This window comes from Saccostrea echinata, unplaced genomic scaffold (assembly GCF_033153115.1).
Source record: "Saccostrea echinata isolate AGI-Se365-2 ecotype Australia unplaced genomic scaffold, CSIRO_AGI_Sech_v1 ptg000012l, whole genome shotgun sequence".
NCBI classification, from domain to species: Eukaryota; Metazoa; Mollusca; class Bivalvia; order Ostreida; family Ostreidae; genus Saccostrea; species Saccostrea echinata.
This window is the reverse complement of record NW_026889761.1, coordinates 10518059-10662237: the sequence shown is the minus strand read 5'-3', so window position 1 is coordinate 10662237 and position 144179 is coordinate 10518059. Positions and strand designations below refer to the sequence as shown.

The following is a 144179-nucleotide window of genomic DNA, read 5'->3' as shown; positions in this document are numbered from 1 at the left end:
AATCACTATCTAATAGAGTATTCAACAATGGTCAACTGCAAAGAAATAAGAGGAGTATTCAAATAATGGTCAACTGCAAAGAAAATAGAGGAGTATTCAACTAACGGTCAACTGCAAAGGAAATAGAGGAGTATTCAACTAATGGTCAACTGTAAAGAATCTATAGGAGCATTCAACAGTGGTCCACTTCATGCAAATGAGTTGAATGCATTTTCATGGCAAAAATTCAACTAATGGTCAATTGACGGTCAGTTGATCGTCAACGAACAGTCATCTAAATACTCCGATTGAATTCTAATAGTATTTTTTTTATTAAAAGTGCTCCAGAACTATTGCCTCATTTCGCCCGACTGGGGATAGTGACAAATGGTGGGAAGTACACGCAAGTAAACAGATAAACTGCAGTGTATATAAGATTTGTTACTGAGCAATAAATCAATTATTTTGCTGATCCATGATCTTGTTTTTGTGCAACATAGCTTCACTTATCAATTCATTTTTTTTTATTCTATATTCAATATATGTATTTTCTTTTATAGTGTAACATTATACTTAAGGTACAAATAAGGCTCTTGGTTGAAATAAAGTTAAAAGATAATTTCCTTTCTTATGTTTTGCGTAAGAAATTGCGGTAAAGTTCATAAAAACTATATTCTGACATAGGCCAGAGTAATATCAACAGACAACTTCAAAAAAAAAAAAAAAAAAAAAAAAAAAAAAAAAAAAAACGTTCACATACGCCTCTGAAATTCACAAGAGCTCATAAATAATGTTTTTTAGATTGTCTGAAAGTGTACCAATTTTGAACGCTTGGAGCAGCGCACCGCTACTTCCTTTTCATGAACACTTGAAAAAAATACAAGACACTTTAATTTATAATGAATCAGTCGAACCTAATTCCAGAGTCACTTGCTTTGTAGTATTTAAATGGCTCAACTTATTTTGGAATGGACGTTTGAGTTTGGAGGTTGATATGCAAGAAGGTAGGTCTTTCTTAAGTGCGTCAATAGATGTTTGAGACAGGTGCGCGACGACATGAAGCTGACAGACATCTAATGATACATGAAATTTCGGAAAAAAGTGGGATATTTAACGGATAACCCTCGTATGTGCAAAAAATCACATTCATACCTCTTATAGTTCTCAAGATATAGGGTGTGACAGACGGATGGACGGATAGACAGGCACAGGGTGAAGTGATCCCAAAGAGTCGCTGTGTTCTGCAGTCGGACGTGGCTGGCGGTGGTCCGGATTCATTACTGTAAATAAATAGGGTTTAGATGCATAGCTGTGGTGCTTGTTTTTTTTTTTTTTTTTTTTTTTTTTGTGTGTGTGTGTGTGTTTTTCTCAAGACTATTTAACCTTTCAATATGCTGAGGTAGGAACAAAATGGACGAGATGTGCATAAGCATTTTCAATGGCTGCCTGGAACTGGTTTTTTATCTAAATAAATTGAATTATATTAAAAGCCAAAAAAAAAAAACGAGCTGTAAAAAAAATGAACAACTGTTATTATGTTATAATGAGCGAATTGCGTGTTTAACAAATATTAGCATTTGTTATAAATAGAAGCATTGTATGATAAAGCCTGGATAACAATAGGACTTCGATTGATTGGAGAATGTGAGTACAGTTAGAACACAATGGTTATTTGTTTTAGTTTTTCAGAAAGGCCTATGACAATTTGGTAAAATTGGTAAAAGTTTTAAAACAGCAAATTTAAAAAAAGTAAATATTTTTTTTTTACTGAACTTAAAAAAGATTTTGAATATGTAGAGAAAATGAATGACAAGAACATGAATAATAAGAAACACCATTTAGTGTTAGAAATATACTGTGCTACGGCATACTCTAGAAGTGGTATAAATCAGATGTGGATTCTCAAAAACTATAATGAGCTTTTAGAAAATTTAAAATCGCCAATTTTTTCAAAGTCAAGATAACCGTTGAATTATACTCTTAATTGACCTATTAAGGATGACATTCTTCAAAGTCACATTTCAGTCTTTGATACTTTAAACATTCCAGTCAACCAAGGTGAGTTTGATCTACCCTAACTATACTGGAATACTAAACTTCTAAAAAAAAAAATCCTTACAAAAATACATTGCCGGATCCACAAGCAAATGCTTTACTCCTCACAAAAAAGAGAGTAAAGGAGAAACTATTGAAGTACTGTGCTACAGCATATTCAAGAAGTGGTGTAAATCAATGTCAATTCTTAAATACTCCAAAGAACTTTTAGAAAATTAAAAATCATTTTTTTCAAAAATCGGTGACATCTAAACGTAAAACTTTTCTACACTTTATACAACAATTCCTCACGATAAATTAAAACTAGGCTTTATGATATCATAGACAACTGCTTCTTCAATGAAAATGGAAGTCGGAAATTGTCTTATCTTGTGATTGGTCATCAACAAAATTACTTTGCTGAAACTCTCTGATTCTACACACAAGTACTCTGAAGTTGATATTAAAAGGATGCTAGAGTTCTCATTGAATATGTAGTCATTGGAGACCACTTCTTCCAACAAATTGTTAGAATTCCGAAGGGCACTAATTATGTTCTTTTATCAGACGACCTGTTTTTATATTCCTGTGAAGCAGAATTTATTCAAAAACTTCTACATGAGAAGAAGAAAAAAAACACTTGATGTGGCTTTCAACTCAAAACTTAGATATATCGACGATGTATCAATTAACAATAGTTACTTTCATTCATTTAATATATCCCAGTGAACTTGAAATAACAGACACAACAGAGTCTGCCACATCTGTTTCACATTTGGATATTTTAATGACTATAGATGATAAGGGCCAACTAACAACTTAATTGTATGACAAACGAGATCTCAACTTTTTCCATCGTCAACTTTTCTTATTTATGTAGTACATTAATATCCCGCTATCACCAACACATCGATACTCAAGAGCATGCTCCAAGTATGCAGGGCAGACTACAGACAGATAAATTGATGTTACAGGGATATGAACAACCTAAAGTCGGCATTTCGTGAATAATTCTTTGGTCGTTATAATGACCTTGTTAGCAAATATTACCTTTCATTGGGTCGTATTTTAGCTGTCTTGTTTCATACATGCATCAATTGTTAAGCCTTTGTTTTTATACTAAATTTGACTGCGGAAAGTTCCGTCTACTTGATCAATACATAAGGCTCACGGCGCGTGTAACCAATCAACAGGGGATACTTTCTCCTCCCAGGCACCTGATCCCACCTCTGGAATTTCCAGGTGTCCATTTTTTGCCCTCTTCACAGATTTGTATTGTTTATAGATTTTTAGATATCCATCACTGTTCGTTATTTTGACCTTTTTCATTCATACACTCTCGTTACCAGAAATCAAGAGTCGGTTTGATAGTGTAGGTAAAACAGTTTACTAAGTTAATTGTTTCCATGTAGTTATCAAGTGACCATAGTAATAAACTGAATTAATACACATAATAAAAGCAAATAATTTAATGAATATTTAATTAAACAATGAAAGGAATTGAATTAAGGAATCATTGTCTAGCTAAGCCCGTTATGCTTAAATTATTCCAAGTTTCCAACTGTCGTGAATGTACCTGGCATATTCAAGGCAACAAAGAAGGAGTGATTCCTTATATTTACATTAGTATGTGAAATAAAAATATAAATGTGAATCAATCAGTGGTTCTTGACGAGCCTTTAGCTCTACTCACAGGATAAAACTGCACCTTTCAGTCAACAGAATGGTCACTGAAAGGTCTGCAAATGTGACTGAATGGCAGTAAACTTTGTCACATTTCAATAAACTGAATAGTAGAGTTTTATCCTGTGACTAGTGTGCACTTATAATGAAAATGTATCTATTTGTGTAAAAGTCTATAGACCAAAATCTGAATAATGAGTAGGTCTAAAAAAAAAAAAGAGAGCAAATTTCTATTTCTAGGCAACACCGTTGTCAAAATATTAGTATATTCTTCTTGTGAATCAAGTCCTGTCGGAAATAGACCAGCTTTGTAGAGGTAGCGTTTCGAAAGAATTCGAAGACATTTGAATTATTACAATGGCAACGCTGTTTGTGGAGATCAAAAACCGTTAAATAGTGTTATGATTCTTAGTAAAGTCAACTTGTGTACCAAGTCTCATTAAAAACTCATTGAAATTGAACCAAAACTGTAAGAGGAGTAGGGTTTTAAACAACAGGCCCAAGGGCCTTAGCGGTCACCTGAGTTTAATACAACAATTTCGAAGTTAAATACACTGATAGATGAAGCTTTGTTGCCCTAAAGCAATAGAAGTAGGAAGATCAGGATCAATAAAATAATGAGTCTAGTATTCAGTATCAACTCATAAATTAAGTTCTAATCTGTCCCCCACTTAACACTATCACCATGCAGACTATTAACAAACTATTAGTGCTTCTGTACTATTTTCAAACCCATATCAAGACCTCTAGCATTGACCTCTCTTATGGTCTTTGAAGAACTTTTAATAAGATAAGTTATTTTTGTCTCATTTTTATTTATCTATTACTTACAGGACTACCTGATTATTAAAATTATTGAATTATACGATAAACATTCTAGCATAATTATATTATTCTATTAACCTTTCAAATACATTATTTACAGTGATTAATTATCAAAGGTGAATGGAGAAGGGGAACAACTTCTCTCAGTAGAATACAAATTAATAGAGCCCTGCCCAGGACCAGAAGGCTTAGACAAATGGTCCAGATGTTCAAAAAATTAGTAGAAATACGCTTACTTATATCATTTAAACTTTTACTCAGTTAGCTTCCGATATGCCCAGAAGCAGAGAAGAATTTCACAGGTACAATGCATTTTCACTACAGATTCAACAAAGCCTTACCGTAACAGCAGAACCCAAGACCAAGGGTCAAGAAATTTACAAATTTGGAAGAGTTACCCTCATCATCATAACTATGGACTTCAAAGAATTAACACTTTTCCACTATATTATCAAAAGCCCCCCCCCCCACCCCCCACCCCCGTTATGCCAGAACCCCTGACCCTAGGACCACAAGATTTAAAAAATCTGTTCGAAGCTCCCATTTTCATCATAGCTAAGCAATTTATTTATCAGCTCAACACTAAGGAGCAGACAGGATTAATTAATGATTAATCAATGGAATTAATGCTTTTCACTATATAATCAATAGAGCCCCCCTCCTCAAGAACCCCAAAAACTGAGGCCATATATTTAAAAATTTTGGAAGAGGCATCCTTGCCTATCATAATCATGCACTTAGTTTGTTTAAATAATCTCCTGTAGAGAGAAGAAGATTTTCAAAGAATCAATGCATTTTCACTATATAATGAATAGAGCCCCACCCTAACACCAGAACCCCTGACCCTGGGGCCATGAAATTCACAATTTTTGAAAAGGCATCCTTATGCATCATAACCATGCACTTAGTTTGTTTAAATAATACCCAGGAGCAGAGAAGAAGATTTTCAAAGAATCAATGCATTTTCACTATATAATCAATAGAGCCCCACCCTAACACCTGAACCCCTGACCCTGGGGCCATGGCTTTCACAATTCTTGAAGAGGCTCACCTCCTCATCATGACTATGTACTTAGTTTATCACCTTAATGTCCAGGAGCAGAGGAGAAGATTTTCAAAGAATTAATGCATTTTCACTATATAGTCGATAGAGCCCAGCCCTAACACCAGAACCCCTGACCCTGGGGCCATGAAATTCACAATTTGTGAAAAGGCACTCTTGCTCATCATAACTATGTACTTAGTTACTTTATTTAATACCAAGGAGCAGAGAAGAAGATTTTCAAAGAATTAGTGAATTTTCACTATATAATCAATAGAGCCCCGCCCTAACACCAGAATCCCTGACCCTGGGGCCATGAATTTCACAATTTTGGAACAAGCACTCTTGCTCTTCATAACTATGTACTTAGTTACTTTATTTAATACCCAGGAGCAGAGAGGAAGATTTTCAAAGAAATAATGCACTTTCACTATGTGATCTATATAGCCTCACCCTGGGGCCAGAACCCCTGACCCTGGGGCCATGAATTTCACAATTTTGATAGAGGGCTCAATGCTCATTACAATGATGCCAACAGTTTGACTGCTTGATGTCCAGGAGTAAAGAAGAAGATTTTTAAAGATTGCATTATTTTTGGTGGTTTTAGCCCCACCTCTCAGGCCCAGGGGGGCAGTGACCATGAAATTCACAATTTTTATTCCCCTTCATCCATAGATGCTATATGCCAAATTTGGTTGAAATTGGTTCAGCGGTTTCAGAGAAGAAGCTAAAAATGTTCAAATGTTAACGCACGCCGCACGCTGCACGACGACGGACGAGAACGGATAGCAATAGGTCACCTGAGTGACTCAGGTGACCTAAAAAAAAAAATAACTATTTCGAGTTGCAATAGCAACACCGTTTGTTGAAATATATATATATATATATATATATATATATATATATATATATATATATATATATATATATATATATATATATATATATATATAATCTTGCAATGTTCTGAATTTCTTTCTGCCCTATCTCGATTTTTTTTATTTTTGTAACTGAGTCCTGTACCAAAACCCGATATGTAATGTATATAAACCGAATACTCTTTTATATGTAACATTATCAGACTGTTTGAGGCCCGTTAGCACCGAAAACAGTCTGATTATTTTACATATAGAACTGAATGAGGCATATATCATACTTAAAACATTGCCATTGAAATGTCCAAAAGTTACCTGGAGGATTCCGATAATTCCACAACAGGAGTTCAAACATCAGAAGTTTTCTACCTTTCATCCTCTAATAAGTATGAAAAAAGGAAAGAGAAAGGTTTTTTTTTTATTCAAAACTGAACTATGTTTCATTTGATTCATCAATGACAGTTGTTTAGCTTTACAGGAATTACGGACATTGATCAGGTAGTGATGAAATCGTTTTGAAACATTATTTTTAATAAAGTGCGTCTGACATTGATACAGACACAGTGTTGGATGATATCATTACCATAAAAGTAAAGCTAAGGGTTTTTATCTGATGTTTTAGTTTGATGATATATTTAAAATCTCAGGTTTTTAAATATGCGGACATTAAAGGAAGAGGTTTGCAGATTCTTTATCAGAAATGAATTTGAATTCGCGTTTTTGCAGTGCTGTATCGAAAACAGCGAAAAAAACCTATGAAATGTGTTATTGTTAAGGCAGGTAATAACTCGATTTTCTTCTTCATGAATTTGCTACTTTGTAGCAACTTAATTTCCTTGCATTTATTTACCCTGATTTTTTTTTTCTTCTTAACTTTTTTTTTAAAATTTTCGTATTTATTAAACCTTGATGTCACTCTATTTTTTTTAAATACTGTTCGATTTTGTTATCACTGCCGTCCGATATATATTATTGGACTGGTAATTATTATTATCGGTAAATTTTTAGACTGCAATAAAAAGGCATGACGTCACATCAATGTTTTTAATAGAATCATGTATCTTATTGTACAGTACATGTAGTATAATTGTGTACCAAAATATATTGAAATTAGACAAAAACTGTAGGACGATTAGGTTTTTAAAATAATTTTTAAAATATTTCTATGTTTAGTAACCATGACAACCCTTTCATTGAAATTAAAAACCGACCAACAGAATTATGTATCTTAAAGTAGTCTTATTGTGTGACTAGTTATATTGATATTGGACCAAAACTGTAGAAGGAGTAGCGTTTGGGAAAAAAAGCAAACGAATGTTTATTTTTAATGACCAAGGTAACCCCATTCATCGAAATCAATACCCTCTATACAGAATTATGTATCTTAATATAGTCTAATGATATACCAACTTATACTGAAATTGGACATAAACTGTGGGATTAGCAGCCTTTTGAAAAAAAAAATATTTACGGACAAAAAAAAAAAAAAACACAGACGGAAGGACGACGGACACCTTATTATCAGATAAGTTCTTATGGTCTCAATACAGCTAAAAATGCTGTCTAATATAATTCAAATGCACGAAGCATTCCATGATGATTTCCATAGTCCCCGTCCACTGACGTCAGATACAATGATAGCCCAGGAAATTGACATGCATTTTAGGTACTTGACCTTTTATATGGTAAAATTTACATTCAGTTGTAAATATCGAAAAAGAAACTATGAAATAGAAAATTGGAAATGTAATATACAACCCTATAACCATTTCTTCCTAATCAGTGATAAAAAAGATATCAATAATATCATAAAATTAAGTCATTGAATATACATTGTAAAGAGGCATTTTAGTTTTTAATCATACAAAAGAGTAGGTTATATCACTAGGTACAGTTTTTCATATTATGAAATACCGGTCACAGCTACATAGTGATAGATCGCTCGCTTCGTGATCAGCATGCCTGGGTTCGATTCTCGTTCGCCGCGCCACCGTAGACATAGGTAGTGACTATTCTTTCGCCAAGCTCCGGGGACTAAAAGTGAAATTCACTGGTTTTTCGGACGAGACCTTAAAAACAGAGGTTAACGGAAGGCGTCGTCACGATAAAGAACCCTCACTGCTCAATGCCAATGGCCCTGAGTGCCGATTATAGGTCTAAATTTGAAGCCTTTCACTGACATACGGTGACGTCTCAATATGAGTGAAAAATTCTTGATTGGGACACTAAACAACATACAATCAATCAATAATATGAATTATACATGGTATATGTTTACCAAGCCTCTTTCTTTGAGCTTGAGATAAAAGATACGACAGAGTCTGACGCATCTGTTTCATATTATATATATGATATTTTACTTGCAAAAAACGTTAATGGTAATCTAACAACCAAGCTTTATGATAAACGTGATGACTTTAACTTTTCAATCGTCAACTTCCCTTACTTATGCAGCAGTTTACCTTCATCACCTGCATATGGGGTTTATATCTCTCAGTTGATTCGATACGCAAGAGCATACTCTACGTATGTACAATTTCTAAAACGAGATAAATTATTGACAAACAAGTTGATGAAACAAAAATATCAACAGTCTCGTTTAAAGTCATCATTTCGTTAGTTCTATGGTCGATACAATGACCTTGTCAGCAAATACAATTTATCATTGAGTCAAATGCTGACTGACGTTTTTCATACTAATTCTTAAGTCATTATTTACACACTGAATTGTCGACGGATTTTTCCGTTATTTCCCGATCATGACAAGGAGTACAGGGCGGGTGTGACCGGTCGGCAGGGGATGCTCACTCCTCCATGGCACCTGATCCACCTCTGATGTTTTGTAATGTTTGATGGACTTTTGAGCTTGAATACTGTTTGATATCGCCATATATTTCATTCAATATATATTTTGCATAAAAAGAGAGTGCAGGCATTGGACCATCTCATCTAATTGTCGAGTTTACTGGGATATTAGGCGAAAAATCCGATGGGAATTCGAACATCTGTTAGGTTTCTTTAATTACAATAGTTATAATTAACAGCCATAATCATATGTATTGAAATGCAAATGACTTATGTCAATAATGTTTAGTGAATAAAAAGGACATAACTAGTTAATAATGACTTTTCAAGGTTCTCTTCATACTTGGTGATCATCGTCGCTTCTTTTTTGCTGTTTGCCAAAGCGAAGAATGGGTCTTCGGACTTTCTTAGTAAATACAAGACATATAATGCTGTTTGCAGAGGAATGGGTTATGAAGATCAAAACTGCAAAGGAAAAGGTATGATAGATGTTGTCTATAATCTCTATTTTACTAAGACTATTCCTAGAAAATTACACATTTCTTGCAAGCAAATAGTATAATATTCTCAAAGGAATAAATACTATTATGTTATATATTAAAGAAATTCTAATTCTTCAATCTTTGTTTTAATATTTTGATTAAATTCTTGTTCATCAATAATATAAAGGGTGTGACTACTATTTAAATGTGTTTTATAAAAGCTCAAGTATCCTTCTCTAATAACACGGATTTTTTTTTTAATTATCATTGTCTAATTACATGTAATAACTGTCTGTTTTTTTATGATCGAATCAATAAACCTATAGAATTAACCATAAAAGTACAGATATTCTTGTTTTGAAAGGTGTGATTGTATTTTATGCACAAACATCAACTGCGCTGCAAAATCTGGCAAAGAAAACTGTTGTGTTTTTCAAAAAAATAATATTAAATTCGGGAGATGCTTATTATGCAACGACTGGAAAGTTCACTGCTCCTAATAATGCCATATACTCCTTTTCATGGACCATTGCCACATCTGCAGGGAATTGGTTTAGTACAGAAATCGTCCTCAATGATAAAAATGTCGGCCAAAATCATGTAAATGGCAAATCTTCCAGTCCCAATTATGAAAGCGGATCTGCAACAGCTATCATAAAAATGGAAAAGAACGATCAAGTCTGGATAAGAGTTTATGATGCATCTGGAGGATATGCCTACGCAGATTGGTCATCCTTCTCTGGCTTTCAATTGTGAAAGACAGCTTTAATTTAAAATTTCAAAACTCAAAATGAAAATGATTTTTCTTTAAATTTAATTTTTGTCAAATTAAATTGCCAAAAAGTTGCAAATTTGAATATATTTTGATAATATCATATATTCGTCACACTTATTCGTCACATATTATAATAAAGAAAATTTTAATCACTGAATTTTACTTTTATATGTGCATAGCTTAAATAATGAACCATAAATATACTGTTTCCATAAAATTCTTAAACTAGCATTTCTTAAATTTTTGGTGCCCTCCTCCTGTTTCTGTAAGACTTTAAAAATATTTCCCAATTCCGAACTTCGGTCTTTTCAAAAAAAAAAAAAAAAAAAAAAAAAAAAAAAAAACAAAAAAAAAAAACAAGTATGGACTGGAGCAGTAGTACATAGTTATAAATTGACGTACCTTAATCTATACGATCAGTGATGGCAATGTTTCGTTGCAGTGTACATAAGTACTAACGCTTCGGATTGAAATGAACACTATAAATCTGAGCCACCTCAAGACAGAATTTGCCAATTTTGTAACAAAAAAGAAATTGAAAACGAAATACATTTTTTACTACATTGTAAACTTTATGAAAAATAAGAGAATGGACTTCTTCCAAAAAATAGGATTTAATAATTGATAGAATTTGTTATCAGATAATGCAATTTTGCACATATTTTATGTTATTTTCCTAGGTAATCTGCTACATTGTACTTTTATATTTGATGCTTGTAAACCCTTAAGAACTTCTCAAAAGGACACTCTAATGTCACTTCTTCTTCATTTTTGTGCTTACTTATACATTGTCTGAATATTAACAGTGACATATAGGTCCTGTGGGCCGAGTGTAAGAAACTAAGTAAATATATTGTATAATCATACCGATACACATGACGCCGCTTTAATTAATAGTTTACTTACATGTTTTCCCATGGGTATTAATTGCTTATTAGCAGACCTATTTTTGTATTCATATGAAGCAGAATTTATTCAAAAATTTCTACATGAAAAGAAGAAAAAACTCGCTGTGGCCTTCAATTCGACATTTAGAAATATAGACGACATATTATCAATTAAGGAGGTTGGATCCTGCCATCAAAAGTAATGAGAATTTTTTATCAAGTATATTTTTAGAATTTACACACATAGCTTAATTAAAAATCAAAACAAAAAATGGGGGTCAATGCGCTTCTTTTGGCGCTACAGAGCATTTAGTTTGACCTTTTTGCACTGTAATTACGTCTTACACATAAATCAATTTTTTAAAGTTTTTCCTCCAATACTTTTTATTCAAGTAAATTATGAAAACAAACACAGACTTATTTCATCTTGAATAGACACATTAAAATTTGTGACAAAAAAAATTCAAATTACTCCACACGTTCAATTATTTGACCTTTTTGCACTCAAAAAATTTCATTTTTCTGGCATTAAAAATTTAACAAGCAAAAAAATAATTTGAAAGTAATGACATTATACTGAATTTAAGAAGAATGGTTAAAAGTATCTTACATATTCAGAAAATAAAATAAAAAGTGGGGGTCTGTGATGTTAATTTTTAGATATTACTAAAATAGTGCTAATTTTAAGCTTAAAATAGGGATATTTTTTTCTTGATTTTCACAATTTATTTGCTATATTTATGAAATATGATGATAGAATTCTTGACAGTTGATTTGATTTATAATTTAGGACCAGTATAAAACAGTTCATTGTACAAAATAACTCTGTATGCAGGCTGCATGGAAAAATAGGAATCCAAAATTAACATACGTTAAATACTTTGAAAGAGAAAAAAATGAACATTTTCTTCGAAAAAACCTTCCGCCACAAAATATAGTTCCTCACTTAATGCTTTTGGTATGGAATATAATCATGGAGTTTTAACTGAATATAATTTAATTGGCATTGTAGAATCCAAATTTATTGAAAGAATTAATACTTTATGCAGAATTTTTGAAATATAGGTTAAGCTATAAATCTGCTCAAAAGCTCAGGAGCGAACCTCGTTAATAATAGTTACTTCCATTCATATTTAGACTCGATATATCCCAGTGAGCTTGAAATAAAGGATACCACAGAGTCTGACACATCTGACACATTTAGATATTTTACTAGAAAAATTCTCCAAGCTAAAGGTAATGAGGACAAAAGTATTGGTACCTCTTGAAAGGTATTGTGGCAAAGGAATATTTCTGAGATATATAAAAGCCCTCGCTCCAACCATTCAGAAGTTATGGCCAAGGTTATAGCTTTTCAAAATGTAGGTCCAACTTCAAGGTCAAGGAAAAGTCAAACTTGTTCCCCAAGGGAAGGTCTTGTCACAAAGAATACGCGCAAGAAATATGATAGCCATAGAAACTTATTGCAATAGTTGAAGTTTTTCAAACGAATGTTAAAAACCAAGACCAAGGCCAAAAGGCTAACTTGTTAGACGTATTATCCAAGGACTGATTGATTGATTGTTTGTTGTTTTAAGTGCCTCTCGAGAAATTTTCACTCATATGGAGACGCCACCACTTCACCACTTACCGGTGGAGGGCTTCAATTTTTGACCTATACTCGGCATTCAGGGCCATTGAGCAGTGAGGGATCTTTTTCGTGCCTGCACCTACTGCGACACTGGACCTCGGTTTATGCGGTCTCATCCGAATGACCGGTCTCCACGTCCCGCAGTGGGATTCGAACCCGCGACGTAAGGATCAACTCCTTGCTCAGCGACTCTAGAGCAGACGCTCTAACCTCTGCGCCACGCGGGCGACTATTATCCAAGGAAAGATTTTGTTACAAGAAATAAACATAACAAAATAAACAAACAAAATTGTTACAAGAAATAAATATAACAAATATGAACGCCCAAGCACTAATATAACTGTTCAAAGTTACGGCTAAAGTTGAAGTTTTGTGAAATTTCCAGTGATTCGAATTCCAAGATCAAGCTCATCAGGAGATCGAATATATCGGTACCCAAAGAAGGATCATGTCACAAGGGATACACATGAAAAATATTAAATCCCAGAACCAATTGATCAAACGTTTGGGTAAGGTTATCGGGGTATTTTTGCGAACAAACAGACAGACAGGCGGACAGACCAAAAACCACATGCCCCCGAATCTTCGATTACAGGGGTATAAAAATCTTTTCTTTCTTAAATATGACGCATTATGGAGATTGAAAAGCTACGGCTATCTTCTTTCAAATTAAAATGAAGTATACTTTCTGCTCCGTTTATTTCCATTTACTACAGATTTTTTTTTTTTTTTTTTTTTTTTTTTTTTTTTTTTTTTTTTTTTGCTACAAAGTATCCTTTCTTTTTATGGCCCACGAACATTTCTTTATTTAAATGTCCTTCAAAGACATAGATCAGGTTTCTTTCTTTATCTACAAAATGACAAAACGTGATTATTACTTCCGCGTTTGTAGGAGAAAGATGTTGGTCACGTTCCTTTGCATAATTCATGTAAGTAAATAAATTCATTTACATTAAATTGAAGATTTCTCTTTTGGTAAAAATCAGAATGTTTGAGTATTAAGCTCAAAGTTACAAACTATTGAACTTCATTTCGTTTTTCTATTTACAAATGTACGTCTTCAATACAACATTACAAAATGGAATTAAAATTTCAATGCAATTGATATGTTTTGTATTAAAAAAAAGAAAAAAAAAAGGAATAAATTTGTGCTCAATCACATAATTAGATCATAACGCATTTCGAACATCGTAAGCCTAAATAGAAATATGTTATGGCTTGCACGTGTTGAAAGTAAGTATAACCTTACCATTATTCAAGACTTAATAATGACGAACTGAAAACTTCGGATGAAATCGCATAAAATGAGAACCCTTTTCACATCAAATAATTGAACAAAAAGATCTCTCCAAGCTAAAGGACCAGAGGTTTTCAGTTCAAATGTGAATTAGCAGCTTTCGTCGGCAATTGTTTATGTGCCAACATAAAGCAAACAAACATTAAATTATACTGATAAAACCATGATACTTTCTATGTTTACGTAGCTTTAAAACATCATAAATGCATATGGAGTTAATGTCTCTCAATTGATTCGGTATACAAGAGTATATTCTGCATCATCAGGATCAGTTTCAAAACTAATTCAGGTTAATGGCAAATATGTTAATGTCGCAGGAATTTATTCAACTGTTTTTAAAAAGTGATCATTACTCAGGTCTTTACGCCGAGTAGGAAGAATTCTAGTCAGTAAAATACTAATACTAATAATAATATAGTATTTACATTTTATCTTTTATTTTATTTGGCAAATACATCAAGTCCCGAAGTGCGTAAAATGTTGGCTACTTTTTCAATACATATTGTAAGAAAATAGTTTTGATAATAGATTTCAAAAGAAATGAGTCTTTGACGTGGCGCAGTGGTTAGAGTGTTTGCTCTAAAGTCGCTGATCCTTTCGTCTCGGGTTCGATATCCAATGTGTGGAGACCAGTCCTTCTGATGAGATCGATAAACTGAAGTCCCGTATGTCGCAATAGTGCTCACACAAATGACCCCTCACTGCTCAAAGACCGTAAGTGCTGAGAACAGGTCTAAATTTGCATTCCCCACCTGCAAGTGGTGGTTTTTTAATATGGGTGAAAATTTCTCGAAGGGACGTTAAACAAACAATCAAGACAAAGGTTTCATTGCGACTAGTCAACAGAGAATGCTGGTTGGTGAATTTCAGAGGTCCTTTGTTGCTTTTCTTTCAATTTGTGTTTTATTTTAGATTTTGAGCCCAACAATCACTGTGGCAACGCACTTTGAAAAAATTACGTACTTTGATTTTTTTTTTTTCAAAGTGCGTTAAATTATAGACAAAATCAAGACATTTTGAAAAAAATTTCAAAGTGCGTTAAATTTGGGACAAAATCAATGCACTTTGAAAAATGTCTACGCTTATCGAGAACGAGGAGAAGACAGGTACATGTAGAAGGTCTCTCAGCCAACTCTTATAATCTTTCTTCCCAAATATATGTATTTACATAACTGGTATGCCATTGATATACTTTCTCTCACTAAATTTTAGTTAACGTAAAATAGATGAAAAAAATTGAGATAAGCTTTCCTAAAAAAAAAAAAACAAAAAAAAAAAAAAAAAAAAAAAAAAACGCACCCTATTATATTAAAGAAGGAGGGGCTTAGGGGTCATTTCGCTGATCTAAGCACGATAGCCACTTGTCTTTACTTTGGCCAAAGTTACTCTACAAAATCAAATACAGTACGAATAAAAAAATGCATAAATACTTTTTCATACCTCTTAATACTAATCAAACAACTGTAAAAAAAAAAAAGGGGGGGCATCATATTGTGCGGGAATAAACAATGCCTTCATACTTCTAAATATTTGTCAAATAACTATAAAAAGACCATCATATTGTACAGGAAAATTATTTTCAATGGAAAAATCATAGTTGCTCCCTTTTCTCTATGAAAAATGCCATGGTTTAAGTCACCTATCGACCCCTACATCAACAACTTATTACAGACTGGATAAAATTAAAAAAGAAACGATATTGTGCTTATTAAACAATCATTCCTCCATTATTTCTAAAAGACCCATTCCCCTTTTATAACATTTACGAGAACCTTTTGGAACAAGACAACCATAAAATCTTTAAAAAACTATTTATCAGATCCTGGAGTGACGTCATCACCAAAAAGTTATCCACCCACGTTCAAATAATTATTCATCGTACCAAAAATTTGCAAAAATAATAAAAAAGCCCCGCACATTTTTTTCAAAGTGTGTTTATATGGTCGATATTTATGCACTTTGAAAAGAAAAAAAAATTTCAAATTGCGTTAACTTGGTCCCAAATTTAACGCATTTTGGAAAAAATATTTAAAGTGCGTAATTTTAAAAAGTGCGTTGTAACAGATCACCAATCACATTTCAGTTATATTTATCCGAGTAATAGTATACCACAACTGTAAAAAATATATTCGTGAGTTTAACTTCTTTATTTTCTTTATAAAAAGACCTTCAGGAAATACAACCTGTCATTAAGTCCAATGCTGACTGACGTTTTTCACAGTAATATATATATATATATATATATATATATGTATGTATGTATGTATGTATTTGATGTTTTCAAATTAGAATTGAAATATTGAGATGAACTTTTCAGAACATGAACAGTAATTTTGCTCAAAACAATTTTAAGATTAAAATGAGAGCAAACCATATTAAATTTGAATCCTTTACTAAAGATTATCTTTCATGGTTTTAAATAGTATCTAAACAAAACATATTCAATTCAACACATTAATTAAGTTGCTAAATTTAATATATATATAACAGAATTAGAAATGCAATATTCAGACATTTGATTTGAGTATCTTATCGTTCACAATACATTCACAAATCTGATGCAGCAAACAGATGCACAGTTTTCATTTAATTTCATTTTATCTTCGAGGTACCTCAATATAGCTACTTGATATGCTTCACGATATTTTTAAAATTTAAATGTCTACAAACATATGGATCAGATGACTCTTTTTACGATTTTAAATGTCTTTAATTTTTTAATGAAACACAGTGCCATAACGAGATTATTACTTCCTCATTTGTTTTAGGAAGATGTTAGCCACGTCCCTTTACTTATGCCTGGTACGTAAATAAACATTATTATTTTTCATTATAGATTATCTTGTAAAATTGGAAAATAGAAATCAGTTAATAATTATAACTGACTTTCTTTAAGGTAATTGAATACCAATTTTCATATATTATGCTATATTCTATATATAATAATTTCAAAAGTGAAGATTTTTCCGCAAAAGAAATTTCTTCCTTGTAGAAGAAATAATGCTAAATGCAAAAAAAAAAAATAAATAAATAAATAAATAAATAAAAAATATAAATAAAATAAAAAATTGCAAGGTATTAACGTATCTTTAGCAATAATGGTATAAATGTGTTGAACATAAATGTAATTTGAGCAGTACCTTTTGTGTATAACGTATTTTATCTCATTTTAGTTTTATTTAACTATGAAATATACATTGTTTATTAGAGAGGTTAAGCATTTGACTGTGTGCGTCTACGTGTACGTGTAAACCTAGAAGTGTTTTTACAAGTACACGTAACTAACATCGTGTTCTGTTTAACAATCTGTACGTGTAGCAGTACGTGTAAAACGTCATTTAAACAAGTCACTTTACAATCCATTTGTATGAAATAATTCTATGACTTTGATTGAAAAAGATACATAGATGTACGTAATAAACTCTCAATATCACAACAAACACCGCCTGAAAAATATATATTCTATAATTTGGGTCTAAGAGCTACACGTTCTTTCCTACGTGTACATATGAATCTACACGTTGTGTACAACTTGTAGAATTACGCGCTATGCAAAACTGATGACGTAAATCGCAGTAAATTAGGGGATTTCCCTAGCTACACGTACACGTAGACGTAAACGGTCATCTGCTTAACCTCTCTATTATAGAAAAAAATTGGGTTTTTTTGCCTATTTGATTAAAAGAATTACGAAGAAGATAGCTGTCTGTAGATTTCAAATGTTATAATTTTTTTTTAATTTTTACACATCTATACAAAATTTAGGAAACTGGTTTTTTTTTAATTTGTGATAAAAATCAATTTGGACTTTTGACTATTAACATAGGAAATATGAATCAATGCAAGCATTGGCGATCATGGGAATATTTGATATAGGAACGAAACGTGATATCAAGAATTAAATGCAATGTATATGAGCTCAAAAGCAGCGTTGTATCATTACTAAAGACGCAATACTGTGTGAAATGTCATTTTTCCATAAAACATATATATTGTTGTACAAAGTCTGCATTCATGCGAAGAAAATTATGCAACTGTTTTACCTTGAATGATTTTCCAAAGAAAATTAAATGGAATGAGCGTTAAAGATGTATGATAAATGATTATGCTTTGTAAATCTAAAAGAGATATATCATAGAGCATGTAGATGTAAATAATACCTCTTATTTTGTGAGATAGGTTCTCTCAATGTTGTTGTTGCTAACTGGGGCAGAACTTTGGAATAATTGTACAACAGTGGAGGATTGTAGCGGATACGAAGGGGTGGCTTGTAATGATGGTCTATGTCAATGTGATGAGCATTTCGAGTTCACAGAAAACAATTGCACTTTCGGTAATTTAATACGGCAATTTTTTTGAAAATGCTTATATTCATTTTTCATAAGACATTGGTATTCGTACATCAGGTTGTAAACGTAGACGAAGCAATAAAGTACTGACTAACACCTGCTCTTGATCCTTACTTTTTTATTTTTGTTGTTTCTCTCTCTCTCTCTCTCTCTCTCTCTCTCTCTCTCTCTCTCTCTCTCTCTCTCTCTCTGTGTGTGTGATGCGCGATTTTTTTAGTTATTGCAAATGGTATTCTGGTGAGCTTGAGATAAAAGATACCACAGAGTCCGACACATCTGTTTCATATTTGGATATTTTACTTGAAAAAGACGTTAGTGCTAATCTAACAACCAAGCATTATGATAAACGTGATGACTTTAACTTTTCAATCGTCAACTTCCCCTACTTATGCAGCAATATACCTTCATCACCTGCATATGGGGTATATATCCCTCAGTTGATTCGATACGCAAGAGCGTGCTCTACGTATGAACAATTTCTTAAACGAGGTAAATTATTGACAAACAAGTTGATGAAACAAGAATATCAGCTGTCTCGTTTGAAGTCATCATTTCGTAAATTCTATGGTCGATACAATGACCTTGTCAGCAAAGACAATTTATCATTGAGTCAAATGCTGACTGACGTTTTTCATACTAATTGTTAGGCCATTATTTACACACTGAATTGTCGACGGATTTTTCCGTTATTTCCCGATCATGACAAGGAGCACACGGCGGGTGTGACCGGTCGGTAGGGGATGCTCACTCATCAATGGCACCTGATCCCACCTCTGATGTTTAGAGGTCCGTGTTTGCTCTGCTCCTATTTTGTATTGTTTAATGGACTTTTGAGCTTGAATACTGTTCGTTATCCCCATATATTTCATTCATATTGTATTAAGAATAGAAATGATTGACAGTACTAATCGGTAATCATACATGATAAATTTAAAGAAAGAATACTAGGCACCCGATCCCACATCTGATTTTGCGCTTTTGTCTGTCTGTATGTCCTATTCACTGATCCCACATCTAGTTTTGCGCTTTTGTCTGTTTGTCTGCCCTATTCACTGATCCCACATCTGATTTTGCGCCTTTGTCTGTTTTTTTTGCCCTATTCACTGATCCCACATCTGATTTTGCGCTTTTGTCTGTTTGTCTGTCCTATTCACTGATCCCACATCTGATTTTGCACTTTTGTCTGTTTGTCTGCCCTATTCACGATTCGTGTTCTTTACTAGATCATGAGATTCTTTCTTCACATATGCATTTCGAAGTGTAGATGTCATGTTGATATTACAGAAAAAAGAAAGGAAAGCCAAAAACAAACAAACAAACAAACAAACAAACAAAAAAATATACCTAGTTGTGCTATCATATTATAAATGCTATGCATTACGTTTTTAATCTGTCTTAGAATTATTTGCCCATTAAGTCTTTCTTTCTAATCTTTTAGTTTTTATTAGTTATTATCTTACATTTTTAGAGCCGACAGTTACAATACCAGGTAACACTACCGTTATCTATGGATACACTGCCGTACTGAATGCTACAGTTGTTTCTCCAATACCGATTACTTCCTTAACATGGCAAAAATTACACAATGGGTTGGCAACAAATATATCAGTCGAAGACGAAAAATACTCAGAGGACATCACAATCAGTAATGGAAGTTCTATCCTCTTCCTCATTATGAACATCACAGAATTTTCTGATGAGGGCGAATATCGTGTTGTTGTGGAATTTCCAGGAATTCTTTTGAAAAGCAAAATGATTTTTCTCCACGTAACTGGAGGTAAAACAGACCTGTTACATGTACTTATTATTTCTTGAGCCTTAATCTGCTCTCTGCTTAAAAGAGATGTCATAATATTTACTATCATTTTGTATACATGAGATGAATTTCAAACGAAATTAAATTATTTTAGTGCGACCAGCCATTGCCCTATCAGAGCCTCTAGAATCTTCAACCTCTATAACAATACCCTGTATCGCCACAATCACATCAGATTCTCCTCCGCTATCAGGAATCACATGGCTAAAAAATGGGAAATCTATAAATATCAAGGGAGATTTCCGTAAATACAGTGGAGGATCAAATTCAAATTCTAACATCACGATATATAACGTTGATTCCAGTGACCAGGGTGATTACTATTGTACAGCATGGAATGTCATTGGAGAAGCAATGACTGATATCATTACATTACGTATGTATTTGTCAAGGCTGGTTATTATGTACCATTATCGCAATACGTATTGATGCACGTAACTATTGCAAGGATTCAACAAGTCTAATAAATATTTAGATTTAATTTTCAGGAAATAGGATTGTTACTAAATTTATACTGATGTTTGTTTTTATTCTAATTTATCTCTGTAAAAATGTTCATTAAGTAAAGCAAACATATAATGTTTGAAAGATTTAGATTATCTTCTGTCTAAAATTCGTTATTTTAAAAACTTTTTCGTTTTTGCTGATTTTCATATATATAATCAGCAGAAGAGCTTAGTCTAAATTGTAATGCATAGATATGGATGTCATGGAGAGAATACAAAATAAAACTTATTTATGATTTGAGTATTTGCAAATTTGGAAAAGTAAAATTACTTTAGAATCGTGAAATGCCATAAGATATGCTATTTTACGTCTTATGGATGACCTTTTATTACATGTTTTGCTTTAGAACCACCTAAAATTTTCATTTCGGGAAATAGTTCAGCCCCTTTTGGAGGAAATGCAGTATTTCTAGGAAACATTTCTTCTGTTTTATCTGTAACTGATATCAAATGGCAAACACAAATCGAAAGTAAGGGCACGTTGACCATTGACGCATTATCCGCTAAATATAATGGAAGTTCTACATCACTAGAAAGATCAACTCTCATTATCAACAATGTAGATATGAATGACAAGGCTTCGTATGTTTTGATAGCATCTAATAAACTCGGAACTACAACAAGCAATGCCTTGCAACTTCAGGTTATAATGGGTATGTATTCTGAACAATCTTTGCAAAAAGCTTTACAAAAAATTGAAGCGGCAAATATAAAAATATTTTTTATACTTTTTCTGCTACATGTATCTTTAAAATGGATAGAAAAGAACCTACTTTGTAAAACGAATATTTTGCAATATCTATCCCAAAAATCAATTTAATCTACTATTTTCAGTACATATTCTTTGTTTTTATTTTAAATCGCAAACATTCTAAGATTATCATATTTGGCATTTTTTTTAAATTATTTATTTTAAAAAAAAAAGTTTATACCTTAGGATGTTTCTTAAGTCACACAAAATAAATAATTTAGATAACCATTGTGATTTGCAGTGCCGTTGGTTAGTTTAACTGGACCATCACACGTGTTAGTGGGTACAACCGCCTTGTTAAAAGCGACCATAAAATCAACAGAGACAACCACAGACACCTGGTTAAGGGTATATAACGGAATATCCTACGTCATTATCATAGACAATATCAAATATGTCAGAAGGTTTGTAATTACGGGTGATAATGAGATGGAAAATATACTAGAAATTAGAAATGTTGGATATCAAGACATGGTGTTTTATCAGCTACAAGTTTCCAATTCTGCTGGGCAAAGTTTCAGCAACAAAATACACCTAAATCCCATGAAAGGTAATTATATCTACGGATACTACATAAAAAATAAGCAATCATATTCATAACAGAAATGATAAAAACTTGTTAGTGCTGTTCTCTTCTTAGCCGAATGAAGCATACATAATTTGACCTGACTAATAATAATCACGGAATTCCAATATATATTATTAATAGTTATGTATATTCACTTCATAGAAAGGACTATATTTGGTAATGGCCAATATTTGCCTCCCCCAAATCAAACTTTGATGTGGAAATCTGAAAGTATGTTCTTAGCCAGGAGGATAAATGCAGACTCCAAAGCATTGAACATTTTCATTGGTTGTGATGTCATAAGTTAGAGATAATGTCAGTAAATGACATTAATTAAACATTTCAATGGTTTTTCGTAGTGTATTTGTTATGCAGATATATCGAGCGCAGGTCTACTAAGATTCCATCTTTTGATATAATGTGTAGAAAGCTAATATCAGTGAAATTTGTGCACTTTTCTGTCTTTTGGGGGGAAAATAGCTGAAATCTGAATAATCTGTGTCCACAAAAATAAAAATCTCAATGTTTTTTTTCTTTATCTATCAATAATGCATTTTGTAAATTTAGAATTATTTCATAAAATATGTACAATTGTGAAAATTTCAAGAGATTTTTCAAAATTTAATCTTTTTTTTTTTGGGGGGGGGGGGATAGACCTTTACCGTATAAAGTTCTTTTAGGGTGCACTTGCATTACATTTGTAAATGATAACAATAAATAAGTTCATAGAAGTTGAATATTGTGCATTATAACAGTATCAAACTATTGACAGTAAAGAAAAAGCATATGTACACAAATATGAATACCATGATACTAAACTATGTAACCCTAAAGTATTTAAAAAAGTAAATAAAAGGTTTGTATAAGCTTATGACCTTTTTATTCTGGTCTTTAAATGACTACAGAAGACAAAGCTGGGAACCAACGTTCAGTATCTCATTTATATGATTTTTCCTATCCTTTAATGTGAATAGTTTGATACTAAATACATATATTTGAAAGCTACACCATTCAGTTTTAAGAATTGTTTGAGAACATTATGTTTTATGCTGTTTTATGCTGAACGTTTTTTTCCAAACTCTTTGGAGTCATATTTGGTAATGGGATAGAGTTGAGATGCTATGAGTAGATATATTTATTGGATGAGTATGGTCCAAATAAGCAAAATCCTTAAATTACCAAACTTGCACAGCAGTTACATTAGAAAACCATGATAGTAAGCACAAGCTTTTTACAGAACACGTGAAGTATGTTTTTAAAGTTAATACATTTACCAAATTATAGGCGTTTTTTATATTGGTACTAATAGTAGTCACTCTTCTTCAGTTAGTGTCAAAATCCAATGCCTACATTTACAATACTTAAAGAAAAAATGTTAAGTCTAAAACGCATACTTCAAAAAACATCAGTCATAATCAGGGTGCTGCATGCCAGCTTTATTTGATTAAGCTATTGAGTTTTCTGGAACAACAAAATAGATCAGTAGTTTTTAATAATACGTGACCAGTGATGTACATTTATTGCATACCTGAGTGCAAACGAACCTACCAGACTTCAGATGGTCATTCGGACCATGTCATTCGGATAAAGGAGTAATTAAATTTGACTGATGTACATTAGTCAATTAAGTTTTTTTTTTTTTTTTTTTTTGCGTCTTGAGACACAAACATAAATAGCATTCAAGCTTTGCGCGTGAAACAATTCCTGAATGAGTGATCCATTTTAAGACATGTCATCTTTTATTAAAGAATCTATAAGAACATATATGCTGTGCATATACTTCGATTGAGTCACTATACATATGAAATCTGACTTAAGAGATCCTAAAAATCTAATTTTAAGGAAAAGTGAAGATATCAGTTATTATCATTAAGAGGTGTTCTCTATAATGACTTGAACATTTATATCGGAGCTGTGGCACGCATAGTCTCAGAATTTCTCCAAACTCTCTATGATAAAAGTCTTTCATACCGTAAACTCAAAACAGGCAAAATTTGGTTGCTAAGTGTCATGGTTACCATGGCAACATGTGTTAAATTTTGAAAAATGGCATTTTCTAGCATGTTCAGAGCCCCTTAGTTAACATTTGCAGCAATGCAAACAAGTGTCAATTACTGTTTCCAAAAGTTAAAGATTTCTCAAATGCATGATAAACATGCTTAGTAAATCGACTATTACATACGTTACTATGGAAGCAAAGTATTCAAAAGTGATAATTTTATTCATTCAATTTTATAAAGTCATACACTTATATAAATCAATTATACGTTGAAATGCAACAAAATGATATAGGAAAGAGCCTTGTAACATATACAAAGGACAAAATATGGTATTTCTAATCGGTTGGCAATGGTTGCCATGGTTTTAATACCACAAAGGGCCTTCAAATTTACTCTCTGTTTGTTTTAATCGATCCCATTTGTTTAAAAAACACATTTCTATATAACTAGCAGACACTTTTTAAAGGCGTTGGTATGTTCCTAAATTTCACATTTCAAAAAATTCAAATAAAATTCTTTAAATAGAGTGTTGCTATGGAAATTAGCAGAAAAAATATGCTTAAATAAATGGAAAATATTTTGTTTCATTAGATACATACCATTGTATGTAGATTCTCAAAACTTTTATGATTGATATTTATGAACAACTAACCTGACTTTCAATTTTGACTTTTACACAATCTCTAATTGGATGCAAGAAACAAAATCAAATATCTTCTCTTCTTGGTTACCATAGTAACTGTGTTGTTTTCTTCATCAAACTTTATCGATATATAATATTCAACTTTAGTTCTACCATATAAGTACCATTCAAGGTGAGTCAAATAATATGTTTCTTGATTAAAAAGGAAGTAAATTCCTAGAGCAGAGAAAAAAATTCACTTTAAACCCAAGGTATTTTGTTTCCATGGTTACACTGCAAAGTAGCAAATAATCCAAATTGTGTTTATGTTGTGAGTGTTGCAAGGTCCTTAGGATGCAAATTTGTCAGTCTTGAATTAATTATTTTCCTCAAGATAGTAGCATTAACCCAATCTTAATAACTGAATTTGCTTAGTTTCACTGTATTGACAACCATAAATGTTATTTACAGAATAATATTGCTAATACCTATTTACTTAAAGTCAAATATTTTTATTGTTTTTCTTAAGTTGTTGATTGAGTTTGATCATGTAACACCTACCATTGGTGAATACTGAGCGTTTTTCAGCATTTTTCAGCAGTTAATATGTATTTCAAATGTACCCATGGTTACCACTTACTTAAAGATATATTCTAAATGGTTTCATTATAGCATAAGTGACAACAAGGTGTCATGTTTTATGAGAATGTTTTATTTTTTGGTTTTGTTTTTCCTAGTTTAATTAAGGCTCAATAAAGATTTAAAGTGGCTGAAATTCTCAATTTTTCAAACTTTTCCGGCTGTTACCATGGCAACCAAGACACATAGCAACCAAATTTTATTTGAAATATGTTTTTGGTGCCAAGTGCTAAAAATGGGCAAAATTTCACCAAAATCGATGACCATGCGTGGCAAAGAAGTTTAAGTTGTGACAGAGAATATCAAATAATTCTTCTGTCAAGATTATCACACATATTTAATAGTAAATGTCCTATTTTAGCTCCACCGTTTTTGGCTGACTCTGCCCTTGTGATGAAGAATGTTGCCATGGAAACAACTATTGAGATAAATTTAAATGCCACATTTTTTACCAATGACATGAATGGTCCTATTGTTTATTTTGGAATAGCAGTTTGTTCCAATTGTTCTGGTAAGCATTTCCTTATTTACATCACTTGACATTAATTTCTAAAAAAAAAAAAAAAAAAAAAAAAAAAAAAAATCACCCCTTCACAAAAATATGCATTTAGAGACATGTACTGAGTAAATGAAGATAGCAAAGAGAAAAAGGATAAATTAACTAGAAATACCATCCAGAATGCCAAATATACTTTTTACACAAACAGAATCAAACAAATATTGATTTGTTTTCGGTTGCAATTGTTATTGATTGCGCTCTTTAAAAACAGTTTATTTATCACGAAGACTGGATTATAAATCATATATATTTATAACTTGATCATTTCCACATAGTTACTTTTTGCACCTTAACAGATAAGTCCTGGGTAAAGGTGGATTATCTACTTCACGTAAATTTCACTCATTGGAGATTTTGAACTAGAATTTCAATGAAAGAATAGTCTTGAATCGAAATATTTTTCTTCTTTTTGAGTTTTTGATGTCCATGCAATATATTGCAGGTCTTGATAAACAATCACGCACTGCCAGATATATGTGGGAAAGTCTTCCAAATTGGTTTGAGGCAAGAATGCATCAATTCACTCTGTATCGGGCAACAAATGACTACTTTATGACGGCAATAAAATTACATGGTAAATTAAAACAAAATTACCATGAGCATACATATGAGGCTAAGAAAACCATAACCGTGCACTTCACTAAAGATCGTCAATTAATGACATTTATTTTATATTTCATTAATTGAAGTTACATGTACAAATGCAATTCGATAATGGATGAAACTTTTTGTTCAAAATATTTTTAGTGCAGGAGTATGGTGTATCAAGGGCAAATATATTTACTGTTGGCGATGATAACAATTGTCAGTCCCTTGGACCTCTTAGATATTGTAATGGACCACTAAGACCTGGGCTTTCCTACAGGTGCAAAGGATATGTAGATATATTTCACATACCTGCAAGTCTTGAACTTTTACATGATGACTTAATAAGCAGTTTTTACATACGTTTAGGTTGAAATTATTTGCTTGTACTTTGGCGGGATGCAGTCAGTCTGGCTCAATAGGACCTTTTCGGACGATTCTAGGTATTTTCATATTTTTGGTATATAAGAATTTTTTTTTTAAATTAAGAAATTCTAATCCTAATCCATATTTATTTTTTAAAACACCTACATCCTGACAAAAAGACAATTTTTCTTAATGTATCTTCCAAATGACTTTAAGCCAATACGTTAAAGACGGACAGTAAAGTTGCTGTTATAACCGGATCAACAACAGGTGCCCTTGCGTTTGTGATACTGACAATTGCTGTTATTCTCGTATACAGAAAATGCAGGTATAGTGAACTAATTACATCTTGGAGCAATAATTTTCAACGAGATATCAGTCAGCTTTATAAGATCATGTACATCAATGTTTATTATTTTGATCTTTTTATTATCTATATGTGTTGTAATTGTTCCTTGAATACCTTATTTTTTACATCTTTGAAATGGCATTATTTAATTAGATGAAATAAGAGTTTTTTAAAGCACTTAAGACAAATATTTACATATATATTTTTTAAAGTTTCATACATACACTGTAAGAGGACGCATTTCAAAGCAAAGTACATTAAGGAATATGGAAGATTCAAACAGAACTTTGGAAAGATCTTTTTCATGACTTAAAAATCGGAAGGGCAAATTTTAAGACATAGCTCTAAGAATTTTTTCTTCATCTAAAAAATCTAATTTGATTTCATTTTTAGAATCCAAAAGAAGAATTATACCGACCTTTCAATGTCAACGATAAGAGACCGGTATGATTTTCCAATTTATAATTATATCATGTATCAACAATATACGATAACACGAATCACGAACAAAAATAGAAATCTTAACAAATCAGCGATTTTTAATTTTTCAGCGCAAGCGGATACACACAATTAAGGAGAAATTATAATTTTAAGTGAGTTTTTCATTTTCTGTTATATATTCCTATTAGTAAAAAAATTTACTTGGCACTTTTTTATAGAACTATATATACTCTCAATTTCCGATAAGTTAACAACTCCTTCAACATATAGCACCTGTTAACCTAAATCTATTGGATTTACAGACCTATTCAGGTTGAGTGTTTATTAAACCATGTACACGAGTTAACCAAGGAAAACTGTGCAAGACTAAGCAACGAATTTTCAGTAAGTCTTAATGACGTTTTATAATGTAAATTTATTTTCCGTATTTACTTTTCTTTTGGTTTGTACCTAGTATGTTAACATTAACCTTGAAGGAATTGAACTCACTCGTCACAAAAGATACTGCAACTGTTGGAAAACTGATGCAGAACTTCGAGAAAAATAGATCTTCAACTATTACTTGTAAGTATAACAAATATGAAAATAATGATGGCCATTCATACTTCATTAAAAATATAAGCTGGATTCATTTTTAATCATTTAAAATTTCCTTTTATAATAGAATTTCTTTTTAATATTGTAGATGATTTCAATAGGGTAAAGTTGGACAGCCCCTTGGATTTACCAGAAATGAATTATATAAATGCTAGTCATGTGTTCGTAAGTACTGCCGACAGGAATTACATTTACTTTAAGCGTACATGTATTTCAGAAAAAAAAAATTTACTACTTAACTTCATCAAAGTTAAATAAATTCTGTTTTAATTAGGTATTTAAAGTAGAATTAAGTAGATTTTTATAATCAAAGTTAATCTGAACAAATTTATAAAGAAATACTCATCAACAATTGATGCAAATACTGAAGAACAATTGGGTTTGTGCGGTTTTATAAACACATCCGGCGTAGTTGTATCCACTGAACAAATAAATATTTTCTAATGAACAACCCACCAACGTTTAATAAGTAAGCATTATTTGGAACCTGATAAATTGATATTGAAAATTTGGTTTTAGAGAGTAATATTAATTAATGATAACAAATAACTTTTGCCAGTAGAAATCAATTCAAATATTTTTTTTTAGAATAACGAGTATATTATAACCCAATATCCACAAAGAAGAACTATGGCTGACTTTTGGAAGATGATTTGGGAGCAGGACGTACCTGCAATAATAATGTTGGCTCCGCTGAATGAAATGGAAATGGTAGAATCAATTCTGAGTAATAAGCCAAGTTTCACATATAAGAACCTGTACTAGGAAATGATTTAAAAACATGATGTAAACTTGAGATTGCCGTGTTGATTCTGGTCATTTCTTACGACAGGAATCTTTTAAAAAACAGTTTAAATTCTTTTAAAAAACAGTTAAAATATATTGTATTACAGTAATAAGGTACCCTGACATATACATACCATTTTTTGATTGATTGATAGTTTGAATATTAAAAATTAATTTGACTATTTCAGACTTAAAAAAAAAACAAGCGAAAAAAGCAAATTGAAAGTTAACCATACTTTGTATTATTTGAATTTCCAAGTCCTCTGCTGACTTAGCTAATTAAATACAAATCTTGAATCTTTATTACCTTTTATTATATGATTCAATGATTGCCAGCTCCCTAATTGGTTGCGAAGCAACAATCTCGAAATCATACTAAGTTATGTTGACGTGCACGTACCCTTTCAGGTAAACGAATATTTTTTCTACATTGATCAAGAACTTTAAGATTGATACAATTAATTTTGAAAATTTATTTCATTTGCACCCGAGTTTCCAGGTGAGCATAAATTCATTATTCTTTGAACTAAAATTAGATTGAGAACTAAATTGATATAATTAGATGTGAAAATTTATTTCATTTGAACCGACTTTCAGATGAACATATCATTTATTCTTACATCACACCCAAAATAGGTGAAGAAATCCAAATGAATAGATCTGGATATGTTAATTTTATCTTACTTATCTACCTGCGTTCAGCTAAGACATCTACAAATGTAAATTTAAATCCAGGAAAATGGCAAGGTTTGGTTATTTAGTTTGTATCATTTAATATTGAATATTGCTGTTTTTCATCCCAGTTGTACAATATTCACCTCGCCCTTCGTCTTCAGAAAAAGTGTTCGTCCTCGGTTGATTAACTCACCGTATTGGCCTTATAAACAGCAAATAATTATATAATGTTTCCATTTAAGTGCTTCCGATATTACAGACGAAAACAAGGAGCGTCGTGTAAATTTGGTGATGTGGTTATCACGCTTATGGCAACATTTATGTTTGGCAAGAACTTGAAAGTCAGAAAACTAAATGTTCGTAGGGTATGTGATTTTTAAAACAGAAATGACACAAACTTTCGAAAAAGCATGTTTCAAATTGAATAATAATGGAAATTTCAACTTCTTCATATTTAAACTGCACATGACTAAATACTTGAGATAACTTGTGGTTGAACATGTTTTGAACAGAAAAGAAACAGAAAAATTAGCAGAATTATCACCCATTTCCATGTATATGCCTTGGACGAAAGCACAATTGCTAAAGACTTTGTTGGCTGTATAAAAATTATTCGTTCGAATATACAGCTTGGAGCTCAACCACTTGTTGTGCACAGTGGGTAAGCAATTTACTTTAATTTGCTGAGTTCCAATCCATTATTCAATACATCCTACAACACGATAAAATGAACATAGTAGAATATTTAGTATTTCAGAAAGATTACTAGGTTTCAAAATTCTTTGTTTATATCTAAATAGGCTTTCTGTTCCCAAAAGCATTATCATTTGCAACAATAACAGACGACAGAAAGTAAGCAAATTCATAGGGAGCATAGGGATATATATATATATATATATATATATATATATATATATATATATATATATATATATATATATATATATATATATATCTTTCTTTATACTTTTTTAAAATAATATATCCTGAAAATTCTTTATAATTTCTGAGACCATTATATATCTCTTATATTCCCCTGTTGTATCCCGTAACACATGTTAGACAAATTACTCCCCTTTTATAGATCTGGTCAGGAATGGAGCGGAGTTTTTGTCATGCTGGATTATGTTATTCAAAAGATCAGAAATGGATCTAATACAGTTGATATATCTGCAGCAACTCTTCAACTTCTTGATGAAAGAATGGCAGTGCTTTCGAAGGTTCATTTTCATTTCCCAAGTATCCTTTTCAACGCTAAGCAATCTATGATATCTATTCACGATGCTTATGGTTATTGCAGTCATTATGTTTCTTTATGTATCTTATATCTAGCATTTGTAGTTCTTTTTTTCATAATGTACTTTTCTGCACGAGATAATTTTTTGAGTTGAAACAAAACAGTTAAACTTATCTAATCTGGACATTATTTTGCCAGATAAGACATTTCGGATTACATCGGACACCAATTTGTCAGATAAGACAATATTCCGGATGACACTACATTTTAACGGAACTAAATATTTATTATTTAACGTAAAAGACAAGATTTCGAAATGCACAACATCCGGATCAGATAAATTTTCCAGCATCTCATAAATATTGAAAAGTATAGATATTGAATAAGTCTGCATGCTGTTAGAGAGGGTATTTTTTCCTTTGACACTAAGAATAAAAATTAATTTTTTCGTCAAACATGGTTTGTCTTACTATAATTCATGTACATGTATATCATATATATGTTTTTCCAGTTGCCTTAATGAATATTTCTATTCAGTAATTTCTGTTTTAGAATCAATATGCCTTACTGTATCTCTGCCTTGAGATATATCTTAAACAGAGTTCTATTAACCACGTATCAAACTCATCAGATGGTGAAGGTAAGATATTTCAGGACTATCCATCTTGAAATATAGTTATATGATATTTTGAATCTTCTTTATTTTTAAGAAGGAGTTTGTTTGAATTGTATTATGACCTTAATTCAGTTTGAATCATGCCTTTTATGTCTTCTCTAGCAAAAAAAAAATACTGCAAAAATAGTTAAATCAATTTAAATATTCATAGTAAAATTGCTTTCATTTACTGTAGTAAAAAATTTGAAACACCATTATAGTAAAAACTTATTATACCACAATTGTTAACTTTAGTAAACTATTGTTAAATATGGTAAATTTTATTAGGGCTAGCCTTTAATTAGTTTGAATCATATGATATTGTTTAATTTTATTTAATTTATTTTTCAGAAAGTACAAGTTCGTATGAAAGACTTCCGTAAAGAAAAGGCCACATTATTTCATATTATCTCTGTAAACAAAAATGTTTAATCATGTAAGAATGAAATTTGCTGAAATTCTCCACCGGCAAGTGGTGGCGTCTCCATATGAGTGAAAAATTCCCGAGAGGGACATTAAACAACACACAAAACAAACGAACTTTCAAATAGACGCTTTTAAGTTCTTTTTTCCTGTGAATTGAACTTATAATAAAATATAACTTTAGTTATAAAGTATAATAAGTATAAGAAAGTACTGAAATGTTTTTTTTAGTGTAAAGTTTACAATATGTTCACCTTATTTAACTTATTTTCATAATGGACATTTTAATCAATAGGTAGAGTCATACTTATTCATAAAATTTTCTTCAAATATACCAGGTCTTCTTATTTTTTAAATAAAATAACAGTGAGCAATTTTTTTTACGATTTTAGAGATAAAATGATCCTAATAAAATAAAGTGAAACATGAAAAATGTTATTTATCTTATTAGTACGAAATTAATCATCATGCTTTGGATAAAAATAAAATAATCTGGTGTTGCGATACTTTTTCATGTGTATATAACGGTTATTTTTGTTATCATCCATATCATTAAAAGACAATGTCAACTTTTCTCCATGCTTTAATAGTACAAGGCAATCGACTTCTGAAACCAAGCTATTTATACGCTTTGTTCAAATTAATAGAGGTTATTTCGAAGGAATAATGAATGATCATATTTATCAATTGAGCTCGGAAATTTTGACATGTATAAATGCCTTGACAAAAAAAATCTCTCCCCCCCCCCTCAATTGGGTGTCATAAATTATCAAAATTAAACGACATATACAATGTGGTATTAGCTTTATTATGTTATTTGTATTGTACATTCTTGAGTAGAAAATGCTGTTCATCGTTTAACAAAATCATCAACACTATATCATACATGCCTAGAAAACCTGTACCTCACTGCCATAGATGACATAGCTTAATTTGAAAACTTTTTAGATAGAAACTTTTGTATTCAACTGTATATGCTTCATTGTAAAAACGAAATGGACATAATAAAAATGTTATTTTTTGAAAATTCAATACTATTAGAGTTACGCTGATTTGTTTATATTTCAACAACAGAGGAAATTATTTCAATTCTAGATCTAATTTTCAATTCCTTTTGTTTTCTTTTCCCTGATTTTTTTTTTATTCGATCAACACCATTTAAGGATAGGAAGGACCTTGAGCGGAGAAAAAGGTTGTCATTCAATGCTTTCTGGGTTTTTTTTTTATCTTTTGATATACATGTATTTTAAAAATTCAAAAGTATCTTATGGAATTGGTGTTTTACTGAAACGGGATAAAAAGTATGATAAAAATTATCATATCATATCTTTTTATTTTATCCAGCTTTGTCTGCTGCAGAGAAATTGTTTACTTGTACTTTTCTCCTGCTGAAAATTAGTTGTGTTTATACATATCATCTTGGCACAAATAGAAAAGATGTTGCAATGAAATATGAAGACAAAAGATTAGTTATGTAGCTCAAAAGTCCATTGAAACAGTAAAATTAGGAGCAGAGCAAACACGGACCTCTAAAAATTAATAGTGGGATCAGGTGCCATGGAGGAGTAACATAAAAAAAAAATCATCAAATGTGACAGTTTTATTATACCCTTGCACGATCAGTGATGGATCTCAAATTTTTTAAGACATTATAGATTTGTGAACAGGGTATGAAACACGGATCACTGGAGACTTCAGAGGTGGGAACAGGTGCCTAGGAGGAGTATCCCCTGTCGACCAGTCATCCCGCCGTGAGTCTTATGTATTGGTCAGGGAGTATCTGTAGTCAAATGTCGTATAAAAACAACGGACTAACAATTGGTATCAAACATGTCAGTCAAAATACGACTCGCAGCTTTGTTAGAGGCCACATAAAGGAAACTTGGTCTAATATATACGGGGAATGCTTACCGTGGCATCACGGAAAAATATCAGAAAATAAAATAATTTGTGAGTTTAAAGTGTATAGCAGCAGTAATAAACTACATCAAAACTTACTACTGCATTTATTTTGTCGCTAGTTATAAAAACCACACAATTAGGTGTAAACAGGTAACTGATGCACTTTTCGACGTGACAACATATGGAAAAAAATTGTGCAGTGAGTGGCGGGTCAAATTATTTTCGTCACTTTGAAAAATGCATTTTATTAATCATTGATTATAAAATATATGTAATAATTGTTTGATGCCATTTTTTAAGTTTTTATCGAGAGAGTGCTGAATGTATTAAACCGTATTTTTTGTATAGATATGGCATGCTATACATCGAAGTGCTTCGATAAATGTCCTTAGCACAAGGGCATACACTTCATAGGTCTTGACCATTTATCAAATATAGATAGAAGAAAAATGCTGCTGCTTTAGTAAAATCGAGAACATTACATTTTTAAGCTGGAGTCCCATTACTTGAAATTTAAACTATTAAAATGCGAATTCCAGTTAAAGCAGCAGCACTTTAAAGAAAGCATGTATATAGAAACAATTTATGTATTAAATTGTAATGCAAATAAAGGTATGCCCTGGCGATATTGAAACTTGTTTTTGACCTCCATGCAGTACACAATATACATTGTATGCACTATCACGTGATTGTCAAATCAGGTGACCAATTAATTTGATTCTAGAACAGAGAGGGATTTTACTTTATTATTTCATTTATGTGATAAGACAATAACTTTTGAAAAAATAAATTAGGTTTAAAAAAGTATCGATTTGTGCACATCTATATTCCGTTGATATCTTCATAGTGTGTCTTTACAATGCTGCGCCCGAGGATAGGTTGTATTTACAAACAAGGTCAATATAAAGACCATACGATTTTCAGAATGCTGACTTTACACGAGGCTGTTGAAATCCCTATAACAGCAACTTATTTGTTAGTAGCCTGTATTGGTTTAAGAAAATTGATCGTACCCAGAGCATTATTTTGCGTATCGAATAGGTTGGGGAGACCAAACACCATATGCAGGTAATAGTGACATTCAGTACATTAATAAAGAAGGGTGAAGTAACTTTCATCATCTTACAGTCTTATATTTGTTATTTGTCAATTATTTGTTAGACTCTGTGGTATCTCTATTTTGAGTTTATTGGAATACAATGGTTGTTTATTAAATATATGTGTAAAGGTAGAATGGATATACACTTTGCGATAGGTTACATTTACTTAAAAAGAAACAATAAAAAAAATATATAAATACCATCACAGTAATTTAGATTGTTTTTTATTTATACACGTTTGAATTTCATATATCATTTTTAAAATATAATATCAGAACCTTTTATTGTAACATTTCAAAGGAATTGATGCCAAAGAAAATCTTCACATTATATTCATAATTTACTTTCTAAGGATGAAATTCTTCAAAATCTTTGTCTTTAATACTTTAAACATTATATTCAACCAAGGTGTATTTGATCTACCCTACCCAAACTCGATTCCTAAACTTCATAAAAATCCTTACAAAAAAAAATAAATTTCAGGGTTCAGATAGTGCTCTACTAAGCCCCCATCCTTACAAAATAATTACTAGCTACTGTAAAGTAGAAATTTCAGAAGTGCTGTGCTACAGCATATTCAGAAAGTGGTTTTAATCAAAAGTGGATTCTCAAAAGAACTTTAGAAATTTTAAAATCACAAATTTGTCAATGGTCAGTAACATCAAAACATATGACTTTTCTATACTTTATATAACCATTTCTCAGGATAGATTTAAAAACTGGGATTTTTGATGTTCTAGACAACTGCTTCTTCAATAAAATTGGAACTTGCAAATTTTCATATCTTGTGATTGGTCATCAACAAAATTACTTTGTTTAAATTCACTCTGATTCTACACACAGTACTCTGAAGTTGATATTAACAGGATGCTAGAGTTCCACACTGACAACATTTATGTATTCTTCTGAGACTAGATTTTCGAACAAACTTGGAATTTCGATGGACACTAATTATGCTCCTTTATTAGCCACTTATTTTCATATTCCTATGAAGCAGAATTTATTCAAACACTTCTATAGGAGAAGAAGAGAATATTTGCTATGGCCTTCAACTCAACATTCAGATATATCGACAAATTTTTATCAATTAACAAATCAGTAGTTATTCCACTCACATGTCGACTCAATGTATCCCATTGAACTTGAAATATAATACAGAGTCTGCCACATCTATTTCATATTTAGATGTTTTAGTGAAAATAGACAATAAGGGTCAACTAGCAACTAAATTGTACGATAAACGAGACGACTTCGGTTTTTCTATCGCCAACTGTTCTAAGTGTAATGTAATATTCCTGCTTTTACTGGCGTATGATGTTCACGTCTCCCAACTAATCCGATACTCCAAAGAATACTCTGAGTACGATCAATTTTTAAACAAAGCAGGCTACTGATAGATACGTTGATGTAAGAGGGATTTCAATAACTCTTTTAAAGTTCGTATTTCGTAAATTCTTATGGTTGTTGTATTGAACTTATTAGCAAATATAACTTATCGCTGGGTCGTATTTTTACTAACATAACTCATGACAACTGTTTATACTCAAAAACATGTACATTTTGATTGCTGATTGGTAGAAAATCCATTATATCTCTTTGGGAGTTATCAAAAACCTGTTGAAATAAGAAATCACACATCAATTTTCAATTTACAAGTAAATCTTATAGATATTTCTTTAACTATATGTGTGTGTGTCAAATTCCACTCTCTTGAATTTTAATAGTAAGAAAATAGCATTACATTAAAAGTAGGTACCATATTCTTAAGCAACACATACTCATATCTAATATAGCTTTTATGCATAATTCAACTGCAAGAGAAAATCTTGACTTTTTTTTAATAAAGTTAATAAAGTTGTCACATTTTTGCTTAGGCATTCCTCATCTGAAGAGTTATGTTCTTTTTGAGCGCATTCAGTATCTATAGTTTAGGATTTTACACAATGTTCTTAGGAATTTCTAAGGAAAAACGCATAAAGTTTGAGACCTGGCAAATCAAGCTCTTTCCTTAGGGTGTTGGATTTATGAGGATTTGTACGTTGATAACTTTATTTCATATTTCAAAGTTCAATGTACTCTGTAAATGCTGAAAATGGCAGCATCAATTTCTGAAGACATCTTCCTGACACTTTTCTGAGGAGTTTGCTGAACTCTGTAGTCTCCACTTGGCCAATAAAATCTTCCGTTCTTGACGTCCTCAGTTGTTTTTTTTTTTTTTTTTTGGGGGGGGGGGGTTCGTTTTATTTATCACATATTGCAAGTCTCTGTCCTTTAACTTTGTTACAAGCCTTCTGACTAGCATTCAAGAGAGCTCACATTCTTTTGGAATATTTCCCTTGCGATTTATATTAAAAGAAAAAAAAACAGCTTTACAATTCAGCAAATTGTTTCTAAGTTTTGTCCATTTCGAAAAATATTCAAATTACATTGGCTTTGATGTCACAATTAAAAAATATAATACCATGATTTCCTTGACATTTTCACATGGAATAAAAATGCAATATTTGATGTTTAAAATGATATATGGTTAATGTTAAAAATATGATAGGTAAGAAAAATGTTTAGATTTAAAAAATGTAACATATATTATGAAACACTCTGTATCATCAAATCAGTTACAGCATTACTGGCGATATTATTATTCATTTACATCTTTGTAAATATCCTAAGTCGAGATTTAGCAAAATGCAACAACGCAAAATGTAATAACACACTTTTTGGTCAGTCAGGTTGAGAATAATTTTCAATTGAGTAGTGGATGAAGAAAATAAAGAAGGAAAATAAAACAAAAGGAAAAATAAACATATGCTAATTCTTACATTAGGTCTGATTTCATCATATATTGATTTCATTAGCCATTTAAAATCGCTTGATATTCAAATCATAGGTGTTGCAAATTAGAAACGTGCGTGCGTTCGCGTGTGTGTGTGTGTGAGTGTGTGTGAGGGTGTGTGTGTGCGGGGGGGGGGGGGGGGGTCGTTGATCAGAGTATCAGTTTGCTTTTGCTTTTTAATAGGCACATGCATGATATTTAGAAAAGAAATCTATTTATTTTTATTGGCAGCTGTAAATATAGTGGGAAGGGGTTTTCTTCGTACTGTTTTACAAATCAAGTGCATTGCAGACAAGCAAAAATAAAATTCTCTCTCTCTCTCTCTCTCTCTCTCTCTCTCTCTCTCTCTCTCTCTCTCTTCAATAATAAAATGGATAGTTTCTGCATGCGCATAAAAATACAATGATCAGCATACGAAGTAACCCCTTCCCTCCGCTTCTTCTCACCAGACACACACACATCACTTCTAATTTGCTAACTACTGTACACATGCACGTCGTGCAAGCGTATCAAGAGCTTTTAATGGACCCATGGGTCAATCTTTGGTAATTAAGAATGTCAGTAATGGATATATAACACAGACTGATTTATAAATAGACATGTCATTCAAAGTTAAGTTAATGTTTTATAAGTATTCAATAAAAATGTTAGAAACAGAGTTTAAAAAATATACAATTAGATTAAGTAAGTCCGTAAAAGCAGTAAGTTTGTCCCATGGTCATAGGTCTGTCTGTCTATTTAGTAAAGCGAGTTACCCCATTGTTATATATTTAGTTCAATTTTGTAATGTCTCGCGTTGAACACAATACAAAAAAATAATTATATTTTGTTTTATTACATTTTGCGTTTTCCTCAACGCAAAAATTAAGTAACACAAAATGTAACAACCAAAAAGTGCATTATTACATTTGTGCTAACACCAACGCAAAATGTAATAACGCAAAATGTTATAATCCAAAAATCGTGTTATTACATTTTGTATTATTACATTCTGCCTTGATCTCGACGCAAAATGTAATATCGCAAAATGTGATAATCCCAGTTTATTACATTTTGCGTTGTTATTACATCTCGCGTTGTAACATGGCATTCCTGGTGGGTTTTGTTTTGTTTGTTTTTTCCTTTATTTTCGAAAAGATGAGACAAATTTACATTGTTTATACTAATGTTTGCATTATCATGAATCCAGTTAACCTTTCATAATGATGTCTATAAATTGCGTCTAATAACAAGGACACATTACATGAAATAGTGAAGGCTCTTGATTACTTACCTGAAAATCAGGGTATACATCAAGATCTTGTTCCAAGAAATGAAATCCCAAAATCAGTTCTTGTAAGATACCAAACAGCATGGATGCATAGACTTCTGCATGTAAATACATCCGAATATAAAGGGTGTTTTCCTTTAAAAATGCAAGTGTCCGTCCTTTTATCAACATGGTGACGGAAGACGGAAGACGGCGAGGGTATTTCGTAAATTCACTATGTCGGAAGAACATTAAAAAAGTCAATGTTAATTAATTTATGAGAATTGTATTAAAAATTACTTTATTTGACTATCAAATTCTTGTTTGTGATCATCTAAATCAGTTCTATAGCAAAACAAGACGTAATTAGTATCGCGGCATCAGCCTAACCTCAGCAGTTCGAGTTGCACGGAAAATTTGATATCGTCTGATTCGAATGTCCTGAAACGATGTTTACTTCAAGTTAAGATACATAACACAAACAAAATTGATGCATGGATTTATATATATTTTTTGATTGATTTTGAATGGAAATGATATAAATAATCAATCCCTAAAATATAAAGAAATCGTAAGTTTTCTTTAGTGCTTAGATATACGACTTTGTATCGTTTTCTATGTAATTCTATTTAAAATTTTGCACATAATTTTGACAATATTACAAAATCTTACAAATTTCTCCCACTTTACTCGAAAAATGTCACTCAGATTATCATTTTGGTCGTTTGCAAAATTATTTTCTTAAAAAACATTCTGATTGTACACACAAGTACTCTGAAGTTGAAATTAAAAAGATGCTTGAGTTTCTGATTGACAATATATATGTGGTTTTTGGAGACCAGGTCTTTCAACAATCTATTGGGATTCCCATGGGTAAGAATTGCGCCCCCATATTTTTGTTTTCATATGAAGCAGAATTTGTCCAAAATCTTATATGTGAAAAGAAGAAAACACTTGGTCTTCCTCTCGACATTTAGATATATCGACGACGTATTGTCAATTGACAATGGTTATTTCCATTTTATGTCGATATGGTGCATATCAGTGTTCTTGAAATGACCGGAGTCTGACACATCTGTTTCATATCTGGATATTTTGCTAGAGAAAGACGTTAATGGTTATCTAGCAACCAAGCTTTATGATAAAAGTGATGACTCTAACTTTTCAATCGTCAACTTCTCTTGCTTATGCGGCGGTTTACCTTCGTCGCCTGCACGCAGGGTTTGTGTCTCTTGCTTGATTCGATGCGCAAGGGCGTGCTCTGCGTATGGGCAGTTTCAAAGCGAGGTCAGTTATTGATAAACGGGTTGATGGGGCAGGAGAGTCGGCAGTCTCGTTTGAGGTCGTCGTTTCGTAGGTTCTGTGGTCGATGCATTAACCTTGTCAGCCAATACAATTTATCACTAGGTCAGGTGCTGATTGGCGTTTTTCGTACCAATTGTTGGGCCGTTGTTTGCACACTGGATTGTCGGCGGATTTTCCCGTTGTTTCCCGATTGTGACAAGGAGGACATGTCGGGTGTGACCGGGGAATGTTCGCTTCTCCGTGGCATCTGATCCCACCTCTAATGTGTTAGAGCTCCGTGTTTGCTCTGCTCAAAAATTTGTATTGTTTAATGGACTATTGAGCTTGAATACAATTCGTTATCTCCATATATTTCATTATGTATATCTCTTTGATATGTGCATCAAAAATTTACCGATACTTACCGTTTACGTAATAGACAACCCTAAGTAACAATTACATACCCAGAACTCGACTTTCCTCTCGAAAGACAATGGAGCAGTCTCAAACTTCATTGAACAGATGCTGAAGAAATCAAGTCTTTCCTAGCTATAAGTTGTGTTTGATTTTCCTTTTACATCCTTACGTTAAATGATATCAATACTTTTTGATTTATTTTATCTTTGGATATAATTTGAAATTTCAAAAGTATTTTAATGGATTCGGAACTTTACTTGAACCGAGTAAAAAGTAAACGAACAGTGACAAAAATATTTATTCTTCTCTTTATTTAGAACTTCAATTACTTTCAGAAACTTGCCTCCTGTGACGAAATTTACTTTGTATTTTTCTCCTGTCAGAAATTAGCTGTGTTTACACATAAATTATCATCTTAAGATAAATAGAACATGTGTTGCAATAAAAGGAAAACAAAAAATATGGATATTCCTGTGCAAACAATGTAAGTTTACTCTCGCAGCTTTTCTTATTCTGGATAAATTCGCAAGATATACGGTAATTGAATATTATGCCATTTGTCTCCCATTGCACATTTGTAATAATTTTCTTCAAAAAACAATATTATTTCCTTGTTTACTTTATCTTTTGATTTCCCCCTGTTTTAAATGTACATGTAAACGTACATGAAAATATTCTTCTTTAATTTATTTCCTGAATTTTTTCTTTAATTTTACACAAATATTACCGGGTATTTAAATTTAGTCCTGGGTTTTATCGGACTATTTGTAATGGGAAAATTGATCAAAAACATTTCTTTGTCACAGTTTTTGTCTAAACAGGATTTTCATTTAAAAAGCATTGAACCCTATAAATACTTTTTTTTAAAAAAACGCGTATCTAATACCAAGATATATCAGAACGAAATCAGGTATATGTGTTACTGTGTCACTGGGTAATTAGGACAGAATTTGTCTGGGTCACCATGTCCTTTAACACTCTGATATTGCTTCCTTCTATCACGACAAACATGATAAAAACTATTTTTATTAGTTGTGGTTTTATATATACATGCAGATAAAATTGAATTTAGTTAAGCATCCTTCTTAAATTAGTTTTGGTATTTCAGTATACGAATAAACAATTCTTTTTTTTTTTTAAATTATTGTAATAATTATTCTTAAAAAATCAAGAAAAAATTGTCTGCTAAAAACAATCATTCAATGTACATGTAACATTTTTGAAATACTCTCGCATACCGCTATCATTTCTGGAACCACCCAAATATGGCTGATATACTGCCGAGTCGGCGTTAAGGAAGATACAATCAATTAGTTATGGAAACAAGGTGAACATAAAAATGAAATAAATATTGCATTATTGCTATACAGCTATAATGACTCATGTGAAAGTCATTTGATAAAGGACTTTTTATAACGCCTTGAAATAATGTTTTAACAGAATTTTTAATGAAAGATATCTAGTAAAACCATCTCGGCAGTAGGTCAGTATTACAATAGTATTCATTTTCCTTTTTTAACTTCCTGTAATATTTTTTTCCTTTAGACTTCCGAGATGTAAGCCTTGTTCCTAAACAGAGTAATGATATAATTTGAATGGGATTTAAATGAAATATAATATATAAAGATTTTACGATCTTCCTTTTCTTTTATTTCGTTTCTTAATGACTGTTTATTAGGTTATATTTACTTAAGAGAGAAAAACCAAAACACCATCCAAGTAGTTAAGATTGTTTCTGTTTTGATCTCCTTTAAATTTCAAATGCCATAATTCAAATATAAATTTAGAACCTATTATTGTGGCATTTCCAAGAATCTAAGTTGACAAAAATCAAAGAAAAAAATGGGTCAAAAATTGCTAAATATAGAAAGAATCAACCTGTGTTAAGCTACGTGACAAAAACGCTATGATAACTTCCTTGAATTCTCATACACGAGAAGACAGTAAAATGTATCTCTCATTCTGGAAACAAATGTCTAACAAATCTTCTTAAATGGAGGATATTTCGTGTGCCGCCATGGTTTTCTCTCCTCTTTCTTGTAATGTAGAGTTTTGCACTCAAACACAACGGCAAATGAAAATGTATAGTATCATCGAGATAATGCATTTTTAGTGCTGAAATATAGAAAATCTTAATTCATTACCAATTTTAATGAACACATAAATATACATGTATAATGCAGATTTAACATTCCATTATTTATTGAATTTTAAAGTCATAAGCGTACCATTTTGTATTAATGTGATTTTCGAGCAAAAGCAACATTCAATAAATCCCTCACTAGCATTGTAGATACATCCGCTTCCTGCTAATCTTATAGTAGAAAAATGGATGTAGTGTCTCTCTGAGATATAAGCAAAAGTAGCAAATCTCTGCATCTCAGTAAGAGCAAACTCTCAAAAGGGGGTTGTTCTAATGAGAGGATCCTGGTATGTATGCAACTCTGGAATGGTACCTTGAAAATAAAAAAAGGGTTCCATGAACCTTAATTCTTGACTGATATTCTCTTTTATGTAAGAGTCAAACAGTTGTTCAGCCAGTTTTTACAAACATCATAAAGTATAGTATCTGATAAAGAAAGAAATGTGCAAAGAAATCTTTCAAATTTGTGATTGGAACGCACAATCCTTTCTCTTCTAGATCGTAAAGGGTTGAATTTTAAATACCAGCAACGAGGTGTTATCCTGTAAAATCGTGAACAAGTCTAGAGAAAAAATAATCAAGAAAGCGTTTTAAAATTTTCTCTTGCTTTTCATCAATATATATAAATGTATCACATGTCAAATAGATATATGCTCAGATAAACAAAATATGGCATATTATGTTATGCCAGGTATCTCTTTTCGGAATGATAAGTCATGAATGATAAGTCAAAGTGTCCTAAGTAACGTCAAGTTTAATCTCTGCTAAAAATATGTTTAAATTCTGGAATTTCATAGATGCATACACTAGAGATTTCTTTTATTCCTTCATAAACATCCGAGGGACCAATTTCGCACACAAATGGGACCTTTTGAAGATTTGCATTAATAAGTCTTGGACAGTACTCTAACTACATTCAACAAAACAGGCATTCCCTAAAGACGGTCTGAAGTGATTTTGTCTTTCACTATTGAAAGTACCTGCTCGTCCATATGCTTCGTACTACCAGGGGACTCGGTGACAAAAGTTCCCACTTAAAAACTCTCATTCCACTTGTATACTAAAAATCTAATGATATTTTACATTTTTATCTTCTGTGTTTATTCGTAAAATCTGTAAAGGAAATTTCCTAATGTACATAACGCTGATATGCTCACAATTTCATGTGTTTTAACCCCTTTCATATTTCAAATGCTCGGGAAACTGCCGAAAATAAATTGAACAAATTCATTGAAATTTCCAATTTGCAAAATAATAGATAGTGACTTTAAAATATAATGATTCTACTATAACCTTATCTATTTATAATTTTTATTTCGAAATAAAACTCGAGTACTCAAGGACGAAACCTTGATTTTTTGGTTGCAAGCCGTTGAACCACACATCGTGGACATTTCAATATAATAAAACTCTTATTCTTGTCTATATCTTATCAAAAAAATAAGATATACTCAAATATGATAAATAAATCTAAGGTTACTTAAGAATTTTAATACATTAATCAGTATCCTCCTTGAGTGCAAAAGTCTGAAATGTATGGTAGTGCATGATAATGGGCATTTCGTTTACATGTAAAGAGAGACAGATTGCTCAATCAAATTTGGTTATTTGTTTTAACACTAAAATACTGGCCATGCGAACCTCACCCTGCATCTTTTCCCACCTACAGCATTGGAGGACAGATGATGTTTCAATGAATAAATTTTCAGCTTGGTTCGCGAATAATGTATTGGCCACGATTTTACCGGACAACCCTCGGATTATCAAACTATCGAAACTAAATATAAATAATTTTAACAGGAAAGGGTGTGTAGTAAGGCGTGAATACCACAAGCATAGTTACATTATTCTTTGGACACATTTTACCAAATTATTAGCCAGAAGAAATTTTATCACACTTTCAGTCCCCTTGATCTTGCCGAAATTAAAAGAACTGATGATATCATCTGGAAACCATTTTTGTATTAAATGAACTTCTGATCTTGGCTTTTGACCATAAAGCAATAGGGGTCTTTTTCATGGGAGAAGACTATCTAAGATTTTAGAACTTGTGTCCAATCCCTTTGACATATTGACAATAAAATATGTTCAAAACAAACAAACTTTTTTAGGCAATAACGAGCTCTATAAAATAAAATTTTATTGCAAAAGGCTTTTTTAAGATATCGTACGGAAACAAAAGTGTTTAAGACAGACCGACTGAATGAATTTCTGACCTTGACCTTTTCACCTCAAAATTAATAGTTATCCTTTTTAGACCAAAGGAAGTTGTAATATTAAATTTCATTGAGAAAATCTGAAAGAAAACTTCAGTTATATTTGGAAATGCTTTCCGCAAGTTTCAATTTATTACCTTGACCTTTGAAGCACAAAATCATTAAATCTTTTTAGACAATAATTATGAGGAATTGTGATATAAAATTTTGTTGCAAAAGCTCAAAGGCTTTGGAAGATATCGTCTGGAAACAAAATTGTTACAAACAGACAGAATTTATAAATTTATGACCTTGATCTTTGACCTCGAAATCAAAAGGGGTCTTTTTTAGGCCATAAGAAGTTGCGATATAAAATTTCAATTCAAAAGCTCAAAGGCTTTTTGAGATATCGTCCGGAAACGAAAGTGTTACGCACGGATAGAGTAACAGCTAATCAGATTTTTCCTAATAAGTTAGTATATACTCTGACACATAACAATTTATATGACACTAGATGATTGTAACGGGGTTTATTTTCTATATATATATATATATATATATATATATATATATATATATATATATATATATATATATATATATATATATATATATATATATATATATATATATATATATATATATAACATTTAAATTTGACAAATCTTAAATTATGAAAATTTCGTTAATTACAGAGCTGTATGATAAAATTTTGGAATTCATTTTGAACTAGGTTAGAACACCTACCTTGTTCTGAAATGATTCCATGTTATAATATGAAACTGTTTTTTAAAGAAATCAGTGATCACTGTCCGTAAAGAAGTACTTCCGTGCGACTTATTTTTTTGACATAAATTAAAAAAGGAAATTATCTTTCAGCTGGTACAGCATCACACTGTTCGACCCTCATTCTTAAGATGAGTAACAATGTCCTTGAACCAAGAGTTTGAGTTATATCTGATCTTACACTGTCAACAGGAAAGGAATTACAAAATATCATATGAGACAATTTTTTTGAGGGCCTCCTTTTAGTTGTAATTGTATATCAGAACGTATATTAATGACATTAACCACAACATTTTAACTTTTTCGCCATGCACTATAGTATGCACTAATCACAACACTTTAAGAAATGCAAAATGTTCCAATAAAATATCTGAATATTACAAACACTTTCTTTAAATATTTATATAATATATATATATATATATATATATATATATATATATATATATATATATATATATATATATATATATATATATATATATATATATATATATATATATATATATATATATATATATATATATATATCAGAGGGATGTCAACGAATAGTCGACTATTCGACTCTCAGTCGAATGGACCGACTATCGAATAATGAAACGACATTCGAATATTATTTTAACTAAATAAATGCAATAAATGAGTGATAGATGAGATGGAATTCTCATAAAAAAATGAGAAACAGTTTTTTTTCTCATAGACAGTCGACAATTTTCCTAAAAAAAAAAAAAAAAAAAAAAAAAAAAAAAACGATAGATTTTCCATGTACGTATAGAAAGTGCAGCAATTATAAGTGCTTCACTACTGCGAAAATTAATTGTCAGTAACTGCCTGTGTTGTTTTTGTAATAAATTACCAACCAATATAATGGGCTTTGTTTGTAAAATTATTAATTGGACTTGATCTTATACCATGAACCAATTATCTTTTGTTGTTTTAAGTTTGCTCAAATGCAAGGAATAAACCTGTTTTGATACATCGATAATTAATAAAACAATGCGCTTACATTTTAAACTGTATGAGGACATTTTGATAGCCCCCCTCCATTTTATTTCATAATAAGCTTTTAAAAATATCGGCTGGCAATTTTTTAATGCTTACTTAATAAAAAATGACTGCATGTACAGGCCGATTATGAATTCTATTTACGGGGAAATAATAAATTTTGGAGAATTACGTTTCTAAATTTATTTCATAGAATCATGCTATCCACGCGTTACGTTGCATTAATTTTGATGTTACTTTTTAAATAGATTTAAGTAAAAAGGTTTCTGAGTATGTACCAATGAAGTACGAAATAAAATTTTATTTTCAGAAAATGTTCCGAATATTCGACTATCGTTCGAAAAATGCAATCGAATGATCGACTAAGGAAAATAAATATTTTGACATCCCTAGATATCTATCCATCTATTAATAAGTGGAAGTCGTGAGGCTTTTGACGATTGCTTTTGGGTGAATTTCATTAAGCATAATGAAAATCCTCTCAATATAAACATCAAGGTGATGATTTTCATTGAACAAATTGTAAAGTGATTTTCAAACCAACTTACGAAGAAATATCCCGATATAAAAATAAAATTGTAAGTCTCATTTTATCTTCAGCATCAATCACAGCTTGAGCTAAAAGTTACAGATTCCACGACCTTCAAAACCTCGTGCCTTTTACAGCATAATTTTATTCTTTGGTTATACTTATAATGTTTGTTCCTAAAATCCTTGAACATAGTGGAATAAATCATTTTTTCGGACAATGTACATATACTGCAGATGAACATTGATAACATGATAAGATCGACAAAAGGATATAAACAAAAATTGACTGTGCCATTTTAAATTCCGGAAAAAAAACAAAACATTCTAACTATGAATTATGCACAGAGATGGTATAAATAACTTTATGTTGCACATAAATTCAATTATGTCTTAGTATAGTCTTCTTGTTGTCCAGGTCTTATTGAAACTACACCAAAACTGTGGGAGTAGCGTTTTGAGAGAATTTCAAAATTTCTATTTGTAGTAACCATGGCACCGTGGTTTGTTGCAATCAAAAATTTAAAAAAGAAATATTTATCTTAGTATAGTTTACTTGTGTACCAAATCCTACTGAAATCGGACTGAAATTGCTGGAGAATTGGCATTTTGAAAGAAATTTCAAAACAATTTTAGTAGTCATGCTAACACTACTTGCAGAAATAATTATAATGATAACAATAAACGATATTTTAGCCTAGTCTACCTGTGTTCCAAGTCACTGAATTTAGACCAAAACTATCGGAGGAGTGGCGTTTTGAAACACTGTTTACATACAGACGAATAGACAGACGGACAGACGGACGGCCGGACGACGACACCTAAATAATACATTTTCTGAAGCTCTTCTGGTCTCTGACAAGTAGAGGTTAAGAGGGAAAATTATAAGCATGCCAAATTATCATTCATTGCTGTGTTGAACGTTGTATGGCTTGTAAATACTGGAAAATAATTTAATTCTGGTTGAAACACGCCATTTGAAGGAATAAAAAATAGATTATATCGTATAACCTGTGTTGCCTACTTCACAATGACTTACGTCAAAAACAAATCAATCCGCTTGACATTGCATTTAAAATATGGAAAATTTTAAGACTTTTTGAAGGGAAAATTGTCTTATATATATATATATATATATATATATATATAATTAAATTATTTTCCAGTATTTACAAGCCATACAACGTTCAACACAGCAATGAATGATAATTTGGCATGCTTATAATTTTCCCTCTTAACCTCTACTTGTCAGAGACCAGAAGAGCTTCAGAAAATGTATTATCTAGGTGTCGTCGTCCGGCCGTCCGTCTGTCCGTCTGTCTATTCGTCTGTATGTAAACAGTGTTTCAAAACGCCACTCCTCCGATAGTTTTGGTCTAAATTCAGTGACTTGGAACACAGGTAGACTAGGCTAAAATATCGTTTATTGTTATCATTATAATTATTTCTGCAAGTAGTGTTAGCATGACTACTAAAATTGTTTTGAAATTTCTTTCAAAATGCCAATTCTCCAGAATTTCAGTCCGATTTCAGTAGGATTTGGTACACAAGTAAACTATACTAAGATAAATATTTCTTTTTTAAATTTTTGATTGCAACAAACCACGGTGCCATGGTTACTACAAATAGAAATTTTGAAATTCTCTCAAAACGCTACTCCCACAGTTTTGGTGTAGTTTCAATAAGACCTGGACAACAAGAAGACTATACTAAATATTGTCGATCTTATCATGTTATCAATGTTCATCTGCAGTATATGTACATTGTCCGAAAAAATGATTTATTCCACTATGTTCAAGGATTTTAGGAACAAACATTATAAGTATAACCAAAGAATAAAATTATGCTGTAAAAGGCACGAGGTTTTGAAGGTCGTGGAATCTGTAACTTTTAGCTCAAGCTGTGATTGATGCTGAAGATAAAATGAGACTTACAATTTTATTTTTATATCGGGATATTTCTTCGTAAGTTGGTTTGAAAATCACTTTACAATTTGTTCAATGAAAATCATCACCTTGATGTTTATATTGAGAGGATTTTCATTATGCTTAATGAAATTCACCCAAAAGCAATCGTCAAAAGCCTCACGACTTCCACTTATTGATAGATGGATAGATATCTACATGTATAAGCAAACACATAAAGCCTGTTGATCCTATTATATACAGTGACAGTCTAACAATTAACATTGTTCACAGGCTTTAAGCTTGAATTCTCAGACATGCTTCATTTTTACATGAACACAAAAACATGAAAGAGGATTGCACCATTATATAATGTCTCATAGTTTTAAGAAACTTCCTTTATTAATTTATTTCAAAATCAAATCTAATGTTTCAGCTAGGGCATATTATGATTTTAGAATGCCATGGGGTTTCATTTTAGAAAAAATACTAAAAACGTAGGTTTAGTATACAATATTTATTTAAGATATCAAATTGAACTTTTTTTATTCATTATTAATTTTTTTCTTATACTGGATATCACTGCTTGAAGTAGGAAAACAGCTAAAAAATTAAAACAATGCTCGATAATACTGAGACAGGAATGTGCTGTTACTTATCGATTAGTAGCACTTCATTTTACACTCGACATTTTTAAGATAAGTAGCTGTGCACATTCACCAACCAAGTATTATTATTTTAGACACTTCAAATAAAAGTGTCACAAGTTTGACATCTTTTCCACTTTTTTTTTTTTTTTTTTTTTTTTTTTTTTTTTTTTTTTTTGCATGGAACGTTTATTGCTTGATTTGATGATTTGATTACAAATGTATATTTTTCCAATTCCCTGGTGGCAACTCTTCCCCCTCCCCCCAATAAATTATTACTTACTTTTTTATCCGTTAATTCGATCATTATTTATATACTCACAAGTATCATAACATTTTACTTCAAAATTATAATAATTCATATACTTAAATATTTGTGTTATATATTATGCTACAGAGTACATCCACAGAGTTTAATTTTAACTTTACATGTTATCTGATATACACCAAATCCACATGATCTTTCTTATTTTAAAAAAATCTGTGTTTGGTTCAGCAATGGCTGTTTGTTTTGTTTTGTTTTGTTTTTAATTTTTTTTATTTTATTTCAGATAATTTCTAGAACACTGACAGTACCCTACAGACAATTGCAGTGTGGAGATTACAACATGCGATTTAGGTCAGACAAATTAAATGTCACATAAACAGGTATTCAACATATCTCAACAACAGCTTGTGTTACACTGACGGGTTAAAAGCGCGGGGTTGTAAGGATATCTTTATCTAAAACATTTCCTAAACAAATTTTAATAATCGTTTTGTTCTTGGACAGTCATTGCCAAATTGGTTACGATTTCATATGATTGAAATTATTTTCCTGACGATAAACCTAAATTTTGTAGAAACCCTTTGTAATTTTATTGCTAGAAATACAAAAAGGAAATTCTACACTGATTTTATTCCCTTATAGTCCTTCGCTTATACAAGCCATTAGTGTCATGTCTCTGAAAAGAATGATGACTCAAACTGTAGAATTTTAAATAGGAGGTATATACTGGTTGGCCACTTTATTATCCAGATAGATAGGAAATTATTCTAATACACAATGTTCGGTGATTTTTTTAATCTTAGAGTTTATGGTAAAAATGGTTTTTCAAAGTCGATTCAAGGTCCAATGAAAATCTTTTTTAAAAAAATCCTATGACAAAGGTTTAAAATTAAAGTAGGAAAATCCCGCGATGTTTTTTTTTTCTTTTAAACAGAATTCGAATGATTTGATAAATGATAGAGGTCTACTACCTGAGGTGTAAACATTTTATAAGAAAAGAATCCATTTCTACAATCCCTACTAAGCCTTTAAAGTATAAAAGAACCACCAACACAACTAAACATAAATAGATTAAAATATGAAAGAGAAATACAATATTTCATGTAATTTGAAAATGGGGTTGACTAAACATCATTCTCTGGCAATAAATGACCAAATTATATATATATATATATATATATATATATATATATATATATATATATATATATATATATATATATATATATATATATATATATATATATATATATATATATATATATATATATTTATATATATATATATATATATATATATATGGCTGAGTGCTCTTGCGCGCCGTCCCTGTACTGCTAAGAGACATATTCCGTAGGCCGAACGTTCAACCCCGGGTTGGAGCGGAAGTGGGTATCCTTAAAAAAAGCGAATTTCTCTGTTCTTTTTATATTAATATATCTTCACTAAATGGAGTTATGTTAGTTTACTGATTGATTGTGCATAGTTTTACGTTCTGTTCAAGAATTTTTCACATGTAGAGACGTCACCATATATCGGTGAAAGGCTTCAAATTTAGATCTTCACTCGGAACTTAGGGCAGTGAGGGTCCTTTATCGTGCCAACTCCTACCATGACACGGGGTCCGGGTTATTAAGGTCTCATCCGAAAAAAAACTTTCACTACAAAGTGCCGAGCGCTTGGCGAAGGAACACTTGCCACCTATTTTTTATCGACTTAGGTCAGTTGTGGCCGTGATTCGAACACACGACCTTCCGATCACGGAGCGAGCGCTCTACCGACTGAGCAACCGTGACGGTTTTTTTATATTTTAAGAGTTGTTATGAAATATGGAGATAACCAACAGTATTCAAGCTCAACGTCCATTAAAGCAATGCAAATCGGGAGCGAAGCAAACATGGACCTCCACAAAGATCAGAGGTGGGAACAGGTGCCACAGAGGAGTGAGCATCCCCTGCCGACCGGAAACACTGCCGTGTGCTTCTTGCCATGATCGGTAAACAACGGAAAAATCCGTTGACAATTCAGTGTGTAAATAATGGCCTAACAGTAAGTATGAGAAAGGTCAGTCAGCATATGACTTAATGATAGATTGTATATGCTGACAATGTCATTGTATCGACCATAGAACTTTCGAAATGATGCTTTGAAACGAGACTGTTGATATTCTTGTTTCATCAACTTGTTTGTCAATAACAAATCAGAGAGAGAGAGAGGGGGGGGGAGAGAGGGAGCAATTTGTGATGAATCATTGTACATAATTAGAATTTGTCACTAACCGTGAAAACCACTGTAACTCACCTAAAAATGCATATTTTAATTACTTTTTAGGGAGCTCTATAAGCTTTTTAAGTGTTCTAATGTCGTCATGAACTTTTTGAAACATGAGATTTAAAACTTTGCAATTATCAAAATTAGCTTAACTTCAAAATGCTGAAATAATTGTTTCAACAAGAAATGATCTCGTTTTATTTTTATTATTATTAAAGATAAATAAAAATTGTACACAAAGAACACTTATACGTATACATGTAACATATAGAAAAACTAGAGATAGAGTATTTCAGAAAACAAACTGATTTTCAGTTTGTCCAACAAACTCTCACATTTACACTTAGGTTGTTGACATTTAGTTATAAATATGTTTATGTACAAAAAAGGAAAAAATACAACTATTATAGAATTAATAAATTATTAAAACTACATACAATAGTTATCATACTGAATGTTTTACATAAATATAAATGATGAGTGAACCCTGTGCACATAGAATCCGCGCACTCCGCATTTTCTGAATGGAATCAAGCAATTTTGACTGTTGCTATATTCCATCCGCTGGAGGGTCCGGTTTCCTCATTTAGAGGATAACAGTCTTTTTAACAAATGTTTCTAAGCAAAGAAATTGAAAAATTTAAATGAAAGTATGGTATTAGAAAAAAATACACAATACACGCCTTCGAAATTTTACTGATGTACATGTATATTCTACGGATGGTGAGATAGCTTGCAAACATACAAAATAGGTGTCGTTTTAGAAAATATCTCCCATTGAAAGCTAGAGCGCAAGACTCATCATTTTAACAAATTAATATATTTTAATGATTTTTTTCTTATTCTGATAGATATTTCTATGGATTTTCACAAAACATAACTTATTTGGGAAAACAAAGAGAGATAACTCTACAATTTTGGTAAAACAGAAAAACATTCTTAAAACATCCATCAATGAAACAAAAATTCCTTTTAACAGATATTAAGAATTGTTAGTTAATACATTCATATGAAAGCTTTTGTTGTTTTAAACTTGTTGTTCAATCGAAAACATCGTCTACCCCGCCTATTAAAAAAGTTGGAATTAAGAGTAATTAACTCTAAAATATATTAAAAATATGTGGGAGAAAAATCAGATTAAAAGCTGAGTTGATTTTAGTTTTAAGATCCATTCTATAATTGTTTGTGTGCCTTCAAAAGAACTACAATGAATTCCTGAAGATCCCTTTGACAATAATTTGAATAAAAAGGTAACAAAAGCAAATTGTTAAAAAAAAAAATACATGTCAGAATACGTACTACAATCCTTGATAAGTAGTTTTATAATAATGTTCATATTAAGTTCAAGGTAACGTGTTCGTTTAGATTAAAACACAAATATATACTCGTGTTAATTTTCTTTGCAGTATATATAACAAAACACAACTATACAGGTGCTTTAATATCAATTGTGTGTCCCATCCAAAGATAAAATGCTGAAATAACGAAACGTAAGCATGCTTAAAATCCCCACTAAGCATTTATGTTAACACAGATCCCTGAGAGGTAGGATCAGGTACCATGGAGGCCTGAGCCCTTCGTCTTGATCGGATAAACGAAGTAATTCAATATGAAAATAGTGGCCAAACAATTTGTATTCATAACGACAGGTTATATTTACAAATGAGTTCGTTCTATTGACAATAAAATTTGCGAAATGTTAACTATGAACGAGATTTCTGATACCCTTGAAATATCAACTTATTTTAAGTTGCCTGCTTGATGAAGAAATTGATCGTATGTAGAACTTGCTCTTGCATATCATATAAAAACAACATATGCAGGAGATAATGGTTTAATCCTAATATTTAAGGTTGACAATAGAAAATGTTTGGTCATCGCATTTTCATGAATTTTAGTTACAGTTTGATATCATACTCTTTCTCTATTAAAACATACAAATATGAAATAATTGTATCAGACGCTGTGGTGCCTTTCGTTTCGAGTTTTATTATATTTATAGATTTATCTTATAAATGAAAATGAATATTGTTAAAAGTCGAATTGAAGGCCACAAGAGATGTCTTGTTATGTTGTAGTTGTCGATCCATTAACACATAAACTTTTCTTAATGTAATTCATTGTTCATTTACACATTGACAAACATTAAAATATTAATGAAACAATAAAATAATAGAGAAATTACTTCCTTTGGCACTGTGTCTTTCCTATGAGTACTTTTCATTTTATTTTTTGTTAAACTGCATCATCCCTAAATTTGATCTAGAAGAATAAGCTCAAATTAATTTCCTTATTTTTTTCATATTTTCAAAAGACATGGAGGACCTGCTTGTATTTCTCCTATAATGCGAACAAAAACCTGTACATTTTAGATTCACCTCGAAACTACAGTAAAACAGCCAATCGGAATCGTCTTTGGTATTTCCTAACATGTTATGAATTTTTTTTAAAAAATCAATTGCGCGGGAGTGATAAAACAATAATGGGAGGAAAATAAACCTTCTTTATGGTTCACTGTACATAATATTTAGTTATAAACTGCCTTAAATAAAAGCCCTACCGTTACATGAATTTAAAATATCATCTACACTGCAATTTCCTTGTTTTCACAGGAGTATTTATCAGTAATCAGTATTTATTCAACTGTATTCTGAAACTTTACACATAATCAATCACCTCATCGAATTCATAACTCCTTGGAGTGATGCCATACACTTGGATTAGATTGTCGTAACCATGAGTACCTATATATGAATAAATAAGATCTTTAATCATTTGTAAATTATCCGCTAATTGCAATTATTGTTAATAGTCTTTTATGGAAATAATTACATATAATTTAAAACTAATTTTAAATGCGAAGATTTGCAATGAATGAATTATTTAACAACAACATAAACAACAAAAAAGGAAATGAAATTGAAATGAAAATTGCTCTCAGTTCATGAATAATTTTGGCAAGGAGACGTTCTCCTTCTTACAGATTTGACTTAATCATTTACTGTACCTTTCTTTTAAATACACTAGGTATTGTGTTTGTTTCATATTAACTTACCTCCAATCAAAATGTGCTGTCTATGAGATCTCTTTAAGATACGCAGATTAATGGCGATTCCTTGGTTTATTTCTCGTTCTTGTCTGGATATGTACGCTGTCAATGCACCACACATGGGGTGGTGATAGTGTTTTAAGTCATACAATGTGCTCATACCAGGACCTGTGAAAATATTTACATATATCACGTAATTCATTAGCTATTCATATTGAAAATTACCCAAACATTATATATATATATATATATATATATATATATATATATATATATATATATATATATATATATATATATATATATATATATATATATATATATATATATAATAATAATAATAATAATAAAGAGTTGAAAATATACTGTCATTAATCTTCGTAATTTTTTCCTCCATGTGTGCACTCAATGTATTTTTCCTCGCTGTTGTAGACACATCCACTCCCAGCTAGTCGAGTTGAAGAAATCCTGGCTATAATGCTGAGATCATCAATGGCAGAGAACGTTTCCAATCTCTGCATTGCAGTGCTTTCAATATGATTGCACATGGGTAATATTCTGGTGCGAGGAAATTTATTAGAATGGCCATGCCATTCTTTAGTCTGAAATAATATTCTTAAATATTGAATGTCATTAAAAAGTTATTAAAATTAATGTACAATAATTTCAAGACTATTTAGAGGTATATCAAATAAAACAAGGAAGGTCGTTTTGAAACTTCGTACGCACACATTATTACACTCGTTTTACCCTCAATACTTATCACTATTTTTTCAAATGCTTTTCTTTCAAAAGCTTTGTTTGTTTCATTGTTTATCGAGCCCTTCGAGAATTTTTCACTCATATAGAGACACCGACAGTTCCCGGTGGAGGGCTGCTCATTTAGACCTGTACTCGGCACTTACAGCCTTCGAGCAGTGAGGGACATTTTTCGTAAAAACACCTACTTTGACACGGGACCTCGGTTTCTACGGTTTCATCCAAAGGGCCGTTTACGTCCCGCAGTGGGATTCAAACCCCTGACGTGAGTATCAGTTCCTTATTCAGCGATTCTAGAGCAAACGCTCTTGTCACTGCTCCAAGCGGGCGACCAAAAGCTTTGTAAAATTGTATTAGTTATAACTTTCCCTACTTATATGGTACTTTTGGTTTCAATCGACTATATATTCTTTTTGCTGTATATGGAGTATAGATTTAGCATGTGCTTTAGTATGTGATAAGTATGTGATAAGAGGTTCTTGCTGATAGAATGCTACTGTGTAGATGCAAGGGACTTAATCAAATGACCGCTACATGTTTTCTTGTAAGATTATATACAAGCTCTCAAACCCGAATCATTAATCAGACACTGATATTTCAATGTAGCAATATCACTAGTATAAAGAAAGTCAGCTGTTTATGCCCGATTTTTCGTGAACCTTAATGTTATATGATAACAATCTATATTCTTTCTAATATTGTTTTACCTGGACGTCAATCGAGCCTGTCATGGATGAGGCCATGATCAGCACTCGCCCAAATTCCCCAGAAACTTCCGTTGGCTAAGTGGCAATGATGTTTCCCGACACTACAGAGCTCCGACACAAATGATATCGATGGAATTTTGTTTTGAATATTTTGGAGAAAATGCAGAGGGAGTGATCGAAAATCGTCTCTTTGATTATTCTTGTCTACCCTTTTTGATGTTGATGATATTCCAGCCATTACATTTGTAAAATGGATTTAAGATCCTTTTTCATTGTTCTGTAAACGAAAAATAACAATTAAGTCACTGATTTGAGAAATACTCAATGTATCAATTCTAAGTGTTGTAATACTTTTAACCCTGATACGAGGCATACATGGAACTGTCTTCTGCATTTCACTTCATTACTGGTTTGATAAAAAAAAAAGGCGCATGCAGCATCAAAATTATCTCGAAATCACTGTAGTGTATATTCAAAGATTAAACATCTTGGCAAGATACTTGAAAATACATAATAAAGAATACCATTAGTCAAATTCCCATGTTCCGTGTAGCTTTAATTAAAAATAAAGATAGCAGCGCACAGGTGTTTTCTATTTGTATTTAGAGTTGTGAAGTACATAAAGGCGTAGTACGAAGGGTTAAGAAATTTCAAAATAATGCATCTGTTCATAACCAAAATCTGATGTGATAAGCTCGTAGTCCCCTTTCTTTTGAAGTCCTTATATAATGATTTATTTAAAAACTGTCGACTAAAATAATTCACGTTACTTTTAGAAATGGATAAGAGTACGTATAATATGTATTTTAAATTGATATCCGTCCACCTTATGTCAAAATATTAAGCTGATAAAATTATTTTTTGATAGTGAAAACCATCCAGATTTAAATCCCAAACAGACCGAAAACGACTTTATTTAATCCTCACTGGTTACCTCTATTAACGTGAAAAAAAAAACCAAGTAAACCGTTTAAATCACATTCGCGCAACAGATGGGTGACAGTAAATGTTACATAAAATTTTATATATATATATATATATATATATATATATATATATATATATATATATATATATATATATATATATATATATATATATAATATGACAAAATTAAATGACATTTAATTAACTTATACCAATCAAATTAGGAAATAAGGACATTAATATAAATTTTAATTTTCGAGAACCAGTGATTCTAAGAAGCTAAACTAAATTAACCCTGAAACAGTTTTTATCTTGTAAATTATTCTTTTATTACACTTCCATCTTTTTCTGCATTTAGTTAATCACAATTCTGTGTAATTTATCACAATTTTGGTAGAAAGAATCGATTTACAAGCTTTTGTTCTTAGTGGAAAAACCAGGAAATCTTTAAAATTATATTATTTTGTGGATAATTGCATGGAGGAGGTACCCGTAGAAGTTAAAAAAAAAAAAACAAAAAAACAAAACAAAAACAACAACGCAAACATTATATGTGCCGCTTATTTATGGAAAGAAATTGTTCACATGGCATAAAAAGTGTATTTCTAGGCTTGTAACGAAGTTACCCGAAGCTCTGTTGTGACTATTAACAGTAACTTTATTCACACTAACTTTATTACATAACTTTTTTAAACTGTAACTGATACATGAAAAGAATGTATCTAGTTAAATTGTAGACATCCTTACATGACATCAGTCTAGAATCCTTGTGATACAGAATTAATTTAGTTTTGTTTTATCATTCATGCTTTTCATTCTACAGCATTTCAATTTAATTGTAATAATAAATTTCGGATATTTACATATGTGTCATTAAGCTATAAATAATAATGTTTTGATATCATCAGTACACTTTGCTTCTGTGATCGATGCAGCTGCATCTTTTTGGGTGATTTGAAGGATAGGTATAATTTTTAATACATGTTATACATCCAAATACGTTTCCCGACTGCCTTCAAATCAGGAAGTAAATAAGATTTACAGTCATCTTTTTGCTTCCTGATTTGAAAAAAATGAAGGGAAGAAACAACAAATTTCTGTACATTGAATATCAATATATACCAACTAAATTACCCTACATCATAGTCGATTCAGATTTTGAAGCTTGTTCTTTGTAAAGGCCTTACGACTTACCTTAAAATATTTTCCTACGGAGATTTGGTAAATAATATTGACGTTCAATCTTTCGCTTTTCTACGCAGTAAGATATTTAAATTTTTTTTTTTTGCAGGACAGATCCCGGGAAATCCTGGTTGGATGAACAAAGGAATGTTCAAGATATAAAAATGATACACTAGTACATATATGAACTATTATTATATTAAAGCACCTAAACATAAGTATAAATAGCGTTGTATATACAGAAAACGAAAAACGCATCCATTAATAACACGACAGCCAATCAATGCTATTGTTACTCTTTGGCATTAGGAATTAGACTCCACCCCCATTTCTTTAGCCATTTGTATACTAAGTAATGTCGATCAGAATGAATCAACAATCAATATCTATCACGCACTGCATTTATGATGCCAAAATTTGAAAACCCGTGTTACACTCATGTTTGTTAATTACGTTAAATTTATTCTTACTGAGAAACGCAAATGATATTGACAGTCTGGATTTTCACACATTTTGCATATACTGAGATGCTTTTTGACGCTGATGATATTCCTTCGATTGAATTTGTCAAATGGATATGAAAAATTATTTCCATTTTCTAGGAAAGAAAAGTTACCATCATGGTTCTGACCTGAGAATACTGCATGTATCAATTCGGAGCATTACAATACGTTTTACTTTTGAACGTAGCATAAATGGGCTGTCTTAAAATAATTTATGTCATATTTCTTGTGATAAGAGTTAAACGATCACCGGTAATGTGTTCTTTGCAAGATTAGTTAAAGTACAACAAAGAATACCATTAGTAAGAAAAATTAGTGGCCTCTGAAGCATTCCTTATGATATCACCAATCCTTTGGTTAATGTTAATTAGACGTAAATACGAATGTAAACATTTTTCTCTTATCATTCCCTTTGTTGCTTTTAATAATCCATGTAGGAGTATTATTTTTATGAAAATAACAACACAAAGGTGTTTTCCATTTTTTATGGGTAGTTGTGAGGAAGGCGTATCGTGAAAAGTGTAGATATTACACACAATGCATATGGGTATGAGGAGATTCTATTTTAAAAAAAAAAATAGTTCGCCTTTATGTTTAATTTCATGTATGGTGAACAATGAAAAACTGTGGAGTAAACGCCAAAGAAATCTCGTTTTATTTAGTTTCAGAGTTACATGTAGACATGAGTCAATACTAAATGTATTTCAGTCTCTGTCAAGGCAATCAGCCAAAAAAAATATCCTTTGGTAACAAAAACTCAAAAAACTACCTTCCAGATTTTAATCCCCAAATAGAGATTATATTTTCAGGCCTTATTTGATTAATCTAAACAAAAGGAAATAAATCCATACGGTTCAAAAGCAGTATTTTAATATTGACTGTGTAAATGTTTAAGCCGAAAGCAATGGATTTTAATAATATCAATAAATATAGATATTTTAAAACTCTATGAATACACGTTCAAGTTAAAAACAGCAGACAAGAAACATCATGTTGACATTATGCACATTGAATAATAATACCCATGAAGATTAGATTACCATATTCATTTCTTTTTCCTTAATGTCAAATTCATAATACACATGGATTCATATTTATATGCATGAAATATTAAGTCCATGTTTTCAATGTTTATTCCATGTATAATTAAAGCCTTAATGATTATCACGAAGACTCTAATGCTTTTATCATTCTTTTTTGAAAAGCGTGATCAACAAATATATTAAATAATTGGCTGTACTGACCAAGTTTCTTCTAATTTTTTGCTTTAGTAATCAATGAATGTAACCACCCGCATTTTATGATAGTGCATATCAATACAAATACAAAGATCATGAAAACTGAATACCATTACTGACAAATAATCTGCCCAGCCTAATGTATATGTAGGATCTGATGGGTAAGAATCAACATATGTATACTAACTCTGCCAATCTTTTTAAACGGACATTTTTATATATACATATGATGCTAAAAGTTTTCAAAGCCCCCCCACCCCCCCACTTTAAATTATATAAGTAAACATTTTTGAAATTTTCGTTAGAGAATGTTATTTTAAAAAATGCTATGCAATATTGAAAAACAAAAGATAAACAAAACAGAAATTTCTTTAAGATCCATCTAATACAATCTAACCCTATAGCAAAATATTTTTATCGTTATTTAAAAAAACAACAACACTTTCGTTTTTATCAACATTCTGTTTCTCATTATTCTTCGTGTATTCCAAAAGCTAATAATTATGTTAATGCATAGGCCTATTGCATATTTTGATACGCGTTCATATTGTATGGGATAAAATTAATACAATGCATCAACGGTAAAAGGTTAAGGTAACAAACGGTGATGAATCTCATCACTATAGTGAAAAATGCGGATTGTGAACAGGACACCGTCAAAGGAAAAACCAGAGGTGAGATCAGGTGTCTAGGAGGAGTCAATATCCCCTGTCGACCGGTTCTATTTCAACAAAGTATCAATTTTCAACATTTTGTTTAATCATGAGTGATTACTAGTAAGATTTGTATTACAATTCGTGCTATTTTCAGGAGGGTTAATTTACTTTTGACACACAGAATGTATTTTTAGGTTTGTAACCAAGTCACTTGAAATTCCATTGTTATTACTCCGATGTGACCTCATTACAATACTTTAAAAATGACACGAGTGTATCTAATGCAAGTAAACATCCTTTTGTTCCATCTCAGATGACAGAATTATTTTACTTTTCTTTCATCAATCATGTTTTTTTCTTTTTAATCCTGTAGCATCTCATACTAACTGTTGTTCACTGTTAAAAGTAGATACATATATGTCATCAATCTATAAATAAATTTGTTTCCATATCCTGTTTGTATTTGAGACCTGCTCTATTCTTTGTCTCTATGATCAATACAGTTGAACCAGTACAAATGTGTAGAGTACTATAAAGCTGATTTTTGTACTCGATAGGTTAGGCAAAATTTTTCATTTTTTCTAAGTCGGGAAGTAAATAAAAACGTCAGCCATCTTGATTTTAATATACGCTTCCTGATTCATAAAAATATAAACAAAAATATGCATAAACTGAATATCAAAATTTATATGCAAAATATATCCAAAAATATCAGTTAATTTGGACTTAGAATTCTTTTGTATTTGCTTTACGACTTACCTTACAGTATTTATAAATATTTCCTGGTAAGTTTAGAATAAATATCAATGTTAAGAAGTATTCGTTTTTCTACGCACTAACAAATCTTATCCGCCACAGTGTCAAGGTATGTTTATTTAAACGAGGAACCTGGGAAATCCTGAAATATTTTTCTGCTAACTAAAGCTGTTCTTTAAATAAAAGTAACTTATATTATACAAGTGTTCCTGTCATAATATTTAACTACTTAATCAAGAGTATTGACACTTTTATATATATACATGTACATTGAAAGCGAACTCAGTGTTCTTAATTATGTGTAAGCCAATCAATGCTATCGTTGCTCGTTAAGTCACCCCATATTGGTTGAACCAATCGCGCTATGTCTTTTATTAAAAGGAATGTTCGTTGTATTTTTATGCATCACGGATACCGATGAATAGAAATGTGTTTCAGTTATCCTTCACAATACTGACTATTGTATTCAGTAGATATATATAATTAAGTTCCATTTGTAGTACATCTTGAGTATTGTTTGACTAACAGTACAAAATAAAAAAGAAAACATAAACACGTGAAATTTCCGAACAAGTGCAAGAAAGATAACTCTAATATATGAAATAAAGTAGTATTCATATCCTTCTAATAACTCTCTACCTGAAAACATTTTATCATTTTTCAATAATCTACAGCGCTATGACAAAAGTATTCGCGATTTTTCAAAATGGCGGACGTAAACACGACGCGCTTCGTAAAAATAAATAATAAATTGTGAAACAATTAACAGACTTACCTTTATTAATACTTGGTGAGATGGCCCTTAGACTTGATTACAGCTAATAGTCGACGGGGAATGGATTCGTACAGAGATTTGATATAGTTTTCATCGAAGGAATTCCAGATGTGTAAAATCGTATCGAACAATTCTTCAGGAGTCTTAATATTTAGAGCTCGATTTTGCAGATTTCTTTTGATTTTTAGCCTTAAATTCTCTATAATATTAATGTCCGGTGATTGTGCTGGCCATATAATTGTAGGAATATTATTTTGTTTTTTGTAATCTTGAGTAATCCGAACTCTATGGACGGGGCATTGTCGTCTTGAAAACGATAAGTTTTGTTGAGGAAATGTCGGACAATGACAGGCCAAAGTTGATCTTCTAAAATGGATATTTATTTGACTGCATTAATATTTCCACTAATCATGCAAAGTGTACCTACCCCGTGGTAGGTGATGCATCCCCTCACCATAACCGAAAGCCTTCTCTGCCGAGGGGGGGGGGGGGGGACATGCACTGCGGCAAGTAGGACTCTTTAGATGTTCTCCACACATACACTCTATGATTTTCTCCTAAAACTATCTGACTTTCATCGGAAAATATGATAGTGTTCCAATAATTATTTATTGTGAGTTTTCTTTTCTCTAAACACCAGGCAACACGCCTTTTTCTGTTGATCTCGGAAACGACCATTTTTTTTTCTAACAACTCGTCGCTTAAATTCGTGATCACGCAAAAATCTTTGGACTGTCCGTGGGTGAACAGAGTCATTAGCATCCCTGCTTTCATTAAATTCGTTAGTAATGTCCCTTAAAACCCGTCCTCTGTTAGTTTTAGTATGTCTTATTATCCAGTTTTGATCCCTTTTTGACAGCTTCCGGGGGCGTCCTTTTCTTTTCAAGGTTCTGACTTCACCAGTCAACAAATATTTTTTCCAAATAGATCTGATGGTTGATTCAGGTATTTGTAATAAATTCACTATTACCGATGTTTTTTGCCCCTCCAGTTTCATGTCCACAATTATTTTTTTAACATCATTTGATATTTCTGTCGATTTCCTACCCATCGTAATCCCTGTTTGTTTACATGAAATTCCAGACAGCAGACGATAAAAAAAAAAAATAGATATAACGTCACTTCAGATGTGAAGACAACTCTGTAAAAATTTGGGATGTCAACACGGCATTTAATTAGAGTTATTGCTCATTCCCCGAGCGAAGCGAACAGCGAGAACGACGCCATTGCGTAAAAATCGCGAATACTTTTGTCATAGCGCTGTAGTTGCAGAAATCTAATGACCATATATACCTAATCAATATGAGATTTTTATTTTTTCGGAGGCAATTCAACACTGAATCAATATCCAGAAGAAAATACAAATCAAAGTATTTTAAATGCATACATATTGTTGTCGGTTGATAATATAAATAAATATCTCATAGGACATATTGTAAGATCTCCATGTATATATATATTGAATTTTTTGTCATAAGATTACACACATACACAACGTCGCCTGCGTGGCGCAGTGGTTAGAGCCTTTGCTCTAGAGTCGCGGAGTAAGGAGTTGATTCTTTTGTACTCTAGGGTTCTAATCCCACTGCAGGATGTGGAGCCCGGTTCTTCAGATGAGAACATATAAACCGAGGCCCCGTTGAATTGGTTGATTTTGGAAAGATTTTGTGGTTTCAATTTTGCAAAAGGATCTTCAGAATTTTTTCCAAATCCAAATGGTTTAAAAGTGGAGCATATGAATATTAATGGAACATCATGTATCAGAGATATCAGTGTTGATATGAAATAATTTATAATGAATTATTATTTTCAAAGGCCAAAAAGCCATAAAAATGAAACACATACAAATGAAATTTGATAAATCCTTATCTACTACTTTAAAAGGTAGAATTACATCTTGGGGAGTTAAACTAGTTACTTAGGGTAAGCTTTAACTCTAAAGAATCTGCAAAATAAACTCAATAAAACAGTTCATATGTCAGAACATGCAATGATTTCATCAAATAAGATTCATAAATTATTTTGATTTGGTTAATCTATGGTAAAGGTAAATTTAAGCATTCAAGCTGCAAAATATTGAAATAAATGTATGTGGTTAACAGGATAAACCCAATCAAAATCGTCAATATCTAAAACAAGTTATCAACTATAATGAAATAAACAACATTGATATACAATACACAATAAGCATGGGAGGAAATAATTTGTAGCCATAGTACATAAATTTTTCATTTATACGAGGTTTATATCTCTCAGTTGATTTGATACGCCAGAGCATGCTCTACGTACATGTATGTACAATTTCTAAAACGAGATAAATTATTGACAAAAAAGTTGATGAAACAAGAATTTCAGCAGTCTCGTTTAAAGTCATCATTTCGTAAATTCTATGGTCGATACAATGACCTTGTCAGCAAATACAATTTATCATTGAGTCAAATTCTGACAGAAGTTTTTTCATACTAATTGTTAGGCCATAATTTACACACTGAATTGTCGACGGATTTTTCCGTTATTATCATGACAAGGAGCACACGGCGGATGTGACCGGTCGGCATCGGATGCTCACTCCTCTATGGCACCTGATCCCACCTCTGATGTTTTTGGGGTCCTTGTTTGCTCTGCTCCTATTTTGTATTGTTTAATGGACTTCTGAGCTTGAATACTGTTCGTTATTTCCATATATTTCATTAAAGATATCAATAAAGATATAATAAGTAGAACAAAAACTATATTCATTATTAAAGAAATGTAATAGTGAATTCTAAGTGTAAAATGGACCCTTTAAGTTATCACAAAAATAGATTTATAAAAAGAATTATATGCTTTAAAATGCATACAATTTGTTGATTTTTTCCTACCCTCACTCTTTGTGTAAATTTTTCAATTCCACCACCTGTAACATAGATATTGTTTGAAAATATTTGATACGCTAAAAATGTAGTGATACTTAAATTTACATAGGTAATAAAAAAATTACAGTTTTTTTTTTACAATATTTAACACTAAACCGAGAGAAAGGCGCGAAGATAAAAGTGCTTAGTTATACCTTTAAAAATTTGTTCTTATACAAATCTATACGAAAAAAAGTCTAACGTTTCTAATGTTTTATTGAGCTGTCATAAAAATAAATCGATGTTTGGCCGCTGTGTGAGATGCTGGACCTGTCGATGAGATGTTGGACCGCTTACATCACATAATGGGCTGAGCAAAATCTCATTTGCATTCGTTGGTGTTCGACAGTGATGCAATTGACCGATTTTAACCTCAGTTTACCCCACGTAAGATAGCACAAGATACATGCATGTCAAAAGAAATAATAAAAGGTATAAAAAAAAATTTATTGACTATGTTCTCAGGCAAAATGCGTTTTCCCGACCCTCGAACTAAACTGTTTGCCTTCGCCCTAACGGCCTCAAGCAAACAGTTTGTTTCTTGGGTCCGACAAAACGCATGTTGCCCTCGAACTCAATCAATAAGTGTATAATATGACATGGTAATGATCAGGTAAGCACAGTCGGAAACAATAAATGAGCATCTACTTTTTCTTACAGGGGTTTCTGCTTTAGGTATTTCAAGTCAGACAGTTTGGAAATAACTGAAAATAAGTCATTATTTCTGTTTTTAAGAGCCATTCTCTGTAATGACTAGATTGATTGATTATATGTTGTTTTACATGCCATTCGAGAATTTTCACTCATATAGAGACGTCACCATGAACCGATGAAGGGCTTCAAATTTTGACCTTTACTCGGCAGTCAGTGCCATTGAGCAGTGAGGGATCTTTATCGTGCCAACGCCGGCCGTGACACGGGGCCTCGGTTTTTAAGGTCTGATCCGAAGGTGCCGAGCGCATGGCGAAGGAACAGTTGCTACCCATTTTTTATCGACTTAGGTCAGTTGCGTCCGAGATTCGAACTCACGACCTCCCGATCACGAAGGAGCGCTCTACCGACTGAGCTACTGTGAACGGTTGTAATGACTAGAGCTCTGTACCTAAATTGAGAATATAGGAGCCAAACTATGCAAAGCATAGTTTCAGAATCTTCCAAACTACCTATGATAAAATTCTTTGACGCCATTACCTTTTATCAGTCAAATATACTTTATATAAAGTCTCCACAAATTGCAACAATCTCACAAAGTTTAAAATTATTTGTCTATGAAACAGCATACATACAACAAAGAGGGCAAAAATTATCAATTCTTCATACATTGTACTTAAACACACTTTTTACATACGAGTGGATTTTCGCTCCATTTTTTTGGTAAGATTATACTCAAAGTCTGCGTAAAAATATCCATTCTTCTGATAATGAAAACATGGAGCAAAGACCCTCTTTACTTTAAAAATACACTTTTATAGCACAAAATTCGTTTCTTTTCGAGAAATATTTATCCATTCTGTCAAGGGTCATGCTACAAATAAAATTTAAATGCCAATGTTTGTAATGATCGGTATAGAGTGTGTTAGTCTCGAAGGAATAATGATGCTCAGGATTTTTTTTTTGCTTGGGTTTGAACCCAAAGAATACCACTTTTAAAAATAATTATCATAGAATGATTTTTTGCCGAAGGAATTTTCTGCAGTTGTTTGTCATAATTTCATACCTATAGTGATAAGAACTTTAATCGAAATACTTAATTCAGAAAATGAATATGACTTTTATACATTTGAAGCCTTAGGCATTTTGCACGCTTGTTCATCCATCTCCTTTATTCAATTTCAAAATTCTTATAGTTCAACAATAAACCTACCGTTTTCCATGATGTAAAGCCTCTTGTGAAACATGACATACTGTGGAATCATCATTGTGCGTGGGGGATCAATGTTCGTGGATTTCGTGGATGACTCTTACCCACGAATTTACATCCCCACAAACAATTATTTTGTCAACGTACTAATTAATTAAATCTACCAAATAAACGAGCTGCCCACGAAATTACATCCCCACGAACCAATAAAATTTTGCTTGCCCACGAACATTGACCCCCACGAATTTAAATGATTCCACAGTATACCATATGAATCTTAACATCAAGTCTATAAAATGTATATGCGAGAATAATAGAACCAGTCTCATATAAAATGTCACATCAGATAAATGCGGCGTTGTTCTTGATTCTGTACACGCTTACAATACAGCAATCCAGATTTTTATTTTCATGTTTGAATCTGTGTTGTGATGATGGCTGTGTTGAATCAAGTGTTACTTAAAAACTAAATGTGGTATATGTCATTTTATACTAGCACATTCCAAGTATTAGCATTTCAGAGAAAATTTATTCTTTTTATTTTTCTCTCTTTTAAGGACAGAATGATGTTACTGAAAGAAAATGATGTGATTATTTTGTTTGTACTTTCACTAAGAGAACAGAGGAAAATAAACCTATTTTTATAGATATTGTCAAAAGCTTTCAGTACTTTTTTTCTTTTCTTTTGGGTCGCAAGAATTGAATCACATAACATTAAAAAGTCACTTGTCGTGGAACCAATGGAAGTAATAAAAACAATTATTAATGGGGATAGCTATTTTTGTCAATGTTGTAACATGTCATTTTAATCATGCCAGACAGACGTCTTGGTACCAAATTAAATGTGCTAAACTAGGGACATACGCAAAGTACATGTAAATAGTTTTCTCCGATATTCTTAGTTTAAAATCACAGTACAAAAATCAATATACATTACCAGGTGGCTTCAGCAGATTTCAAGTGATGAAAAGCCATGTGATTTTTTAAAGAAAAATCAACAAAAATATAGTTTTAGGTGTAGTTTTTGGAGATCAGGTCTTCCAACAATCTGTTGGAATTCCCATGGGTACCAATTGCGCCTCCTTATTAGCAGACCTATTTTTGTATTCATATGAAGCAGAATTCATCCAAAAACTTCTACATGAGAAGAAGAAAACACTTACTGTGGCCTTCAACTCGACATTTTGATATAACGACGACGTATTATCAATTAACAATAGTTACTTTCATTCATATGTCGACTCGATATATCCCAGTGAGCTTGAAATAAAAGATATTACAGATTCTGACACATCTGTTTCATATTTAGATATTTTATTAGAAAAAGACGTAAAAATGGTAACATAACAACAAAGCTATATGATAAACGTGATGTCTTCAACTTTTCAATCGTCAACTTCCCTTACTTATGTAGCAATTTACCCTTAACACCTGCATATGAGGTTTATGTCTCTCAGTTGAATCGATACGCAATAACATGCTCTACGCATGTACAATTCCTAAAACGAGGCAAGCTATTGACAAACAAGTTGATGAAACAAGGATATCAACAATCTCGTTTGAAGTCATCTTTTTGCAAGTTTTACGGTCGATACAACGACCTTGTCAGCACATACAACCTATCATGGAGTCAAATGCTGACTGACGTTTTTCGTACTAATTGTTAGGCCATTATTTTAACACTGAACTGTCTACGGATTTTTCTTTTTTTACCCGATCATGAATAGGAGCATACGGCGGGTGTGACCGATCGGCAGGGGATGCTCACTCCTCCATGGCACCTGATCCCACCTCTGAATTTGGAGGTTACTGTTTGCTCAATTCCAAATTTGTATCGTTTCATTGGACTTTCGAGATTGAATACTGTTTGTTATCTTCATATTTCACTGTAAATGTGATTCAGAGGAGGTGTGCATTACAAGAGACCTTAAAGTCACAAAAAGGTCCTTCAATTATTTTAGTTCTTAAATTATACAGGGGATAAGTAAATAAATTTTCAAACAATGATGTGTGTGCCCTTATTAGTTGACTGATTGATTGTATGTTGTTTTACGTCCAATTCAAGAATTTTTCACTCATGTAGAGACTTCACTATATACCGCTGAAGGGCTTTAAATTCAGACCTTTACTTGGCACTCAGAGCCATCGAGTAGTGAGGGGTCTTTATCGTGCCAATGCCTACCTTGACACAGGGCCTCGGTTTTTAAGGTCTCATCCGAAAGACCCTTGACTTTCACGTGTAGTGCCAGGCACTTGGCGAAAGAACAGTCTCTACCTATGTTTACGTCTTAGATTTCCTTAAAAGCTACCTTGGCACTATAGTTAGTAAACCATAATAAATATGAACTTTCTAAGAGTGTAAAAAGCAATGTCAAAAAATTGGCATACAATCATGTACTTTAGATTACACAAGCATTGTCAAGAATATTTAATTAAAACATACATTTATCGTGTATAATATGAATTTAACTTTTCACTTTTTGTTTCAGGAAAATAACACATAGATGTAAATTTTAATCTGAAGAGAAACCGATTCTGTTTTGCTTACTTTTGTACTTTTTCAATTATACCTGGGAAGTGGGGATATAGATTGCTTATACGACAAACAATTTTGAGTATATCATCCAAATATTAACAAATTGTAACAAGAACTTTAAATTTCGGTAAGCGAAAGAATTGAATACGTCTCATGGCTTGTTCAACATCAATTCTCCTGCTTGCTATCTATTTTGTTTTTTGCACATCAAATACAGTCATCTACGCTATGTCATGCCTTCTTGTTGGAACAAGCAAGTTTCCGTGCCAAAGACTCAGGACTTCAATAAGACTGCTGGACCCTTTATCAGTAATACCGGTTGCTTTAAAAGATAAGTAGCATTAAGCGTAACACGTTTGCTATTCATGTCAAATTGTATACCAAACAGCCTATCTCGTTTTTGTTATCAATCTACAAGTAGGCGGTGACACGTGATACAAAAGGAGGCATTACTAAATTTCCTAATAGGAAAATAAATAATTAGAAATTTACATCTTTATAACGCGTTCAATTTCAATTGTGTAATTTACAGCTTTTTTATAACTTTATTTGGCAAGCAAAATAAATAAATAAATACCCTAGTTGAACTATTTTTGAAACATTTGACACAGATATAGAAAAGCTTTCTTCTAAATCTTCATCTGGTAATCCAAGAGGGTTATTCATTTATTTAAGAGTACTCGTCCTTAGTGGACAGCTTCCTTTAAGCCTTCTTTTTCTTAAAAAATCCAGTGTGATATTACAATATACACAAAAATAGCTTTTGAAAAAGCTTGCCTGACTAATCAATCAATATCTATGGAATGTATAAGCAAGAGAGGTGCTAAACGTTTCCGTCATCAAGGAGCGACATCGTTGCGATACTTTATTACATAAGATGTACAATTGACTTTCTCAAATGTCATAACCAAATACTACAGATTAACAAATATCTAAGACATGCCACTATTTGGTCATTTATTAGTTAGCCAACGGGCTGACTAATTACGTTGCGATGAAACTGCAAGAGCGCTAGCGTAGATTATAATTATGGGGAAAATAGTTATAGACGTTTCGTTTTCAGAAATTCATATTACATGTTACTCTCTTACTAGAAGGCGTGCTTCTTAATGCACACTCTCTGGTCAGTGATAGATTGAAGAGACGGCCTCTGTTTACATGTATAGACTGGTTTGCTTTCCGTTGTACTCGACGAAGAAGTAAATTATGAAGTTTTAACTGAGAAAGTTGTCTTGAAGTGTTTGAGACAAAAATGTTTCAATGCTGCTCTAGGACACAAAGTATATGGCCGGTACACTTTATAGCTAGAGCAAAACAAGATACTAATAACCCCACACCCCTGGACAAAACTCACGCGGTGATGGTCTTACCATATACATATACATGTATTATAAATGAGTTTAAAATACATCTTTATGTACAGTTTTAAAATTGTTTAGTTTTTCTTTTCAATCGATTTCAGGACCTTTCTCATAATAATAATAACGTGCGTTTTTAGGAAATGAAAACCAATACAGATCATGATGTCTTCTTCATTTTGCTGATTCTTTACTTAGAACCTTACAGGAGTGAAGCTCATTCCTCTACGGGTACTGACCTACACTCTTGTCACTATTATACATGGCCGTAGGAACCGGGGGGAGAGGGGGAAGGGGGGATGACTCCCCTCAAAAAAATTGCCGATATATAGAATACTATAAAAAAAAACACACATAGCTACTGTATGCTTGTGGTAGTTGATAGTCCCTCTCAACTGAAAATGTATGGTTGTGCCCCCTCAAAGTGAAATTACTTCCTACGGGCCTGTTGCAAGGAAACACTTGTTCATCAAAAAGCGTGAAATAATATGCTACTGGCTGACTTTCTACATTTTTTTTTAAAAAACCTAACCTTGTAAAGTACATTATTAATAAAAGTAATATTGAAAGAAAAGGTGGAAAACAGACTGAATCAAGAAGGGATGTCCCATTTACTAGGTGGAAGGAGTTTGTTTATGATTGGACTAGTCCAGTTATGGGATAAATAGTAAGAATAATCAGCGAATCCATTGCTTTAGTTTTGCCTGCCCATTTACAATGTGTTCTTTTAAAAAATTAGATAAATTTACTGTTAATAAAAAATCTGAAGCTTAAGAATCAGATTAAAAGAATAAAACTTTATTTATTTCCATAGAAGTAATCACAACCATTCAATAAAACAATCCAAGAAAAAGGCGCGAAGATAATTTACATGTGACATTTGATTGTGACACTCCTTTTGTAGAAGACAAATGGACTGATCCAGTAGTTTAGAAACGCAGAAAAAATGTTACACGGACATGTCCATACAAAGAATCGCAAAGAATAAACATGTGCATGCAAAAAAAAAAAAAAAAAAAAAAAAAAAAAAAAAACTGAAGGAATGAAACACATCATTATTTTGCATCAATAATGTAATTCTTTCTTCTGCAAACTCTATTTGTTTAAATGCAGATAACAAATTCCCATGTAAATCAGCTTGCACAAAATCTAGTTCATTCAGAATGATCGCTTAGTTTCGGACCATGGAAAAATTAATCCTTATACTGTCCGACGCACGTGGCTTCAGGCAATTACAGCATATTACTGTGGAAGGATTGACCCATCCAGTATCTTACATTTTTTCTTAGGTTTAAGGGTGTTTTTAAAACTGTGAATGAACATACTGGATAAAAATGTGTTTAATGTCAAATCCTTTTGTCAGATTTAAAATCATTAGGTTTCATACTGAATGCATTTTTTTTTCTCCTGGATATTTTCTCCAACCTTATTTTGTCAAGTTCGGATTCAAGGATTCAAATGACTGATTTGAAAGTCAGAACTCTTTTTACATACACGGGGTTGCAAACTTCGAAATAATCATGATCAAGCGATTTCGTCTTAGCTTTGTCAACTTGGTTGTAATTTTCTCTTATTTCATGTCATTTTTGCTTTTCTGGTTTGCATAAAAGAAATCTCTATCTTTTGGAGGAGCTTTTCTTTGCTTCACAGGAATAAAATGGTTAATGTAGGTTAGGATAGGAATTAAAAGTGTAGCTGGTTTCTCCTCTAATAAATAGTTTGAGTACACCTTCATGTAATAGGAATCTTGCTCCTAGTTACGGTTTTCTGAGAAAAAAAAATTACATTTTTGACCCAAACAGATCTTGCTACCACAGTTGGAAATGGAATGCCAAATGAGGTTCCCAAATACTTTTCCTGTTTTAAAATATGTACTGGGAGTTGAAGGAAACTGTTTTCTCCATTTTAGCAAGGTGTATGCCAGCTGTTTGTGCATCTTTTAACATATCCACTTCTTTTAGATATTTTTAAAATAAAGGTTTTTTTTTTTTTTTTTTTTTTTTTTTTTTTTTTTTTTTTTGCATACGGCTGCTGGAAGTAAGTACATCTTAAAGGAAGCCTTTCAGTTCTGACTGTTGCTGTATAGATCGGAATACTTTTACTCAGTCATATGAGATCCACGCAAACAACGGAAATTGGAAGATATTTTTAGATGTTATTTTAAAAAATTACCCTTATGGTGCAATATGAACAAATTCCACGAATAATTTTATCTTACAAAGATAACCTAGACTTTATGAATCTTCAGCATAACTTGGGATGTCCGAGCGTTATCATCAATATGTTGCTCAAGCAAACATTGTACGAGATAAAGTTTTTCCACGAACGTCACACTATCCATCTTATTTTTTTCATTTGTACAACCATGAAACCCTGGTGGGTTTTGCAGTTGTGTGGTACTCTCATAATTCTCTCCTGTATCATTCGATATGTTCACGGAAGTCACTTTCGTGGTGGTATTTTCATGTGGAAGCCAACAGATACTAGAAATCAGGTAACTATCATTCTAGGTACATTTGCCCTTATTTTGTACAGCTGAGAAATCATTTATCAGGGAAAATGTCGCAAATGCACATAATTGTATAACTAATATTTAAATCGTAAATGAATAGAATTCAACAATTCAGCAAGAAAAATTGTTATGCTAAAATCTAATGTTTGGATATTGTTTAGCATTTACATGTAAATCATCAAGCTAAAAATCAAAAAAGAAACATTACAGTCAAAGCAACAAGTGGTCTTTGTACTCTAAAAGTGCGGGATATAATTTGTCTTTTTAATGTTCAATTGTCAATATGTTTACAAAACCAAATAATTGCTGTCGGTCATGATGTTATGTGTTTCATTGCTCAAATTATGTCGCAGCCAAGAGAAGTGTGTTGTTTTGAATATGAAAGAGTTTGAAAATATTACTAAAGAATTTGGCGTCATTTCTGTAATATTTTTGTCGTTAATTATAGATCTGCATCTAATGTTTTAGGTATATTGGGATTATATTATTTTCTTTTTTTCATTTCCCATATATATATATATATATATATATATATAGAGAGAGAGAGAGAGAGAGAGAGAGAGAGAGAGAGAGAATAGCAATTTATTAACTGGTGTATAGATAGAGCTATTTTATAAATAAAATAAACCAAGTTCATTTTCATAGTTTGATGATAGAGGCTTTTCTATTCCCGTGTTGTTGTTTTTTTCTTACTTCAAGAAAAAGAATCATATGGGCGTTAATCGAACCCCAATTAAATTGAAAAATTATATCTCAGAAAGATAACCTAGTAAATTCTTAATTTTTAATCACTATTTGTATAATCGTAGGACTTATCAAAATTTTAATATTTTGTCACTTTGTCAATACATAAATGAACTCGATAAACAGATTAACTTTACGAAAGATATAGATTTATTTTTTCTAAGATCGAAAGTTCACTTTATTTATTAGTGTTCCTGTAAAACAATGGAACTCTAGTGGGTTTGGCAGTTTTCTTGTGTATTATTCAAATGCTCAGGCAAGTCATTTTCTTGGTGTTTATTTTTTCATGTGGACACCAACAAATGTTGAGAATCAGGTACTTATTGATTTTTCTACCTTCTTTCGGCTTTATGTTGAGATTTAAATCTCGTCCTTGCGGAGTATTTCATACGATATCTATTCAATACGAAATATATTCCCACCCATGTGAATGTATGGTTGGTCAACGGAATGAACCTGCTGTCTCTCTCCGAAAGTGAAGATTTATTTTTGCAGTTTTTTCCAGGAAACTACGCTCTCAATTGTCTTTCTTCGGCAGTGCACCTTGATTACATGTATTTGCTTAATATGCACAATTTAGGGACCTTTTTAAGTAATAAAGTTTTTTTGTACTGAATAAATTCTGATTCAAGTGGGTTCCCTAATGAATTACAGTATTTCTTTGCCTTAGACAGAAGTTGCAAGAGTACAATATTGGATGTTAATTTATTTAGTGTCAATGTTTCAATATAATAAAAACATTTTTATCAGAAAAAACTTCTTTTATCTCTCAGATACTTGAAGATTAATCATTGGTATTTGAAGATATTATTGATCGTTTGAGTCTAAAGGTCCCCCAAAATATTACTTAATCTTTGTTGGAACCTGAATCAATTTTCATTAACCTAAAGGTATTGTATTCATTGTTATATTTTATTTCGATTTTGACAGGTAAAATAAGCGTCAAATTCAAACTTCTCATTAACACCCTGCAAAAATTATTTGAGACTTCTGTTTTTAAAGGATTTTTTTCTTAATTATATAGTTTCTCAGATATAAACCTCAAAATGAAATTGAATATAACTCATCATAAGAAATCGATATTGTTCACGAACAATATTGGGTGTGTTAAAGTCGCATTACTTTGCTTTAAGAAATTCCAGTCTTTTTCTACCAGAATGTTACAATGAAAAAGAAAGCAAACTTTCAACATAACTTGTGGATTGGTATTTCCATTTTAAGTCAAGGACCCTACAAAAAAGTCCTAAACAGATGTCAATGTTGAAAACACCATATTTGCTCTAAATGCGGAAGCGTATTAGTGCCAAATAATTTTTTTAAAATTGGTAATTCCAACTTTAATCTTGGCTTTTCCAACTTTAAAGTTAGTAATTACAATTTTAAAGTGGGTTGTTTTACAACTTTAATCTTGGCTTTTCTAACTTTAAAGTTGGTAATTCTAATTTTAATCATGGCTTTTCAAACTTTTTAAGGCTTCTTGTGTTATATTTCTATACGTTGTAGCTTGACTCGTGTTGTTTTATGATTACAATGGACAAGAATAAAACTTTATTTATTTCCATAGAAATAATTCGATTCGATTCGATAGAAACGATGAAATATGGAGATAACAAACAGTATTCAAACTCAAAGTCCATTTAGACAACACAAAGCGGGAGCAGAGCAAACATGGACCTCCAAAATCATCAAAGGTGGAATCCGGGGTCATGGAGGAGTGAGCATCCCCTGCCGACCGATCACACCCGCCGTGTGCTCCTTGTCATGATCGGGAAAACAGATTGGTGGAAACAAAATTCCAACAGATTGTTAAAAAGACCTATCTCTTAAAACCATAAAGATATTGTTAATCAGAAACTCAAGCATCTTTTAAATATCAATTTCAGAGTACTTATGTGTACAATCAGAAAGCTTTTAAACAAAATAATTTTGCAAATGACCAATGACAAGGTTAATATATTTACGAGTTCCATTTTTATTGAAAAAGCAGCTGTCTATGATGTCAATAAGCCTGGTCTTTAATTTATCATGAGTAATGCTTTTACTAACTATTATGCAATTATGATTATAAAAAAAACATTCTATTGTGTTTCCTATACAGGATTGATACATTTAGTAGCATTACATATAGTATTGATTAATCACCTAATATTTATCAATTTATCAATCACCTTATATGGTCTCATTTGTTTAAACTCATTCTCAACAAATTAATATATATTTGATTTCTTCAACAGATATAGATGAAATGCTCTCATTTACGGAGTTGTATGAAGTTATCAGCTATAAAATTATATAAGATGGGCTAAGAGATATATAAGCGCTTTTAATGTTTGAAGTTATATGTAAAGTCATAGGGAAGGTCAAGGTCAAAAATATTTGAAACAATTTTATTGCTTACAAATTTGTTTCCTTGTATTGATTATGCATTATTAAAGTTGATGAAAACATCAAATAAAGGGGGAAAAGCTATGGAAAAATTTAGAAAAGCTCAAATTTAAGTTGGAAAAGCTAACATCAAAGTTGGAAAAGCCAAGATAAAAGTTGGAATTCCAAACGAATTTTAAAATTGTAATTCCCAACCTTAATGTTGGAAAAGCGAACATAAAAGTTGGAATTCCAAATTTTAATGTTGGAATTTCCACGTTCCAATATATAAGTTGGAGTTACCTACTTAAAAGTTAGAATTACCAGCTTTAAAGTTGGAAAGGCCAACTTCAAAGTTGTAAAAGCCAAGAGTAAAGTCGGAAAATCCAACTTTAAAGTTAAAAATGTTACGTATTAATTAACACTTATAAATAGGCTTCCGTATCTAAATGTATCTATGTGTGTATGTATATCTAATATCATATTGAATTACGTACAACTGCTGTGACGTTTTCATCTTTAGTGTTTATTGTTGTCGTTTTTAAAGTAAACTCGGACATCAGTTGTAAATCGTCGTCTAATACATAAATAGAGTACTTGTAATGTTACTTTTTAAGATTCCCATTGATTTACCTTCAGCCATTTTGTCATGTTTTTGTGACAGACATAAGCATGATGGAAACAATATCAGGATAAGCAACTTGCTCTTTCAACCAATCATTGCTTTTATTCCAAGGTTTCTATAACGTTCCGTATGGCATGGAGAAGATCATATTCTCCAGATACACACTGCGATCAAAACACAATAAACCAGGAACACTTGATAGCAAATATGGGATCTATTTCATGTTATGAATGCAGATATTCAAATTCATTTTTAATCCATTACTGGGGAGATGCCACCATGACAGACACTTCATTCGTTTGTACTGACTACAGTGTACATGAGGATTGGACACAAGGAGAAAGAACTTTCTATTACAGTTTTAGCAGGGAAATTGTACACTTCGGGTAGGAATTGTCGTTCAAAATACATTTGCTTAGGATAGGGTCTTCTAAATGTACGGAAGCGTAAAGGTCTCTACACTTGTTGTGTTATAACGTGGATATTGTCTTAAATTTTATTGTCAACATATAAAGTGTTATAACTCCTTAAATATACACATATTTTGAATTGTATTTAGATGCTTTTAAATAATTTATGGCACCTTCTTTTATTTAATTAAATTTATTGCTATAAGTATTATCGATTTTAATATACTGATTATTGATTTTAAGATACTGATCAAAGCAAGATATTAATCATGTCAATATAGTGACGTTGATATGTAAATATCTTTACATTTGCACATGTTTTCTTTTATATAACACTATTAAAAGCAACGCGTATCTATATCCGTATAAACACGGGTTCCTCGCGTCATAAACGTTCGAAGTAATTTCTCAGTGACGTCATAAAGGGTCGACGCGCAAACAATGGATCAAATAAGTGCCGTTGAGTTTGATAAATAAAACATTTCACGCGTTAAAGATTATAATCAGGAAAATATAAAATATGAATAAGAAATAAATGTAAATATAAGTAATAATGTATCATTTTTAAACATCTATCGGGATGTAAATACGGGTTGGTACGAGATCAAATTTACCATAAAGTTCTTGGCTTTATGGAATTTGGTCTCGTGACCAACCCGTATTTATACCCCGATAGATTTTTAAAAACGATACATGTATTATTTCTTAAGGTCAAGATCTAGTAAATGACTTTAGACTGTCTTTTCGGTGCTAGATCCATTATGACGTCATAATCAATTTAAACTTTCCTTTTCCCGTACTTTACAGCTCAATAGAATTATGTAGAAAATAAAGCATTTTCATGGCATTCCATTTGAAATCATGTGAAAAGTAATCCGATACCTATATTCAATTTTACATTATTTTAAAGAAGAGACTAAGAACATACAAATTACCGTTTTCTGAGAGACTGTAGGCAATCTGAATACATTTCCTTCGTCTGATATGGAAAAAACTCCCATATTCGTGACTGGCTTTCTTAATTTTTCATTGAAAATGACAGTTTACAAGATGGTTTTTCGTCTTGTCTTCTTGCAAATTATGCCCCGATACACCTTATTTGACCGAGTATAGTTTTAAAGCATCATAAAAGGAATTTATTTCTCAAGTTTGAGAAATCTGTAGGCTCTTTTCATTTACTAGATCTTGACCTTAAATAAAGTTATAGATATATCGATATAAATATATGAATATTTCCTAGAAAGAAGTGAGAAAATATTATTATTGAATCAACTTCGTGGGGGCGGAAATTCTAATGAATCTTTACTCGGGATTCAGTGAAAGTTCATGTACCATGTATTTGGTATCGTATACGATTATAGGCTGATACAGCTTCAAAAATGTTTTGAAAAGGGGGGACGGAGAGGTATCAGCAGTAAGATCATATGTATAGTCATAGGGGGCTGCTGTCCCCATCACCACTTTTGAAGAGGGGGGAGGAAAGATTATCTTTGTGCTACCTGAGTATATCAAAGATCCGCTAATTAATATATCCCAAAAATAAAGAATACTCGCAGTTGAATAATTAAAGTTTTGTTTTTCTTTTCAAATATTTCATTTGGCTGACTCCATTCTTTTCTTCTTTTAAGTTTCTGACTATAAGCTTATGCAGATTGGCTGTAATGAAGCACAAATTATTTTACATAATGCTAAGTAATAAGAATTTAGATCTGATGTGCTGATATTTGAATTTTATCTGATATATATTCTATCATGATTCACTGCTTATATTTTTTTTGATTTTGAGGGGGGGGGGGGGGGGGGTTGGGGGGGTTAAGACTATGGAGGTTCAAGTCTATATGGCAGATCCTATGTTTACCACAGAATGAAAAAAAAAATCAAATATCTACAGTGTACATAGCCAGTGTCACTTTTATAATATTGTTAATTCATCCCCGAATAGGACTAGTACTAAATATATTCATGAATTGAACATAAATACAGTGGGGGGGGGGGTCACTAATTATATTAGTCACATCAATAATTAATTATGTAATTCTGCATACTTTGTAAGCACATAATTTTTATTTCAAAGAGAGATTGACGAATTTCATTCATAAGAAAAAAATAGTACTAGACTTGCATATATATTTAATTTCTTATTAATTAGAATGATATAAATTGATTATTGCTTCAATGGGGACAATCTAACTGATCATGGCCCCCGTACCCCCTTCTTCTTCAGTACGTTTTTCTTCATAATCATACAACAAATATTTGACACTTTACACATGGCACATTGTGCTTTGCCGTCAATAAATCTGAGTGATTTGAAGTTTCATTAGAATTCCCGGGCCCGCGAAATTAGTTGGAGAATATTTTCCAGCTTTTCTCGTAGAAATACTACGATATATAAATTTATTAAACTATTGTGCATATCTTTTCATTGTTGTGTGTCGAGCTAATTACATCGATATTTTTAATTCTCATGCTTATATCAATATTTTTCAAATCAATATTTTTTTAAGACGATATATCTTTTAGCAATAAAATCCATCATACAGAAAAGACGCTTTAAATTATGTGAAAATACCCTGTTACAATGCAACATATAAATGAAAATAAAAAAAATCATAACAGATTATATGCTGATAAGACAGTAAAAAGTAAGACAATGTAAAAAAAAAAATTAACACAAGTGTAGAGACTATTACGCTTCCGTATAAATGCAAATATTATAAAAAGCAATATTCAGTTGCAAAATACTATATAATCAAAAATGATAGATCAATGTAGACTTCTCACCTCAAGCGTTATAAAATAATATTTAAAGTGTTTGAGGGTTACTGAGATATTCAAAGAAAACTGAAGTTGTAATTATATCTACAAGAATTCATCATGTAGATTTTTTTCTTTTCAACGAATAGTTTTACCGGGGGAGATTGGATATCACTTGTTAATGGTGGCGGGAATTGGGAAATGCGTACAACAGTAAACCTTACTAAACGAGCTGATACGGGTATGATAAACACATCCCCAACGTCCGCTATGCCTGCCATTGTACGACTTCAGTATGGATGTGATCACAATATCACGATACCTGGTCAGTTTTTCCTCTCTACACAATCAAATTCAATACCTTTAGGCTTACCAAAGCAAAGATGTATCAAAAATTGATTCTTATTTAATATTGTAGTCTTCGACAAAGATAATGACGTTATTAAATGCAGATGGGCTAAATCTTCGTTACGTGAATGCGGTGGTGTTTGTTCCTCATTTCCACATTCTTGGTTATACGAGGTAAGGAAAATCAAATGATGCTAACAAATACTTAAATTTCATAAATTGACCCTTATGAATAATGACGTTTAATAATATAATAAGATTATGACCCTTTTCTTTTACGAAGTAAAGGGTTGAGAGCATATATATATATATATATATATATATATATATATATATATATATATATATATATATATATATATATATATATATATATGCCATGACTGTAGGAATGACTTGTAAATTATGTATATTAATTATCAGAAATGTGAGATTCGCTACTCAGCAGTCTATAAGATAGGATGGTATGCAGTTGCAATACAAATAGAGGATTTTGCCTCCGAGAATTCAACAACACCACTGAGCAGCATACCTCTTCAATTTTTAATAAAAGTTTTTCAGTCATCAAAGAAATGTAAAAACAAACCTGTGTTTTTACCACCTACAAGAGCCAATGGTGCGTGTGTGGGAGTGTCCTATCATTCAACATGGAGTGAGAAAATAATTGCTAAAGCTGGAGAAAATGGAAGGTAAGACATTTTCGTACATATAATTTCATGTACATCATTTTCCATATATAATTGGCTTTAAATGTACTGAAGAATTGTATCGTTTTTTTTTTTTTTTTTTTTTTCGAAAGAAGTAATGAGCTATGAGAACCCTCCTTTTTCTGTTTTAGATTTAAAAAAAGAAAGGAGAGCAATTCAACTTTAAAATCCTCTTTCTAATTCATTTAACCTTAATCAAAGTTAAATTTAAAAAAAATGATTTCTTTCATTCTAGCATTAGCGAGATTAACACTGTATCCCCTACTGGTGTAAAGAAGTCCAATCTTAGTCGTTATGACAACTCAGGACATGAGTGGTACGTGAATGTCACGTGGTCTCCGAGAGCCAATCAAGCTGGAGAACATCCTTTCTGCTATACTGCAAGTGATACCGATGGGTATGTCTTCAACATTATCACTGCTTAAAATTTTTATTAATTTTAGGAAATATATACATAAAATGACTAAATTCCATAAAGATTTGATGAAAAAATGTGAATAAAAACAGAAAATACTTCAGATAAACTTAATTCTTTTCACAGATTGGTTTCAGACAGAATTTGTATTGAATTGCTCGTCGGAGGTAAGTCTATAAGAAACTGAATATCAGAACATGTCAGGGTATGCTGTTACTGGACACTTTAAGTATCTTATATTTCACAGCATAAATCAAACATCTATTTCTTCACGGAACATCAATTACAACTAGCACGTCAAAAATATTCACTTTTAATTTCTTAAGATATCACCTATTTCATGATATGAACTCAACAATTCGAAATTTTGATAATTGTTAAATCGATTTTCTATTTTGATTGAATCATTGATGTCAGAAAGTCAATTTTAGATGTCAAGCAGTTATTATTAATTTGAAATATTGAAATATTATTTTTTTTCATATCTAAAACAGAAGTCGATTTTTTTTTTCTAAAATGAGATCACCGGAAAAATAATGATGATTCGTCTGAAAATAATCATATAATTGTCGTATGTTATACAGTTGCACCTCCAAACATTGTTTCTTACATTCCATCCAGTGATGTTTACCCAACGCTGGATTCATTTATAATATATTATGACGCACTGGTATGTCCTTCCAAGTATTGCTGAATATTTATCCTTAGGTCTACATCCAAATTTTAAAGTGTTCCCAGTCTAAACAATTTAATTCTATCCGTTGACATGTAATTTTCTGTAGATTATATATTTTTGCTCGTTTCAATTACAGTAATGGCACTGTAAATAAAATAAAAAGAATTCATAACAGTAATTTTTTTTATGATATCAATTTAAAAGTATGCAATTCAGTTCATGAAAATATTTAATAACGAGATTGATAACTTATCAGATGTTTTAACATATTTTAAATGTATTTTAGTTTGTGCGACCGACGCGAACGACATATTTTTATATATTCACACGAAATAACGTCCTTGTCTCCAAAATCGATGTCTCACGGGACTGGTTAGTCACATATCCTGTTGTATCAGATGCCTCTGCTCGCTTGAAATTGGAAATACCTGTAAATTTTATACTACAGGAAAAGGAATTTTACTACATAAAGATGGACCCTGGTGAGTAGATGAACATTCTTAAATTACTGGAGTTTGAATTCACAATTCCTTAAGTTGGATCAGTGGAATGATATGTGCATTTTGATAACTTATTTTACATGCAGGAATTGCAAAAGGTACTGTAGGATGTGGTGCTGAATCATCTGCTCTTTGGAATACTAGAGATTGGACGTTCCGTGTTCGTAAGTAATTTTAATTAAAATAGCTTTTTTACAAGTCTGTATCCCTGTATATATAAATTGCTTTAAATCAATATTACCTAAGCCAAGAAGGCTGATTCGAGATTCGAAATACAAGATTCGAAATTCGAATTTCGTGAATCAAGATCTAAATTAACCAATCAGTAGGCTGATTTCAGATTCTATTACTCCCCTTTGCTAAGTTTTAACTATCAAGGCATTGCAACTGTTTGGGTTTTTTTTTTTATTTATAATGAGTAGGTCATTTGATTAAGGTCAAGATCTAGTAAATGAAAGATGCCTACAGATTTCTCAGATTTGAGAAATAAATTCCTTAAATGATGCTTTATAACTTTAGCTTGGTCAAATAAGGTGTTTCGGGGCATAATTTGTAGGTAAACAAGACAAAAGAAAATCATATTTTAAACTGTCATTTTCAATGAAAAATTAAGTAAACCAGTCATGAATACGGGTGTTTTTTCCATATCAGACAAAGGAAATGTATCCAGATTGCCTAGAGTCTCTCAGAAAACGGTAATTTGTATGTTCTTGGCCTCTTCTTTAAAATGAAATTAAATTGAATATAGGTATCGGGATTACTTTTCACATGATTTCAAATTGAATTCCATGAAAATACTTTATTTTCTACATAATTCCATTAGAGCCGAAAAGTACGGGAAAAAGAAAGTAGGAATTGATTATGACGTCATAATGGATCTAGCACCAAAAAGTTAGTCTAAAGCCATTTACTAGATCTTGACCTTAAATTACAACGAAAAAATAATGTTATATGTATCAAAACGAAATAAAAATTAATGTTAAGTTTTGTTGAGCATAGTATGCATAAATTCTTATCATGGCCTGCTAAACATAGCAATAGATATATATATATAAATAAAAATATCATATAGTTTGAAATCGGATATATATATATATATATATATATATATATATATATATATATATATATATATATATATATATATATATATATATATATATATATATATATATATATCAAAAAAAATATCACAACACCGAAATAAACTCTACCGGTTTAATTTTCAATCTTCAGGAGTTTGACAACATATTGCTTAGTTACACATAAATACAAAATCAATATTCTTACTGTGACGTCAAAAAGCGCTAATGTGAATTTATGCATTAGTAAAGTTAATTATGACGTCATGACATAACGTAAGAAATTTAATACGGGAAATTAAATTTTCCATACAAATAATACAGATATAAATTGCGGGAAAAAAGTATATATCTGATACAAAATATAATTATGTAGCATTTAAAACAGGTTTATATCTGTTAATAAAAAGTTTTTCTTTGGTTTCACGTTCTTTTTTTGTTTTATTAACAGATATAAACCTGTTTTAAATGTTACATAATTATATTTTGTATCAGATATATACTTTTTTCCCGCAATTTATATCTGTATTATTTGTATGGAAAATTTAATTTCCCGTATTAAATTTCTTACGTTATGTCATGACGTCATAATTAACTTTACTAATGCGTAAATTTACATTAGCGCTTTTTGACGTCACAGTAAGAATATTGATTTTGTATTTATGTGTAACTAAGCAATATGTTGTCAAACTCCTGAAGATTGAAAATGAAACCGGTAGAGTTTATTTCGGTGTTGTGATTTTTTTTTGATATACGACTACGTGTGTGGATTTATATTATATATATATATATATATATATATATATATATATATATATATATATATATATATATATATATATATATATATATATATATATATATATATATATATATATATATCAATTAACCCTAATGATAAAGGAGAAGAAATAAAAATTAATGATATGAAATTTCAAAGACCCTCTCCACAATGCACACTACTATAAAGGTACTTTTGTGTAGTTTGACTGATCCAATAATTTGAATTCCAGTAGAATAAATTGCAATCAAGACTGTATTATATAATTTGTAATAGACCAATCCACACTTTGCAATAGGGAAAACAGCAATGTTTCTCTTCTTTACACCACAAAACCTTTCGGCACGGTGCGATAAATTCACTGTGTTTAATTTTTTCTTCCAATGTACGGGGGCCCCATCCTTGGGCAATCAAAATACAAGATCCAATGATTTTTTTTAATCAAATGACAAAACTGAGCGTTACCAATACTAGTGTGAGATGGCAATCGAATCTTGTGACGGGTTAATTTAGATCTTGAATCTCGAAATTTGAATTTTGAATCTCGTATTTCGAATCACGAAAAAGCCTTCTGGGCTTTCGCACAATGTAAATATATAAGAATATTTATTTCCCCGTCATGGAATAATCTGTGGCAAATAGTTTTATTGTCTGTCTCTCCGTCTGTTTGTTTGACTGTTTATCTGTTTGTTAATTTGTTTTTCTGTCTGCAAAAAGTTAAATCTTCCCGATAACTTTTGAATGGTTGATTCTAGGGCTTTCATAATTCAACTGAGTTTTATTGTGACAAGTCCTTTCCTTGGGTACCGACATATTTGACCTCTTGACCTTGGAGTTTGACCACCTTTTGCAAAATTTCGCAAACTTTAACCTTGGTCATATCTTTTGAACAGTTAGTGTTAAGGCTTTTATATTTCTTAAGTGTATATATTTTTGGAGTACCAACATTATTTACCTTTTGATTTTGACTTTGGAGTCTGACCAGTCACCTACTTTTGAAAAAATTAACTTTGGTCATATCGTTTGAACGGAGAATGCTAGGCCTTTCATATATCACAAGTGTATTTTTGTGACGATAATATCTTTCTTCGGGTACCAACATTTTTGATCTTTTGTTCTTGATCTTTTAGTTTGACTGCTTTAAACTTGGCCATAACTTTTGAATGATGGGTGCTAGGGCTTTCACATATCACATGTGTATTTTCTGTGACGTGAACCATGCTTTAGGTCTCAATATTGTTGACCTTATGACCTTGACCTTTAAGTTTGACCTATATTTAAAAAAAAATTGTCCTTGTCTGTATATTTTGAACGGTTGGTGCTAGGACTTACCTATTCCATCTATGTATTTTTTGTGACAAGACCTTTTCTTTGGAACCAATTGCAGTAGTTTTTACCTCAAGTCCTTGTCCTTGGAGTATGACCTACGTTGGGAAAAAACATTAACCTTGATCATATTTTCTGAATAGTTGGTGCTACGGCTTTCATATTTCACATGTACATTCCTTGTGACAAGACCCTCATTTGAAAAAAAAAATTAACCTTGGCCTTGAGCTGCCATAAGAGGGCATTGGTGTTTCACAAACACTTCTTGTTATGAAAAAGCAATGACGTCGTAAATATTAAAAGGTCTCTTATGATTTTTTAAATTGAATGCTTGGTTTTACGATTGTACCTTTCTTCAACAGGAGATGTGACACCTCCAGTAATAAGTGTTTGCTCGTGCAATCCTAATGTTACAAATGGAGACATAACAATTAAATACGAATTTAATGAGGATGTAACTGTCAATTGCACACTTCAAACATTAACAAACTTCTCTAATGTGTACTGTACCAATTCATCATGGACAGGATTGTCTTTGTCGGACGGGGTGTATACTTTAATCGTACAAGGAACTGATACGGAAAACAACGCAGCTTATCCAAAGTCAATTAGTTGGACTATTGGTAACTACAAATTTAACGTTGGTACATTTGCTTTTTGCAAGTACATTGTATTGCATTGTAGATTGTACACAAACTAAGTGATAGATGTTAACACCTTACAAATCAGAGTCCCTTTTCACAAAAAAATCTTACGACTAAGGTAAAAAAATTGACAATCCTGTAATTTTTTTTGTTTGATAAAGCTATTTACTTTTTTCTGAGATATTATGTTTAATGTAATCATGTAAGGTTTTTGTGACCTACTTCAGATTAAACACTTGTTGAAGAATGGGAAAATTTTTGTCTTAGTCGTACAATATTTTGTGGACAGGATCACAGTGCATGTACACAAGGGATCAGTTTCAACGTTAATATTTCATTAAAAACGTTAGATTTATATGTCTTTTCATTAATTTTGTTAAAGGTATGCACTCTTATTTCATCTTGTTTAATGACTGTGAAGATTAGAACATTGTAATCAAAGTTTTACTTGATTTGGTCATTTATATATCCGCGCAGTGTCAGTAACTTTATCATTTTGATACTTTTAACTTTTTTTATTAATAAATATTTTTAATATTTTCAATTTTGATTTCTAATTTTAGATAGAACTGGACCTTTCTTGCAGTTGACAAACACTCCAGGGAATCTCACCAATAGACACAAAGTCACATTTCAAATAACTTGCAATGAGCCATGCACACTGATATGTAGTCTAGGGAAAACTAATGCGTCTTCCTTCTTTACAAATTGTTCCCAGAGTATTAGTAGATATCATACCATCTCTAAAAAATTGGTTGACAGTACTATTTATACTTTTCAAGTCAAAGGTGAAGATAAATTTGGAAACGTGGGAAATATTACAGTATTTCAGTTCACAACAGGTAAGTGAGTTTCAATGCAATTTCTCTCTTATCTCTGAAGATAACTGCAAAATTAATCTAAAATTGTTTGTTCCAAGAATGTAATGTTCAAGTTGAATTGCTTACCACTCTTCGCTTTTCAGCGATAATAGCTGTCAAGACATAAATTAGGAAAAGTAAAATTACTTGTACTAAAATACTTTGTTCAAAACATCGTTAAGACTCCCTTGGAAATAGGCGCTATCACTGGTTTTATTCCAAAATATTTATCGTCTTCTTAAATTTTGGTCAATTAACTAAGGTCAATGTTAATGCATTGTGATATGTAAAAATCATACTGTTTCTTTAAATGACCCAAAAATAGGTGGTTTTTGGAATGAAAAAGGTGAAGATACCGTATCGAAGTGATCGATCTCAAAAGAACCTCAAAACAACACAAATCTATGAACATGGTATAAAATACCGACCCGCTGAAATTCAAGAGGTAGAAGCAGGTGCATAGGAAAAATAAGACCATTTTAACAACCATAGAACTTTCGAAGGGTTGACTTTGCAAAAGGTTGTTGTGATTCCTGTAACATCAACTTATTAGTCAGTAGCCTATTTTACTTAAAAATTGATCATACTCAGAGCATGAACTTGCGTATAACAAATGTACTATAATAATTCTCATTTAATTTAGATTATCAGCCTCCATCTATTGGACCCTTAAAAGATAGAACCATAAACTGCACTCAAGAAATAAATATACAGAGAACAGTGGGGCCATCAGTGGAGGATAAAAGCGGCGTCAAAGATTTAACATATATTGATCAGATGATTCCGTCCTGTAAAATAAATAGAACATGGATCGTTGTAGATAATGCAGGAAACCGTAACTCCAGATCTCAAATTTTTACAATTAATTCTGTATTACCACCTACCGTATCATTTCCTCCCGATGCTGTTGTAGCGTGTGGATCACTTACTCAGATTACAGAGGATGTACTGATTCCCTCAATTAACTATACCCATCCCTGTGGCTTGAATATGTCAATAACATACAAGGATCCTGACTTGGCAGCAAATGCTTGTGGATTTACTTTTTATAGAAATTGGTCTGTGAGTGATAGTTGTAAGTTTAGGGTGGAAAGCCACCAGAAAATAAAGATACAAAAAGCTCAGGATCCTATCACGCCCATACGTGGAAACATTACTGATTTGCAGCCAATTTTTAGTTGGACACAAAATTTGAAAACAACAAGATATCAGTTGTATGTTTGGCTTACCAATGAGAAAAGGCCTTCTTCACCAAAATATACAGGATTTCAGAATTGGTTTAAATCCAACAAATTAAAACCAGCCTCAAAGTATTATTGGCAGGTTGATTTTCTTTCATATGATAATGTTACAGAGTATAGTCCACGATGGAATTTCGAAACAAAAGCGTATCCAGACCTAACTGTGATACTGTTAGCGGGTCCACCCATTGCACATTCAGGGGAACATATGGACATCACTTGGACAGTACAAAATGTTGCTCAAGGCAAAATTGCTTCCTCGTGGTATGACGAGATTTTAATTGGATTTAGTACAGAAAAAGCAAATGCACGCAGAGTAGGCAGGTTTTTCCAAAACCAGATACTTTCTAAAAACGATACCTATCACGGAAGAGCAAAGGTAGTCTTATAAACATGTTATGCTTTAGCAATTTGTCAGAAAATGTTAGTATTTATACCTTTAAAAACAGATATCAAATACAATTTTGGCGTTATTTTAACAGGTTTCTTTGCGTGACGATGAAATTGGACAAGCATATATATTCATTAGTGTGGACGTGTATAATTATATACCTGATCTAGACCGACGAAATAATTTCAAACGAAGCGAGCAACCCACACTCGTTCAGCTAACACCTCCTCCAGATCTCGTTGTAAAGCGTGTCAATCTACAGCCATCTACATTCTCTGGTAAGACCTTAAGGAAAATTATAAACCTTTATACTAAAAAAGATGCGTAAATTTCACAATTTGATGAAGAAAAAAAACAACATTACAATTTTGTAATGGAAAGAAACCATTAATAACCGGGATGAGCTATACTTTATTTTCCTAATAAAGTCAAGATTTATTCATATATTAATCACGTTGATATTTATAATTATATTAATAATTTATTTAAATCAACAATTTTTTGCCACAGGTGAAAGAATTCAAATCATATTTACTGTTTCAAACAATGGAGTAGGAGTAACGAAAGCCACAAGATGGACAGATTCGATTTACTGGTCTACAGATGAAAATTTAGGCATTTATATTTTGATGTAGAATTAAAATAAATGTTAAGCAAAGATGTAAATTTTTCGGATCTCTTGCTTTTCTAAATATCTGGATATGTAAAAGGTCAAATATAAACTTTTAAATAAGCATCTAATCTGTTTAACATTTAACGGCATTGTTCTTTACAATAGCTTTAACAGCAGTCTTTTTTAAAACATTTTAAAAGTGCATTATTTGCAAATATTTATTGTGTTAATGAGGTAATTCGTGTTGTCCTTTCATTTTATAAAATAGATAACAAAGACCTCCAATTATTTTCGACTTCTCGACAAGGCAGACTATTCCCTGGACAGCACTATTCCACAACAGCACATGTTTCTGTTCCAAGAGACATATATGGGGTCTTCCACATCATAGTTGAAACAGACCTTTACAGTGACGTGTTTGAGTATCTCAGCAAAGAGAACAATTGGCTTGCTTCTGTAAACATTTCATATATATTTTCATATGGTCAATAAATATCACAAACTCATATTTTTTTATGAATTATGCACAACATATAAATGTGAAGAGTCATTATTTTACCAATAATCTGTTTGTAAGTCGAAACAAAACTTGTTGTCTATATAGTTATATTTATGAGCTGTTTCCTCTATTTTTGAAGAATAATCTCACCGTCACTCTGACTCCTCCTCCTGATCTTTCCGTAATTAATCTTTCAATACATCCGTCATCAAATCTATCAACTGGTGATGTTGCTGAGGTTAAGTGGATCGTAAAGAATATTGGACAAAGAACACCCTACATCAACTCATGGTTAGATGAACTAGTATGTATGGAACACTTACTATGCATTTCATTTCAATTTGTAAATAAATCAAGGGTGTTTAGAAAAGTTGGTCAATGTGTTTAACTAAAAGAAAATCTTTAAGTTTTCAATTTGTGATAAGATGTCAACTTTCATGACTTTAAATTGAAACAATTGTAATTTTCTTGTTTAGCTCGCCGTAGTCGAAGGCTCAATGAGCTTTTCTGATCATGTAGTGTCCGGCGTCCGTCTGTCGTCTGTTAACTTTCCACAATTTTGACTTCTTCTCAAGAACCACCGAACCAGGTTCAACCAAACTTGCCTCAAAGTACATGTATCTTTTGGTAAAGGGGAATATTTTATTTCACATGAAAGACAACACCCTCTTTCAAGATAATTAAGAATTAATGAAAATTTAATGACATCTTTTAAAAATCTTCCTTTAAATTACCAATGGGCCAGAAAAGATGAAAGCAATATACTCCTCCTTGGCACCTGATCCCACATCTGATGGTTTTTAGAGGTCCGTGTTTGCTCTGCTCCAAATTTGTATTGTTTCAATGGACTTTTGAGATTGATTACTGTTCGTTATCTTCATATTTCATGTGAAGGCTTTCATTCCATGATTCAAATTTGTTCAAAACTGTTAATCAAAATTTGTCTCAACTGTTAATCAACTTGTAGAAATATATAACACTATAATTTCCAGTCTTGACAAAAGAAAAGATGTAAGATTTATTTTTTGTGGTATCTCAAAAGCATTTGATAAAGTTTGGCATAAAGGACTTTTATCTAAACTAAAAAATTACGGTATTAGTGGTAACATATTAGGTTGGATTGAAAATTATTTGTGTGATAGACAACAAAAAGTTGTAATTGATGGTTTTTCATCAAACCATGAAACAGTAAATGCTGGTGTTCCTCAAGGTTCCGTTCTGGGACCATTTCTCTTCCTTTTGAACATAAATGATATTTGTGATGATTTAGTTAATAATATACGACTTTTTGCTGATGATACTTCCTTATATGCTATTGTGGACAATGGAGCCACAAATGTATCACAGTCCCTTGCTAGTGATCTTAAACTTATTGATATATGGTCAAAAACATGGCTAGTTGATTTTAATCCAAACAAACTGTTAACCTTGACCTTAGTCGTAAAAACATGGTATATCCCCCTATCAAATTTGGGGAACATGGCCCAAACATAATTCAGAATATATCTCATACCCATTTAGGTCTACACTTTCAAAGAGATGCTACGTGGACATTGCATATACAATCAATTCTTGAAAGAGCTACAAAAAGACTAAACATCCTCAGAATGCTTAAGTATAAGGTTAGGCGGAAAACACTTGTTAAGATATATTTTGCATTTATTAGACCTGTTTTGGAATATTCCGACGTTGTTTGGGACAACCGCTCTGAAAAAGACTCAAAACTTTTGGAAGATATTCAAGTTGAAGCAGGTAGAATTGTCACTGGATTAAGATGTAACTCCTCTCGTTCAAAACTGTATGATGAATTAGGGTGGGATCTTTTACAAACAAGAAGGAAGGTTCATAAATTGATAATGTTTTATAAAATTATAAATGGCTATTCACCTCAATATTTGCATGATTTGATTGAGCCTTATCGCCCATCAAATCATTCCTATAATCTTAGAACCAGAGATGCACAATTTAAAATTCCTCATATTAGAACTACATCATACATGGAAAGTTTCCTTCCATCAACAGTTAAACTATGGAACAACTTGCCAGATCTTATTAGAAATGCTTCTGGAATATCATCATTCAACAGTCTTTTGGATTCTTATTTTTGTTAAAAAAAAAAAAGTAATGAACTATTTCATATTGAAATAAGAAAATACAATATAATATACTGTCAGTTAAGGAACAATGCAAGTAATTTGAAGGCAGACTTAAATAGCCAATGTTTATCAGAAACAACAATGTGTGAACACTATTGATTCTGTTGAAGATGCTAATCATTACTTTTTCGCTTGTTCAAAATATACATCTTATAGAGATATACTTTTTCAAAGAATTCAAAATATTATTGACTGTAATCAGGTTTCTGAACTTGAATTATTATCATATGGTAGTCCTGATCAGGGACTCAATACTAATATACAAATTTTTGAAGCAGTACATGCATATATAGCAGCAACAAAGCGTTTTACTTGAACACTGTCATAACTTTTGTCATTTTTTTCCAAACCGGTACTTCATTGTATTTTTCCCCTTCTTTTTCCTTGCATTTTTTTCAAAATGTTTGTTTAATTAATGTTATGCAGTGTATTTACCTTGACCTTGCTGTAGGGAGAGGTCTAAAATAGGCTATGCCTGCTGCCTAATCCCATTCACTTTATGTGAATGAAATTATGCATAAATAAAATAAAAATTTGTTCAAATCATGAACCCCCCTCCCCACTACTGGAGGAAAAATGTTGTGATAACAAGAAAGAGAAAAGTTAGGTTTTTGGCTCTATAATGCCCTTAAAATTTGATGTTATGATTTTTTTTTTTAATTTGCTTAAATATAAGTTGAAAATATGAATGAGATAAATCTTGAGAGAATTTGGTATAAAGGAGGACCATTCTGGAAATATGATGTCATTAATTTGTTATATTTTCTAGGTTTTAAACAGAAAAAGCCTCAAAAAGACTCATTTAAGGAGTTATTCAGATTCACCGATGACGTTTTATCAATTAACAATAGTTACTTCCATTTATATGTCGACTCGATATATCCCAGTGAACTTGAAATAAAAGACACCACAGAGTCTGCCACATCTGTTTCATATTTGGATGTTTTACTGATTATAGACGATAGAGGCCAACTAACGACTAAACTGTATGACAAACGCGACGACTTTAGCTTTTCCGTCGTCATCTTTCCTTATTTATGTAGTAACATTCTGCTTTCAAAATAAAAAACAATTAGTATGATCCTACTACCTAGAGTTGAGTTTGAACAATTCAGAAAGCATGAGTTTTAATTTCTCACAATAATTTCATTAGAACAATAAAGGACCAGGCAACCAACATTTAAAAATTTCCGCTTAAATCTCAACCTCAAATCTTAGATTTCTGCCTCACCTGAGATTTTCCTAAAACGCCGTGCCACCAACATTTCTGAGATTCGTCTCACGTAAGCTAAGATTTGAGAAATATCTTAGACTTATTCTCGTTGTTATATGCGACCTTTTTCTATAAATGCACGAATTTGTTGAATAAATAATTGAAATTACCTTTTAGTTCGCTGTTTTTGCAATATTTTGGCGTGTAATCACGAAAAAACACAAATCTTCCCTTCCTTCAACTTTTATTTGCTGTTTCGAGTCATTCAACGGAAAGAATTCCATTATGATCTTTGCGACAATAATTATTAACCGAGTCTCGGTAAAATATTCCCTATAGAAGAATAACACCAAAAAAAAAAACATATCCAAATTTTATATTCTTGGCTCGTCTGTCGACATAAACACACGAAAAATATACACCGAGGCGTCACTTCCGCCGGTTGTGACGTTACGTGCCGAAAGATTACAAAAAGTAGATAGGCGGTTCTAGACTATACTTACAGACCGATAATGCAGTTTTCTTTCTTTAATTTTGTTTTGTAAAATGTCAGATATATCTATAACATTTTATTCTTCACAGAAAAAATATTTTAGGTATAAGGACTTTTTGTCCCTATTTAGAATAATTTATTTTACAAAAAATAAAAATCATTTTAAGCGATCAAAGGAAAGAAGTTTACCGCTGAAATAATGATTTAAATACTGCCAACTCGGCGTTAAGAAATAAACACTGAGTATTTTTTTAACCGATCAAATGATCGATATATAGTTCATTTTCTCACATCGTAAATTTTTTTGAGTGTTAAAATTGCAACAGAAAACGTGTCCAGGGGCGGGTAACTTTTGCTTAGTTTAACATGGTCCCAATTTATCAAGAAAATTTCGATACAAATCCAGGTAATTTTAGGTCCACCCCCTTCCCCCGAAGAAAGAAAAACCTGAAATTAAACTATGGACATGTTTAGTAACACAACGCATTTTCCACGACCCCTAGCTGTTGGAAAATGTCAGAGAAACAGAGAAGAGGCTAGGTTCCCTGTGAGAAAATGTCACAAAAAATATATATTCTTCTTCTTAATGTTAGATATAATAACAACGAATAAAGTGAACAATTTACGTCGTTACACTGGAAATCCAAATCAATCTCATATACGCTTGTCAAATGACGATTAACTGATTAATTCCTATTATCATCCTAAATAAAAGTTTCACGGCGTGTTCATTTAATATTTGAAACTAAGGGTCATACTTTTTCTTTTCTTTTCAAAATGTAACTGGTCGTATTAAAAAAAATGCTGTAGGTTCTTGTCGTGATTTATACATGTACTTTAGAATGGTCATAAGTCAAGCTTATTCTTATAAATAATATGAACGGTCAAGGATTTTTGTGTGCGATGCATTGCGAGTGTAAAGTATATCCCAATTCTCAATTAAGAATTTTATAGATTTAGTTAGGAATCAAATTAGACATATTTTCATTAGTGATTAATGAATTGTGATTTGTAAATTATTTCGAAAGCATAGCAATATTTGTACATAGAATTTTAAACAGCATTATTTTAATATTTGCGTATAAATTACACCGGCGAATAGGTACGTATATTGTACAAGTAAAAATAACTACCGGAGAAAGAACAAAGAAGAGGCCTTGGAAGTTTGATATTTTATCTAGTCATATTTCCTTTTCTGTCAATTCCTCAGTTGTCAATATCTGAAAAAGGCAACAAAAGATTTGATGTCCATATAGATGTTACAAAGCTTGGCGATGAGGGCTTAAGGAGGCAATCTACCCACGTGCTTCTTAAAACATGTTTTTCTTCACAATTAAAAGTATTTAAAAACTTAAAATTCAGTGCATTCTTCTCATATTTATTTCAGGTGAACCGTCATTAAAAAGATTTAAAGTCAATTTTATGCAATCAGTAGTTGCAGTTATCAATTTCCCAGTTAGCAAGACTACGATTGATGGTTGGTAGGTTGGTATATTGCAGGCGTTGGGCAGTAAATGTTGGCCCAACAATTGCCTAACGCATTATATGTCGGCGCGAAAGCTGGTCCATCGGTGTTGGGTATGCAATGTTGGGCCAACGTTGGTCCAATGTAGTAAATATTGGCATGAAACATGACCACTATATGTTGGGCATTTGATGTTGGCCCAACGTAGGTTCAACCGAGTAATTGTTGGCATAAAACAAAGCCAATGTGTATTGGGATGTAATGTTGGTCCAAGATAGGGCCAACCAAATAATGTTGACATGAAACATGGCATGTGTGTTGGACATGTAATGTTGGTCCAATGCTGGCCCAACTTAGTATATTTATTATAATGAAGCATTGATTGCATTGGGCTTTCAACGTTGGCCCAGCGTTGGTTCAACGGAGTGAATACAACGTACTTGCATTTATTAACATATACATGTAGGTGATCTGTTAAATACAAACAATAAATTTACCACTTAAGCTCTTTTCGTTAAAATATTATGAACGAGGGATTTGTCATAATTACCCATCTATTAATAATTTACAAGGTATTTTTTAATAAAAATGAAAAATTATCCCAGAACCCAATTCATGAAAAAAAAATAACATATCGTTTAATGATGATTTATGTTTGTAATGATTGTCCGAGACCTTTGCAAATACGTTTTGCACAGTATATAATTTTGTACAATCTATATTTAGCACCATGGAACTTAACGTGCTGAATTTTAGAGCTTCAAATAATTATTTCAGTGGTTAAATCTATTGGCTCAGCAGGTGACTGGCCGGTTTTCTTAGGAAACGGGCATCCTCTGTTTCGTAAACTTGATCACATCTTATCACTTACAACACTTGAACAAAGCATATGTGTCCGTTTTGAAATGCAAGAAAGAAAAAAAATGAATTGTTTTAGCCCTTGAAATGTAAGTATAGTTGTGTGATTGATAGAATTTTATGTCATATGAAAGTTTTAACTTGAGCAATTGAGCAAAGTTTGTAAAATTGAACAAGTTATTTAAAACTTACATATTTCAAAATATGCGTGTATATTTACTAATATTTAGTCTGGTTAAGTAATAACTTATAATAAGTACTATAAGAGACATCATTTTTAATTGGATTAATTAAACTACAACGGACAGGAGAACACTCCAACGTTTACAAATTCGAATTCAGGGACTCTTGTTCTAGAAGAATATTATGTAGTGATTGTAGTGATATGGGACATATCATAGGAGTAATAAATACTACATTTGTTTGGGAAACAAGTTAATTTACCAGGAATTTTCAATTAATTGTGTTTAATGCGTAATTATGGAGATAAAAAGGTTACAGGTCTGGAATTCATATTGTTGAACTAAAATAATTGAATCGCCGATCATTTGCCAACATGTTAAAAAACATTGAACCAACACTGGGCCAACAGGAAGTTGTACATTGTGCCACTGTTGGGCCAATGCCAGATAACCAACCGTTGAATGTTGGCCGAACGTTGAGCCAGCTTGTTGGTTGAACTTTGGACCGATGAGCAAGATGACTTTGGGCCAACGCAGAAAACTGACAGAGGGCCAACGTAATTTTCACAGTTGGACTTGCGTCGGCCCAACGTAAGCTTGTTATCTGGGTTCTACGGCATTGAGAGAATGCGTTAGTATTTGACAAGTTGAAAGGGAGTTCTGTCTGCTCTATAAGTTGAGATCCTCCTCCCTACTACACACAACATTCTCCTTTTTAATAGCTAGTAGTATTAAATATTCCTAAAAAATTATTTTGAATTATTTTTTTAATATCAGTATGTAATATCATTATTTCTTTGTTTTGTTGTTTTATGTTTTTTGTTGTTGTTTTTTTTTTTTTTTCATTTTTAAGCCATCAATTGGATTTCTTATGAAGTGTACTTTTTAATCAATGAAATATACATTGATGAATATATCATCAATCTAATATTTAACGATCTACGTTATATAATTATTTATACAAACATATATTCAAACCATAAAATATCTTTGTTTTAATTACTGTTTGGAGCTTGCAGAAGAAAAAATATGACCCGCTTACTCGGTCCGTCAGATTCATGATAAATTCAAATCATTACCCCTGGGGGTAGGGTGGGTCCACAATGGACAATCAGAATTTTAAAAACAAACATATAGGGAACACATTTTATGATATCTCCTAAAAAAACAGCCAAGCCATGTTTAGTAATATTTATATTGAATGAAATATGAAGATAACGAACAGTATTCAATCTCGAAAGTCCAATGAAACGATATGAATTTGGAGCAGAGGAAACACGGACCTCAAATTTTAGAGGTGGGATCAGGTGCCATGGAGGAGTGAACATCCCCTGCCGGTCACACCCGCCGAGTGCTCCTTGTCATGATCGGGAAACAAAAACCGGAAATATCCGTAGACAGTTCAGTGTATAAATAATGGCTTAACAATCAGTATGAAAAACGTCAGTCAGCATTTGACTCAATGACAGGTTGTATGTGCTGACAAGGTCATTGTATCGACCGAAAATTTTGCGAAAAGATGACTTCAAAGCATCCTCAGGTAGTGTACGAGGGGTGATCAAAAAGTTTGCGAACTATCTCTATATTTACATTTCTGACAAATGGACTGTTCTTGTTATGAAAAATAATTTGCATGGTAAGAAATATAAGAATCTGAAAAATCTTTTAGCCTCTGTGAACAGAACGCTACGGAGCATGTCAAGTGACCGCCTGTATCACGTGAGTCGCGCATGGGCAGAATGTAGGCAAATGTGCATTTGAATAGGAGAGGAAATAATGAACACTGAAACCTTATTTCATTTCTTTTATAAAAGTAATTTAAGTAGTTCGCGAACTTTCTGATCACCCCTCATAGATTCAAATTTATTCAAATCATGACCCCCGTCGGTAGGGTGAGCCACACTGGACAAAGATTTAAATATGCACCTTTTACAATTTATCTCTGAAAGAACAGCCAAGCCATGCTTAGACATATTTATGTGGAAGCATCCTCAGATAATGTAGACACAAGTTGCGATCAAATCAAAGTTCTACAAAGTAATATATAAGATTTTTTTAAAACTTCTACTCAAGAATAACAAAAGAAAGCCATGATAAGACATCTTTATACGGAAGCGTTCCCGGGTAGTGTAGATTTAAATTTGTGCAGTTCATGACCCCCAGTATAGGTTGGGGCCACAGTGTTTAATAAAAGGAATATTTATGGGAAAAATCTCCTGATGGTGAACAGCAGCGCCAAAGTAACTGAAGTAAGCGTTGTACCCCATAGACTTTTTGTTAAATATTAGTTTCAATCTTTGTGGATAAATTAGCAAATGACTCATAATTTATTCATCAGTCTTAATAACTACGCCATTGCAGATATATGATTGATTTTTCAGGCCTTAGAAAAGAATGGATCAAAGAAGATTCTAGGACGTTTTCATATATTCAGAACTCTTCCTCCAAATGAAAATTATACTTACGCCACAAGGTTTACTGTAGACTCTAAGACAGATAGTGGATGGTACAATGTATCCTTGCATACTGATATGGGGTCAAACATCTTTGAACTGGAAACACGTACCAATAACATTAAAATGGCTCCTATTTTTATCAGACAAGCTTTGCCAGATCTGCAAGTTGACGAAATGACAACAAATCTTACCATGGATAATCTAGGTTATAACTTGCTAAATGTATCCTGGACTGTTCGGAACATTGGAAAAGGGCCTACAATAAATAACTTTTGGACAGATACAATTTTTCTTAATGAAAAAAATAGCAATGGTTTTTATTCAAGAAGAATTCTTTTGAATACCGCTATTCGAATTCCTCACTTACAATGCAACTCTACATACACGGAAAATGTTATGATAAAACTGAGTGATAGGCTGTATGGTATAAAAAATATTTCGATAAATGTTGATAATTTTCAAGTTTTGTACGGAGATAATTTAAGTAACAATGTTGCAACCCATGAAGTAAGTATACCACTACGATCTCCAAATCTCAGAATAATCTCAATGACGTTATTGAATGGTACTCTGTATAGTGGAAGAACTGGCGAAATATCGTGGACAGTAGTAAACACAGGATTACCTATTCCGGAGGAAAAATTCTGGAGAGATTCCTTAACTTTGCATGCGGATACAGAAATTCCAGGACCAAATCTACCTAAGATAACATCATATATAAAGGGACCATTACAAAACCGTGGTTTCTACACACGAATTGCGCGCATAATTATTCCTAAAAACTTTCTTGGATATCTATCTGCCCAAATAATGATAAACAACCATTGGGATTTGTTTGAAGGAAACAGCAAAGAAGACAATTCAATGACCATATCTATTACCGTCTTATCACCCCCGTCACCTGATCTGGTTGTCACAAAAATCAACAGTTACCTCCTGCAAGGTACACGCACTGCTTATGTGTCTTGGACAGTTAAAAATACCGGAAACTCCATGAGCACGACTATACAATGGGTGGATGCAGTAGGTGTTAAATTATCTGATGAAAATAAAACTTTAATTCTATCAAAATTCAATCAGTCATTGCAACTTGAATCCGGGGCTCAGTACACATTAAATCAAACAATACTAATACCATCGGCAATAATTGGCGAATTGCAATTTTATGTTGTCATTGACGTCGAGGAAAATATAGAAGAAATAAACGGCGAAGCAAACAACTGGAAAGAAGACAATCATAGATACACTTTTTCTGGTATTCCAAAAGCAAATCTTATAGCCACGATAATTTCAACAGAGAGTTGTTCAATTGAGGATGACGATTACGTCTGCATATCTTACAATGTTTCTAATAACGGTGGACAGTCTACCGAAAAATCTTCGTGGTATGACGCTATTTTCGTTTCTATTAATCATAATTCTAATGAAAGCTTGCAGCAAAACCTTCACAATATTGCTTTGCATACACACATTGGAGAACTGGCCCCACTTGACGTATACACCGTGAATACTACAGTGACCGTCCCTAAGGATTTTGAGGGAAATGAAACATTCTTCTACGTGTATCCGGATTATGAAATTCAAACTTTATCAGAAAACCAAACTTCTGTGATTAAAAAAGCCATTTCCTCGGTCGAACACGTATTTTATGTTCCTCCAAGAAAAGCATGCGCAAATTTGAACGTACAAATTTTGTCCAGATTAAAGCCCCAAATTGGAGGTGAGCCAATGGGAATACTTTTAAATATTACCAACAATGGTACTTGTGACATTAATAGAATTTTTTTCATCGCTATATATCTTAGTAAAGATGTCAACTATGATATGTTTGAAAGAAAAATTAAAACACTCAAGGTAAATAAACCTATTTATGCAAATAGCACAATAACCACTGAGACAAAGATAGATCTTCCTTTTATACATGAAACGCAGGATTATTCCTTGGTTATGCAAGTGGATTCCCGATCTGAAATTATTGAAATAGATGAAGATGATAATATTGCTATAACATTTCTTATCATACAAAAAAATCTTAGGACCGATATTGCTGTATCAGATGTAAGTGCACCAGCGGAAGTAGACTATGGAAAAAATGTCACTTTAAGTTGGTCAGTTTTCAATGATGGCGCTGAAACTGCACGAGGATACAAATGTGACAATGTGTATTTTTCACAGGACCAACAATGGGATATAAGTGATTATCAGTTTGGTGAAACACAATGTAAATCGTTTGTTATAGAATCTAACAAAAACATTTCTCATGGGATGCTAAATACATATACAGCTCACCTGCCTCCTCTTGCTGCAAGATCCTACAGAACAATTGTTAAAGTAAGAACAAATTTAGAAGACTATGATCCGAAAAACAACATTGCTGTTTCCATTAACAGTACGAAGATTAAATTTCCTCTATGTGCTCTTGGGGAGAATTTAACATTTAATATTGCCCCTGGCGAAGCAATGGTTATACGCATCCCAGATGTACCTGCAGATCGTTCCCTTCTTGTCAAAACTAGAAGCCACACAAGTGTCATATTTCACGAAATTTTTATAAAACTTGGATCTGCGCCAAGTGAATATGATTTTGACAGCACAGTTATAGACCCATTTCTAACCAATCAAGAAATATCGATTCAGAATACACGAGAAGGAGATTACTACATTTTAGTGAAATCACATGAATCAGATCTCCGAAATGTATTCACTTTGATTACATTAGAAGCAAAGATTGCAAAATTTGAAATTTTGAAAGTTTATCCAAAATATGTAGCATCACTAGGGAACGTGACCCTTAAAATATATGGCACCCTTTTCCCGGAGGACTTTACAGCTTTTCTTTACAATGAAACTTTCAAAATTCAGTGTCATAAGCAATACTGGTTTTCGTCCTCCATGGTAGCAGCCACATTTGACTCAAGAACTTTACGAATCAACTCCAGCTACAGATTGAATTTAACTGATGGTGAATCAAAACAGGCAACATTACTACCGATTGCTTTGACAGTAGTCAAAGGAATACCTGGAAAGGTGGTCACTAAAATATCTGTGCCTGGTCCACTAAGAGATGATGAGATAGGAGAAATAAAGCTAGATTTTGAAAATGTGGGTCAAACTGATGCTACTTCTCAAATATTTCGAATACGAGCAAAAGGAGATGGTCAACTGATGCTAGTAAACAAGAAACAAAGCAACCGCTGGACTAATAGTATTACTGTAATTGGTGGGTCATCAGACGGGCCTGGGGGAATTCTATCACCTTCAGAGACTGGTCGATTATCCATAAAAGTGAAGTGTGAGAGTAGACGAGTCCAAATTACCCTTGCGAAGATTCTTGAATCAGATGGGTCAAAACATTCGTACCTGAATATGCGAAACAATTTAAAACCTAAATATTATGAGGAAAGCGATTGGGATCGGGTGTGGGAAAATTTTATTCAGCTTTTGGGAAAATCATGGTTTTCATTGCAAAGCAAGGTGTCCGAAATCAGAAATGAAATGTCTTTGGTGGAACAGCGACAACTTTCATTCAATGAAATCATGCAGCGAATTATCGAAATTGCGGATGGTGTTGGCGAAAAGCGTTACATGGCTGAGTTTTCAGACTTTGCAAATGTTGGTTCATTCGGGGAAACTTTATTAGATATCGTTCGTGCATATCCTCGGAGAATAGGTTTAAGAGGTGTCGATGGTGCATTTGGAATAGGATGGATAGCCTCCATTTGGTAAGTTCAAACATTTCTTTTCTAATGAAACCTTTTCTGTTGGTAATTTTTTCTTATGAGTAATATTCTTTTATTTTCAATGCAGGGAATGTTATTTGGAAGGTATGGATGAGGTGGTAGCACTTTTGAACTGGAAAAGAGAAGAAATTGTATTTACGGCAGATACATATGGGATATATACCAATGAAGATAAAGGAAATCTCACAATGATTAGTGGAGGTTTACTTATGTTTCATAACTGATTGAATTTCTATATTGTCTTCATTTGAAATATCATAGTATATTTGTTTACAATACTGATTATACATTCTAAGATCAATTTTGTTTTTCCGTTTATCTATTTCTATAAGAGGAATCGAAAATTGATGAATAAAAATGTCAACTGGTGTAGAAAAGGAATTATGAAAATACAATATTTCCCTTTGATTAATTAACTATATTTAAATGAATGTACATTTTCATTGTCATGTTTTCTTACTAGATTTGGTTTCTTTTTTGGATACAACAACTGGAGATGTGTTCAATTTTAACGTCACGACTGGAAATGTTTCTTCCATTGTGAAGCAAAATATAAAGATAAATCTTGTCTATGACAACAAACAGACTTTAAAAAGCATTGCATATGGTGGAAATACATTGGATTTTATTTACAATGACAACTTGAAAATTGTAGCAATAAATAAAAGGGAACTATCAGGAAATTTTGCAACTTGGTTATTATTTTTTTTAACCCTACTATCAAATTCCTCCGTATGCTAGTATATGGATTATCCAGAACTTTTACATTTCTTTTTCAGTATGTACTCCTACACAGAGGAAAACCTCCTTTCCACTGTAAACTGTGGCAGACATGTTACATCATATCTTTACAACGAAATAGGCCATTTAATAAGAATCACTGAAAGTTCTGGTTTATTGCACGTGATACGATATTCAAGTGATGGCCGTTTGAATGCAGTAGACAAGTATGTGAATGATCGGCTCATTTCTCGTGTAGTGTATAAGGATTACTTGAATGGAAAAATTGATGTGTGGACAATGCCACAAAATATAACAGAATCGTACTGGATAACAACTCACGGTCATATAGCTGGCTTTAAAAAGAGTTTCTTTCCTATTCGTAAATTTCAACGTCAGAAAGATATAGAAGAAATCATCGAAGGAGATTTGGTAAGATCTTTAATCCATACCTTTTATTTATCTTCCATTTGAAATAAATCATGCAATCATAACTCAACATAGATATATCATTCTAGTCAATTGGTAACGATATTGCATTATAATTCTTTGGGGGAAATTAATGTAATTTAATGAGAATGCTTTGAAAATAACGTGTTTCTGAGTTAGGCTAACTCATCACATTACAGAGGATAGCGAAAATTTAAACAATCCTATTTTCTTGTGCAAAACGATAAAGCCATTTAATAATAGCATACAGATTTTCAGTTGAATGAAACTACCTTTTAAACAAATAAAAAATGTTAATTAGCTGTGTTACGAATTAGGCCTCATGATCAAGTGTAAAATGGTTAAGATACAAATTACCTCTGAAATAAGTATTTAATATTGAAACTGTAGTCATATTCATGTATTTGTTTTAGGTCATTGAACGTCGAATTTCGTTTGGTGATTTTCACGAAATACAAGATGGAAATGGAAATAGTGTTTTCTTTCAAGAGGATGAAAATGGAAACATTGCAACTTACGCTGATGCTAATTTGAATACATATTATATCCTACGATCCTTAAGGGGCTATGTTTTCATGATAATGTACCCAGACAACTCCAATGAAACTTTCATTTATTCTAATAATTCGTTAGTTCATAAAGATCAAAGTGGACGAAAAATGGCTTACCACTTCGATGACACAGAGAAACTAACATTTCGCTACTCAGAGGATAAAGGCTTCCTTCATTTTCAATATAATGAAATTGGTCGTATAATGTCCGTACAAAATCAAGATACATCTACCTCGCTGTCTTATGATGAAAGTGGACGCATCACAGAATTAAGATCTGAAGAAGACACAATACATCAAACATACGACAGCCAAAATCTTCTGAAAAGTTTAAGGATCTCCGGAGCCCCGTATGACATTGATTATTTATATAATGATTATGGACAGATTATGTATGTTACAAACAGGGCAGATGATCAGATGCTTATAAGAATGACATACGATGCCAATGGGATGATTAAACAGAAGACTCTTGGTAACAACGCGAAAACGATTTTCACATACTACGAGACGACAAGATTACTTAAGACATTATCAAACTATTATCCAAATGGTTCAATCTCTTCCAAATTTCAATATAGCTACGACCAGAAAGGACGATTATCTGCAATGTCAACAGTACAAGGCATCTGGTCATTTTCTTATGACTTAACTGGACAATTAGTGTATATCAAGAATCCAATGAATTCAACGACAACCATTGTATACGATCAATGTAAAAATCGTGTTACTGTCTCGCAAAATGGAAAAAAACACAATTATCAACGAAATGTATTGAACCAGTATATTTCTATCGATGGCTTAGATACTGAATATGATAGGAAGGGCAATCTGATAAAGAAAGGAAATTTTTCCTTGGATTTTAACGATGACAACCGGTTATCAAATTTTACTACGCTTTCTAACAACTGCACACTTCACTACAACGGCTTTGGGCATATTAGAGGGAAAGTATGCAGAAACAATGTGGAAATTTACCTTACAGATTCATTTGGTCGAATATTGAAACAGGTAGATGTACTAAAAAAATTGTTTTCAACTATGTCGTAGCCTTTCCTCTGATATAGCGTATTTATCCATCTTTCTGAAGCGTGTCTCATGTTTGAATTAAACAAAAACAGCATATTTGTATGATAATAAACACACAATGTCATTTCATTTCAGTTTGAAAAAAATTCCGATAATTATTTCACTAATAATAATTTCTATTATTTCATTTTTTCAGAGATATTCTCAAACAGGGTCAACTGAATATCATATATACGAATCTGAAGTAGGACTGGTTGCAACAAAGAGAGATAGAGAATATTATTACTACCAGTATGATGCTTTTGGGTATGTAATTGGTGAGATAAAACACATATACACATGTAAATGATTATCTAATCTCTCCATTTATTTCTTTTTTCGTATGTTATCAATCATTGTGTTTATTTTTATACACCCTTAATGAGCATTGAATTCATCTGAAAACTCGTACATGAACAATTCCATAAAAATGCCAAACATTTTCTTTGGATGATAAAAAAATGATATTGCTATGATGATATGTTGAAGAAACATCTCATTCTATTTTTCATAGAAAATTTAAGGACATGTAATTTAACCACAAAGTCAGATATTGACTTTTTTTTCTGTGTATACATTGTCTAATAGTTTAAGTCTAGTATTATTATTGCCAATTTGGTGATCGTGATACTAAACAATAATTGTTGTTTTAGGTCAGTACAATGATTGAGCCACCTGAGGAGTACAAAATTCATGTGACTTATTTATCGTATTGACCACATAAACAGCAATCATTGTTTTCTTTACTGATGATTAATTAAATGATACAAACTTGGTAAACAGGTCTTACTACCTTTCTTGATTTTTTACATTTGTTGATTGATTGATTGATTGATTGATTGATTGTAAGTTGTTTTAGTTGTATTACGTCCCATTCGAGAATTTTTCACTCATATAGAGACGTCACCATATACCGGTGAAGGGTTTCAAATTTTGACCTTTAATTGGCACTCAGGGCCATTGAACAGTGAGGGTTCTTTATTGTGCCAACGTATGCCGTGACACGGGGCCTCGGTTTTCAAGGTCTCATCCGAAGGACCAGCAACTTTAGCTTTAAAGTGCCGAGCGCATGGCGAAGGAACAGTTGCTACCCAGTTTTTATCGAATTAGGTCAGTAGCGGCCGAGATTCGAATTCACGACCTCCCGATCACGGAGCGAGCGCTCTACCGACTGATCTACCGTGAACGGTTACATTTGTTGAAGATCTCGCCAAACGCAATGAGAGAAACAAGATTGAAATAAAATTAACCATTTGTATTGATTTTGAATTTCTTGACCTATATTTGGTGCGATGTTGAAAAATAATTATGTTCCTCTGAAAATTGGATGCAGGTGAAATAACTTTTAATAAATTTTTATTGCAGATTGAATTAATGTATTAATTTGCATGGAAGTTTCTTGATATATTTTTAAACCAATGTAGAAAAAAAACATATTTTCACCTGGAAGTCTCAAGAAGGTGAACATAACTTAGTAAGATGAATTTTCCTACAATGCTGGATCTCAACTAATCAGAGAGGTAGGAATTATTCAAACATACTCATATAACAAAGTCCTTTATTTTTTTTTTCTAGGTCTGTTGTGGAAATTTTAGATCATCAAGGGCATACCATTAATACGTTTTCGTACGACGCTTTTGGGAATGTTGCTTACAATCAAAATAAATATGTAAGTGAATTCCTCTACCTTGGACAATGGGGAACAATATCAATTAGCGAATTATCAGGCATTTATTTAATCGGGGACAATCTATACGACTCGCATATTGGTCGATTCCTGAATATGGATAAGAAAGGAATATTTTGTCATAAGCCAAACTTATACATGTTCAAAGGAAATAACCCATTGAGAATGGCAAACGGTATAGAGGATGATAAAACATGCCACATGAATGATCCATGTAAGTTACATTTTTTGAAAATACATCACTTCATTTATTTTGATGTAATAATCTTATCTGTTGATCCAAAGGAGTATCTTTGTTTCCACAAAGGAAAGTTTATCGAACATTTACTTTTTGTTTGTACTTCAAATTGCATTCTTAAGAGCAACATATATATATATATATATATATATATATATATATATATATATATATATATATATATATATATATATATATATGTATGTATAAATATTTCAGACTTACATTTGATATACACTTCTACTAAAGTTGATGGGTCAACATACACATTAAACACGTATTCAAAAACTCACAGCAAGAACATTAATGGTGGAAAAAGCGTAAAAACCATGCAGCGTCGCCAGATACGGTCTGTCTCAACCTTTGTTACACACAGAATCAGTAATATTAATAAAGGGAATGGACTAAAAGATATATTCTATAATACATTTGACATAAAAGATCGTTTGAAGGACAAGTCTTTGTGTCAACAATACATCGCAGATACAGCACTAACCGATGGCCTACATTTCTTGGAAGATAAGATTTTCAAATCTTCGCCTATTGGACGTGCTCTGGATATCGCTACATTTGCTTATAAACATAGAGATTGTATTTTCTCCCCCTGTGATTGTTTGGACAATGCTAGGCAGGTAAGGCGACATGGCTGCATCTATAAGATGAAGCAGTCAAACGTTATGTGAAATTTTAAAACATTAATACAATATTCAGATCATTATTTGAAATATGTGTTTCTCTTTATTTAATATTTCTCTTTTGATAGTTTCTTGTGTAATTCCTCTCTCTCTGTCCTACATAAAGCATTTTCACAGCCATAATGTCAGTTATTAAGTTTTATAGCTAGTTTAATTTGTAAAGTAAATGATTTATATGAAATTGAATTAATATGATATGAATAAAATGATACATGAAATTGATTTTATGATCAAATAAATTTGAAATACCAGGATGATGTTTTTCTATTATCGAAAATATCATATGATTATTTCCTACTTATTTTCAGTCCCTGCATAATTCATATAATGACGCAAAAATGAAAATCAATTCCTTTATAACCGATGACAGAGCAAGAGAGAGTGCCATGACGAATTATTGCAACGGATGGAAGCAAACTTGCATTAGACAGTTTATTCCAGTAAAACATAATTATGTTTCCCGTTTTGAGTTTTTTTTTTAAGAATCCAGTTATACTTAAAAATTTTAATTTTTAATTTTTATAGGAATCAAAATATCTGTCAAATTCCAATTTCAGATAAACTGTGGAAAAGTCAGTCATTTCCTTAGTGATCAATTTAGCCATTTCAAGGATGAGTTTAAAAGTATTTCCGACAACGTTATACCATTTTTCAATTCCATGGAGACGGGAATCGAGGATGCAGCGAGTGTTGCTTCTGATGCTTGCCACGCCTTTGCAAATATCGGGGAAGGATTCATACGCTGGATAAACTCACACGATCCTGTAATGATAAAGAATAAAAATGAAACCTATCCGACATATCTGTCTTACAGATATCTTAATGAACATTTTACCACGTGTTTTTAAAATGATTTTTCTTCGACAGAAATGATGTTCTTTACTTAATCATAATTATATGATTTCTGGTATTTCAATTTGCTTTAAAAAACTAAAAATGAAAAGTAAGATCAATTATTGGGAGAATATTAGACATATACATAACTGTAATTCTTTTCTAGAACAATTTAATTGGACCGACGGGATATGGCGCAGCGAGATTTATACTAAAAAACACAGATATGGTCTATAAAATTCAGTTCGAAAATGATGCAAATGCTACAGCACCAGCGCAGAGAGTATACATAGAGATGAATTTGGACAAAAACTTAAATCCAAGAACATTTCGACTTGGAACATTTGGATTCGGTAGTTTTCAAACAGAGTTTAATTTTAGGCAATCAGTCATCCAGGTATGGAGTAAAATTCATTTTGCAAGAAATGACACATGTACTGTTATAACAATGTTTAACGTTACAACAGTATGAATATTCTTACACTGTAGATTTTCTATACTTTAATATTGTTGATATATTGTAATTGGTGAATAATAATTGTATACATATTTCTTAGTTAATTGTGCTTAAATATATATATTTTTAAACATACTGCCCCTATTCTAAGAACTTTATGAACCAGTCAGGGTCAGTTTTTCAGTGTTTAGCATTCATATTTCAAATGCATTTCCGTTTGACCATGGGCAAAAAAAAAAAACAAGATGGAAATCGTAGTATTTTCAATTGTACAAAGGTAACTCTTTATGTAAGAGAAAACCTCATAACCTCTACAACTATTCTATAAAGTCTATCCGTATATAAATGTATAACTTCCTCTGTGTTTTTAGCATATGATTCCTTGCTGGCGACATCTGTCATAGTGTTCATTTCTTGTGTATTTAAGGAAAAGATTAACATGACGGAGGAATTGGGGGTATTTGTCGCAATACGAGGAGGATTGGACATTGTAAATAAAAAAGCTTCTTGGGAATTACAAGCAATCAATGCCAGTACTGGTATGCAGTCTCAATTACTTACCTTCGATCCTAATTTTTAGAAAAATCAATTTTAGACTTCTAACATATATATCCTACAGTGTCAATCCTATCGATAAGGTTTTTGGCCAGTATACTTTAAATATAATATACCTTATTTTTTTTACTTCTTTATCTTACCATTCCAATAAAATTTACTTTCAGGATTACCTCCCTCGGATCCATCAGTCGGGTTCCTTCCCCCAAACAACGGAACAACGGGACAAGGATTCGTCACTTTCTCCATTAGACCGAGTACTGATGTCAAGTCTTTGGATAAGATAACTGCCAAAGCTGTCATCATATTTGATCAAAACGAACCCATAGATACGCCTGAAATATTTAATACAGTGAGTGACTATTTTTTTCACAATGGCATGGATGTCTATCAGATATATATTCCAGACACATATCTTTGAAATATTTAACAGATAGACGATACGGCACCATACATAAAGAATTTAACAATTGACAAAGACGTGTTGGATTCCGGATCACTGGTTCTAAACATGGACGCCAAAGATGATGAAAGTGGATTAGATTATGTTAACATCATGTTGCAGTCAGGTACCCTTTTTTCTCTCTCTCTCTCTCTCTCTCTCTCTCTAGTGCTTTAATGAATCACTTTTTCACATCAGATTTTAAATAGCACTCACATTTTGTAGAATCTGGTTATATCTCTTTACTTGATGACGTCAAAGAACAGGCGGTTTTGGTTCCCTTTGAGCCAGGACACAATCACACTTTTATTGTACTCCCCATAGATCGCATTGGTAATCTTCCAAACCTAGAATTAGCAGGATCAAAATACTCCTATACGGTGTATATACCCAAACCTGAAGGTATTTTTTTTAAATATTTGTACTATTTTATTTATTTATTTATTTGCATAATTTTGTTTAAAAAAGCATAAAAAGAGCAAATATTAATTATTCAAAATATAATGCATTTATTGAATCTTTTTTCTTGACAAAGGTCTTTTGTCTTGTTCTTGACGGTTGAAGATCAATCAATTTCTTGCGATTACACTCAATCATGCTTATAATACACTTCACTCTGATTTATCATTCTGTAATTTAAAGACAATATTGGTTACACAAGGAAAATGTTTTCATGCATTTCAGTACGATGCGATGATGTAAACAATTGTTCTGGTAATGGACAGTGTCTGAAAATAAACTACTGTCTGTGTACTAACGGGTTTTATGGAACAGATTGTAGTAGGAGTAAGTAATACTGTTTAATTTCATGTACTCTTTCCTAAAAGGCTTTTGAGCACAAGTGCAATTTATTTTTATTTTTAATTTCTTAGCTACACCACCTTTGGACCCGCCTATCCTCGATGTTTTTGTGGGTAAACAGAAGAACATATCAGTCCCACTACATCTCATGTCATCAACAATTTCCAGCGATAAAGATGCCCACATGATCATCAAATGCAGCGGATTTCCAGATCACTCGTACTTCTCCGCTGGCAGTGTCATTAGGAATACCTTATACCTTGCAGCTGGCGACTTTGGTGATGTGATGTACATACCACCAAATAACTACAACAACAGCTTCACTTTAGATATAACAGCACTTGTTTTTATAGAAAGCACTTCAGAGTTTATAGAAAAGAAAACCAGCAGAACCATAGAAATAAACGAAGTTGTTAGTGACGATGAACGACAGCAATACATCAGGACTTACCTAAGTGTGTATTTAACGTTATTTAAGATGAAGTAATCTTATCTGATTATGTCAAAAAGATAGATATATAAACGGATCTAAAGTAAAGCTTCCCTATGAAGAAATCTATTTAAAGAATTATCGTTTGTGCGGAATAATTTGATTTTTTTCTGGCATCTTCTATATAATATTTGAAGAAAATATTATAATGTTCGACTTTTAGCTATTAGAAGAAGTCAAAATTACATTCTGATGATTGATTCTTTTACTATTCCTTTGTCCACAAAATAGTTTTATATTTTTCACCATTTTCCAGATTTTTTTTTTTTTTTTTTTTTTTTTTTTTTTTTGTGATTCAGGGTATAAATTGCACAAAAATAATAGATTATGTAAGTTCTGTAAACATTCTTGAACCTTCCGTTGAGATATCAACATAAGAGACAGTAATCATTCTCAAAGTCCAGTCAAACAATACAAATTGAGAGCAGAGTAAACATAGACCTCTGAAAACAGAGGTGGGATCAGGTACCATTGGGGAGTGAGTATCCTCTGTCGGCCAGTCATATACGCCGGGTGCTCTTTGTCATGATCGGGCAAAAGGAAAAATTCGTAGACATTTCAGTGTGATAATAATGGCCTCAGAATTTGTATGAAATATGTCAGTCAACATTCGACTTAACGATAGATTAGAAAAAAGAAATAATAGAAAACTATGCCTTTATATGTCAATCTCCAGGAATTCTTTTTAGGCCAGTTCTACTGTAATTTGATTTACTTCTAAAACATCGATTTTGATTAAGAATATTACAACTTAGCAATTTATGCAGAAATTCATATTGAAACCTTCTTTTAAAAAAATCCAGGAGAGTTGTTTACTATAAGATTTAAAGTTTTCTGAAGACCTTTCCATCTAATAAAGTTACTTTTACGACAGTTGAATATATCACAAAGAGTAAACTAGGCTATTCAGAAAGGTTTTATAGTTGATTTTGCTATTTATTTACTTACATTTTAAGGAACGACCAAACCACCACCTACCAGTACAATAGAAATGTTTACCAGAATCATGTCCTCAAGCACGACAGCTCTCCTGAACTTCCCGTCTCGAAATCCATCTGAGATATTGCCAAAATCAACTGTGCCGAAGTCAACCCTAACATCGCCAGCAATATCGTCAATCAAACCAAACATGTCTAGTAGCATTTTATCCTCAACAACAACAGAATCATCAAACAAATCTGTTGTAGAGGTAACAGCTGATTCTCATACGTCTGCAGTGAAGCAAGCAGTGATCGCTGGAATAGCCTCATCTCTTGGAGTTTTGTTGATCATTACTGTACTGACAGTTTTCCTTTGTGGAAGGAGAAAAAATAAGGACGATCGTCCGCACCAGGAAATGAGTAAGAAATTTTACTTTTTGATAATTTTAGGTGAAAGCATGTCTACTGAAAGAAAACTTATGGTTGAAAATAGTGTTTGAAAGTGCAGATCCAAATTGTTTAGTTGATTCATGAATACCAGTCAGCATGAATAGCTGATTTATTTATCGAATATGATTTGATTTAAACATTATGTATCATGGAGATCAGCAACCGTTAAATATATATGTTATGTATGATTATTTTAGGGAGAACCCGGCAGATGGTGCAGGAATTTGACAACAGCGCTATCGAAGACAGCAACGAAGAAACAGTGATGTGGTAGAGAGAGAAGGCGTTTCCATCACTTATTTTATGATTAGCAAGTGTTTAAATGCATAATAAAGCGAAGTTTTGTAAATATTTTATACGAAATATCACTAATCCATTATATCCCTGCCATATTTTATATAATTTATATAATTGTAAATCATATATGACAGCTACGTATACAAAAGTACTATGTATATTTCAAATTTTAAGAATAAAATTAGATATTGACTAGTATAATATATAATATATCATATAATCAATTATCAGTAATATATGTATTTCAAAGTTTAGTAATAAAAAAATATTTAAAAATCAAGTTGAGATTTTCATTTATCGTGATACATTTGTAAAGTGACGGTCTGCCGTTAAATTTTCAAATTTTACTAATTTCATTCATAACTTAGTCAGACTGAGTACATTTTCAACTGATCTTGCTTTATTACAGATTGATAAGGTTAACAAAATCAAGGGCTTGAAGAGACCACTTAAATCATCTAAGTAGCGTCATAGTTTGTACGTAACATGTTTATACATGAACAACTCAATTTGATATGAATGAATATACATGAACAACTCACACGGCGGGTGTGACCGGTCGGCAGGGGATGTTCACTCCTACATGACACGTGATCCCCCTTCTGATGTTTTGGAGGTCTGTGTTTGCTCTGCACCTATTTTGTAATGTTTAATGGACTTTTGAGCTTGAATACTGTTCGTTATCTCCATATATTTCATTTGTTTCAGTCAGTTAAGCATTGTGTCTTTAATAATGGGAAATGTCAAAATATAAAGATAACGAACAATTTCACAAATCCAATGAACAAGACAAATCGCGAACAGGGAAAAACAGGGACCCCTGGAAAAACCAGAGGTGGTATCAGGTGCCTAGGAGGAGTAACCATCCCCTGTTGGCCGGTCACGTCCGCCATGAGCCCTATGTATTGATCAGGTATACGGAGTACTTTGTAGTCAAATTTAGTTTAAAAAGAAATGACCTTACATATGGCATCAAACATTTCAAACAAAATACAATCCAACGATAGGTTGTGTTTACAAACAAGGCCATCATAATGACAGTAAAATTTACAGAGAGCTTATTTTAAACGGGGTTGTTGAAATCCTTTTAACATCAACTTATTTGTCAGTAGCTTGTCTCGCTTTAAAAATTGATCGTACTCGGAGCATACTATTGCGTATCGAATCAGGTGGGAGACAAGCAAACCATATGCAGATGATGTTGAAATATTACCTCATAACTAAGGGAAGTTGACGATGGAAAAGCTGGTCTTCCCATTTGTCATGGAGTTTAGTTATTAGTTGGCCATTATTATCTATAGTCAGTGAAACATTCAAATATGAAACAAATGTGGAAGACTCTGTAGTGTCTTTAATTTCGAGTTCACTGGGATATATCGAGTCGACATATAAATGAAAGTTACTACATGTATTGTTAATTGATAAAACGTCGTCGATATATCTAAATGTCGAGTTGAAGGCCACAGCAATTGTTTTCTTTTTCTCATGTAGAAGTTTTTGATAAATTGTGCTTCACAGTTATATAAAAACAGATCGGCTACTAAAGTTGCACAATTAGTGTCCAACGGAATTCCAGTAGATTGTTGGAAATGTGGTCTTCAAAGACTGCATCTATATTGTCAATTAGAATCTTCAGCATCTTCAGAGTACTTGTATGAAGAATCAGATTTTTAACAAAGTTATTTTGTAGTCACCCAATACGCTGGTAGAAAAAAAATGTGGAATATGTACTAAGATGATAAACCTTTGTTTGCCTTATATGGTTATTGTAATTGCACACAGCGGATCTTACCATGAACAATTGTCCAATCATCGAATGAATAGCAAAATCTACTGGCCAACTACATGTTTACATTTTTCTTCCAACACGTGGTTCAGACCAATCTACGATGCAATATCAAATGGACTGCAAAATAAACCAATTGAGAAATATATATAGGCCTATTGTTTTTATGAAAAAAGGGTTAAAATATACGATGAAACCAGAAACTTCAGAATAAGCTCGGAAGTTTCTGGTTTTATCCAACACTTTAAGCTAATTAACCAGAAGTTGTTGCATCCCGTCTGATATGTCTTAAAATGTCGTGAGGTAATTTTCGAGGAATAAATGAGTTGTCTACAATTAAGAGACTAGACTAAGGACGTTTGGAACAATGTATTTGAAAAGAAAAAAAATATAGAAAAATATTGGCTTGAAGTGGGGGGTGCATTAAAATGGGTTACATGTAAGTACCTTGTGGTAAAAATAAGTAGGGGGTGTCCTGTATACGAAACAAGTGCCCCTTAAATATAACTCACCTCCATTCACAGGAATGTTAAAAGCATTTAAATGATAGGTGATTTTTAAAAACTCAATCTTTTGAAAGGGAACTCTGAGCATATGTTGGAATACCAGGTCTCAAGACCATAAACTGAAAATAGACTTAAGTCAAAATTTCAAATCTGTATAACTTTTGAAATAATTTTGAAAATGAAACACAATTTTCACCATGTGTTTGTATAAATTTGAATATTATACAAACCTGCAATTTTTTAAGCAGTTTGTTAAATAAATTTTAGGGATATTCAGAATCTAGACTTAATTCTGTTCTCAGTTTATGGTCTTGGAGCCAGATGTGGAATTGTGAGCTGGTACCAACATGTTTTTGATGTAGTCTTTCTAATTTTTTAAAATCACTTTCTGTCTACTGAAAGAGAAGGGGTATTGTCCTTTCATTTTCTAATGTGATTTTTAATATATATCTAAAGTGCTTTATCCATTCTGACAGAGTATCAAGGTCTTTCTCTTCGTTTAGCATACTCCTTGACGGAATTCATAATAGAAACGTTCTGTCGCCATTTGAAAGATCTGGGCTCCCTAAATTGAGGACCTTTTAAAATAAAAGAAATGCAATCTTCAAAATAATTCAATAAATGTCAAATAAAAATACATTTCATGTTTTAAATCTTTTTCTATTTAATAGAAAGTAAGCAGACAGACAAATTGTATGATTATAATGAGCAGACAGATCCAACAAAATTGTAAAATTGTAAAATCTGAGGTGGGGATGGTATGGTATAATACTAACTAGTACAAAGAAAGTGCCTTAAACCCTCGGCCATCTATAGCATGAATAACATTATCGTAGTTATAATGAGCTGTTAGCCGTCCGCCAAAATTATGACGCTTAGGTATGTTTCCGTACGTGTCGAAAACTCGGGCCTCGGTTGAGGCTTAGCTGACCGACCTTATATTGAAACTACATCACATCTTTAAATTTTTTTTGTTTTAATTTCTTAAGCTCGTGAACATCTAGCAGGAAAAATGAATTCATGATTATTATTTGGCAGCTAACGCTCTAAAATTTTAAATTTCATGCTAATCATTCAAGAATTGAGGATTCAGTTAGTCATATATTTAAAAAAAAGTATTTCAAAGCGTATCTTTGAAAACCTTATTTACTAGTATTCAAGGACATTTAGCAAGCAACTTTTATGTATACTTCAGTAAGCTATATGCCCCTTACTAAATTTGTGAAATATGTGTTCCCAAAGACGATGCCCCATGGTGGGGCTTAATTGAAGATTTAAAGCCCCCCCCCCCCCACCCAAATAATTAATAGGACAGATTTTCTCAAACCTATGCGATCAAACTCCTACGTTTCTGTTGTCTTCTAAACTTGAATTCCTATATCTGCTCCTGCATGACTGGCTATGCATGTTTCTATCGTATCGCGCTTAGCCAGTCTATTTACAAATCGCATATTCAATCGAGATCGACATTCATATTTTTTCTCCAAAAGTGAAAGTAAGTTTTGCGTAGAAAAAAATCATTTAAAATGGGTATCTGTTTACCGTGTTTAGGAGGACAGGCTGATGATTATGACCAACCAAGTCCGGTAAGTTTTGAATGTAAAAATAATTTAAGCCAACGGTTTACTTTAAATTCATTGCAGCTTGATATTTAACGCATAAAGTAAATAAACATTGGACTGTCTGTTGGATATGAGGAGTAACCTTACACATTTTTTTACGAAATTGTTACTTTCCCTCCGTTAAAACTTAAAAATGGAGTACTTATCAATGGCAATTACAAACTCTGATTTTATACTTATGCATTGAACCAGGGACCTGTATACTCTTTAGTATATAGGTCCCTTATCGAACAAACAATTTGAATGCTTGGAGGCATAGAAAAGTAAGGATCTTTTAATTAGAAATGGATCCATTATCAGGATTATGAATTATGACTTCAGTCAAAAAGTCAGTGGTCACAAATCAATGTCTTTTTAAAGCCTAAGAACTTTTAGAACTTGGTTTGAATTTATAAGAAGAGTAGAAATTAAGTTTAAAAAAATTATGTTTCCCAGTCTTCAAAGTGTGACTTTTTGTACGTCTTCAAATTTGGAAAAAGAAAGTTAAAAGTTATATTGAATAGCAATCAAGAAATTGTGTCATACCTCAAAATCTCTCTGTATAGAAATTTTACAGTATGAAGGATTTTTCAAAATGAAACATTCCAGAGTGCTAGTTTAAGAAAGAAATGTTTACTGTCAGAAATAGAGATATACACACTGACACTAAATGAATTGTCAAGTGAATCACATATAATATAATGTTATGTTCCATGTGATGGCAAGTGAACTACAGTAAAACTCGGTTATAACGAAGTCTTTGGGACATGTGAAATTACTTCACTATATCCGTAATTCGTTATATCCGTATAAGGAATTCGTAAAATTTATATTGCAGAGGATCCAAGAAAACTTCGCTATATCCGTGAATTTTGCAATATCCATGTTCGTACTAAACGAGTTCTACTGTAGTTGCATATCACTGGCTAATTTTTTGTTTGCTGTCATAAATGATTTGTGACATCTATCTCTAATTTTATCTACTTTTGATCATAAGTAGCATTGCTGAAATTTTATTTCCTCATACATACAAGAGTTTAAAATTTTTGTTGTTAAAATAATAGGAAACCAGAAGAAGACAGATGGCAGAAGCAGCAGAAAAAAGAAAGAGAGAGGATGAAGGGAGGGGTGTAAAAGACCCAGAGGCTTTAAAACGTAAACAGCAGAAAAGGGAGGAGATAGAGAAGAAGGCAGAGCAGTCAGGAGGAGGGGAGGGGGGATTACGGGTAATGATTGTTCATTCTGTTGCATTAATACTTCAAAAAAATTTTTATAAGGAATCGTTGACATATAAACTGTCGTTGTTTAAATTTTCCACCAAATCCATAAAAAACGAAGTGAAAAGTGGATTTTATTTTGCATATTTGACCCATTTTCACCAAATTGGGCTCTGATATTCACTGATATAATTAAACAATAAAATGCATATGCTTTCTTTGGTTGTTAGTACGGGAATTAATGTCCCAGCTGTTGCAGAAAAACTACATAAATTTTTTCTGCAATAGCTGTGACGTCAATTTCCATATGAACAATCATAGAAGAACATTTTATTGTATCTGTAGAAAAACCATTTAAAGTAAAATTAAATATGATATATATTGTAATATAGATGTGTATGTCATTGTATGCTCAAGAAATCTATGCAGATGGCTTGCTTAGTGCCGTTTACGGACTGATAAACGGCAATGGTTTTCATAAGAGATAAAGGAAATAATATTCAGTGGATGTAAATATTTATTCACATAATATGTTTTAGAAAAACACTTAACTTGACTTATGTATTTTGCAGTGGCAAGTAAGCTAAGAGAAAAAAAGTTCTAAGTGGAGGCAGCATTCTCAGCAGAATTTGTGATTGGAAGAAAAAAATGAAATTGACAAATGTGGACTTTTTATACCTATAGTCAGTCTGTCATATGATGTCGGGTTGAAAAGGAACAAAATCTTGAGTATTTCAAAAAGAAACCTTCTCACATGTGTCTTGACTTAATGTCAAGGAAAATGTTTGCTTGTATATGTGCTTTATTTATACATAAACCAAGTATGTTTAGGAAATATTGATAAATAATATACATATGTTATGGATTTTCATGTGTTTGACATATTTTATGTATTAAGTTTTTTGTTATTTTAATTTTATATGTAAAATAATTAAAATATTTTTAATTTTAAAATATTTTGTTATGTGAGTAACTGTTTTAAAATATTAAATTCTAAAGATCCTTTTCAAAATATTTAGCAATATTTTTTCAATCCTTTAGTTGAAAGAGGGTCATATAAAAGTTCTTTGAGAAATATTCAAGTTTAGGGATTTACACATTTCATGCAGCCAAAGATACTGAATAACAATATAACGCAACAATGTCCAATACACAAAAATATTTTAGATAAATGGAACATTTCATTCAGACTCTACTTAACAGTCAATATTCCTTTCTTTTTTTCTGCTTTTTGAGAGTATAAATGGTATAAATACTAAATTACATCTATAATCAAGGTTTCTTTTTCAAGGGGAATAAAAATGAAGTGTGCTTTATTAATTATTAGCTATTTTATTTTCTGTTTCATATCATTACATCAGCAAATACAATTTATCATTGAGTCAAATGCTGACTGACGTTTTTCATACTAACTGTTAGGCCATTATTTACACACTGAATTGTCAGCGGATTTTTCCATTATTTCCCGATCATGACAAGGAGCACACGGCGAGTGTGACCGGTCGGCAGGGGATGCTCACTCCTCCATGGCACCTGATCCCACCTCTGATGTTTGGAGGTCCGTGTTTGCTCTGCTCCTATTTTGTATTGATTAATGGACTTTTGAGCTTGAATACTGTTCGTTATCTCCATATATTTCATCATACTACATGTACTAGGTAAACATCTTATGATAATATCAAGACGCATTTGTTGTGCAGTTACGTGGTTTGTTTGTTTTGTTCGTTGTTTAAGGTCCCTCTCGAGAATTTTTCAATCATTTGGAGACTCCACCACTTGCCTGTGAAGAACTGCAAATTTTTACCTATACTCGGCACTCAGAGCTATTGAGCAGGGAGGGATCTTTTTTTTCGTGCCAGCATTTACTGCGACAGGGGAACTCGGTTTATATAGTCTCATCCGAAAGACCGGTCTCCACATCCCACAGTGGGATTCGAAACTGTGACGTAAGGATTAACTCCTTACTCCGCGACTCTAGAGCAGACACTCTACCACTGCGCACGTTGGCGACGTAGTGATGCGGTAAAGATTTTTAATAAAATTCTTTGTTGTTGTTGTTGTTGTTAATCTTTTCAATCAACTTTAGTTTGTTGCATACACGGGCAAAGAGGACTGAGTTTTACTTAATATTTTTTTCAAATAGACTCAACAATGAAAAACATTTTTAAATGATTTACAAGTTCAATTAGAGTTAAATTGCCATGTACACATGTTAAAGTTATATGTTAAGGTGATCTGTATAAATTCAAATTTATTAATTTAACGTAAAGATATGTGAAATCTTTTTGGGGGGAATTAGGGAATGTATTACAATACCTTTATAAACAAGTTCTGTTTCATTCGGTGGGAAATCATATCTTCCCCATCGTGTATATACTGCACCTGAACTTTTTGATTTTGACTCACCTGTGAGTAAAATAAAATGAATCGATCGGAAATGATCAGTAATAAGTTTAACCAAAGTCTCTGATGAGACAGTAGCGTTATAGGTTTACAATTAAATGTTCCTTTTGGACTTTTTATTAAGCATTTCTTTTGAGTTTTAGCTTAATACAATTATTTAGTTTTGTGACTTTCTTAATTTCCACCATTTTTTTTTTCAAACGAGACCAAAACCATAGGAGGGGTAGAATTTTGAAAGGAAAAAAACCCAGACAATTTCATTATAGTAATCATAGCAAAAATTTTGATATAAAATCAATTACGGAAAAAATTATTACTTTGATGTAATCTAAGTTTTGTTAGAAACCATAATCATACAGGGAAAGACATTTTGAAAGAATCAATTTGATTATAGCATAGCAACACTTTTCAGAATACCTTAATTAGTATAGATAATCTCCAGCTGTGTAAGATTGCATTGAAAGAGCCAAAAAACTGAGGAGGAGATATATTTTGAAAAATCACACAATGGAAACACCTTTTAACAATTAAAAACATTGAATATTGCGTTGTATTATTACGCACTGGCTTCCCTCATCGGGTACTTAAAGAAACTGAATCTCAATTCAACACCTAGGTGCCGATATATTTGAAAACGATTCGTAAATTATATTTAAGAAATAAATAAGTTTAAAAACTTCAATGGGAATTGAAGTGGGTCGGTCACGTGATCAAATCCTGTGAAGGCCGAAGGCCTTCTCAGAAGATTTGATCACGTATCGACCCACTTCAATTCCCATTGAAGTTTTTAAACTTGTTATTTATTACTTATATATACATTTGAGACGGACAATAGAATGTAATCGAATATAAATATTGCACTAACTGTACGTCGTAGATTTTGACAAATTGCGCAAGGTGTAAATCGGCTTGAAAAGCGGTTACGCTTCAAATTCATCTGGCAAAGGATTCTGTTTTGAAGGGAATATTCTGTGAAAGGCTACTTGTGATCAATTATAGTGAGTATATTGGTGTCTGGGAATTTTTGTATTCATGACAACCCATATTCGATGTTAAAAAACACAAGAAACATGTCCGATGTTTGATAATAAAAAGTTGGAGGAATTTCGGTCGGAAAGGAATGGATGGAGACACCTGTCCGGACCAGATAACTTGAAATCAAGTACAAAATTTGATCCAAAACATAAAATGTACGATTTCAGTAAGGCATATATTTATTAATTTATGATGTTGACATGGAGACACTGGCGACAGCTTACATTGTTAAGACAACGTCACAACGATCTCGATGATGGAGGTGTGCCTACCGAACTTCCAAAGTGCCGTGTTTGTCAGCTGTTTGTGGCGTGATTGCATTACATTGATATTTTTCAACAGATTTTCAAATTTATTGTGAGTAAAGTTTAATGAAAAAAATTATAGCATTCAGAGGTCTGCGAGATAAATAAGGGTAAACGTTGAGACTATGCAGCTCAGACATGGAACTTATAACATGTAGTTTTCTATTCTCTATGTAAAACCGATCAAAAACTGTATTAAATACTCGTTTACATTGTAAATAAAATGATTATTATTTTACTTGCGTATTTTGTACATTTTTATGCATGAAAAACATGCTATGTTGCTTAGTGGAGTAAGTCTTTTTATGTAGATATTACTGCGCTGTGTGATTAGGTCACGTAATGACCTATGACCTTCGAAAAACTTCATACAGGTATGAAGATATTTGCTCTCTGCATGTTTATATAATAGAGAGATACCACAAATGTATATATATATATATATATATATATATATATATATATATATATATATATATATATATATATATATATATATATATATATATATATATATATATATATATATAAATCTATTTAGGACGTATCAAAAGATATTTTTGAATCCGAAGTAACGAGTTGTCTTATTTGTTAAAACAAATTTAATTTGAGATAACTTTTTAATTCGTTAACAGATTTTATTTGTTTAATTCTTAAAGTTAATATAATGAACTAAATTCGTTTAATTAAATTATTTACAGCTTATTGTAAAATTATTTATGAATGCCAAGGTGATCGATCTCATAAAAATCTATAGTCAATATGATTTTTTATGAGCAGGGCATAAAACACAGACCCTCGGAAATTTCAGAGGTGGGATCAGGTGCCTAGGAGGAGTAAGCATCCCCTGTTGACCGGTCACACCCGCCGTGAGTCCTATGTATAGATCAAGTGAACGGAACATCCCATAGTCCAATTCGTGTGTTTATAAAACAAAGGTCTAGCAATTGGTATGAAACACGTCAGCCAATATATGAATCTTACACAATGAATTGACAATTCTTTCAAACTTTGGTTATAACAAATTAAAGAAGAATTCGTTTTAATGAATTTAGTTCAATTAAGTTAATTTTAGATTTCTTTTAAACTAATTTAATCTGTTATAATATTTTTATTTCAAATTAAATCGGTATAATAAATTCAACAAATGACAAGGTATGGTAACAGCAGAATTTGGCCTCTTATTTGACAATAAAATCAAAACACAGTTAAAATTGTATAATTGCCAGTTGAGAACTTTATATGATACTTGTTTTAAATCCAGCATTTAATTTGATTCATACACAAAGGCCACAAAAGGGTGCCAAAGTAAGACATTTTACTGACTTTTCTCAATTCTGGTTGAATTACGTCAGCTTTTTATACATGCACCTGATACTAGTGCATAAAATATATATTCTGGTATACTCTTTCTATATTGTTCTTTGTTATAATAGATTAAATTCGTTATAACGAATTAGAAAAATGAAAAAAACGAATTAAAATCATTTTAACAAATTTGAATATTCGTTATGTCGAATTTTCATATTTTTTGATAGGTTCTAAATGGGCTTCCGTACATTTACCATTTTATAGGGAAAAATTGTTCATGCTTACCTGAATTGTCTTTCAAACTAGATTTTAAGGACCCCATTTCTTTTGCTTGACTCTCCACAGCTGACTTCAAATCCTTTAGCTGTTGTCGATATTCCAGGCTGTCTTGAAATTCTTTTTGAGCTTCCAGTATTTGGTATAATGCATATTTAGCAACGGAAGAAAACTTATTCAATTTCCTGATTAGTAGTGATATATCAGTTTCTTTACAGACACAAGAGGTCAGCAAAATACACACTGCTAAAACTGCATGAATCAAAACAAGCCCCATGATGTAAAAAGAATAACGAAAATGTTTTCGTTTGTTTGGTATCTGAAATATTGTAAAAGAACAGTTTTATAGTGTAAAACAAATGAAACAAGTGTTGTATAAATTTCAGATTTACATTTGCTACACGTTGTGGAAAAGATTCAGTCAATAGTCGTTATGTCAGACTGTGAAGTTAAACACGACTGTCGTTATGTCAGACTGTGACGATAAACACGACTGTCGTTATGTCAGACTGTGAAGTTAAACACGACTGTCGTTATCTCAGACTGTGACGATAAACACGACTGTCGTTATGTCAGACTGTGAAGTTAAACACAACTGTCGTTATGTCAGACTGTGAAGTTAAACACAACTGTGAAGTTAAACACGACTGTCGTTATGTCAGACTGTGAAGTTAAACACGACTGTCGTTATCTCAGACTGTGAAGTTAAACACGACTGTGAAGTTAAACACGACTGTCGTTATCTCAGACTGTGAAGTTAAACACAACTGTGAAGTTAAACACGACTGTCGTTATCTCAGACTGTGACGATAAACACGACTGTCGTTATGTCAGACTGTGAAGTTAAACACAACTGTCGTTATGTCAGACTGTGAAGTTAAACACAACTGTGAAGTTAAACACAACTGTCGTTATGTCAGACTGTGAAGTTAAACACGACTGTCGTTATGTCAGACTGTGAAGTTAAACACAACTGTGAAGTTAAACACGACTGTCGTTATGTCAGACTGTGAAGTTAAACACGACTGTGAAGTTAAACACGACTGTCGTTATGTCAGACTGTGAAGATAAACACGACTGTCGTTATGTCAGACTGTGAAGATAAACACGACTGTCGTTATGTCAGACTGTGAAGTTAAACACAACTGTGAAGTTAAACACGACTGTCGTTATGTCAGACTGTGAAGTTAAACACGACTGTCGTTATGTCAGACTGAGAAGTTAAACACGACTGTCGTTATCTCAGACTGTGACGATAAACACGACTGTCGTTATGTCAGACTGTGAAGTTAAACACAACTGTGAAGTTAAACACGACTGTCGTTATGTCAGACTGTGAAGTTAAACACGACTGTCGTTATGTCAGACTGTGAAGTTAAGCACAACTGTGAAGTTAAACACGACTGTCGTTATGTCAGACTGTGAAGATAAACACGACTGTCGTTACGTCAGACTGTGAAGTTAAACACGACTGTCGTTATGTCAGACTGTGAAGTTAAACACGACTGTGAGTTAAACACGACTGTCGTTATCTCAGACTGTGAAGTTAAACACAACTGTCGTTATGTCAGACTGTGAAGTTAAACACAACTGTGAAGTTAAACACGACTGTCGTTATCTCAGACTGTAAATTTAAACACGACTGTCGTTACGTCAGACTGTGAAGTTAAACACAACTGTGAGTTAAACACGACTGTCGTTATCTCAGACTGTGAAGTTAAACACGACTGTTGTTATCTCAGACTGTAAATTTAAACACGACTGTCGTTATGTCAGACTGTGAAGTTAAACACGACTGTCGTTATGTCAGACTGTGAAGTTAAACACAACTGTGAAGTTAAACACGACTGTCGTTATCTCAGACTGTAAATTTAAACACGACTGTCGTTATGTCAGACTGTGAAGTTAAACACAACCGTGAAGTTAAACACGACTGTCGTTATCTCAGACTGTAAATTTAAACACGACTGTCGTTATCAGACTGTGAAGTTAAACACAACTGTCGTTATGTCAGACTGTGAAGTTAAACATGACTGTGAGTTAAACACGACTGTCGTTATGTCAGACTGTGAAGTTAAACACAACTGTCGTTATGTCAGACTGTGAAGTTAAACACGACTGTCGTTATCTCAGACTGTGACGATAAACACGACTGTAAATACCTATACGTGATATCTCTCAATTATTGATAAAAACAAACTGTAACACCTTTTGTATATCCGGTTACCTAAAAAAATATTATTTGTTGATACTCAGTTATAATAAAAAAATGTCACTTTTTAAAGCATACCAATGGCTTGCACATTTTGCTCGTAAAACACTTTCTTTGTTGTTTGAAGATTTGTTGTTGTTGTTGTTGTTGTTGATTTGCAAGATGTACATTGTCATGAGTAACAGTTTATAAGGAATCTTTCTTTCGCTCTGTATCAATTATGGTTAGGCTTAAACGAAAGTCATATAATTCTGTTTTCAAATGAAAGTCTTGAAATGTAGAGAACTGAAGATTCCACAGTTTACTTCTTTTAGCCATGTAATTATTCACAACATTTAATTTTACCCTTTGTAGTATGCAGAATCTAAATCAATGTTTCCTTATTGGGAAATGATTATATGGGGCCCGATAAACCCATATTGTTAACTGTAGAGGTATCCTGACAACAAAAAGATCTAAATCTTGGCGTAATAAGTAAACAGAACAAATCTTTCATTTCCCTTTTGGTTGCTTTGAGTAAATAAAAATTCTCGATTTATCGTGGATGATGATTGCAGATAACATGCAAAAATACTACATCATTTTTGATATTTTTTAGCATTAATCTTTGTTGATAGTATGGGTACATTTTATTATTCAGTTGCATTAATCCAAAACTAAAGGTTAACCTAAATTAGATAGGAGAGCGTTTGAATGTATGTTTCAGAAAACTTCAACCGATGAAAAATGGCATTGCTGAGTGTTGGAAAGTCCAGCATTGAAGGTAACTGTAATGATTTTTGTTTGCATTACTTTTGTTTAGAATGACTTTAAGTATTCATTGTAAAAATGTAAAAATATGTCTGCTCACAATATAATGCTCAAAGATGTTTCATAGGAATATATGGATTTAGTTATCTGAGACAAAGATTCTGTTTGAAAACTTAATGAAATTTTATAGGCGTATTTTCTTCAGTTATGCATGTACATGTATTAATTAATGTAAGATGTGAACAAAAACGATACAAGTGAATGAGTTACTGACTTTAATTGTTGCCAATAAGCATTCTCAAAATGATCTTTTCTTTAAATACAAATACATGTATTCTGACTGTTAAATGTCTCTTTCATCCACTTTCGTTCCTTTGCAGCGTTTCTTGTACTTCTACTTTTCGGAGGGTGTCTATTCATACCTTCTGATCCAGGTAAATGTTATACCTGGCATATGTTTCCACGTGGACGATTGCATGGAACTGTAATGCGAAGAACAGAAGATATAGGACCCTTTACATGCATCAGGGAGTGTCTTGTTAGAAAAAGATGTAAATCAATCAACTTTGAACAAACATTAAAAGTTTGTGAAATTAATTATGAAGCAACATACATGGGCAATCCACTTATAAAGGGAGGTCTCTTTTGGTGGTACTTGGAAAAAAATGAAATGCGCCAACTAGTGAGTTTCAAGATTTTTTTCGTTTTTCCTTTTTGGCTCACACACCTACTTTTTCTAAACTAGATTTTCAAATTGATGATCTAATTATAATTCAAGATAAAACAAAACAAGACTGTGCGTTTTATTTACAGTTAGATGTATCCCCTTGTAATGATACAGTTTGTGGAGACAATGGAAGATGCGAAGTATTGGCAAACAATTCAGTTTTTTGCAGTATAACAGGTATTACCATCGCAACATTTGTTCTATGGCAACCGTTTTTATCACTATAATTTATGGCGATTTTCTTTACTTAAATATTTTGATCGGATCAAGTTTTAATGCATCATTGAAAACTAAAACCTGAACCCTGTAGGAAGAAAATAATTTGGCAGCGAAAGATTTAAACAAAGGCGAACCTTAAGCATACATTCTATTAAATTTTAAATGTATTGTAAAACCAGCAAAAGAGCTCGCTAATTATATGCCACTACAATGGACAGGCTAAAAGTTACAGTGCTCACTGCTTACAGTGAATCTGTTGTGATTTTGAATGAAATTTATCAAATTACATGTATATCTTTAAACATAATCGAAACGTGTAACCAACAATATTTGTTTTAATTTGCAGAGTGCAGTCCACTAGTAGGAAAAGAATTTCAGTTGATAAATCAGTCGAAAAGCGTCATGATGACAGGGAGTCTAATTCAGTACAAGTGCACCAACAATGCTGCTGTCCATATTGAACGTCGTTGTCAGCAAACAGGGATATGGAAAGAGTTAGGTAACTCACCAAATGAATGTGGTAAGTACACGCGTGCGCAAGTGTATGTGAAGGTGTGTGTGTATTGTTATACATGCACAATGATTGATCTTATTTTCATTTTAGGTGATCAGTCAGATTTACAAGATTTACCGGATTGGTAAAAGAATTCAACACACTATAAAATACATGATTTGATGACAGCTGTCATTCCAGTGTATTTATCGACATTCTACAAGTTCAACTAATTGATTATTAAACAATTGTTCCTGTTGTCAGACCAACGCCTTACTTACACAACTATGAATCATTAAATAGCCAACCTGCAGATTATCTCTACTCCCAACCAACGAAATGGCATCACCATATTCATCGTCTATCAAAGGCCTTTTTTAAATAAGTGAATAATACGGGCTCTTTACTAAAACGTAAATCTGTACATAATGCATTCGATAGAATTTATATGGACAAAGATTTGAACACACTAGAATCTTCAATACATTGAGATTCTTGCAGTATATTTTATTGCGGTATCCCTGGTCCCTGTAGAAGATGTGTTACTATATACCTTCTCCTCCTTATTTATGAGGTGAATAAAACTAAATCCTCTTTGTATATTTTTTTCGTTTTAAATCGATAGTGATTAGTCTTTTGAGTGAGACAGTGTTTGTAAATTTTGATATAGACATCATTTAACATGTTTTAATGCCAAAATTCCTTCGTAAGTGTTTTCTTGGAAAAAACTGAAACATTCTATCGAAGATCCGACCGCCATCATGCTAAAAATATCCAGAGACAATGTATATTCTTTGAAATGTATTTTTTTTTAACAGATTTCTATGTTGATTTGTATGTATGTAATTAAATTGCATGTGAGTTTTACAGATCGACAGCGAAAAAAATATTTCTTCCTTTGTGGCTGTTGTAGTTTGTTGGGTTGTTTGTTCGAAATATACATCAAAAAGAGGTTCCTAGTTAAACACCCATACACACACACACACACAGAGAGAGAGAGAGAGAGAGAGAGAGAGATGGTATGAATGAACCAATAAAAATACTGTTTCTTTTCTTACTTTTCACAGAATGAGCAATTGTTCATAAAATATTGACGTTTGCATGCCTTTTACACATATGCATGTTAATATTGTTTTCCTGTTTCATAAGAACAGAGCTGAAAGCTGAAAAACACTTTATATTACTATTTGTTCAATGTTCTTGCTTTTACCATTCAAATATTCATTTTCATTTTAAACTTCCAAAATTAAATGATAAATTTACTTTTGTTTGAATATTTTTTATTCAATTGAATTTGCCTTTTTATTAAGACCTAATATGAAAAAATTGTTTTAACCTACATTAAACTCGAAAGAAATAAACGTTGAAAAAATGTTAAAAAATCCAGCTATAATTCAGGTCTCCATACAATTTATTGAAAGTCCTAGAGGCACCTGACTTTTGAATTATTGTGCTATAAAATTGGAAGTAAATTTTTCGCAGACAATTTTCTACTTATTCATTCAATAAGTGTTTTCATAATTATTTTAATTTCCAATAACTATTTTTAATGCTAGTATTAAGAGAAACGATAAACAGGTAAAAATTTCTTGATTAAAAAAAGTTAACACCATGCTGAAAAAAAGGTTTGCTTGACAATAGGTCCAGGAGAACATTTTAGGTGTTTTATATCTTGATGGTTAAAGTAAATATTTTCTACATTGTATGATCATTAAATTTTGTTTATTGGTTTAGCAATAATCAAAATATTAGATTACGTATAAACAGTCTCATACACAATACGATTCAAACACCCGTTAGTCTACTTAGATGTCAAATTCTTATGGAAAAGAATTCTCCTCCCCTGTGAAAATACGAAAGACGTATAAATTTTACTGCGATTTGAAGGGTCAGCATAATAGACGCCTTACAGTGATTCTGAATCTTCATTTGTCCTTGAGCTTAAATAATAACATGCATACTTACTATGCGAGTGAAATCTAAATATAGTTTTTGGACATCATCTTGTATATAGTATATTGTTTGAGGAGTAAGTAAGAACTCTGGGGCACCCGTTTCGGAGTTTATTTGCAAAATTTATTAATTTATAAGTATAGATATTCCATCTTCTACGTACTCAAATAGCAAGAATTCCATAATTAATAAGGAAAGCTGCTTGATTTACAAAAACTAATTTTGGAAGGTTCCCGCATTTGAAAAGATGGCTTCCTCTAGTAATATGTAAAGATAAGCATTTCAAGTCGTCAGTCGAGAATTTTTATCACAACAAGAAGATTTCTGGTCAGCATGTGACCTTCTTACTACGTCAACCATCAAACAATATTTTATTGACCCTCGATCTGTACACCAATGGAATTTGTTTTTGGACAATGCCCCAAGGAAAATTGTTCAAAGACAACGAAATATTAAGGAACAAAATAACTGTTGTTTACTTAAATTGGGAAAATACGCCAAAATCGAATATCAAAATAAATTATCCTTGCTTTATAAATGTTAAGAATGTTTTAATGGAGTATAAATTGAGTAATGCACTGTAGATTTCAAGATCTAAGAGCAGAACGCTCTAGCTGCTTAGAAGAGCAATGGAATTAAACTCTGCAGTGTGCAGTGTAAAGAAGTTCCTAAAATATCTTCAATCGCTCTTGGAAAACCTGTTTTCCAAACACAAAGCGAACTAGCTTCTACCTAAACCGAAACTCTGACATCAGAAGCGTTTGTGTGTTCTGTCAGTAGTAGTTTTGGGTCACTATAGAACCAAACTGAAAACAGAGACGGAAAGATCTGTAGATAAATTATTGGACAATGAATTCTTGGTTTCTTTAGCTGATTTTTATAATTTGAATCTTACCTCAAAAGACTGAGGAGAGCCATTTCCGTGGAGGTATTTTAATGTGGAAACCCACAAACACCGAAAACTAAGTGAGTAAAAAGTTGACAATGTATGCTGTAACCGAGTTGATGTAAATATATCAGAGTCTATTTCAGGATGAGCGACAAGAAATGTGCAGCAGTATTCTTGCATGAGCTACTCATTAAGCATTCCTATTAGCAACAAAGAAGCGTATCATTATAAGCATGATAAGAGAAATAACGAAAAAATCTAGTGTGTTTCAGTCTTTTTTATTAGAAAATATTTGGAAATTTTCAACAAACCGCCTGTATTATAATATCTGGTTGCATGCGATATCAATTAAAATCATTACCAAGCATACACTCAAGGACATCCATATCTATTGTTAACGTTATGAGTGTATTATCATCAACAACAAAGTCATATGTATTGAGTTAAAGTGCAAGTGCAAATAAAAAATTAGGGAACTTGAATGTCGTCGTAGTTATCAGGAAAATGAACGTAGGTGCAGCTGTATATACAGATTACCAGTAATATACTAAATGAACATTTAAATGTAGAATACACTTATAACCACACAGCTGGAATAAGTTCACTAATTTTAAAAATAGCCAAGGTTTTTCATAACTGTTGAATCATACCAGGCGGCAGATGCTCTGAATAATAAACAATGCAAACAAAAGTGCAAAGAATTCCATGTTACAGTGGACCATTTTTTGAAGTCTTGCAAATAGAAGTGTAACAGCATTATCATACTGTTGCCCTGCATATATTGTCGTTGGTGACATTATGTGCAATTCTGCACTGCACATTTTGTCGTCCAATGGCAAATACTTTTGTGGGCAATAATGTGTCCCTATATTCGCCTTATTTTTTTCTGAATAAGTGACAATGACATTGTGTGCAGCACAATTATGCACACATCTCCGCCAGCAATAATATGTGCCGTGAATTGTTGCGGATTTTGTCGTCATGTACGAGTAAATATTTTTAGAGTTATTCTTATTAAGCATTAAAATCTTTTGGCACTCATAACAACACACATTTTCAGTCGCCCGCGTGGCGCAGTGGTTAGACCGTCTGCTCTAGAGTCGCGGAGTAAGGAGTTGATCCTTACGTCGCGGGTTCGAATCCCACTGTGGGACGTGGAGACCGGTCCTTCGGATGAGACCGTATAAACCGAGGTCTCGTGTCGCAGTAGGTGCTGACAGATCCCTCACTGCTCAATGGCCGTAAGTGCCGAGTATAGGACAAAATTTGCAGCTCTCCACCAGCAAGTGGTGATGTCTCCATATGAGTGAAAAATTCCCGAGAGGGACGTTAAACAAATACAAACAAACAAACAAACAACACACATTTTCTTGAAACTTCAGATATAAGTAAGCTTTTTTTCATTTTCATTCAAACTTAAAACAATAATTATTCTGTTTGTTGCTGTCTCCGTGGCAACGCGCTTTAAAGTTGGAAATTGAGATGTTTAGCTGTTTGATTCCTCAATGTGGCTTTGTACAGGAGAAAGGAATGTAACAATTAGAAATGACAAATCAAATTCTCAAGAAACTATGAGGAATCCACGTCATATAGGCAGTAACAATGGAAACTTCTGAACAAAAGCTTGACATTCAGAAAAACACAGATTTTTGGTTCTTGTTTGTTTGTTTTTTCTCCATGCTATTACTAAATATTTGAAAGAGTATACAGATCAATAGACGCCAAACATACAAAGATTCTGAAGGGGAAAAGACACATAAATAATTTGCTTAAAATTTATCTTTGTTGCTTTGGTAAAAGGGATATATACTTTGATTTTTTGATGTTAAAAATAAAAATCATCAGCAAAATCTAATAAATGCGAAGATTATAAGAATTTATTTATTTGAAATGATTAAACATATATTTAGTTGTGTAATCTCAAATTAAAAAAAGTCTACAGGAGTCACAACGAGGATATTATTTTGATGAATGAGGTAAGGAAACATCCAGTTTTACAATGAAACATTCGTATCATTTCATCTGTTATTTTTTCCTAAAATGTGCATAACTTTGTTCAATTATCAGAATTTATCTTCACCAATACCGAAAACTGTCTAAAACTCAGATTTGAAATATTTTTTTGTGAAATATTTTCAAGTAGGCAGCTACAGTTAACCAGACACTGAATTCATTCGTCAATCAATGATAAACAGTAAAAATTAATTCAAATGTTTTTACCGTTATCATCATATAAACTGTGAATATCACAGGGCGACAATATGGGTCGCAAGGGTCTGCATACTTTGTTGCCTGAGTTTGTGCAGATATACATAGTATTTTTTCTTGGGAAAGAACATGTAAAGAGGGGCGATAAAAATTGCAGTATGATTTTGCACATAATGTCGCCCGCGACAAAATGTGCAGGGACGGCAATATGTGCCTCCACAAGGCATTACCCAAGTCTCGATTAGTCTTCATTTCTTGTAGTCAATTCATCCAGTTACCGCTTTCATAAGATATACTTTTTAACGTTATATCTGTTCTATAATGCAACATTTATTCATTAGAACACCTACAAGTAAACTCACTATCAAAAACACATTGAAAATTATGATGAAATTAAAATTTCTGACCTTGTGCCAAAAGTAAACGACTTAGAATATAAATGAAGCGTTGTTACTACTGAGGTCTTCAATATATATATATATATATATATATATATATATATATATATATATATATATATATATATATATATATATTACATACTTAGTAATAATACAGGATTTTTGCATATGCGATATGTCTAACGTCACAATAGCCGTATCAGCCCTGCAGGGCTGATATGGATCTTACGGGCTGATACAGATCAATATCACGCCCCCAGTAAATAAAGCCTTAAAAAACAGCACTTGTGACAATACACATATTCTTTTTGGTTCACATTCTCTTAATTTTAAATAACTGTTCTTTGATAAAATATTCTGCGTACATGTCAATAGTCAGTGCATGATTATTTATGGATTTGTTTTTTTTTTTCTCAAGTTAATGTGTGCTGTATATTATAACTAAGTATGTAATAAACAAAATAAAACATACCCTTTTCCACATCACATCCTGTATTATATATATATATATATATATATATATATATATATATATATATATATATATATATATATATATATATATATATATATATATATATATATATATATATATATATATATATATATACTAATGCTATAATGTCATATTTTTCTCTCTCTAATAAATCCTATCATTTAACTATAATACTCCAGCTAAAGGTATTAACAATTTATCCAAGTTGAATATCTTACATGAAATATTTCAGTAGAATTCCTTGCTAACTATCTAAAATTTCATAAACTCAGCTTTCAATCTTAGTAAATTTCACTTTGATTTATACACTTCAATCAGGAACATTTATAGAAACCTAGGGACAATAGGACGATGCAGATGTATACTCTACTTTGCACTAAGCCTTTGATTTTTGGATCTGTCAAACATCTACAGTATTTGATTAACTCTGCGTTGAACTATTTGGCTCAAAACTCTGTAATGGAAAGAAAGAAAAAAAAACATGCCTTAAGCATTAAAGCAATTTAGCTGGCTGAAAAGTATTTCTTCGGTTTCAATTTTTGGTATAGTGGAACTTCCAAAAATAAAGCTACAATATGTGAAACCTTGTCCATTCATTTCAAATACCTAAAAACTATCAAAATCAATCATAGAATTCATACAGGGTCTATCTATTAACTAAAATATGTCAACATATAAAAGAAATCATTCTATATACTAATTGATAATATCAATTACAATTTAATACATGTACATATGAGAAAAAGCATAGATTGAACTTTGCATAAACAATACATCTTTCAATAAATCTTTTTTCTGATTTATACACTTTAAACTGAGAGAGGTAAACTTTATGATTCAATTTTCAAGATGACCAAGGTAACAGACAAAACTTTGAAAATAAAAGCAGTTTGGGACTAGTCCCGATTACTGCAAAATGCAATATTTTTGCGATTCAAATTGATTATACTTGAGTGATTTTTAGGCAACTACAGTTGAGCTACTTTTATGTTTCTGTTTTATTGTCTGATAGTATTTTAAAAACTTGTAAATATTGTAACATCACTTTATACTTAACAGAAGGACTAATTTTATTTGAGTTTGCGAAAAATGGGATTTACACCAAACGTTCTCAAACTTCCAGATTTTTTTTTTTATTTCATGCTTATTATGCCATTTCTCTGAAAGAGTGTGAAAGTGTCATCATTAGAATTGACAAAACAAAGATCTGTTGATAATTGATTTCCACTCAAACGTTTGCTAAGGCCTGAGCGGCTGAAAGTCATTGATTTGCAGCAAAATAAATTTTAAGTGAATTCTTCGAATTTTTCAATGAAAAACAAATCAAATGAACAGAGAAAAAACACACAACAAATCTACTTCAATGGAGTCTTTCTTTTCAATTTCTGTTGAGTATATATGACATAAACATCACATTAGCATCTCAGATATTATATATAAACAACGAAAAAATTCTTAACAAGAGAATGTTTCTGATATGCTTTAGATCATTATTACATTCCGAATGGCGTGGAGACGTTCTTATAGCAGCTTAACAACGTGTAATACATTGTAAGACAACTATTGAAGATGGTGGTGTCATCGCTACTCTCGGTGATGTGATGTGTTTTGACTGCTCGAGTTCTCCTTCAACAATTTCAGATGTCGGGATCGTTTGCACTGATTTTAGTGTGTAGGAAGACTGGACTCAAGGAGAACGCAGCATTACGTATACTCTCCAGAATAAATCTGCTCAATTTGGGTCTGTTCAACCGTTCATCTTTTTATTTAATTATCATGCTTAGTTTTTTAAATGATATTCAGTATCAATTTTCTGATGCAACATAAACAAAAAAATCATCTAGATATAAACTTTTTTCAGATTTACTGGAGGAGATTGGATATCGCTTGCATCTTGGGGTGGAAGCTGGGAAATGCGCACAACAGTTGACCTAAACCGGAGACGTGACACCGGTAAAATTAACTCATCCCCCGTCTCTGCTATGCCTCCGATCATACGTCTACAGCACAGATGTGAGCACAACATAACTATCCCAGGTATGTTATCAAATTTTTCGAAGAAAATTGCAGATTAAATGTAAACAAGCCTCTCGGTCATATTTTCAGTGCATGTTTAAATTTTGAAGAACGCTTAATGTAATCTAAAATGTCGTCAAATATTTGAGACAATATGATAAATATTAATCAAAATACAAGTATTGTCAAAAATCTTTAATCCACATACAAATTTCAGTCTATGACAAAGATAATGACACAGTTCGATGTAGATGGGCAGAATCCTCAAAGAGTGAATGCGGAGGGGTCTGTCGTTCTTTTCCAAATTCATTTCTTGACGAGGTATCAATATCATCTACTTCAATGTAAATTTAGAGATGATTTAATAATTCTTTCACTTACAGTATGATATTATCCAGTATAAATTCTTTGCTATGCAATATTACCAATATTCAAACAATGCTCAACTTTTTTTTTTGGGGGGGGGGACCCAAAAAATGTCCAGTGTCCCTGTGTTAGGCAGTTGCTAGTTGTTTGTCATACTTAAGATCCTTTTTATCTAAGTTCTACAGTGCCACAATAATTTGGTACTCTCTCTTGTTGATGAAAATCTGATTGTCCAAACGAAGATCTATAAACCCTTAAGGGGGTTTTATTATGAAATAGTAAACATTAGGATACCAGGATTTTTAAAAAAAAAAAAAATAGCTTAAGAATTATATTACTACGAGAGACAAAACTTATTGAAAGTTTTTTTTTTATTGAGTAACATGCAAGTATACTATACTATATATAATACAAACACCCTCATGGTGAATATTCAAGTTTTTTTAATTGAGTAACATGCAAGTATACTATACTATATTTAATACAAACACCCTCATGCTGAATATTCAAGTTTTTTTTATTGAGTAACATGCAAGTATACTATACTATATATAATACAAACACCCTCATGGTGAATATTCAAGTTTTTTTTATTGAGTAACATGCAAGTATACTATACTATATTTAATACAAACACCCTCATGCTGAATATTCAAGTTTTTTTTATTGAGTAACATGCAAGTATACTATACTATATTTAATACAAACACCCTCATGCTGAATATTCAAGTTTTTTTTATTGAGTAACATGCAAGTATACTATACTATATTTAATACAAACACCCTCATGCTGAATATTCAAGTTTTTTTTATTGAGTAACATGCAAGTATACTATACTATATTTAATACAAACACCCTCATGGTGAATATTCAAGTTTTTTTTATTGAGTAACATGCAAGTATACTATACTATATTTAATACAAACACTCTCATGGTGAATATTCAAGTTTTTTTTATTGAGTAACATGCAAGTATACTATACTATATTTAATACAAACACTCTCATGGTGAATATTCAAGTTTTTTTTATTGAGTAACATGCAAGTATACTATACTATATTTAATACAAACACCCTCATGCTGAATATTCAAGTTTTTTTTATTGAGTAACATGCAAGTATACTATACTATATTTAATACAAACACCCTCATGCTGAATATTCAAGTTTTTTTTATTGAGTAACATGCAAGTATACTATACTATATTTAATACAAACACCCTCATGCTGAATATTCAAGTTTTTTTATTGAGTAACATGCAAGTATACTATACTATATTTAATACAAACACCCTCATGCTGAATATTCAAGTTTTTTTTATTGAGTAACATGCAAGTATACTATACTATATTTAATACAAACACCCTCATGCTGAATATTCAAGTTTTTTTTATTGAGTAACATGCAAGTATACTATACTATATTTAATACAAACACCCTCATGCTGAATATTCAAGTTTTTTTTATTGAGTAACATGCAAGTATACTATACTATATTTAATACAAACACCCTCATGGTGAATATTCAAGTTTTTTTTATTGAGTAACATGCAAGTATACTATACTATATTTAATACAAACACCCTCATGATGAATATTCAAGTTTTTTTAATTGAGTAACATGCAAGTATACTATACTATATTTAATACAAACACCCTCATGCTGAATATTCAAGTTTTTTTTAATTGAGTAACATGCAAGTATACTATACTATATTTAATACAAATACCCTCATGGTGAATATTCAAGTTTTTTTTATTGAGTAACATGCAAGTATACTATACTATATTTAATACAAACACCCTCATGGTGAATATTCAAGTTTTTTTAATTGAGTAACATGCAAGTATACTATACTATATTTAATACAAACACCCTCATGGTGAATATTCAAGTTTTTTTTTTATTGAGTAACATGCAAGTATACTATACTATATTTAATACAAACACCCTCATGCTGAATATTCAAGTTTTTTTTATTGAGTAACATGCAAGTATACTATACTATATTTAATACAAACACCCTCATGCTGAATATTCAAGTTTTTTTTATTGAGTAACATGCAAGTATACTATACTATATTTAATACAAACACCCTCATGCTGAATATTCAAGTTTTTTTTATTGAGTAACATGCAAGTATACTATACTATATTTAATACAAACACCCTCATGGTGAATATTCAAGTTTTTTTTATTGAGTAACATGCAAGCATACTATACTATATTTAATACAAACACCCTCATGGTGAATATTCAAGTTTTTTTTATTGAGTAACATGCAAGTATACTATACTATATTTAATACAAACACTCTCATGGTGAATATTCAAGTTTTTTTTATTGAGTAACATGCAAGTATACTATACTATATTTAATACAAACACCCTCATGCTGAATATTCAAGTTTTTTTTATTGAGTAACATGCAAGTATACTATACTATATTTAATACAAACACCCTCATGCTGAATATTCAAGTTTTTTTTTTATTGAGTAACATGCAAGTATACTATACTATATTTAATACAAACACCCTCATGCTGAATATTCAAGTTTTTTTTATTGAGTAACATGCAAGTACACTATACTACATTTAATACAAACACCCTCATGGTGAATATTCAAGTTTTTTTTATTGAGTAACATGCAAGTATACTATACTATATTTAATACAAACACCCTCATGGTGAATATTCAAGTTTTTTCATATCATTCTCGTCGCCGCGTGGCGCAATGGATAGAGCGTTTGCCCCACTGTCGCGGAGTAAAGAGTTGATCCTAACGTTGCAGGTTCGAATCTCACTGTGGGTCTTGGAGACTGGTTCTTCGGATGAGACCGTGTAAACCGAGGTCCCTTGTCGCAGTAGGTGCTGGCACGAAAAAGATCCCTCACTGCTCAATGGCCGTTAGTGCCCAATATAGGTCTAGAATTTACAGCCCTACGACGGCAAGTGGTGGCGTCTCAATATGAGTAAAAATTCTCCAAAGAGACCTTGAACAAAAAAAAGCACATCATGCACCATTGCTTCTAGAGATGCCCCAAAAGGGGGATCCACGTTTTACAGAGATATATAGAGGGAAATCATGTGTTTCTCAAGAACAGAAAATAAGAGGAATTTTTAACGAGACGCAAATTTAGCGATTTATCAAAAAAATTGGTATACATTTTTAGAGAGAAGTAATTTTAGCGATTTTATATTGTCAAAAAAGATATCTTTAATAACCTAAACGGGTTAATCTATTAGTGATATTCAATTTTGGCGATCTCAAAACCTCGCTAATAATGCTAAAATTGAATCCTCGCTAAAAATTCTGCTTAAACGGTATTGATTTTTTTTTTTTTTTTTTTTTTTTTCTGTAGCAAATATTTTTTTCAAATCATGAACATAGGTCTAGGATCGGGTAACGAAAGGATTTACATATAAATACAAATCCTGGAGAATGCACAAATCTAGACAATGTTCAAGTCATGGTTGGAAAAATTAGGACCACAGGAAGGGTCGAAGTTTCACATATAAAGATATAGGACACAGTTTTTTTTAAAATACTAGGTTAGGCTGGGGTCATGATAGGGAGTCAAACCTTTTCAGGAAAATATGGAATATATGTTGAAAAAATTAATTCATCTACAAATTTATTTGTCAGAACGATAAAGTTACCCATGTGAACTTTTGGCCATGGTCCGCTTGGCATTGAATTTTACAAACTAACTTTGCTAAATGTATATATGCCTCAATGAGTACTCCATAATAGTCAATAAAACAAACTCTGCATTTTTCTTCAGAAACGATGCGAAATTTCATACACTGCCAAAATCAAGACTGGCTGGTACGCTGTCGCCATTCAAATTGAGGACTTCAGTCCCTTAAACTCTACGCATGCACTCAGTAGTGTTTCCCTTCAGTTCCTGGTAAACGTTTTCTCTTCTGATAAACCTTGCCAAAACAAACCGAAGTTTATAATGCCAACACGGTTAGACGGTGCATGTGTCGGTATCCCAATCAATTCTACTTGGACAGAACAAATCATAGCTCGGAGTGGTGCGGATGGAGTAAAGTGAGATGACATGATATACCTTTTCCCCAGTTGAATACTGTATCCTATAGTCATTATCAAAGTAATTTATACAAGAACATCTTGCGCTTTTTTATATCGTGTAAGATTGCTCGAAATAGACATTTTTAATTCTTCATTGTAATTTGCATACATCTATTTGCATAAAGAAGCATGGCTTATTGTAAAATGTGGTACTGCAACTTTTGTAGATATACTGTAAGAGTATTAGATTAAAAACAATGTTGAATAGTATCTGTAAAATAGCGGTAATGGTCAATCTATTATTTTATCGCACCAAGATCACAATATCGAGTTGGCGCACTTTCTTGTTTGATTTCATGTTCATAGATGGCATGGTTCAATCATGGATTCAACTTAATATTATAGGGTATATGCTATAGGTAAATAATTAAATCATCTAACCCTTATACTCCATCACTTTACTAACACTGTTCGCTCAATGCTCTCAATTTGCATTGTTTTAATTGGACTTTTGAGCATGATTACAGTCAATAAAATATTTATAAATGTTGCTGTTTTTGATTAACTATCTTCTCTGAAACTCTCCATAGAATAACAGAAATCACAACCGTATCTCCACCTGGACTTACGACATCGGCCTTACACTCATATTCTAACTCAAATCGGGAATGGTATGTCGATGCTACATGGACCCCTAAACCAAGCCAGACCGGAGCAAATCCATTCTGCTACACAGCCAGCGATTCAGACAGGTTAGTGAACACTCTCCACACCAATTCAGAACTAATAGCATGTAATAGTATTAAGAACGAATCTAAGGCTCTATGCCTAGGATTAAAACATTCTTTCCTTTCTATATTATGTATAACTACGTGTGTAGCAATCCCTATCTAACTTATCCTTCTGAAATTTATTGGAAGAAATACATTGTTTTTCAGTTTGGTGTCAGAGAAAACCTGTATCAACCTTTTTGTAGGAGGTATGCCCAAAAAGTCTTTTATCAGGCAGACCTCTATGTGACCTCAAAAATTTAGGCGCCAACGGGCTCCTAATCAAAAGAATTTAGTCGCACATACAAATTTTTAGTCGCCAGGTAATTTTTTCTTAGGCACGAATTTAAAACTGATATTAGTCAATATATAGAGACATGTCCATTGTAAATTTTAAACTTCTTTTCTGCTCTTTGTAAAAAAAAAAATTGAAAATACTTATAGTTCAGTAATTTGGCCATCACCAAGTCAATTTAAAATGGTCGCAAATTTGGCGACTTATCGAAAAATTTTAGGCGCCAACCATAATTTTTAGGCGCCATGGCGACTAAATTAGTCGCCATGGCGCCTAAAAATTATAGTTAGCGCCTGTTATGTATTGTTTAGTAGACCTGATTTCCTTCAAGTATAAGTTTTGACACACTTCACATTCTTTTGCAGCTGAGCCTCCAAAAATCATATCTTATCAACCGGTAGGAGAAATACTACCCACGCAGAAGAATTTCATTATCAACTTCAATCTGCAGGTACATCTAAAACGTCTTTCAGTGAAAGTTTGATAGCAATCGAGATAATGCAACTGTGCACGTAATCAATGCAGACAATAAATACATGAATGAATCATTTGTTATGGGTTTTTTTATTGAAATAGAAAAATGTTTCGAATCCTTTATGTGTAGAAAAATATTTCATACACCCCCTTCAAAATACGTACTTAGTATATAAACTAATTAACTATATCAAGAATGCATTGATAATTTTTCAATAAAGAACACACACACGCACACACCCACACACACACACACACACACACTCACACACACACACACACACACACACACACACACACACACACATATATATATATATATATATATATATATATATATATATATATATATATATATATATATATATATATATATATATATATATATATATATATACGGGATTAAGTATTGAAGTTTACAAAACTTTCTTAAAATCTGACTAAAACTGTAGGAAAAGAGGTGTTTTGAAATATTGTTTATAGAGCTTAGACAGACATGCGGACGGAAAAACCTTATCCTAATAGAAATTACTGTCTATGACAAAATCTAAAAAAAAATTTAAAAACTATTAAAATGTATATTCTTTCAAATGCTCCCCTAAGACAACCTATTACACTTATGATATTTTTAAAAATCAAATGAATATAGAGAACATTTTGAGAAAAATGTATATTACTCCTACATGTAACAACTCCTTGTAACAAACTTTTTGTTTAATATTACAACCCTATACTATTACTTAGA

General features: G+C 32.0%; 4 protein-coding genes, 1 long non-coding RNA gene and 1 pseudogene across 6 annotated transcripts; 5 read left to right on the top strand and 1 right to left on the bottom strand.

The window, feature by feature from the left end:
* The first annotated feature begins 21368 nt into the window (after positions 1-21368).
* Positions 21369-34024, top strand: LOC133184987 (receptor-type tyrosine-protein phosphatase beta-like). Its single transcript, XM_061320050.1, has 15 exons — positions 21369-21638; positions 21978-22286; positions 25927-26076; positions 26567-26698; positions 27292-27403; positions 27976-28017; positions 28168-28249; positions 28342-28429; positions 28551-28627; positions 29051-29173; positions 30166-30288; positions 30436-30584; positions 31008-31143; positions 31713-31800; positions 33906-34024. The coding sequence occupies exons 1-15, from the start codon at positions 21551-21553 to the stop codon at positions 34022-34024; spliced, it is 1818 nt and encodes a 605-aa protein (XP_061176034.1). The 5' UTR covers positions 21369-21550.
* Positions 34025-53006: 18982 nt separating this feature from the next.
* On the bottom strand, positions 53007-62711 carry LOC133184986 (uncharacterized; annotated as a pseudogene).
* Positions 62712-81534: 18823 nt separating this feature from the next.
* Positions 81535-114671, top strand: LOC133184985 (uncharacterized). The gene is made up of 30 exons (XM_061320049.1): positions 81535-81705; positions 81799-81902; positions 82152-82417; positions 82671-82832; positions 82977-83017; positions 87578-87859; positions 89363-90339; positions 90443-90629; positions 90862-90966; positions 91233-91420; positions 91603-91767; positions 100212-104008; positions 104094-104227; positions 104490-104721; positions 104806-105178; positions 105610-106758; positions 106973-107082; positions 108391-108716; positions 108960-109372; positions 109744-109875; positions 109993-110199; positions 110436-110666; positions 111154-111265; positions 111449-111633; positions 111715-111850; positions 111949-112125; positions 112408-112509; positions 112596-112979; positions 113971-114354; positions 114582-114671. The coding sequence occupies exons 1-30, from the start codon at positions 81582-81584 to the stop codon at positions 114656-114658; spliced, it is 11262 nt and encodes a 3753-aa protein (XP_061176033.1). The 5' UTR covers positions 81535-81581; the 3' UTR covers positions 114659-114671.
* A 3788-nt stretch (positions 114672-118459) lies between these two features.
* LOC133185931 (small VCP/p97-interacting protein-like) lies at positions 118460-120656 on the top strand. Its single transcript, XM_061321220.1, has 3 exons — positions 118460-118559; positions 119639-119800; positions 120364-120656. Exons 1-3 carry the CDS (start codon positions 118500-118502, stop codon positions 120376-120378), a joined length of 237 nt encoding a protein of 78 aa, XP_061177204.1. The 5' UTR covers positions 118460-118499; the 3' UTR covers positions 120379-120656.
* Positions 120657-128901: 8245 nt separating this feature from the next.
* LOC133185930 (uncharacterized) lies at positions 128902-130101 on the top strand. Its single transcript, XR_009720977.1, has 3 exons — positions 128902-128987; positions 129376-129549; positions 129634-130101. It is a non-coding gene; the product is annotated as an uncharacterized LOC133185930 (long non-coding RNA).
* Positions 130102-132154: 2053 nt separating this feature from the next.
* LOC133185336 (uncharacterized) lies at positions 132155-143505 on the top strand. 2 transcript variants are annotated; one of them, XM_061320480.1, is made up of 8 exons: positions 132155-132441; positions 136956-137210; positions 137331-137506; positions 137703-137806; positions 141642-141913; positions 142486-142647; positions 142834-142874; positions 143326-143505. In XM_061320480.1, the coding sequence occupies exons 3-8, from the start codon at positions 137383-137385 to the stop codon at positions 143442-143444; spliced, it is 822 nt and encodes a 273-aa protein (XP_061176464.1). In that variant the 5' UTR covers positions 132155-132441; positions 136956-137210; positions 137331-137382; the 3' UTR covers positions 143445-143505. The 2 variants fall into 2 exon arrangements, with proteins under 2 accessions (XP_061176464.1, XP_061176465.1); XM_061320481.1 differs by lacking the exon at positions 142834-142874 and having other exon boundaries at positions 132170-132441; positions 143326-143384.
* Positions 143506-144179: the final 674 nt, after the last annotated feature.

Excerpts from the sequence above, each read along its gene's own strand:
- LOC133184987 (XM_061320050.1), top strand. The coding sequence starts at position 21,551 with ATGAATGACAAGGCTTCGTATGTTTTGATAGCATCTAATAAACTCGGA. Across the intron at positions 29,174-30,165 it reads CGCTGAATGAAATGGAAATG|TGCTTCCGATATTACAGACG; the intron begins GTAGAATCAATT and ends TTTCCATTTAAG. Across the intron at positions 31,144-31,712 it reads GAATGGCAGTGCTTTCGAAG|AATCAATATGCCTTACTGTA; the intron begins GTTCATTTTCAT and ends TTTCTGTTTTAG.
- LOC133185931 (XM_061321220.1), top strand. The coding sequence starts at position 118,500 with ATGGGTATCTGTTTACCGTGTTTAGGAGGACAGGCTGATGATTATGAC. Across the intron at positions 118,560-119,638 it reads ATTATGACCAACCAAGTCCG|GAAACCAGAAGAAGACAGAT; the intron begins GTAAGTTTTGAA and ends TTAAAATAATAG.
- LOC133184985 (XM_061320049.1), top strand. The coding sequence starts at position 81,582 with ATGCGTACAACAGTAAACCTTACTAAACGAGCTGATACGGGTATGATA. Across the intron at positions 83,018-87,577 it reads TATTGAATTGCTCGTCGGAG|GAGATGTGACACCTCCAGTA; the intron begins GTAAGTCTATAA and ends TTTCTTCAACAG. Across the intron at positions 111,266-111,448 it reads AGCAATCAATGCCAGTACTG|GATTACCTCCCTCGGATCCA; the intron begins GTATGCAGTCTC and ends ATTTACTTTCAG.
- LOC133185336 (XM_061320480.1), top strand. The coding sequence starts at position 137,383 with ATGCGCACAACAGTTGACCTAAACCGGAGACGTGACACCGGTAAAATT. Across the intron at positions 137,807-141,641 it reads CAAATTCATTTCTTGACGAG|AAACGATGCGAAATTTCATA; the intron begins GTATCAATATCA and ends ATTTTTCTTCAG. Across the intron at positions 142,648-142,833 it reads ACAGCCAGCGATTCAGACAG|TTTGGTGTCAGAGAAAACCT; the intron begins GTTAGTGAACAC and ends ATTGTTTTTCAG.